The following is a 144,179-nucleotide window of genomic DNA, read 5'->3' as shown; positions in this document are numbered from 1 at the left end:
TGATCCAAAAATATCCATTCTCATCCTGAAAGCCAAAAATATGCGCTATTTGAATCCTGTAACAAGTTATGTTATTGAATATAGTAAGTACTTCAACAAATTGTAGGAGATTTCACTTCAAAGTCAACAGACTGACTTGTTAAGAGTAATAATTCAAAAAATAATGTTGAATATAATGCATAATGTTGAAATAGTAGCATTATACATTAATAAAATAATATAATAATGATGTAATTAATAATGTTGAAATATGAAAATGTATAATTAATGTTGAAAATGAAATATATCAATAATAATGTTAGTTAAATATATTTAATATAATGCTAATATAATAAATAAATAAAAACTGCTGAAATAAATAATGTTGTACCCGACCTCTTCCCGCAATATAGTGCAATATTTTTGCTGAAATTTTTAAAATGAAATTTAAGATTTAGGGGGATATTATTGGGGAATTTTTTCAGAATTAAAGTATTTCAATTTTTATAAACTCTGAGATTAATTTGAGTTGGTCCCCACCAGATGGGTGTCATCCGGGAAGTGGGAGGGACTGCCCCCGTCAAGAAAAGTTTTTGACTGCGCGAACAAAAAATCCCTCAAGTTACAGCTTTTAAAAATTTAAAGCACAGGATTTGATCAACATTTGTTAGAAAAACATTAAAAGGGAGCAAATTAATCCTATTCATTTTTTTAAAAAATGGGATTTTTAAAAAATCTCACTTTAGAAATCGCAACTATTGGATAATTGGATTTTCAAATTGAATTTTCTAACGTTGTAAACATCTAAGGTTTACAATAAAATATAACGCGAAAATTTCATAAAAAGGAATTAAAATTTCAATCTCCCCCCCCTTCCCATGAGGAGAGAGGATTTGGGGGGGAAAAATAAATAAATAATGAAAAGGCAGGGAGTCGGGAGAGTCGGAGTCGGAGTTGCACGTTTCGAAATCCAGGAGTCGGAGTCGGCTATTTTTCTTCCGACTCCGCAGTCCCTGCTTTTGGTTGATGGAAATAACTCTGTTGAGGCAGTGAGGAAACGACTGGATGTAATTGAAAAAAATTACAATTTCGGAGATAGCCAAGTACTAATGGCAGGTGAACTTTTCCTCTGTTTGAGGGCAAGAGATGATTCTAGTAGTCCTGGTAGGTGCTGCTATACAGCATGATTTAGGAAAACTTTTCAATGAAAGTCTTCCTAGGATCAGAACTTTAAACGAGTTTTACTCCAAAATTTAAAAAATCCACTTGCATTTCTTTGTTTTTCACTACCTCAATGGAGTGGTTTGCTTCAGTCAAAAGTACTACTTTTAGTCATTGAAATGGATAGAATGGGCAAAAAATACTATGGACTCAGAAAAATACTTTAATTTTTCCGACAGTTTTTTTAATTAGTTTTTTTTAAATGTCCGCTTTTTAAACAAGGCTTGGTCTTGATGACGTCACAAATGATGCACTTTGCCGCATCTTTCTACCACGTTTCCACGTCATGATAATCAAGAAACGAATTAAATATTAAACTCTACGCTTTGCTATCAAAAATATCGTTGCCAATACACGTGAGTAAAGATGCGAAATTAAATAATTTTGCACTGTGATTGGCAACACTGAATGGCATTTCATCATTTGTGATGTCATCGGCAGAAGCCGTAAACAATAAAAGAGCTCCGATTTAAGTTTTTTTTTTTTTTTTTTTTAAATACTAAACTTAAACAAATTACTTAAAAATGGTCAGATCCTATGTTTTTAAGCATGCTCTTCAGAAAAAGATACTTTTTAAAATTTTGGAAACGACCCCATTGAGGCAGTGAGAAGCAAAGAGATGCAAGTGGACATTTTGAAGTTTTGAGGTAAAACGTGTTTAAAGATAAAATCCTAGGGAGGCTTCCATTGAATTTTTTTTTGACTAAATCAAGCTGCCTAACGGAACCTATCAGGGCTACTAGTACCATATCTTACCCCAAGAATAGAGGAGGAGTTCACCTGCCATTTCTACTGGTTATCTCCATTTTTTATAATTTGACACTTGCATCCCTTTGCTTTCTCACTGCCACAATTGATCATTTAGTTTTTTATGACAAAATGACAACATTAATTAAGAAAGTGGGATACGAATAAAGGAAAATGTCAAACAAGAAATAAATTTTTTAACTAAAAATATCTTTCCAGTTTAATTGTGTAACAATTTAAGTATAAAATGGTTAATAGAGTATGAAATTGTATTGAGTAGTTGTAGATGTCTAATGCCGAGAGAAGGCTGCTCCTTTGGAGGAAGTAAATTAATAATTCAATTTGGTTTCGTCTCCACCCATTCCAAGCTGGGGTAATATTTCTGATTTCATACAGTTAGTGTATGGATTATTTAACAACATGTAATATTCTCCAAGAACAGTTTCAATTATTCAAAAATTTTCGCATATCGTAAAAATAATCTCAGAAAGAAAATATTTGTCATTTTAGCTTTATTTCAATTACTATTGTATATTATTTTCGTCGCAATAATTTAACACAAAATAAAATAATGTTACGTTAACTTTCAATAATCTAGTTTTATCATATTTCAGATGATCATGATGATTCAGATGATCAAAAATCCTTGAAATACTCAAATTCACTTAAACTTTACTGGTGCTCGAAAATTAATTTAAATGTTTGCTGCTCTCCAGCTAAACGTAATTATTTAGATCAAGGGATGCTTAGGAGTTTTTGTGCTATGCAATTAAAGTCTGACACATTACAAAGGATAGCACAGCAAAAAGGAAAAGAATAATTCGCTAAATAATTAAGAAATAAAAATCAAAAAGTTATTTATTCAATGAAACCACTTCCAGGTTGCTTCTAGCTTTAACATAAGAAGATTGCTTCAAAAACTAGCTGATGGCTTGGCTTCTAGTTTATCTTTTTTATTGGTTATTTTGCGCCAATATTTTGTAAGGTAAAAGTGCGCCAAGTAAGGCCACCCCTACGGTTCGTGGCCTAGTATCTCGCTCAATTATGATTCAATTGGCTTCAAAGTTTAAAGATTTATAACAAGACTCATAAAAGATAAGGAGAAAAAAACACTCCATGTGAAAATTTAAATTTAAATTAGATTTTTCAGCAGTTTAACAAAAATAAGGAGATTTGGCCTTATTAGGAACATGGATTTTGTATTGTATTATTTTTCACGGTCATCTTTTTCAGAATCTTTTTTTCACGGAGCCCCGGGTTTATCTTCAATTGCAACGTTCAGAAGAGACTTACCGGCAATGAAAACGAAAATGATTTCAAGTAATTCTTACTTTTATCAAAATTTAACAGAAAACTTCTCAAAATAATCGAATGCTCTTAAATAAAACTTTTGCAGTCTTCATAGTCGGAGGTCGTATGTTTACAATACATGGGTTTTTAATCCGTAATTTAGTTTTCCGTTTTGTTTGCTGTTCGTTCGGGAAATACTGATTAAAAGCATCACTCAAACCTAACTTTTATAGATTTCTTAAGTGACTCAATTAAATAAAAAGCAAGAGCGAAAATTTTACGATGCGCCGTGGAACCTTGGAACACAATTTAAAAAATGCTAATTGCACTCACAAATGATTCTGACCGTTTTGAAAAATATTTTACGCATGATTTTAATTTCCTTTAAAATTATGCCCTAAAAAACGAACCAAAAAAGTCAAATATTTTTCAAAACGAAAAAGTTTCTAAGTGTCACTATCCTCAACTTTTACACACTACAGTTTTGATATTGACAGTATTCGACTGTTATGTGTATTAGACTATCAAAATAAACGCTTTATCCTTGAAAACCTCACGAGTAGTATCACGTGCGTTCAGCGATCAATTCCTTCTAGTAATTTCTGAAGGAAAGTGTTCCGAAATTTGCTGCTGTTATTTGACAAATGCAGGATTCGCATTAATGATCCTGGGCACATTCGAACGTACCGTTGTTGTTTTAAGAGTATCTGTGACGCGCATATGTAATACGAGGAAATATTTGGGAATAATAACTACGTTTTATCACTTGGGTTCAGTTAGTTTTTTTGTAATCGTTAGAAAAAAATTGCACTTTGAAATTGCTTTTTGAAGAAGGAAAAATGCTGTGGTAGGTTTCGAATGATTTTTTTCTGTTTCCTTAATGCTTTGCTTAAAATATTTTAGATTGAGTTTCGATTGAAACCTTTAACGATAATGACGAAATATTGGTGCATTATTAAATTAATTTAAACTATCCCTAACCGATAGAGAAAGTGAAAAAAAATGTCCAATCATGTTGTTGCCTTCAATTTAGAAGATTATAGTTGGCATTTCCGTGGTTTTATTTGTAGTTTACGGCGAGAAAGATCAATTCCTGAAATCATTCATCCTTCTTTTGTTAAATTCAAATATATATATTTTTAATCAGAATCTTTTCAATGAATTTTTGCTTTCCCTACATTTAACCATAGTAAGCACCCCTAAAAAAAGGATTTTTTTTACTGCTTAATACATTCGCAAAGCTGCGTATCCTTTGAAATGAATGAAACTAAAAATATATTGAAGAAAAAAATATAATATTTATATTTTTTATCACAGCTGTTTATTTAGCAGTTAGTTTGACTTATTAAACTAAATATTTAAAATTATTGAGTATGTTGAGTTTTTTCAGCGTGAAAAATTCAAATCGAAGTTCTTAAACGAAATAATGTTTTTCGTTAACATTCCCAATCACTTATACCGTCTTAAACTATTTTCAAAAATTTTCGGTTCTTCATCAAAAGTTTTAGATCATTGTAGCTTGAATATTAAGATTTCTGCTGTATTTTGAAATGTTTTCAAAAATATTTAATGTTTTACTTTTAGAAACCGTTTTGTGCTTTCTCCTATTTTATCTTCAATGAAAACCAATTTAATTTTAATCCAACGTACTAAGAAAAATTCGTACGCGTGATATAAAGATAACAAAATCTATCTTCACCTTAACCCTGACTGGAGACAGTATCACTGGTGAAAAGACTGCTTTGAAGATTAAAGATTCAAAAAAATATAAAATAATAATAATAATAATAATAATAATAATAATAATAATAATAATAATAATAATAATAAAATAAGTAAATAAAATAAGAATAAATCAATTAATTTAAAAAAGGGGGGTTCGCTATTACAACCAATTGTTTTTAAATTAACTGAAATGAGTTCATTATCGTTAGCAACACTGCTTATTGGGAAGAAACCAACCTCAACAGCCTTAAAAGAAGCTAAAATAATTCCAGCCGTCTCTACGAGTCCTCCGTCATGAACTGAGCATGACGCTAAGTGAGTTTATAACTTTCTCATAACAAATATAATAAACTTTTGTAGTAATTACTTATTTAATTCATATCTGAATGTTATATTTCAGGGAGATAGATACATTTTCATCTGATGTTTTTAAACTTAATTTATATGAAGGTATTGTAAGCCATACTTCAAATACGCGTTCAATCACAATTAAAAAAAAAAGTTTCTTAATTGCTTTCAAAGAAATTAAAATGCAAGAAATTCGAAAAAATACTTTGTTGCACAGTTACAGCTTAAACGAAAAAAGCTTAACTTGATTTAATTTTCAAGTTGCTCTTGAAGTTCTGAGAAAAAATGGTGTTGGTGTGGAGACTGGAGACAATGAAAATGGGTCCTGGAATGCGTCTCGGAAGTGAAGCCCAGCGGAAGTGTCCGAACTGGGTCAGGGTTCGGAAAAGATGGTTCTCCGAAAGTGATGTACGGCTGGACTCGCCCACCTCATGATTTATGGAAACGAAATTCCCTTCCGGATTTCGAAAGCTCAAAATTCATGAAAAAGAAAAAAAAAGAAAGAGTTAGTAACGAATTATTTTAACTTTCTCCATTCTTCCAACAGCTGCAATTGGTAGAAACATTCACTTAATAAACTACTTACTGAACAGTATTATTATTATTATTATTATTATTATTATTATTATTATTATTATTATTATTATTATTATTATTATTATTATTATTATTATTATTATTATTATTTTATTATTATTATTATTATTATTATTATTATTTGTTCTATTTCCTTCAAATAAATAAATAAAGTATTGGGAACAACGCCATATGTGGAAAAGTGAGTGGAAACCGTACTTTTAGAACTTAAATGACTCAACTCTGGCTGTTAGCGACTAAAAATTGATATTCAAATAAAGACCATAGTTCCTAGAGAAAGTCAATACTGAAGATTTTTTTTTTTTTTTTTTTTGTAGAATTTCCAACTGGGCTAAATTTAGAACAATGTAAGAATTCCTTTGCATATAAAGAGCAATTTTATGCTCTTTTTTGGACCTAAATTTAATTACGCCTTTGCTTTCAATAACACCTATTCAATAACACCTTTCGCGGGTGCTAAAGAACCGATGTTCCAAATTTGGCAAAGACATATATCCATCTATAAATACTTTTTGTTTTTGTAAAACATATTACCCTTTTTCAGTACCACATTTTGTGGTAAAAAACTAATTTTATAAACATCTTGAACGGATTGGCGAGGAATTCACTCATCTAGCAACGGCAATTTTTTTACGAAATAGTTTACTTAAGTGGTTTTGCCTGATCAGACATAGTATAAATTGGATTTTAAAATAATATCATAAAAGAAAATGCAGCTTTAAAAAAGAAAAAAATTAGGCAACGCTGATAACAATTTACTATTTTTACCTTACGCTTTCTATTTTAATTGAAGGCGTTGAAAACATATGAAGGAATTCATTTTTTCCGTGCGACAAAATTCATTACAAATCGTCTTCATTTGGCGCCGCTGCTTGGCGATCTTTAGAGAAGGGTTGCTGTAACCCTTATACCTGGCATGTTCTCTGTCTGATATGAATTCGAGCGAAATACTAACTTGAGGTCACTGATTCCGAAGCGCCTGAAGCTCCACTGACAACTAGGTCAACTGAACACGGATCTGAAGCACTTTACTTCCTCGTTGGCTTTTTTTTCAAACAGCTTGCTTTATGTTCGTCTCGAGAAAGCATTATGATCTTATTACCATCATTACGTTGACACTTTTTCGCAGCGAAGAAAACATTTTCATACCTCATTCCACCAATTCGATTGAGCTGGATTCGCTTCCAGGGTCCTTCAAATTCATTAATTCAACTTCAGTTTCATGAATTTTTCTCCTGCTCAAAAAATTGTCGTATGCAAAACATAGAAAAATATTAGACGTAAAAAGTAAGTGAATAGTGTAAAAAGTGTCCCATCAGGGAAGTATCATTAACAAGAGTGTCCCCCACCCCCCAAAAAAAAACAAGGATGCACCTCCAAAAGTGAAAAATACCCCTCCAAACACTCCTCCCCCTAAAAATTTCAATGGCGCAGTCTGCGCCAAAACCTCACCCCCCCCCTCCCGTAGGTGGGCACCCCTGTCATTAAGGTGACCATACGTCCTGTTTCGAATGAGACCGTCAAAGTTTCAGGTGGCCTTTCCTGTTGTCCCTAAGTCCTGATTACTGAATAGGCCAACTAAGCCGAAACCCAAGGATCCTGACACTTAGGGTCCACAAATGGCCACACCTGTCCGCAAATGGCCAAAATTGTTTGAACAAATTAATACAATTGAAAGGTTTAACTGTAGGGGAGGGGGGCACGGAAAAAGTATTTCGCCAGGGTCTCCCGATACCTGTCCTCCCGATCATAGTTGCGAGGGGCTCAAACGTCTCATCTTCTGAAGTGATAGAACGAAAACAATGGAAAAGTTTCAACCAACCAATAGTCGCCGGCAGGGGCGGCATTTCAGTTTTTAATTTGGGGGGTCGAGTTTCTTAAATATGTATTACCACAGTGCGGTAACAAACACACATTAGCTAACAGGGAGTGGTCATAAAATCGGTTTAATATGAATAAAAATTAGTGCTTCGAAGCAATTAAAATTTTGATTCATTTTCTAATAAGTTATAATACAAAACATCTCGATACTGAAGTTTTTATACCTTTTGGAAAAGTTTTAATGCATGTTTTTTGGAATTCAGAAGAGCAGGGAATCGTCTTACTATCAGTGCCCAGTGTCGTGCTGTTTTGCCAGTACAGCTAAATAGAGAAGGTTTTTTTTCTTTCTTTTTTTTTCTTTTGCCCATTGTGCTTCGAAAATATTTCTCTAACCTAACAAACGTTTTTCTATACCAGCTGAGCTGATTGGAATAGTTAAAAAATAACTGAAGTAACAAAGTTATGTATGAAAACACTTTTTACGTCTTGCTCTTCAAAATCACACAGGCAACTTCAAAAATTGCAACGAGCTTAATTTTTCATCATTGAATAATCTAGTCTCGTCGGTGCTCTCAGCTTAAATGAGATGTCATCTACCACCAGCTCTGTTATTCACTATTCCAGGCTGAAGAGTCCACAACAAGGACGGAACTGCAGTCTCTGGATGTGATAACCGATCTGTTGGTATATTGCCTGTAATTTTTCTTGCCTAGTGCTAAAAATTTTGCTCATAATTGAAACATTTTATTTTTCGTTTTCAAAAAATCCAATCCAGATAATATAGAGCCAACCATGCAGAAAAATAATTATCATCAAATCTTGTGTTAATTTTATTCGAAAAACAATCTATTACTTCATACAAAACATTGAAAAATCAGTGTTTGACTTCACATCATCATGTGGATTTTTCTTTTTTTTAGCACCTTTTTTAAATTGGCTCGGAGAAAGAATTTTTTTGAAAACGTTTCACCATTGATTGAAATATGCATCTATGTAAAATCTATTTTCAATTTCAATTGCAGATTGAACTATGGTAGTATGAACACACAGATCAATTGTAGATTTAACTGTGGCTTGAATAGTCCGAAAATTAAGTGTGGCGGATTGAAGATGTTTTGATAGAATAAAGCATTTTTAAAACACTTTCCGCAATAGAAACAAATTCAATAAAAATTCAAACGAAGTCATACATGCTGAAGGGCATGAGCTTTTTCACCATTGAAAGAATCGTTTTGCAATAATTCTCACAGTCGTCAAATCACTGCTTTGAAGTTATAGAGAAAGGTTTTTATGAATTTAACTCTTGAAGACCATCTTGTGTCACTTCGAGATTGCATAAATATAGAGCCCCATAAAGGGTATTTTGTCCTTTTTTATTCAATAAGCACATGCATTTTTAAGAAGTTTCTATGAAAGCAGATAATGCATTGAGCAGCTGAAACGTGTTTCTAGCAAAAGAAAGCGATGAACACTCATTAAATAAATATACACTTAAAAAATGAGCGTAAAAGTGAATGTAAAATATCAAGGAATTTTCTTGAGAAAACCATGCAGCCACACCACTTTGCACGAGCCTCTCATATTGGACATACCATCGTTACACTGGGCACACAAGTATGAAATATTTAGCCGTGAAAAGGCCGAAAAATATTTCGTGAATTTCTAAGTCATCATCCAAATAACGAAAAACACTTTTTCTAGTCTGTGTGTCGAGTTTCAACAAATATTTACTGAGAACCAGCGAGATTTTTTTAATGAACATTGGTTTCCGACTTACATAAACTGAATACACCCATTTTCTCTATAATTCTGCTTAAAAAATTTGGGGGTGCGACCGCCCCCTCTTGACCCCCCTATTTGCCGCCCCTGGTCGCCGGGTAGAATGATGTAAGCATTTTCATAGCAATAAATTGAATCGTGCGAATATTCGCATTGATTTTTTTTTACCTTTTCGCGACCCTAATGCAGCAGTTGAAAAACAGTATTTTCACTTACTATTAATTTTAGATCAGCAAAAAAGCAGTTTCAAATCGCGATTCCTAAAAAAAATGTTGATTGTATAAAATCCGGCCTAGAATTCCATTTTCATTTAAACTCAGGACCAAAGGTACTCAAACAAATTTCTGCACTAAAAATATAATACTATATCAGTTCTTCTTTTAAACAAGAAATTCCGTCTAGAACTAAACGAGCCTACTTTCCCGTATACCCATACACTACTTTCTAGCACCTGATCAATATTCTCAAAAATAGCTAAAATCGCAAATTGTAATAGATCACAAAATTTCGCTAAAATAAAAATAAAAAAGTGAAAAATAAATTAAATAATTTAATAAACTTTGAAAAAAAATTGGGGGGGGGGGGGGGGAGTAGGATTTTGCTATGTGGAAAATGTGTGCCTATCTGTCCCCATCCATCGAATAACTTTTACAGGAATAACCCTATTCGAACAATTTTTTTTTTCTTTTTTGGAAAGATTTTCATTTTTTGGTTTGAACAATTTTTCGTTGAATTTTGAATAAACATTACAATTATTAATTTGCCAGCGGATTATCAGAAACCGATTAATCGGTAATCGGCCAATTTGCTTATCGGTGCATCCCTAGCTGGTACCTTAACTGTATGGGTGATTTAATTTTTAATGAAACGTGTCAATTGTAGCGCGTCATTTAGATGACAAAAATTACAGAACAATTGAGGCTGTGAGAAGCAAAAGGGATATAAGGCCAAAATTAACAAATAGTACACATGGTAGGTGAACCTCTCCTCTGTCTTGGGACAAGAGATGGTACTAGTAGCTCTGGTAGGAGCTGCTATGCAGCATGATACAGAAAAACTTTTCAATGAAAGCCTACCTAGGACCGTAGCTTCAAACGCGTTTTACCGGTTTTACTCAAAACTTGAAAATGTTCACTTAATCCTTTTACTTCTCACTGCCTCCTTTGTTCTCTTATTCCTCGAGAATTTCTTTAAAATGTGCATTTTTGCAAACTACGCAGTTTTTTTTTTTTTTTTTTTTTTTTTTTTTTTTTTTGTCCATCACTGTACATTAAGGTGGATTGAAAAAATCGAAATTGAGAAATATGTAAAGCCTATATGCGGAAAAGTTGCCTCTTACTAAGTCCATTTATCATACACAATTTCAGCTAAATCAAATAATATCTTTAGCTGCCCATTTGAGTTTGAATTTAAAGTAATTAGCTTGATTTTTCACCAAACTGGCAAAAATGGAAAGATAATTTATAATTATATCTCTCATGGGAAACTTTGTGTTTGAAATGAAACTCTTGATAAATAAATACTTAATATAGAGGGTGTTCCCTTTTAACTTGCAAGAGTTAAGATGTTGAATGTTTGAAGTAAAAATAAAAATGAGTCAAAAAATACAAAATTTTAAATTTTTATACGGACCCTAGGTTTCCTTATTTATATTCAGGGAAATTTTCTCCATTGAAAATTCATTCCAGTAGAAAAAGTTGGACATCAGTACGACCAGTATTCACGGAGCTATAAAACGTCGCGTTTTGTGACTTACACCACTTTACACTCGCCATCAATAACACCTTTTGGGGGGAAATATAGCGGTTAACAAGGATTTAAAATTATATGTATGCAAATAGTGTGATTTTTCAAATTGTTCGAGTTTTTGTAGTGTGTTTTTACGTATCATGACATAACGTTTGCATATATTTTGGAATAGCAATGAAAAAATATGAATACTTTGTACTTTTAATTCGACAACCTGACATTCGTCTGAAAGGGCAATAAGTTCGAATCTCATCTTTTGTATGGTCCCTTAAAACTTTAAACTTGAATATCTCCTTGAGTTTTGGTCGCAGAAGTTTCAAGTTTTTTGTGTAAGTAATATTTTTCAATGGAGATTATTTCCCTAAATATAAGTCAAAAGACCTAGGGTCAGTATAAAAAGTTAAATTTTTTAATTTTTGACTAATTTTTTTTTTGCCTCAAACTTTCAATATCTTAGCTGTGCATCTGATTTTGAACATTTTGCAATTGGAAGTATGCATGTAGGACTAACGGTTTCGAGATTAGAGGTCTTGCAGGTTAAAACGGAGCGCCCTGTATAGTTAGTTGAATTATCTAGGCGATTGCAAAATTGTTCTCAAACGTGTATTAAGCGCGCTAATCGCACATGATCTGCAAGCACACTTTCTAATTGCGTTCACTCTTATCAACTGCGTTCTTTATTCAAATAGGTTCTCTCTCTCTCTCTCTTAAAGTTTTTCATTTAGTTTGAATTATTTCAAACCATCAAAGTTATTACTTCAAATATAAATGAAGACTCTGTTTTTACATATAAACAACTTGAAAGGAAAGAAGAAAAACCGCAATTATAAGTTAAGGTTTTTCTTTAGTATCATAAATGAGATCAGCGTGAATTTTAATAAGTGCAATTGAATTCCAGTCAATGTAAGTCAAATAGTTTTCTGCATTGAAATTTACTGCAGGAATCTTGAATTCAAAAACATAGTTATCCAGTTTAGTCATTTTTTCCCTTTTCCCTGCTGTTGAAGGGCCCATCTCTTTCGCACGTTTTATATTGTTGGTCAGCATTGAAAATAGAAAGTTTTCTTGGCATGACTACGTTATTTATGTTATTTATTATTCTATAAATGCTAAAAGTATTCACTTGCAATCGGACGTGATAATTTAGATTAAATATTGTATACTCTGACAACATATTCTGTTAAAACTTTCTCTTTCTTTGATGGGCATTTTATCGAAACCGAAAAGCTCTATTTGCTGTCGTTAAACTTCTACTATTACCGCATTCTTTCGTAACAAGCAGAATGAAATATTTTCGTTTGAAATTCTATTCCCCATTTTGTAGATATACCATTGATCTGTACTAAGTACAGCAGGGGCAACCTCTACCAAAGATACATTTACATTTTAAAAGTTAACTACAGCCATATCTTCACAGGACTCCCCAATTTTAAACCATTTCCTTATGGCTCAGCGGTTATTTCCATTCAAATGTTGGATTAAATGACGTAAGTGTAATTCATTTGTATGAAATTCATAAATAAACCATTGCAAAGAACGTCAAATAGAAATCTCAATTTTTCCTTATGACTCCACTTTTAAAACCTGTATTGACAATTGTTTGCACTTTACCTACAGCTTGTTACTTAGAAACATCAATGATTTTCTTTCAAAAAGTTAATATGCGTATTTTAACGATATGAGAGCTACCAGACATAGGAGTTGCAAGGGTATCATACTTTGATTTAAGTTATGAGAGTAAAACAACTTGGTTTCTGTTGTTCTATCTTCTTTGGCAATCATTCAAATACAACTGTGAAGATCAGCAACAGACTCTGGGCCCAGCTTGGCTGGTTCTAAGTCAGTTAATCCCTATACAGCCGCTTCTGGTAAACTGTTCCAAGTACCCAAAATCCTACTAAAGTAATAATTTTTCCTAATTTCCGGATTAGCCTGATATTTGAATAGCTTAAACCAATGACCCCTTGCATGCAAAAATTTAAAACCCATTAACATCATTCATATTGATAAATTTAAGCAACTAAATTATGTCCCGACTCTCCTTTGCTCCAGGCTATGCATATTAAGGCTTATAAGTCCGGCATCATTATCTAAATATAAAAGTCCTCTTACTAGCCTAAAGGCCCTTCTTTGAGTCTTTTACGCTGAATTTTTTTTTCTTCCGATAAGGAGACTAAAACTGGATAAGATACTACTTACTAAAGAGGAGATCTAACCAAACTCATATATCTTTTAAAGCAACATTGTTAAGAGTTCACGCTGATCATCATCCTATGCTGCATTTAGAAGTTTAATTCTCATTTATGATGTTGAAAAAAAAATCTTGACTCATAACTGTGTTTTTCTACTTTCAAGTTGTTTATATTTAAAAACAGCGTCGTCATTTATGTTTGAAGTAATAATTTTAATGGTTTGTATTAATTCAAACTAAATGAAATGCTTTAAAAGAGAGCGGCAACCAACTAGAACAAGGAATGCAGTTGATACCAGTGAACGCAATAAGAAAATGCGCTGATTGAGCATGGGCGATTAGCATGCTTAATACACGTTTGAAAGCAATTTCGCAATCACCTAAATAATTCAACTAATTATATATTAAGCATTTATTTATCAAGAGTTTTATTTCCAACACACAGTTTCAAATGAAAGTTAATTACGTTTTATCATTCCATTTTCGACAATTTGGTGAAAAATCAGACTAATTACTTAAACTTCAAAGTCAAATGGGCAGTTAAAGATAGTATTTGATTTAGCTGAAATTTTGTACTATAAATAGGCTTGGTAATAGGCAACTTTTCCGCATATAGGCTTTGCATATTTCTCAATTTCGATTTTTTCACTCCACCCTACTGTACATGCTTCTAATCGTTTAAATTTTATGTTCTGCCCGTGTTACTTTGGCATGCCAGATATATTCCCATTAAGAAACGTTTCTCTTTTAAATATTTCTTTCCTTGTTACAAAATGATGAGTTATAATTGAAAGCCTTAGAAGCAACTTGTTCTGATAAATAAGCAGTGGAGGAGATCTGAGTATGAGATAGCAAATCCTTCTCTAGAGATTTCGACAGAATACCACCAAGATGTCACGCATGTTCTACTACACTGTAATCATCAAAAAAAAACTTTTCATTTTAGAAAACGTTATAAAAATAAGTTTATAAGCTTCTCGTTTAATTCATTCCACCATCAAAATTATAAACTTGTTAAGAGGAGTAGGTAACCTATGGTAAATTGCTAACAGTTATGTACCTTTTTTTCAAAACAGTTTCATAGTAGAAACTTATAATTTTCAGTGTTATCAAGAGACATCTAAAAGTATACTGAAGTGAAGATTTTAATCAATTATCTTTATTTCATAATTTATTTAATTTTAAAGGTTTTTTTAAGTTAGTGTTTTTTTTTGACACCACTTTTTGATGAACTTTATCATGCTTCAAATTGATTTGATAGGGCTTTAGTTCAATCAATTACTGTAAAAAATTGATTTTCCATCAAAAGATGTTCAATCTCTAAAGGTTTTTCTCCCTCCTCTAAAATTTTAAAAAGTGTACTAAGCTGCTTTTGATGCTTTAAAAGTTACTCTTTTTTTTCTCAAAACTTCGCACGTTTTCTCATGCTCCAAAGAGATTTGGAATGCCTTCCGTTCAATCAGGTCGAAAACTACTGTGAAAAACCGGTTTACTGTGAATAACAATGTAATTTTTGAATGTTTTCTGTGAAATTTTAAGAGCTACTTTTGATACTAAACTCCTCGAAAGATAACTAATAGCTTTTTCAATTAGTTATCTGTTCGTGCAGTTGTTGTTGACGTGCCCATGGTGCAAAAAGGTTAGATGGAGCCAAAAGTACGAAGCACTATTTTGGCCACTCCGTTATTGTCGGAGAAAACGATGTCTTTGGTCCAGTTGATGTCAATGCTGAAGAAGGAAGATGTCATAGTTGGACAATAGAAGAGATGATGATTGGCTAGTTGTGTAAATGGACAGTGTGGACAGATTGACACATTTAAGTTCTGGACCCATCTGGCAAGATTTGTCTCTTAGGCATCAAGTTCTAAGTCTTGCAATGGTGGTGGTGACATCTCGGGAGCAGTTGAACTGTGCAGCTGGGAACTTTCCTCGTGGGCGAATTAACAGTATGTTCGTCAACTGCGTTGGCGTCGGCAAGTGTGGTTAAAGATGAGGTGGCATCGAGAGTTCTGACTCTTTAGCCAGAGATTTAGCATGTTCATTTCCGGCTATGCCTTCATACACTGTTAAAACTACAGGTTGCGTTTGGCACCTGTCAGGGGTGAAACGCTTGTTCACCAGCGACACCCGAAAGAGAGCCGAAATTGCACCCTTAGCAAGGGTGAAAAACTGGCTCCCTTCACCTAACGTGCACCGTAGGTGAAAAGATGGTACCCTAGGTGAGAAAAAAGGCACCTTTATTGCTTCCTATAGGGATTCCACCCCTCCCCCGTGTTGTGTGCGTTTTTGAATACAATTGTGTTTTATTTATTTTGATTTATATATACGAAGGCATTTGATCACATTTCAACTTTCGAACATAGTTTAGAAGTGTTCATGACTTTAATTTGTCTGTTCGTGCACTAACTTTCTTATATTCACACTTGAATTGCTCAGTAATTAATATGTTGTTGACAATTTTTACTATAATCCGTACCGAAAATGAACAGGGAAGGTATTTATCAATCATTTGCTGGAACAACCAGAAATATTAGGTAACATTAGATTAGAATTATAGGAAAATAAAAGCGTTTCATAAACGTTTAAAATTTTAATTGAGCGTAACTTATCAATACTTATTATAAAATTCGATATTTGAGTATCCTTATGCGTACAAGATAAATACTAATTTAAAAGCCCTTCTTTCCAATGTCAAGTTTTCTGTCAGATTAAAAATAAAAACGAGTAGATAACTACATTAGCTTCATGCAATAACGCCTGAGAAAGATACGTTAACCAAAACACGATGTGAAACATGAGTCAAACGCTGAGTGAGAGATTTCTTTTCACGCAGTTTTTTTTTCTCTGCCTTTTTGCTACTCTATTCGTTTCCAACGTAGTTATTTCATTGAGAAGAAATAGACATTGGTATATAGGCTGTTTACGTCGATGCATTTTTATTCCGGAATTAGCAATTCAATTATCAGCTGATTTAAACGTTTTTATTTTTAATGTTGTTGTTGTTCAAGATAGTACTGATAGATAGTTTTAGGTAACAGTTTTGCAGGATATAAATAACAAGACATTAAATGTTTAATAAGGTAAACGGAACAATAAGAGTTGTCAACATACTTTAAACACTTTAAATATGTTCGAAAGTTCTAAGAACTACAATATGATCAAATGCCTTTACTTACGCGAGATTTCGAAGATTAATCCACGAAATTTTCAGTTTTGTACTTCATTCAATGTGAAAGTAAATTTCGTTGCAACTTCCTTCGTTCGCCATTCAAACTGAAGTTTCGTTGGACGATAAGTCAGAGCGCATGCGCAAGGAGTCGCTCTCCTATTGAATGGTCTTTTAGCACGTTTGTTGACGTCGTTCACCCACTGAGGAACCAAAAGCACCTTAACGACACTTCCTAGCCTCTGTTTCACCCAGAGGCACTGTTTTTTCACCCTTGGGTGAAATTCTTTACCCCTGTGGAACTCTTGGTTTTAACAGTGTAGGCTGAAATCCACTGTAAAATACACTTGCCCATTTCCACGATGGTCTTAATGGTGTGTTTAATCTCTTGACTTAAAGAAGTGTTGCCTCCCTGTATGGCATGTAGTGCAGACTTGCAACCTGAGAAAATGATGATGTTATCAGATGGGTAACCTTGTGATGAGTTGTAGATGGAAAGAACTTCTCTGATGGCAACGAGCTCACTTATAAACTTGAGGCAATCTTTACCACAGGGAAATGTGCTTTGAGCTGCTGCTGTCGGGGTTTATGTAGAAGATGTCAGCAACTCCTCTGTCAATTTGAGTCTGAGGAACTGTCCGAGTACACTGCCGCCATTTTAGAAGCAGGACTCCAAGAGTTCAAGATTAATATTCACTGATGATGGTGGTCTGGTCAGGAAATTATCCATTCTTAAAATACATTTTACCACTTTATACCTTTACACGAGAGGAGTTGAATTCATTTCGTTACGCCGCGCCGTTACCGTGAGCATTTATTATTCTTCCTACTGCAAAAACAATTTTTTTCTAGTTACGTTGTCTGTACCACTTACCCGAATCTATGATAAACGCCTTCAAATTATCATCATGTGTTTGTGTACTGTGACTGCGGGTCTTGTGTTTGTTTTTCAGTACAAAACGTAATTGTCTCTCTGCTGCTTGCAGAATAATCACTTATCAGTTTCAATATCTAAAAACCTTTTTCTCAATATACAAAGCTTTCTGTCTGTAAATAAAGCATTTGGAGCTTCTCTAGCTACAATTCGATTTCTTCTAGATAAATCTTCCAATTCTAGTAGTATCGGTGCGACACAATTAATACCATGGAACCTTGCCATTCGTTTGTCTCTCTGTTAGTACTACTCATTAATTGTCCAATTTTTTCAAGTAGAACTGTAACTCGTTATTCGCACGTTTCTTCATGATTCGAGCTGCGTCTCTTAAGAGATGGTCAACAACTACGGATGAAATGGAGAAGCAATTAAAGAACTCAAGGAACTGCACTGGGAGTAAAATTCAGTAGAAAGGGTGGAAAAACTTTCTGCAGGTGAAAGAAAAGAATAGAAAATAAATTTACTGTCCCCATTTATTTTCCCCATCTCAATAAACTACTTTCCAAATTTTAACTTTTCGATATTTATTTAATTTTTGACTTTTTTTTTTTTTTTGCTTTTTGCGATATTTTTAAGATTAATTAAGCCTTCTTTCATGCTTTTTTCTTCTTTTTCTAATTTTTACTGAGAAAGTAGGCTAATAAATGATATTTTTTTTTAAAATGAAGTTTTGTAACTTGCGATTAGTCGAAGACACACTTATTGTTTTTATTGTAAATAATATTACGTTATTCTGATACCATCTACCTACAAACTACGATAGTTATTTCGTTTGTTTCTTTTTTAAATTTAAGGTTATAATTATTGAAATAAAAAACGTGCCTTTGGGCAAAGCGAGTGTAGGATTCAATCTTATATTTATTTATAATTTCTCGACTCGTGTGTTGACTTAAGTTTCCTATTTCAATAGGATAAGTATAACTTTAAAAAGTTATTTTTTTTGGATGACAATTAATTTAATCAGTTAGTTCTTTATGTTTTATTAATAAATGTGCTGACATTACATTTGATAACTAAAACTGGTTTATATATTTTTTTAATAATGGCAGGTTGCTAATCAACCATTTTAATCATTTGTAACTTCATATTTAATTGAAAAATGTACCAAATTACAATTAGTTAAGCTTACCCGCTTTGGGATCCCAGGTAGGGCGAAGCGGGTTTTTCAGATGTTTGTTAAGTTTGATAATAAAATTGGGTTTGAAATAATACAAAAATCACTTTTTATTTTGAAGTTCAAGAACCCTGCTAGGAAATAAAACCTAAATTTTTGCGAAAGAAGTTCAAAAACTACAATTTTCGAGCGTTCTTCGAAAATCTACCCGCTTTTGGACACCCTTCATTATGTTTCATATTTATTTACATTACCCAACACACCGCAATATAAAAATTTGACAAAATTTTATTAATGATAGAAATTTGTCTACGAAATAGTAAACTTTTAGGTGCAACGTGAACTAATGTGATGTAACGCTCTAGTATTGAGTTATAGTACACTGTTAAAAGCAGGGGTTCCAGACGAGTGAAAATATTCCCTCTAAGGTGAAAGCATAGTGCCTGAAGGTGCATCACAGGCTAGAAAATAGAGCAGAGGAGCCAGAACATCATGCAATCGCAGAAAGACTCATTGCGCATGCGCTTTTTGCCTTAGACATACATTCAACCACCTCAATATGGCGGACAAATGATGATTGCGTTTGTGTGTCTTTCACATTGAATGAAGTACACTATTGGATTAAAACCCAACTTTTCTAGGATTAATTATCCGAAATTACAAGTAAGTACAGCTTTTGATCACTTTGTAGCTTTTAGGGCTTTCAAACATAGTTAAGTGTTTAAAAGTGCATTTATTGCTTTTCACAGTAACCGTTAGTCTTCTAGTTCTCGTTTACTGTTACTATCGTGAAATTTCCATCATTCAAAACGCTACTAAAAATATCTATCATTATTTTCTTGAATACTCGATAAGCAGCTTTTATTAGTCATCAAAAGAACCTTAATAAAAATGTTTCTTGTGCTTCGTAGATTATAACATAAAGATAGCGAAAAAACAAATCTCTCTCAGTCTAGCTCTTTTTTTCTTTTTTTTGCTTTTTCATTCAAGTGTTAGAATCATTTCCTGTTAGCAGTCCTCGAGAGCCTTAGAACTTTCTTTTGGTTTTTTATTTAACTGTTGAAAAACTTTATGTGCAGTTTCTTTTGTTACTCTTGATTAACGTTTATGAAACGATTTTGTTTTTCCGTAATTGTAATATCCCTGAATATTTTTGGCTCATCATTAAAATAATCCATAAGTACAGCTATGCTTCATTTTCGGAATACGTCAAGTTTTAGTAAATGTATAATTTCTCACATGTTTTAAATAATTACTCGTTTTTAAATTATAACGTATTTGTGACAGATCTTTGATACAAGTGAAGGGGTAGATATTTATTGTTTTATTAATTTTTAACATTACTTTTTGTAAAAAAAAAAAAAAACCATCAGAACCCTGAATTTTTTCACATGTTTTTTAACGACCCCAGAGTTATTATTCATATTATTTATTTTATGATTCTTTAAGAAAACGATAAAGATTTCACCGGTCCGCAAAGTTTTTCATTTGCTTTTACCGCACCCGTGGGTCAAAAGAGGTTGAGAAACACTGAGTTAGAGCACGATCAGATGAATTAACGCTATGAGCACTTCTTAACTATGTTGAAAACTCTTAAATATGATCAAATGCTGTAATTACATGTTTTAATCATTTCCAATACCGAGTTCAATGTGAAAAATGTCCAAAACGTAGAATATCATAAATCAAAACAAAACTAAAAAAAAAAAGGTACACAACTGTACTTAAAAACGCACACAATACGGGGGAGGAGGATCTATAGTAAGGGTGCCATTTCTCTCTCCGAAGGATCCTTTTTTTCACTCCGGCTGTCTAGTTTTTAAAAGGTGCCTGTTTTTCACCCTATTTAGAGGTGCGATTTCGGCTCCATATTGGGTGCCGCTGGTGAACAAGCGTTTCTCCCCTGAAAGGTGCCGAATGCATCCTGTAGTTTTAACAGTGTAATCAATTGCCCAAAACATATTAACTTTGTTTTTTCAACAATCAAAACTTTTATTTAGAGCTAAAACAACCAATCAAATTTGATTAACATTATTGAAAATCATGTATACTTTTCTATTGTAGTATGAGACAGTAATATCTTGAAGTGTTCAAAATAATCATTCACTTTGATTTCACTTGTTTTAAAGGACAGGATAAGGATTATAGTCTTTTTTACGAGCCATAATAAATCGTTTGATGTAGTAAATATTCTTCATCTAGGCAGGTTGTAAAGCACGAAAGGTTTTTTATTTATTTATTTTTTTTTAAATACAGTTCAAGTTTTGTAATCTGCTAAATTCTAGAATGAAATGCTAATAAAAATACGAGTTTCAATGTGTGACTTTTCGTACCATACAAAAGATCATTTCCCAAGAGTTCACTTGTTAGGAGAGGTCCTGTTAGAAAAGAAGATTTTTTACGAGTCGTAATCAAGTTCTTGATCTGATAAAGGTTCTTCACCCGGGCAAATTGAGAAACCCGTGATTTTTTTTTTTTTCACGCAAGTTTTTCGAATTCTAGATGTTTGCATTATCTTTAAAACAAGTTTCCTCAAGGGACAAATCGCAAGATGAACTTTTACGTACGCACATTCTAGTTGAAAATAATTAAAAAAAAAATTAAGAGTACAGAAAAAAAAAGTCTTAAAAGTAATTGAAAGCCATTGCAATTTTTTGACAGTTTTCTCCGATGTGACAGAGGTTTCTTGCCGTCGTGTTGCAAGCCAAAACTTGCCAGATTTCCCAATATCCTCACTGTCCCCTAGTCGCGTGAGAGGAATCCACCAATCGTCAAATGTTTTGGCCACCGTCGAATCCTGTTCAGAAAAGTAAAAATAAAAAGTAGTAAAAATAAATTGGTTGAAAACGAAACTGGTGAAAACTGGTCACGGTCGTCATTCCAGATGGGATAGCGGCAGGGGACAATTAAAGGCCCCAGAGGAATGAGGTTTACAATCAGGAAATTGCGCCAATGCGAAAATGGATTATCTTGTCAGACGAATTCCTTTCGTTGAAAAGTTGGTCCACTGCTAGAGGAAATTCCACCAAAGAAATCCGCTCAACTCAAATGGATTGTTTGTTGCAAAGGATTGATTTCCCAATTTCAGAGGACTCGTTTATTTCAATGAACGTCACTAATGCTTTTCAAGTTCAGAAATCAAAGCCTAAAAATTGGGCTTTTTTTAAACTTTAATTCGTAATGTATTTCCATTTGAAGAATCTAATTGCAATGAAAAAACATTGATTTCACCATTTAAATACACGAGTTCAATTTTTAACTTACATAATGGGAAGCAAAATATTTAGTATTTTAAATTCTAGTACAGTGCTTCGCAACTAGAGGACAATCTTCCTCAGAGGGGCTCTTTGACTCCTCAAGGTGTTGATAAATTCCTGAGGGGCAATAGGGGGCGATGACTATAAAAAAATAATAACTTATAATACAAAGACAGCGAACATCGAAAACTGATACAAAACTAATTGTTCCGAGTTCAGACCAGTACTCACAAGAAAAAAAAAGATACAATATAAATCTCAGGTGCTTCCTCCTCACATTTTGGATTAACCTTTAGGAAGTATTTTATCAAAAAGAGAAAATTCCATAGAAAATGTACTTCTTGTATTTGAAAAGTACGTCAATGATCTTTGTTCAGTCTTTCCTTTAAAATACCTATCAGTTTGTTCTTGAAATGAAAGAAAAGGGAAAAACGGGGAAAAGGAACTTTGAATTATAGTTATTATTTCTGTTTATGGTGAAGAGTGACTGAATAAATTTGCTTTGACATTTAACTACAAATTAAAATTAAGCATTTATATTTTCAACCAAATCAATATTCGCCAGCGCCAACTTAGTTTTTTTTTTTTTCCTTCAAAGATGAAAATTGAGGAGGGGGCGATAGCTGTCAGTAATCCTCTAGAGCTCATAAAGGTTGGGAATTACTGTTCTTGGTTATAGCTGAAAGTAGGTGAATTCCTTTCAACGAATAGGGGAGAAAGTGGCACAGTGAGACAAGTGGAATTTTTCCTAAAATTCAAGCAGCAAAAATTTAAAAGTACTTAAGTGCAAAAAATTAAGCTGTAAGGCTGCGCCGTAGAGTCTAGCCATTGCAGCATTTCATCTTTCAGGGTAGCTATAGCCCTTTTTATTTTTGCTGTAGCTTTGCTGCATTTTTGCTACGTTTTACTTTTTTGAATTTGAAGTACAAATTATTATTCAATAATAAACATCGATGTATTAATTTAAAGCTGAAACTTTCACAATTGCATGTATGTAATGTTCGTTTCTTCATGAAAAATTTCGTGCAATTTTTGACTTTTGATTTAAAATTCTAATCTGGGGGTGCAGTGCGACAGCTTCCTATTTACCTCCAACATTCCTCACTATAAATTAAACATTTTAAAATAATGCAGAAAAAGAAAAATAAGACAAATTTAATAAGATAAATAAAAAGAATAAAGCATTTTTTTTTTATTTTCAGACTTGATCCCTTTTCGAATTTTGCAATTAAATTCACTTTGAAAAATTAAATTGGGTCATTCCATAGAAATGTCAACCACAGCCTCAGAATTTTTTTTTCACAAAGCCTTAATTGTGACCTATCATTTCATTCAGCATACTTTCTAGTACATAAATCCAGTAATAGTTTGACAAAATTTTATTCGGTGTTTTTCTTCTGGCTCTAAACGTGCGAGGTTGTAGAAAATTCTTAGAATGTGCAAAAAACATGCGTCTACGTTTTCTTGCGTAATGCAAAAATTTTTTAAACTTTTTAAAAGAACAATGTTTATTCTAAATGATTAGGTGTTGGCCCAATAAAATTGACTGCTCTTTTTGCATATATTATAAGATAAGTATTTTAATTAGTTTGGTTATTTCACTGAAAATATTTACGTTACGTTAGTCACAAAAATGTGCTATTTTCTGCTTAAAAACTAAACCAGTTGATTGAACCAAACAGCAATTTCTATTTTCTTACATCTGTGTTATATCTACTTACAAAATGCAAAATATTTATTTCAGTATTAATAGATATAAAATAATTAGTGTAGTAATTAGTATAAAGGTTGAAAAATACCATTAAAATTACATTGTATAGACCTTTTGTTTACTTAGAAAAATACTTTTTAAAAGGTCTTTATAAAGATACTTCCAATTTAAGGAATTATTAAAAAAGAAAAAAAGTGAGTAAAACAAAATGAGTACTCTGCTGAATGTGCATTCAACACAAGGATGTAAGCTTAAGAATTAAGATAATAGGAATACAGTCTTAACAAAGAAGAACGTCTCTATTTTTTAGAAAATACATCTCCACCTATTATTAAAATGAAGTAATGGCTGATCGTTGGAAAACATTTGAAGATGTTACATGATACAGTGGCAATAAGCGCTGCTACCATATGTTTCAGAAAATGCAAGATTGATCATTTAGAAATTCAAACATTTGCGGTGATATTTGGAATTAAAATGCATTCTGAAAAAATGTTCGAATATTTATTTTGAATATTACATTTTAATTCAAAGGCATGCACAACAATGTGTGTCGTTCGATAAATCAGTAAACCTTGAAAAATAATATGCCATTAAGTACTACGGAGTTTCTTATGACGATAACTAGTATATCGGCAGAATACTAGAATTTGATGGAACTATCAATTTGCATAAAGTTAAATTTTTAAAAGACAGATACATAGGATTTAATTAGCCCAAGAATGATGTTATTCAGTTGTAAAAGCAGTTTTTTTTTAATTTGTTAATTTTTTTTTCGCACATTCAAATTGAGTTAGTTGAACTGAATCCTTCCATTCAATTTCTTACACTAATATAGAAAAAAAGTGAAGAAATAACCATAATGCAACACAAAGAAGGTTCCTAAAAAAATAAAGGTAATATAAGAGCAAGAAGTTAATTATAAAAAGTTTTTTATGTGCATTCATTGCTTGTTATTCGATGGTTACGTTAGTCACACACAACAAAAGTAAAAGTACCATTAAGGGCCAAAAAAGATTCCTCTGTAACAAATCTGTAGTACATTTTTAAAAATAGATTGTTTACTTCTTACAAATATATCGGCCGATTTCAAATGCCTGCGTACGTTTCAGAAAAATTTGCCTCGTAACATAAGCATTGTTTCTCAGGGTTGCAAAAATGTTACGTTAGTCACGATGCCTATTTGGTGAAAAAACACCTGCCAGCGCTTAATTTGCTTCAAATTCTTGGTAGAAATGAAAAATAGTCACCTTGTACATTTTAAATCTGCATATTAAACCAAAACACATTTTTTTTTAACTCTTGGTGTAAGTAAAAAGAGTTTGAAAATCAACTGCGAATGTTACGTTAGTCACTATGGAATGACTCAATACATACATGTACAATGCTTTTTTCCCCCAAATCAGTACTTTCTGGACGTCCTTATAAATACTGCAAGTATGTTATTTTTATTATCATTTCATTTTATGCATTAAAGCATTTCTAAAACTCTTGGGAATCATGAAATTTGACCGATTACGTTTAATGAAATATCAATTTTAAGTTTCATTTCCTAATTCTTTTATTGAAATGCCGGTTTTATTATACAGCTCTTGTTAATTCAAGATCCTTTCTATCAATAATGTATGCTTTATTATTTAACACAGAAACTAATTTTAAACATTGAACACTCTATTTCCTCTTCTCATCGAAAAAGGGAAAATTGGCCATGACTGTTGCGAATGCGATGAACCATCTCTCTTCACCCATTCTGCTCTTAAATAGTTTTCACTCTTAAAAGTACCCGGATCTTGACATTTGCCTTCAGGAGAAACGTAAGGCATGGCCTTTGTGCATTCAGGAATAGCATGAGGATAGTAGGGCAGAGCAAGCTAAAGGCCTCAAAACCTAATGCAACTTCGACACCTGTTACTTCTTGTAGTTATTTTTGGAAATAGGGATAGCTTTTATATATAATACAATGTAAAATGCACGGAGGAAGATACTTGCAGATACACCTTATACAGTGGCGGAGCTCAATTGATTCACGACGGCACCAAAGAAATAGTTTTCTAATCCATTAGGCTCATTTGTTCAAGTGACAGCTAACATCAATAGAATTACATTTGTTTAAAGCTAGCTTTTAGTTTAGAAAAAGAACCAAGCGATTTTCATATCAGTTTTTTATTTTTTGTGGTCTTCGGAAAAGAGGTAAAATTTATTGCTGTTTTTTCTTTTGTTTGAACTAGAACATGCGACAAATTTCCTCCCTGGTTTCTTTGGAAAAGTAAACTCGGCATTTTTAGTTTCCTGAAATAGAGTACATAAGTCTGAAATTAATTCAACAGTTTATCGCACTCAAATTCAATGACATCGTCAAAGCATATGCAGATTTTACTTACATTTAATTAAAACTTAATTTAGACACTGCAGCATATAAATTCAGTTCCATGTTATCTAATTTAACTGTAGATCGTCTGGTCAAAAATGATCAGATCATTCGAATGTTGAAAAAGGAAAAATAAATGACCAAGTGTCATTTAACATAGATCTGACTTTTGTTTCAATCTGGGTTGAACCAATTTTTCCCAACGAGGCGAAACCAGGGTTGGTTTCTTTTCCCAAAAGCCTAAATGAAAAAATACAATGTTTTTTTTTTTTCAAAAATCTCAGTTTAAATTTAGTTTTTATCAAAGTAAACTAATTAAAATTATGTTTCAAACGAAAAGGAATATATATGTTTCCACAACTCATGCATTGTGTATCATAGGCATAAAATATTCAGGATTGGCTAAATAATAAACATCCTCTTCAAAAAAAAAAAAAAAAAAAAAACACGCATCTACACACAGGTCGGTTTTTTTGAAACCCTTACCTTAAATTATGTTTTTTTTCCAGAATTTAATAAAAATAGTGATTTAAACCAAAAATAAAATCTATAAATATGTCAGTTTTTGAAAAGTAGTGGAAATACATTTTTTAAGTTTTTCCTTCAACTGCTTATGTATTTCGGCGATTGTAACTTTAAAATAGATAGTGTTAAGATACTAGTTCAGAGCTAGATATGTAGAAGCACGTGCGCACGCCGTGCGCGGATACATCCACTGACCTGCGGATACATCGCCGCGGAGTTGCACGTCGTCCGATAATTGTTAAAGTTCATACTCTTTACTTCTAATTCGTTTTAAATTGATACTGATATTCTTTATTTAGATTGCAAAAATTATTACCAGATTGTATACACACCCGCGCTTTCAGTGGATGTATTCGCTGCAGGCACGCGCATCTCGCGATAATCGTTCAAATTCTTACTTCTAATTTGTTTTAAAGTGATATTATTTAATTAATTTGTAAAAGTTATAAATGGATAGTACATACGTAAGCGCGTAAGGTGGATACGTTCGCTGCTGTGCTGATACATTCACTGCAAGTACTTGCTTTTTTCCCTCAACAGAGAATTTACAAGAAGCAGCGAATTACTGGTTTTTCCTTTGTTCTCAGATTACTATTGATTTCTTGAGAGCTTAAGAACAGGAAGGTCCCATTAATGTATGGTCTGCAGTGGAGGTATAATTCCCAAAAATATGTGGGCTTAATAATGCAAAGATATCTGCTAAAAGAAGCTTAGTTTTAAAATTTTGAAATTTAACTTAGGTTTTTGCATCACATTATTGGCATGAAAATTAGTTTCTTGTAACTTCAAAGCATATACCTGCAATTATTTGCAATTCTGTGTTTTATAACGTTGTTTTAGCCAACGAACTTTCACAAAATGTTTTTATTTCTTCTGATTAAAAATGTTTTTTTTGGGGGGGGGGGGGAGGGGAGAACCAAACCCCCTCCATTTTTTTAAATTTTTTTTCTTTATTTATTTACTTTTTTTAACGTGATAGACAATGATTAGCTAGCAGATACTTTTGAGTTGCGTGCGCGGATACTTTATATTTTTATCTGACTCTGATTCTACGGTGTTCTTAAAATAGGAAATAAGAATTTGACAAGTAAATATTGCTCACATTTAAAACCGTTTTTGAATTCTTCAATTCAAAAACTAACACGAAAACGTATTGAAATTAGGTGATTTATTACAATTGATACATCGCGCTTTGTTCAGATTGATACAGTGTAACAACTCAATACACCAGATTTCATTGTTGGAGCCAACCTAACTTGATGTGTAACAATTATAAGTATTTTTTACTTTTTTTTCTAAAATGTCTAGAAAGTATTAGAAAAGAAAGGAACAACATAGTATCTCGTTCATTTATTAATCAAATGGCTCCACCCTTAGCACCTTTTAGCGCTGATGCATGAGAAATAGGAAAAAAATTAATTCCAACTAAAAATGAGGGTTCCAATTACTTTTCCAATCAGTTTTAACAAAGAAAGGGATTTTCCCTTATTTAGAACGTGGGTTTCAAACAAAGCCAACTCTGGGCAAGGATTACCTCACGCAGAGGTGAAGACCAAACACGCAAAAAAAGGCCCACCGAATTAAAAATAATTTAGAATTTTTCTAATATCAGTATAAAAACATTAAACCACATTTGGTAAACTTAAAAACATTATCGAAAATTATTTACTTCAAAGGATAGAAGAAAGATCAATCGTCTTATGAGGGGCACTGCTAAGTGGTTATTTTCTGTTTTTGGTCATTTGTGCACAGTGCATGCACATAGTGCTCCCTACCAAAAAATGTGACACAACTCAAAAAAAAAAAAAAAAAAAAAAACAGCTCTAGAGAAAATCAACGTTTTGCGAAATAACAGTTTTAAGCAATTTAGTCTGAAATATTACACATTGCGCATAAAAAGGTCATATTGGGGTGTTTACTGCGGATAACTTTTTTTTTTATCTAAATTAATAATGCATAAGGTTGGTTGGGTAAGTGGGACCCCTTTCTATAACTTAGATTTTCGAAGCCTTATACAAAAGTTCTGAATTTAAAAAAATATAAACTCATTGATTTATTTTATCTTGGACATTATTAATTGTCTTTATTTTTTAATATAATGCTTTAAGTATTTTTAACGATTATATTTTTTAAAAAATCAGATAGGTGTCCTGCTTTTCCCACAAGAATGGGTAAGTAGGTCACCCCTTTTGATCTAAATTTAAATCAAGCAGATGTAAAAAAAATGGGTTAGGAGTAAAAGACCCCCTGGACCAATTAGGAAAATTCTTTTTCTGTTTGATACAGTATATGTCTCCCGGTCGTCTAATGGTCTTCAAGTCCGGGTATGAGAAATCCTGGAGAAAGCGAGGGAACTCTTCAAATTTCATGCACGTGCTTTGTTGTTTGTAAATTCATAGCGGCTCACTTAGTGAAACGATTTTTTTTTTTTTGTATTTATTTAATGGATAGGAGACTACAATTTACTTCAAGATGTATTGTTGGAAAAGAAAAAGATCGTTTAGCAACCAAAAAATACCACAGAAAGTATGAAATAAATTATTTTCAAAGAAAAAAAGAACCGATTTAAAAAAACAAAGAGAAACTAAAAAGTAAAAAAATAATTGGTCACACTTACACACGATTTCCTGCCCAAACGTGTAAATCATATATATTTACAATTCCAGTACAAAAATCAACTAAACTAAACACACAATTGTAAAATAAACACTGATTTTAAATACTGTACAATGAATTATTTTAATACCTACCTAATTATATACGATCTCTTAATTTTTAATAAGCATTTGAAATTGGGGCCTCCTAAAAACTACTACCTAACGTAACTGACAACTTACCAAATCCTCAGTTAAACACTTATTAAACAAAACGCGAAATAAGTCTTTAAAACTAAACCTACTCCTTTACGTTATGAAGTAATTTATAGAAGGACCCGACTTCGAATGGTTATTAAAAATTAAGAGATCGTATATAATTAGTTACGTATTAAAATATTTCAACGTATAGTAATTAAAATCAGATTTTACAATTGTGTGTTTAGTTTAGTTGATTTTTGTACTGGAATTGTAAATATATATGATTTACACGTTTGGGCAGGAAATCGTGTGCAAGTGTGACCAATTATTTTTTTACTTTTTAGTTCCTCTTTGTTTTTTTAAGTCGGTTCTTTTTTTATTTGAAAATAATTTATTTCATACTTTCTGTGGTATTTTTTGGTTGCTAAACAATCTTTTTCCTTTCCAACAATACATCTTGAAGTAAATTGCAGTCTATGTAGTGCAAGTGCTATGTAGAAAGAAACAGCAGCGGGATCGCGCTTCTACGCATTTTCAGCGCACCACAGGAGAAATGTGATAGCTCTTCATTGCACTGAAAGGTATTTGAAACTCTCGCATAATGCTCATGTAATGTTTTCATTGGATTAAATCGAATTTCCCAATCAAAAGTTACTGAAAAAAATCAATCAACGCATTTATATTTTTTCCTTTGAAGACATTGTATTCAAAAGTGGATCTTTGGCTGCACGGGTTCAATTCTATCATTCTCAATGAAAGCGATAAAGCTTACACCTTGAAATAACAGGCTTGTTTCTTCAAATGTAAAACATGTCATCAAGTTTTCTAACATTTTCATGCCAATCGAATGTGCGAGGGGACAAAATAATAAATAATGAACAAAACTTGCTTCGAACTACTTGAACTTAAGATTTCATCTCAAACAAGCATGTTAAAATTCCGCTATTAGAATAATAATTTCGCGAACCCTCTTGATACCTCTCACGAACTCAGAGGGGTTCACGAACACCGGTTGGGAACCAATGGTTTAGATCATTGCCATTTGTACTTGATACAATAATTTGTTATGTAACTATTATTTTTGTATTCAATACTATTGTTTTAATGTGCATTTCTTTAAAACATTGAGTTTGTGAAATTTCATGCTCAAATTTCCATAATTGCAACTCATATCGTTACTGTGTCTCAGAGCATTAGGTTAAACGTTTAAGAAAAATAATTTAAGAACTGCTATAAAAATCATTTTAAAAAAAGATTTACTTCAAGAAAAGCCAACTAGAAATCTTTTTTTTTTTATCTCGAACAAGTGTCACACAAAATCAAATATTTTCTGCGGATAATTCTACTTGAAATTAAATTATCAGTATTTTGTGTTTGCTTTTTAGGAAATACAATAAATTCTGAATAAGGGTTGGATCTTTTTATTTTTGTGTTACATTGAAATGAAGTAACTTGTTTTCAGCAACATTTAGTTCGTCAACATGGTGATCACGTTGTTGTGTAGCTGCTTTATAGGGCGGAAAGCACCGCCATGTTTTTTAGTGTCAAGCCCTTCTATTCCTCGGAGGTCTCGAGGAAGGATAGTGGGAGTGGGAAAGGTGCGTTCTCTAACTTGAAGCGCGTGATTAGCGATTTGAGACAACGTTGAAATTAAGTTGCGAATTCAGTATTAACCAAAGATATACGTAGTAGTTTCGGCATTATAAGGGGTGTTTTTGAGGTACTGTTTTATTGATTAAAAAAAACATGTGTTTTTTGTCTCTAATTTAGACGCATCAGCTAAACTTCACTTAGCAGGAAGGAGAAAACTTTGTATGTTCGTTTAACACCCATACTGATGGATTAAAAGTTTACAGCTTTCCATCAATTACTTCCGAATTATTATTATTATTTTTTTTTTCATTCTTTGACCACTGACCTTTGTACACTTTGCTTTAATCTTGAAATTTGATCAGTTGGAAAAATTTGACCATTTTATCGAAATCTAGCGTACATGGCTTTTGTACAGTTTTTCTTTCCACTTTTGGGGAAAAGCACAAAATGCACAAAAATCAATTTCTTTAAACTTTTGGACTTCAGGCTTTGTTATTCGATTATGATGTTTTTTCAAAACTCGTCGTTTTTAAGCTGCATGGCCAAGTAACACATATTATCTTTTCATTTATGCTCTATGTATTTCAAATTACCTACGAGTCTATTTTGAAATTGCTCTAATTGTACTTATGATACATCTTTTTTGTTCCTCTTCTTCATTCCTACTTTTTAATTACAGTTTCTGACAACACTGTGTCCCGTAACAGGTAAGTACCAAAAGAGCCTCTCAAACCCTGTGTCAAAGTAATTTGGAAAGAATACCGCCGTGCTAGACATCCTGCTATTAGATCGTGAAACGAAAAAAAAAAAAAACTATTGCGATTTCACTTGAACGCCTGGCCGATTTTTACTTTTCAGAAGAGAAAAAAATGTACAACTTTTCCCCACTATTCGGGCGGATGCTCTCAGATTCAGGCTATGCATAGACAGCAGGGAATCTGTAACAAGGAACTTCGAGGCAGACCTACTTCAAGGCCAAGGTCATTCTGAGGTCAATGAACCCGCGGGCACTCCATACGTCACCGGCGCTGTCGAATGTAGGACACTTGGTTCCAGGTTTGTTATTATTTTTAGACACTGCTTTATGCGTTGTATTTATGCGTTGTAATATACGGAAAAGAGTGATAGCATGCTTGGACAGAGCTCAAGGCGTTACTACATTTCGCTTCACTTTACATTTTAGCTTGTCAATTTCAAATGCTAAGTGAAGATTAGATGTCAGGAAAAGAATTAACTGGTTCAGTGCAGAAATCAGTACGCTCTTGTCCTTTGTGTGAATTTCAGCAAATTTTCATTTTCACCATTTGGGCCACAGTGAAAAAGAAAAAGATAAATCTTATATGAAAGGTAACACCTAAAAACGGCTCAAGTTTTTGACATCCACCAGGATCACTGAAATAGGTTGAGTATGGTTGTCTTGGTAATGAGACGGTGGGGTCTGCGTGGTACTGAGCCTAATCTCCTACGCCGATTGAGGACCGAAATTCCTTCTCTTCCTTTTCTCCGAAGGTGTTTCGGAATCACCAGAGTAATTATTTGAAACATTTCAATTTTAAAGTACAAAATTTCAATTACTTTCTGAGGCATGATGCATCAATATGCATTTCGTCTGCAAAGGATTATATTTCCTTTCCTCGAAGCTTTCGATTTTTTCCGGCAATTATAAAATTGTCAGAATCAAAACATTTAAAATATGTACGATTTTTCTAAAGTAGTTTCCCAGACACAGATGATATCCCCCAGGAAAAGTTAAATTTTGTTACCACATTGCGGAAGCGGAGATTTAGCTCCCCAACTTTTAGACTTCAAGGTCTGGAGACAAAGTGGACCAGGACCACACCCTTTTGTGGTTTTGTACAAGCTCTAACATTTTTCCGCTCTTAAATCCTTTCCTGGAATCTCGGATGGCGATAATTCAAGGTGGTTCTTCACTTCTGCAGGCATAGTGTGGATGCTCTATTTTCTTCTCCACTTCCGCCACTAAGCAGTGAAATTTTTTTGGTCACGTTTATCGCCTGTACTTTCTCTACAAGAAATGTTTTACACATCTGACAGCAAAAATCAGAATAAATGAGTTAGTGAATTTCAGGAATAAAAGAACACTTAGCATTGTTTTAATAAATGCACAGTGGTAATGCAGGGGCTATGTCGTTTCAGCACCCTCTCCCCCCACCCCCCAATATCAAAGCCACAAAGCCCCTAATCCCACCAACGTCCTCAAAGATTATTTAAAATTTCCGTTTGAGGCCATAAATGTCTGAAAACTATAGCGAGAGAGTCCCCGAATTTACTTCTCCCTAACATCCTCCAAAATGGTCCATAGAATTTCGTTTTAGAAATTTCAATTTCCAAAAATTGCTAGGAGAGGGTCTCCGCACCTCAATCATTGCACTTCGTCATCAAAAATAACCTATAATTGCGTTTTTAGGACTTAGTTTAGAAAATATTCTAGGGAGGAGTCCCAAACCCCATCCATTCACTTCACTTAATGGGAAGTAGAATACAATTGAGTTTTTATTACTTTAATTTCAAAAACATTTCAGGGGAAGAATCCCCGAATATTCCCATTCGTTATAAAAGGAGTTTTTTCGAGTAATTTCGAAAAAATTCTGCGAAGTTCCCCTAATCCGTCTTCCCCACATCATTACGGCTTGTCTGAAATTTCCTTTGCATAATATCAATCCAAAAAAATTCCAGCAAAGAATCTCCTTTTCTCAACCCTTCCCCTAATTTTATCGAAAATGGCATAAAATGTATGTTTTTTTTTTGTTTTTTAGGACTTAATTTTGAAATTATTCTGGGGAAGCATTCCTTCAGTTGGCCCACAAATTTGTTTTGAGGATTTCCTTTTCAATCCTTCTCTCCTCCCCTCCCCCCACCCCCTGCCCATCTTTAAAGATCGCCTAAGATTTTTCTTCTGGGGTCTTTCCGAGGATGAATCTTCGAGCTCGAGCCCTAACCCCTGAACTTCTCCTCCAAACATCACCAAAGATCGCCTAAATTGCATTTTTAGCGTTACAAATTTAGCAAATTTTCCACGCGAGGGGACCTTTTTCTTCAAAAATATTATTTATTACTATAGTTTCAAATGATTACTTCTTTTTCTCTTTTTATATAACTCAATTCTCCTGATTTGAGTGCTCATATATCGTCGCTTCAGAGCGACGGTAAGATATCTTAGTATTATTTCTCGGATTAGATACCTGATTGTTGCTCTGAGGCGACGATCTGAAGAGTGCACGGAAAAAGTAGAAATGTTTTTTGTTCAAGTTGATTCAACACAACAACACTGAGTTTTTGTAGAGTAGAATTTATAGTGCTGTTTAATTCAAATCTTAATAATCATTCTTATTAAAAAAGAAACTTGTAACTGGATTCTTTAATTTTCACGATTCATTAAAATCAGACCATTATATCCATTCAGTGAATCCAGTTTGTTGATTAATTATTTGGTTTTAAAGTGCATCACATAGCAGTTCCTCAATTGCTTTGTAATCTGAAAACTTGTCGCACGGCGAAAACAAATAATCAAATTCAAAATTGTTCGCAGTTCTTTCGCACAACAAAGAAAGCATTTCAAATGTTAAAAAATTTTGAGTTGAGTGCCACATTTTTTCAGATTTGCCGTTCTAGTGTTCTATTTTCTTTCTTCTTTTTTTCTTTTCACGGGAGAGGACAACCTTTGCTGTAATTCCAGATGTGTGGTCTCTCGTTTTCCAGTTTCCCCGATTAAATAATTAAAAAAAAGGGGGGGGGGTGTGCATCGCTTGCAGTGTCCTTGTTCCTTTTCCAAACCTTGGTGAATGCAAATATAATTTCCAACTCATATGAAGAGAAACGATATCTTTCTTCGTACTTCATCAGCGATGATTTTTTTTTTCTTCTTCCCGAATGGTGTCCCCGATTCATCAAATTCCAAACTTTTTCTCCGTCTCCAAGTCCTAGAGCGCTTTCCTGAGTGCCTTGTTTTGTTTTATTATTAATCTTATTTATTTTCCTTTCCTTATAAGAGCGCGCATTTAACCTTGTTTCCTATCTTTCGGAGAGCGAAGGCGAAAACGAGGAATAAGTAATATTGTGACAGATTTTACATCTTGAGGAATGCAGCTGATAACCGTATAAAATGATTGCTATATTACTTTATCATAACCAGAGAACCATAAGTTAGTGTAGTAATAAAAAAATAAAATAAAATAAGCGCTCGTAAGTAATTTGAAATAGCGTTGTGAAACAGGTATTTTGATATTGTAACAATTTGACCTCGTCCTCCCACTCTCGAAACAGTCTTAGAGTGGAGCGAAAATGAAAAAAAAAGGAGAAAAAATTGCCAAATTTCGCCAGAAATGGACACTTTAACAATCGCTGCAGCTTTGTTAACATTCAAAAATATCGACATTGTTATCATTGTTTCCAAAACTTTCCATTTCTCGCTCAATTTGGCAACTTTTCTTAATACCTCCCGATTTAAAGACCATATGTTTCGATAACCAGGACTGAGGGCATATGATTTGTGCGTCCAAAAACATGTTGCACTATGCTTTTTCAAATGCTACTTACTTAGCTACTTTTTTTTTTTTTTTTTCATTTTTACACCATTTGTAGGTTTTCCTGGTAAGATGGGTGTTTTCTTGCTTTCGAAAGGTGAGAACTAAAGCAGTAAAGGATCTCTAAATATTTCGTACGTTTTTACATAAGAACGGGTTTTATTGCTCCAGTAGCGCCTTATGACCCTTTAAATTATCTTTGCTCACATTGTTCGACATTCTACATCACGCACAACTTGCTTTCGAGGATGGATTTTTCATTCTTTTCCTCGTCATTGAAGCTTTTTGCAAACCATTTTGTCTGATGATTTTCTAAAATGCCAGTCTTCAATTTATGAACGCATGTCTATGATAATATTTCTTTTGAATGAAAACAGTGAAAATCTTACAATTTGGTAACAAAAATAAATAAATGAATAAATAAATCAATTAATAAACAAAATAGTTTAAAAACCTTTAATATTTTTAACGTGAAGGAAGACTTCTACATTCTTCAAAGACTTCTGCAAAGGTGCCCTCTTTTTGGGTTTCACTGCCTGAACAAGGATACCCTTGAGGGTGGAACTTTGGGGTAGCCTCTCCCCAAGAACCCTTTCATTTTCTGCGAAATCCCCTCCCAAAAATTAGATTAGAAACCTTATAAAATCACCCCTCCTAAAAATTTACCTGACACCTCCACCTTCCTTAAGGGCTGCCCAGACTACTCCTTTCTTAGATGCAATTGTAAATACTCTATATCCACCCTGTCAAAAATGATTTGCATTAATCATATAATTGCATGCATAATGGATCTATTGTCCATTAAAATGGGATTTAAGAGGTTTTATTTACGATTCGATTTCGCTGCATCAGAATCATCAATGGTTAGAACCAGGGCTGCGGAGTCGGTAGGAAAGTGACCGACACCGACTCCGACTAATGGATTTTGAAACGTCCGACTCCGACTCCAACTCCGGCTCCTGGATTTTGAAACGTATGACTCCAACTAAAACTCCGACGCCGGTTTTTTAAAGTTATTATTTTTTCAATTCCCCCCCCTCTCATTTGAAGGGGGAAAACCACTAAACAGAGATTGGCATAATAATTCCCTTTTTATGAAATTTTCGAATTGTATTTTATTGCAAGCCTAAGAGGCATACAACGGATGAAATTCAATTTGAAAATCAAATTTTCCAATATTTGGATTTTAAAAGTGAGATTAGGGGAGAGTGTTGAACCTTGGGACGCTTGTACCTTAGGACACTGCTAATTTCTAAGAATCTGTTTTGAGCAGCCATGTTTTTTGTAATCGCTAATAGTAAGCTTCACCACTAAATGGTGCCACAGTAATAATCTGCATTAAAAGAGTTAAATTGATAATTTTGTGAGAGAAAGAAAATTTCATGACTCCAAAGTAAATATTTTACTCATTTTTATTTCATTTCTGTCTTTGTATTTATAAAACTATTCAACTGAATTTAATTTTGTTATAAAAGAGAAGTAGTATAAATATTTTGGTTATGAGAAAATAATGATAATGCAGTTAGATTGACCACCATTTTGTTTTTTCTTAAACTGTGCGGTGATTGTACCTTGGGACAACCAAAAATATTGTGTCTTAGGACACGTCCCAAGGTACAACATATACATAATTCTTAATAATTAAAATATGTTTAGGAACATGAAGAAAAATTTCGAATTTGATGTAGTATTTGATGTGAAACACATTTAATGTTATATAATAATTCATTAATTCATAATTCATTATTTATTTTTCCTGAATTAATTCATTATCATGAAAAAATATTTTTTATGGCTTTTTTTTTTTTGTACAAAATTGTTTTAAGTATAGATGTTTCCTGAATCGTGAAGAGTGTCCAATGGTACAACAGGATGTATCCCAATGTACGATAGAGTGTTGTACCTCGGGACAGTTTGAAATTCTTACTTTAAATGGCTGGAAATATTTTATTTTCAAACTGTCTGAATGTGTGTGTCTGAAACTGTGCGGTGATTGTATCTTGGGACAACCAAACATATTGTGCCTTAGGACACGTCCAACATATGCGTGGTTCTTAATAACTAAAATATGTTTAGGAACATGAAGAAAAATTTCGAATTTGATGTAGTCTTTTAAACACATTTCATGTTATATAATAATTCATTAATTCATTATTCATAATTCATTATTTATTATTCCTGAATTAATTCATTATCATGAAAAAATATTTTTTCTGGCCTTTTTTTTCGTACAAAATTGGTTTAAGTATAGATGTTTCCTGAATCATGAAGAGTTTCCAGTGGTACAACAGGATGTATCCTAAAGCACAGTAGGATGTTGTACCTTGGGACAGTTTGGAGTTCTTATTTTAAATGGCTGGAAATATTTTATTTTCAAACTGTCTGAATTTAAAAAAATATATTGCATAGAAATATGTTGAGGTATTTTAATGTGACTTTTAGATTTTGAATTTGGTTTCTGACGTTAAAACTTAAAATATGAAAAGTGTCCCAAGGTATAACACTCTCCCCTGCTCAAAAATCATATTTTTAAATTATTGAAAAGGATTAATTTGCTTCCCCTTAACGTTTAATAAATAGATGTTGATCAAATCAATGTGCTTTCAATTTTTTAAAGCTGTAGGCTTTGAGGAGTAAAAAGTTTTTTCGCCAAATCAAAAAACTTTTCATGAGAGGGGGCGGTTCCCCCCGGGTGATACCCTACTGGTGGGTCATATCCCAACTTAATATAAATACTTTAGTTCTGAAACACTTCCCCTATAAGTCTTAAATAGTGCTATATCTGTAAAATTTCAACGAAAATAGGTCACTATGTTGCACGGAGATGCCGGGTACATGTACGTCTGGAGCAAATTCAACACAAAATGCGGTGGTGTACAGTTTTGTATAAACAATTTTTACCATACCCATATTTCTTCTTCGCCCAATTTTAATTTTTATTTTATTGATTGCTTTAGAATTAACCTTAATGTAAAGTTTTTAAGATAAACTGCAATTATTGAGTGCTCTAACGAAGAACTCATATACTTATTTCACACGTTTTAGTGAGAACTAAGCTTATAGACATAGTCTTTAGTTTAAAAAAAAACATATTGTTACGAGTTCGATGCCACTTCAAACTTTCTTTGAATGACGACACTATTCTTGAGAAAAGCACAGGAGATTTATTTACAGCTATGTACAGGAAATGTAGTTACAACAGCTAAATCAATCATCAGCAGTTGAGCAAATATCAATTAACACCGTAAACTCAAGATGGCACACGTATTTACATCCAAATGCGCAAAAACACTGCGCAAATGCCTCACAATAAACAGAGCAACGGCTCAGATGAATCTCAGACAGTTAAAAAGCATAACTGACTATATTCTCATTCACAAGACGCCCGGCGTTTCATACCAGCAAAGAAATTTCCAAAAAACCCTACAACGTTCTACCACTTTCTCATATTTTCTTTTTATTCTATTCACAAATCTTATGATTCAGAAATGGGGGGAACCGTATACTTCAGTCAAATGTTAGGGGGTTTTATGTAAGTTACAAAAAACTATTTACAGGTTACGTTACTACGGTAACTTTAGATGAAAAATAATGGAATAAACGCCTAATTTAGCCAGATTACAACATATTAATCACAAAAATAATTACTATTTACAGAATTTGTAAAAATCTTTATTTATTTGAATTTGCTGAGCACCCTCAGAAGTTTCCTCTCGAGCTGCGAGTCCTAACTAGCTCAAGGGATACATTCCTTTTGCTATTTTACAACTGAGATCGAAGTAAAAAAACACATTATTATTTTTATTTGAAAGTCCTTACTTAAACGAGCAAATGTGTGCATCACATGACTTCCTTTTGCTCCAATTTTAATGTCATTTTCCCATTATTGGCAATTTTAATGTGATTCAATAGTTTACTCTCTAAATATCACCACCAGTGGCCAAATTGAGATTTTTAAAAAAAATCGCCAAATTTGTCGCTAAGTTGGCGACCAAATAATGGCGCCCACCTAAAATGGCACTTTTTGAACCACGATTTGACGCCAGAAATCTTCTACTTAAACTCAAATTAGATTGTTTCTTTTCATGTACAAAAAAAAAGTTAGTTAAATGACACAACGTGTATAAAGTAAAAATAAAAACAATTTTAAAGGGAGTTAAAACTCACCAAACAGCTGTTTCGGGGCTATCAAATGCAAGCCCCTTTATCAGTGCAAAAAAAAAGAATGAAGGGCTCACCAATGCAAACCAAACGGCACGCTCTTAAATTGTTTTTATTTGTACTTTATACCCGTTGTGTCATTTTACTTATTTCCCAGCACGAAGTTTTCGACCAACTTTTTTACAAATAAAAGTTCATTCTTTTAGCTTTACGCCGGCTTTGATCTCCTTTGTAATTTAAATAACTTTATTAGAGCGTTTTGGAAAATAATCTAAAACGTCAAATTTTACTCATTCGCGGAGAACAAAAATAGCTCTTCATTTCAGAAATAAAAACTTAAAATTGAACAATGTTGGAGTACAGAATATTAGTACATAATACTTACCAAACCTCATCAAAATAAAAAAATGGTACGTCATGGCCTGTTTGTTGGTTCAATACAGAACTACCCATAAATGAAATAGGAATATTAAAAAAAATTGAAAAATTGGACATTCAAGAAAAAGATGAAATGCATATATTATTGTTTTCTTACCATCGGCTGTATGAAATACCAGGTGAGAACTTGGGATCATTTTAAATAACAACCTTACATCACAAACCCAGTGCGACGAAGTGGAAATGATTCGTTAGAAACAAAAGAGAAAAGATAAGAAAGAAAGAGGAAAACGAAAAAAAAAAATAAGAAAACAAAATCCAGCCCTTAGCATTCAGCTCATTGCGGTTTCTTTTTTCTTTTCTTTCTTTTTTTTTTTTTTTTTTTTTTGACATTTTTAATTTTTAATTCAAATTAGGTTTTTCGCTAACATGAATTACGGTAGGATCCTATTCGTTGGGTTTCTTGTTTCTACAAATGGCTTTTGTAGCAATTATATTTGCTAAAAATAAAATTTGAATTCAACGCGTCAAAATTCAAACAAATGCCAGAGGCTGAATGACAAATGTCTGCCGGATGCTGGAGATTGCGAGCTAGATGCTGTTTTTCTCAAAAGATGATTGTGTAAAGTCCAGAATATTAGGTTTAAACAAAGTCGATTCCAGGGGACATGGACTTCACTGACGAGGAGGAGCTCCCACGCGCGGAGGACGGGGGACCTCGAAAACGGCAACTTCATCCAAGTGCGAACGACTAACAATTCCTGATTTTCAGGAAAAAATAAAAAGGTATTATAATAATCTATGCTTTGTAGGGATTTTAGAAAATGGCCAGTTGGACATTTCACTTAGTCTCCAAGTGGTCGCCGGGATGGGAGTTACATGTGATTAATTTCAGGTCTACCCTAAAGTTATTTCGAAAAAAGATTGAGGAATTCTATATTTATTTGAAACTTCGCACGCGAAATTTCATCACCTAATCTCTGTTCTCAAATGAAAACGAATTCGTATAATTACGCTGTTAACCTCATCATCTGATGTTGATTTAACGAAAAAAAAAAAAAAAAACCTGATCAAAAGGCGAACAAAGCAAAATTACCACGTGTTAACCAAACAAGTGTAGAAAGATCAACACGCTTTTTCTTTGTCGATGTTGGCCGCCTTTTTGCCGATGACATTATCAGAGTTGGGAGTTTTTGTTGAGCCTTGGGCATTTTTTCGCGTGAATGGGCGATTTTCATTTTCACAAGTCCAGTGGTCGTCCCACATATATAGTATTTCGAATGGCAAGAACTCTTCCTGTTGGCATAGTTTTGAGGGATTGGTTTATGTACACGTGGTCTCTGGAATTAAATCTTTGTCTTTGTATTGAACATTTTTATATGCAACATAAAGCAGTGGCTTTGCTGAGGGCGGGGGGGGGGGGGGGGGAACGGTCAGCCACGGATGGCATCCATCTGGGGGGGGGGGTTACAAACAACATGTAATTGCAAGTTTTCAAAAAATATAAAAACCTCAATTTAGAAAATTTCACCCAATATTTTAAACAAAATTTACTTTATAAAATGCATTTGCATCATCACAAAGAAAGGGGGGGGGGGGGGCGAGACTCTTGCTACAGGAAACACCCTCGGGGGGGGGAGGGTTTATATAAAATTGGATTTAAGAGTTTATGAAAAATATAAATACTTCGGTTCTGAAATTTTCTCCCAACATTTTATATTATATTTAATCTACCAGAGTAGCATCACTACAGAGGCGGGGGAATTTGCACCGGCTGAAATCCTTCCTTTCATGTTTACATAGCACATTAGAACCTTTTCTTTCCTTTTACTTCCTTTTAAAAAAAAGGAAGTATTGTATTCGTAAAAAAAGTTTCACTCAAAAATCGACCTTAATTTACATTTTACTTACTCCTGAATGAATGTTGAGTTTTCTTTTTTGACTCGACCACCCGTGAATAAGTGCCTAAGAAGGTATAGACACGCGAAATATCCATTTTGACGATTCCCGAGTTAATTACAATGAGTTTTCTCGTGACGTCTGTATGTACGTATGTGCGGATGTGCGTATGTGCGTATGTAAGTCGTATAACTCAAGAACAGAATGTCCTAGAAAGTTGAAATTTGGTACTTAGACTCCTAGTGGGGTCTAGTTGTGCATCTCCCTTTTTGGTTGCATTCGGATGCTCCAAAGGGGGTCTTTTGCCCCTTTTTAGGGGGAAATCATTATTAATTTCTATGGAAACTCAAGTGGTGTTACAGTTTGGCGGACAGTTGGCGATATATCGCCAGTCTTTTGGTCACCAAGTTTCGGCGAAACCAAAATTTGGCGATTTTTTTTAAAATCTGGTTTTAATTTGGCCACTGTTGGTGATATTTAGAAAGTAAACTATTGAATCACATTAAAATTACCAATAATGGGAAAATGACATTAAATTGGAGTAAATGGAAGTCATGTGAAACACATCAGCTTGTTTCTTACCACTATTAGCGGAAACCCAAGTTAAAACTAACTATTTTCACTTTTATTTTGTAAGTTCCTTGAAATGAAAATTTATCAAATAATGACTAGGTTAAGAAATAGATCAATGCGAGCACATTATTACGCAAACTCATTTTCTCTCTCTCTTTCATCATATGTGACACCTATAATTCTAACTCACATTAATACTCCAACTCATCTAAATTTGGTGCTTTCTGGTTTTCTTGTAACAGTTTCGAGTTCCAAGTTTTCTTTCTTTCCCTTTACTTTTCTTTTTTTTTTTTTAAATCAAGATAGCTTATTTATCTCTTTTCACCCTCAAAAATCAGTTATATGTGGGAATGGTAGATCTCGTCCACGTGATCCATTGCGTCTTGGTGAATAACATTATTTCTTTTGATTTTTTTTATTATTGCCTGGGTCTTTTCCATTTATAAATGCAGTATTTATTTTTCTGTATTTATTATTATTTTTATTTGTCCCATATAATTGTTTTTTTTATTCATTTCTTTTTTGCAATTTCTTTCAGATGTTTGTACGTAAAAAAATTTTTTTCAGCTTTAAACGCTTAAGTACAGTAATTACAAAGCATATTTCTTCAACAGATTTTATTTACTTATTTTCTTTTTTTGTGACAACTGTTTTTTGTGGAAAATTCCACTCAAGCAGACGTATAAATTGCTGCACAAAACACCTATCAAAGTCGATCCAAATATGTCAGGTTTTTGTTCAGACAAAAATGTGTCAGGTTTTTGTTCATGTTGCATAAGCTTCATGAAGAACATAGACTTTACTTCTATGTATTGAAATCAAATAGTTAGTATTTCTATAAACAGTATTTAGTTATTTTTTCTTCGTAACGGATGAATCTCATAAGATATTTCCGTTGCTTAGCCAAAAAATAGGTATAGTTTCTGAAGATTTTCGAAATTTAACTGCACTATAAAAGAAGTAGATTAAATTCGTCCATTGAATTTCCAAGAATCTATCATATTTGTGGTCTTTATGGGGTGTTTTGTGCAACAATTGAATCGTCTATTAAAGTGAAATTGCCCTCGTATGTTAATCTTTTAATTTTAACTTTGAATGATGATGAGCGTAATGTTAATGGAAATTATGCATGATATTATTACACTTTGGCTTTAGAATTTCTCGAATTAAAGATATTGAAATAACTTAATTAAGAACATGCTTTTTATATTTTAATTTCCTCTCCATTAAAATAAATAACTTTGTTATTACTTTTTTGAAAACATTATTTAACAGTATGTTTGATACAATTGCGCATATTTCTTACTGTACAGATTTTTTTTTATTGTTGCCTTATGTATGATAGTATAACAGTTAGAATGATAAAATCCATTCGTGTTTTTATTATTATTATCATTTATTTATTCATTTATTGATTGATTTTTTTGCATAATACTTAGTTTGAATAAAAAATGAAAAGAAACTGAAATTTATGCAAAATTACAACTTTGTAACACCAGTTAATTTTTCAAAACAACTTCAAATTAATTTTTATTTCTATTTTTGTTATTATTCTTATCATCATTACTGATTTTTTTTTATTTAGTTATTTATTTTTTTCAAATTTAAAATTTCCCTATTACGAGGAAAGATTATAAAACCAATTGCTGATCGATAATTTCTTCAATTTTCATGCTCTCATATCCAATCTCTGTGGAAATCAGGAAAAACGTAATGTTGACAAAACACATACGAAACGTTTCCGATCCTTCCTAAGAGTATGTAACTTCAGACCAAAGTCGGTTTCGGACTGCTTGACCCGAAACTTATGACAAACGTGTTGGAACTGACATTCATCATTTTACTTCTTTCGGCTGTTACTTGAAATATTGGGTTCCGTTACTCATTTTTTCAATTTCGCTGTTCTATGAAGTGCATTTGCAGTTTTTAACAAGTAGTTCCGCCAAAAACTAAACATGCTTACTTTCCCATGCTCCAACATCGGCTCTTGTTGGACATTTGATCAAGATTCTCTTAAGTAGCTAAGGTTGCATATTATTTCAAACACACGTTTTAAACATTTACAGCTAAAGGCAAAACATGCCTCTCTCATCTGACGAAATAGACACGTATGAAGTAAATAAACAACCAAACTTGCAGTGTTTATTTATTTATTTATTTATTTATTTTATTTTATTTATTTATTTATTTATTTTTTTTTTTTTTGAGCAACGCAAAAGCAACTAATATATTAGTTTTCCACACAAAATCTTTAACTGTTTTCAAAAAAAAAAAAAAAGAACAATTATAATAATCTTATAAAATAAATATATATAACAAAGTAAAAAATCGAAAGGAAACTAAAAAGCACATTAAAATGGGGGAACGAAAAATCGTTTGCATCTCTTCCCGTTGGGTGAAAATAAATCGCCTCGGATTTTATTTTATCCCTGTTGCCATCAGTTTAAAAAATAAATGAATAAACTTTAGAAAATAAGTAGGAAAGAAGTCCTGCTATATAAATAATATTCATTCGAAATAAAATTCGCAACTCCAGCGCTCGAATATACGCTACCTTGCGGTAATTTACAAAACTGTCAAAAAAACTAAAACATTGCCACATTGCGTTCCATGTGTGTCTGTTGACGTAAACACAGGCAGTTTGTTAAGAGTATTTATTAACGCATTCGATGTGTCTTGGATTGCTTTCAGCAACAGAAAAAGTTTCGTCTCTTAATGGTATTCTCGATTTTCTCGAAATAATGTTAGTTTTCATTATTTCCCTCTAAAAAGTGTGATGATTGTCGTCAATGGCGAAAGCGTAAAACAAGAAAATTCTGGGTTAACAAACTTAGCATTTGCTCTGTTCGATGCATTTTTCTTCTCTTTTTTTTTTTTTTTTTTTTTTTTTTTTTTTTTTTTTTTTTTTTTTTTTTTTTTTTTTTTTTTTTTTTGAAAGATGATAACGGTATACCAGGTAAGTTTTTTTTTTAAATTGTTTTGTGTGAATTTGTAAGAATATGGGTTTTTTTTAATCTTAAGTTCGAAAGAAGGATTTGATAACATTAGTAGAAGAATTAGGGCTTTCATCTTCGCCTAGTTTAAAAATAATTAATTAAACCAACCTAATTTACTGCAGCATTTAGGGGCAGTATGGAGGGGGTTTTTGAGCATCAGTTAGGGGTTTTATGGGCAGTATGCAAAATAGTTTCTTGAATATATTATCGTAGAACGAAATGAAAAATGTTTAACGCTGAGAATTTTCCTCGCCAAAATAGTGGGATTATAGTTTAGGGTTATAGTTTTAGTATTGTGCGAGCAAAGAACATTTGGCGAGAGATTTTGCATGTCAGTTAAACCATATTTATTTTTTAACATGAGTGGAATAAAATGATAGAAAGATTACAAAATTAATTAAGTTTAAAGAAATAATGTTAGATCAGTTGAAAAATAAACTACCACCATTTATCCATGAGAATGTTATTGATGATTTGCATGGCATGACATAATTAAATCATAACGCAGAAATTAGAAGAATACGAAACAGAAAAATTTTAAATTAACCGATTCGGCAATTTGAGAAAAATAACTCAGCTACAAATGCAAAACAATTAGCGCTAGCCAAGCAAGGCAAATAAGTATCATCTTCTTTTGATAATAATTCGTAATGTCATATAATTAAATTATCTAGCATTAATTGTTATTCTTGTCAGGCCACAATTATTATTTAGCTTTATCAAGAATTGATAAATATCGAATTCAACATCGTGAAAATGGCTGCTTAGAACTACGAACTACGTAATTTGCACTAATTTTCGACGTTAAGTAATTTTTCTTGAATTCTCATTTCTTTCTACGTGGGCCAGAATATCAATAAGACTTTGAAAATTAATTTAAAAAGAATAAAGCGAAAAAATCATGCATACGAACAAAATTTACTAGACTTATTAGCATTTTCTTCGTTACCACGTGCGTTTTTTTTACCCTTTTCGTCCGCCATTAGAAAGTGACTACAGTGCCCCCTATAGTTCGTTGGAGTTGCGAATTGTCTACAGCTCTTTTTTTCCGTTAAAAAAAAAAGGCGGCGCATCTAGTTTTCTTTCATTTTCCGTCGAGAAAAGTTTAAAAACAAATGAATGAAGAAATAAAACATTAAAATGAAAATAAAAACAAATCATCTCAACTTGGTTCTTGAACTCATTTAATTTTGATTCTGTAATATTTATCTCTGACTCGCATCAATGAAAGATGACTTTTCGATTTTTTTTTTTTTTTTTTCAACTTTTCCCCCAATTTCTCTAAATCGAAAAATTATGAATGCATTCAGAATTAGGTCAATTTTGTCAACTTTTTGGTACTAAATTCTTTTTAGTGTTGCTGGTTTCTTAGATTAAATGATTTCATATTGTTCGTAAGCGTTGCTGTAAAAAAAAAAAAAAAAAAAGAAATTGCCAAAAAAATGCCCTTTCAATAGCTAAATCAAATAAAGTTGGTTTGCAGAAATCCATCTTTAAGTTCGGATCAATATTTGCTTTAAATTTCTTCTTAGGTACTTTTGTTGAGTTCTTTTGAACTGTTCAAAAAAGGGCGAAAAAATGTCCGAACCAGAAAGTGAATTATGGGAATGAAGTACCCTCGCCGAGATGTTTTGGGGGGAAAAAAAGGTTACTTAGAATCAGAGAATTCACTTAAAAGTTATTGGTCGGGACCAACAGACCGACAGAAACACATTTTCCCCTTCTCAAAACCCTACTTCCTAATTTAAATGTTTCAATATGTGTTTAGGTGAATTCCAGCGGTAACGGAAGGACAGTTTTCATTAAAAAAATTGATAAAAATGTCCTTCCGTTACCGTTTTATAAATTTGGTTTTAAGAAAAAGCTACTAACAAAAAATTCTTGGCTTCGTCTTTTTTAGCAACCATGATGTGGATAAAAGTCTATGCATCAGTTTGAAAAATATGTATTTTGATAAGATCATAGACAGATTTTCATCGAGTTTTTTGTGAAAACTGTCTTTCCGTTACCGCTGGAATTCACCTTGAAATACTTTATTTTTGATCTTTTTTTCTTTTTTGTTTTTACAAAAACATTTTTAAAATGGATTAAACCTCCCTTCATGCTTTTTTTTTCTCTACATCTTTTTACTTTTACGGGAAAGTGAGTGGATGCTGCTTTGTGTAAATTTGTCGTAAGCTGTGTTTTACATGTGTAATTTTACTATTTTTTTCTCATTTGCAATGTATATAATTCTTTGCATTATTTTATTTATTTAACTTCTGCTCTTTCTGCGTTTCTTTCCTTTTTTTTTCGTAATAGCAACAAAAAAAGAAATGAGATCGAACAGTTGAGTTATTATGATGGATTGTGAATGCTGTTTTCCTTGCCCTTTGTTGGTGGGAGAATATAATTTATAACTTTTACGTAATTATGACAAGTCTTGTTTGACAAAAATTTTAAGAATTTTATTCATTTATTGAAGTGCAGAAATGCATCATTTTCTAAATTTGCAAAGAAGAGAAAAGGAACAAGCAGGGAGCTAAAAATAATTGCAGATTCTGGATATTAATTCGTGGTATTTTCATGGATTCCAGCTATTACGGCTCATGTTTGTCCCGAACTTCTAAGTCAACAGTACTTCTACAGACCTCTGACACAGGGGCAAATGATTTCAATCAGACATCACCTTCTCCGCTACAAACCACTCCGAGCGAGACGATCATTTCTTTCACCTTTTCAATTAAGTACGCAGTTAGCTAGTTTTAGTTCTTCACCATTTTCCTAGATTTAAAAAGATTCCACATTAAACAATTTTGTTTCTATTTTGCTAAAGAATCCAAACATACCGTTTTCAGTAGAAAATGTGCAACCCCTTTCCATTCTTTGAGCAGTAGTAGGGTAGACCGGGAAGTCAAAATTTGTATATTCAGTTGTTGCTCAGTTTGTGCTTTTAACCGTAAAAAAATGTTGAAGACCCCAAATCGGTTGCATAAACTTGCCCCGAGCAAGGGGCAAGTTTAGGCATCTAGTGGGGCACGTTTACACATACGCATACTAAAAATGATACCAAGAAGTAATTGAAATGGATATTTAACTAAATTTAAATGTTTTATTTCTCTTAAAACACTTTAAAAAGAAAAAAATCACAAATAATTAATTAAATAACATTTTATAGGCTAAACTAAAATCATAAGACTTACTGCTAATTAAAAACAGAAACTATTTAATCATCTTTTTCACCACTGTTAGATTTTACTAACAAAAATAAAATATTTCTTTTCGCATACTTGTCATGGAACTGCGTTTTGGCATCTAAGACATTGAACCCTGTCTTGTCCTTTTTTCGATTGGTTGTGTGCTTTCAAATAATAAATAGATGCAAACACAATTTTCTACTTCGTAAACAGAATTCACTTTCCTTTTTACAGAGTGTACTAACTTTTTCCCTGTAGCAGATTTTGGTTTCATACTTTTTTCTTTGATATCTTCTATTTCTGTTTCAATAGAAACTTGTCAATTTTTAAGTAATTTCTCCCTTTTGTCTTGTTCTCCCCATTATGTTTTTTTCTTTACATCTTGTAACTGCTCTTGTTTGAGGGCTTCTTTAATCGATAACCTTTTCTTTATTTTGAGACCTAATGTGGTTCTGCTAGTGTTTTGAACGTAATGTCTTACCATCTTTAAAATAAAGAAAATGTATTACAGGCTGATAGTGTAGGAAGTTAAAGCTGAACAGGCATGAAGACAACACTGTATGATTGTAAGCTATAAGATACAAATCTCTTACTTAACTAAAAATGAACGGTGATTTTCAAAACTAAATAACCTGAAAATAACAAAGGTTTGAGATAGTGCAAAGCGAAAAAAGCATCCGAGGCCCGTTTAGAAGTAAGGCAGAGTAGTAAGACACAGTAAGAACGTGCGTAAATGTGTCCCGATGAAAATACGTAAACGTGCCCCGTCGCCAAGTTTGGATTTTTTTTAACGTGCAACAAAATTTAATACATTTTCTGTTCACACAAATACAATTCTCAAAAAAGGATAAAATTCTGCTAATTTTTATGTTTTTATTTGTTTTTAACTAAGTATTTTTTTTTTCACAATAAGCTTCAAAACGTTCAACACAAATATTACTCAACGTGGTAAAAAACAGATTTACCTATCTGCATGCTGATCCGAAGCTCGACTGATGCTCAAAACCTTGTGAGAATATTTGCTAGGGAGCAGCATCAAAATCTGATATGACTGTTGACTCTCCAGTTATGACTCGTTTTGGAAAAAAGGCACTGCTTTAGCGTGCCCCATGTGTAAACGTGCCCTGGTCTACCCTATACATATTGCTTACATCCGCACATTATTGTTTTCTCCATAGGATCATTTCCTAAGCACTTTTTCGTTATTTTTCCTTTTCATCAAAATGCTACAGTTTAAAGACTGTTTGTGATAGTTCAAGTTTAAAACGCCGAAAGTTATATTTTAATTGTTAAACTAAGCCATTTTTATTACTCCATATTGTCCATCGTGCCCACCTCCAAATCTCGCGTAGTTGGGACAATCCTAAGCTTTTACGCGAAAGAAAGGAGTTGGACAACAAGTGTCTATCGCGTTTTTTTTTTTTTTTCTTTTTTTTTTGTACATATATCTTAAACTCACGAGTTGTGCAAAAATATATATTAGACAAAAACAATTTTGAAAAATATTTTAAATGAAGATCAAAACTTGCTGAAACATTGCTTTTGTTTTCTTTTGAAGAAGTAATCAATGTTACACATAGTATAACAACATAGCATAATTTCTTAAATGTTCTTGTGAATTTATAGTCCTTCTGGGTATAGAAGTCAATTTTGCAGCAAGAACTTTTAAAACCTTTCATTGTGAAATAATTCTTTCAAATAACTTGTTTATGAGTATAAGGTTTCATTTTCTATTAGTGGCAATGTTCATATAAATATCGAAAAGCAAATAGCAAATGGTTTTTTTCATGAAGTTTTGCTTCATTTACATGGGACTTTAAGAAACACATAACGAAGAGGAAATCAAGTAAACCAAAGCCGCCTGAGGCTACTTTTAACCTATATTTATTCGCTTATTAAAAATCAGAATAAAGAGGAGAAATATGCGTCCACTTTGCTTGAGGAGCGCCATACGTCTCACCCGTGCTGCAATTCAAAAACGTTTCCCAAGACTTTTCCCCAAAGCATAATAGCGTAACTGGAGAAAGTTGTATTCAGCGAACTGTCAAAACTTAGCTCAAGATAGGCCCCGGAGGGCAGATCTAAAAATGTGCTTCAGCAGAAGGGATGGAAAGAGGGTCAAACCACCGATTTGTGAAATATGTGACTTCTGAAATGTGTTTTTCTTATTGTGGTTGACCATGAGCTAGGTAACTGTGATCGGAAAAAGCTTCGCCTTGCGTAAAAGTTCAGTCGCAATCAGTTTTCCACACGTTACATGTCTGGAGTTCCGACCTTGAGATTTAAATTCGGTGGTGGATGGGGCTGAAAGCTTAAGTCTTTTGCATATCGGTTCAAGCACATTCAAATTAGCCCGATCTAATAACATTTCAAGGACCTATAATGGATTTTTGATTGCGCATTAATAAGTCTAAACCACAATCCTTCGAATCGTGGGATTGTTTTCTGATAATGATATGCATCAAGTGGTACACAACTGTGTTTCAAATTTGTAGCCTCCATAGAAACGTCTGAAAAGCGTTTAAAGGTGGCCAGAAACGGGAAAGCAACCGCAATGTCTTTATGCTATTTAAACATTGTTGCAATTTTACGAACTGCGAAGTGTTTACGCTTTAGTAGCTGTAGATACGCATGGCAATTAATGTATTGTCATGAGAATTTGTTTTCACTTTGTTGTGATCGTCAAGCGAGCGAATTGACATCCTTCAAAATTACATCCTAATAGCCATTTAAAGAAATCAATTTGAAATAACCGTGAACGTTAGAATACATTAATAGAACATTATCTCATGTGCATGTTTAAGGAACACACACGTGATATTATAATACACTATCTTTAACTTAAGCAGCTGTGTGCTAGAACTTTATTTTCTGCAAACATGTTTATTCCGCTTCAGAAGGAAGACAAAGAATTCAATATAAGATTTGCATTTTTTTTCTTAGTTTGAAGTAAATGGAACTGCAAGATATAAAACTGTTAGAGACAGAGGAAATCCTTTAAAAGTAAAGATCTCTTCAATACCTCATTTGTAGCTATGAAAAGCTACTTTGAACGGAACGGGTGTTTCCACTGGTTACTCATACAAATTAAAATGATTTCTGTTCATATAGCTGTCATCTATTTAAAAAAAAAAAACATAGTAAGAACGAAAATCAAGATGGTATAACTTGGAATGAAGTCATGCAATGCCACAACACCACGATCTGTAAAATCTACTTTACGAAGACCAAAGCAAAATATTTTCAAATGATCTTTCAAATACAAGTATGGTAGTAGAATGTTTTCTATGGGGGGGGTTTTAATCAGTGTCGTAAAAGTGAATTTTCTATTGCACTTCCGCATTTAGGGTAGTTGAAGTCATTAGAGTATACGTGATAGAAATGCATAACTATTTAAGCACCGAGTTAAATAAAACTAAAAACATAAACTTTTCCTTCTTTACTAACGTTTTTAAATATGAGTGGTTATTTGCTCCCTAATGTTCAGAATTTCAAAGCATTGTAGATAGACGTAATTCAAATTTCAGTAAAAAATGGAAAATTGACATAAAATGACATGGGTGAATTCGATGGGCGAATCGGCAAACCAACTCTGCAGTAGAAAATAAGGAATATGAAGTACAGGGTGCGGAGAAAGTTCCCACAATTTTGTTTAAAACGTTTTTTTTTTTTTTTTTTTTTTTTGGCGTTAAAATCGTACGTTCGCGATTTACTTAGCACATATTGTTTATTATCATTAAAAGTATTTGAGGTTTAATCATTTGTTCTTTGTTAGTTCATTGAGTTAGTGAGTTATGAATCGTGAAATTGTGCGTGTTACTGTCGTTGAATTAAACAAGAAGGGAATGAAAACAGCCGATATTATTCGAACGACTGGATTCAAGAGTAAAACAGTATATGACGCTGTGTGAAACGCTACAAGGAGACTGGAGGGACTGCCGACCGTCCACGGAGTGGTCGTCCAACCACTGCAAAATGCCTGGAATGAGATAATAGTGGATGCATGTGCGCGCATCGTCGGCAATTTCAAACTGCGGCTCCGTAAATGTATTCAAATCCAAGGAGCCAATTTTGAACAATTGTTATAATGTTTTTGTTTAATGTTATTATTACTGTTTCAATAAAGAGTTTTTATAGCTTTAACTTGTTGATTTGTTGAATTATGTGTTAGTTACAGCCTATTGAAATATTTACTAAAATTGTGGGAACTTTCTCCGCACCCTGTGCAGGTTTCGGTGTAAGGAAAAATAAAGCTGGTGGAGTTAACAAAATAGGAACAGCTTTCCGTGGCTCGAATTGGAGAAGGAAAGAAACCAGAAAAATCAGGAAAGTCACATTAAAATAGCTGTTAAATATTACGGCAAGTATGCAGATAGACTGCTTATATATTAGAGCATATTTAACAGCGTGTATTTTTAGACTAGCTTGTGATCGAAATTCAATCACTTGTGTTTAGTGCTTCACTACGTCTTTTCCTTTGTGACACTTTATTTAATTTTTGTTTTATTACAGTATCATGTTTTCTATAGTTTTGATTATTTTCTCATTTGTCGTTAAAAAAATCCTAATTAAAAAAAAAAAATGCTTTTAAAAAGAAGGCCGGATTTCGCAACCTCGTAGCAAGGTTGTAAAATACGTTTTCCACTCTTTTCATTTTTTCACATAGAAAAACTAGTATGTTGGGGCCATCACGAAACTTTCTTCTATATCGTTTTTATGAACTCTAATCCGTCCCCATGCTTGACGAGAGAGCAATATTCCCAGCAAAAATAAAATTACGCACGCAAAAACTTGACGACCGTCCCAATTTCCGAATTATCGCTAAAGCAGAGCAAAGAGCGAAAGTTGAAAGTTATTTTAAAAGCTTTGCTTGACTAATTACAAATATTTTATTTTTTAATAAGCATAAGATGGCAACAGTTAAAATTTTTTAATCATTGAGACAATACTTCCGATCATTTCCCAACAGTTAAAATCACGCGAAATACGAAGACGACAGTCTATTACGGTTTATCTTTCTTATAGTTGCATTAATATAGCTACTTTTATTCGCACAAAAAAAAGAAAAAAAAAATCTGCCCCTCTTGGAAATATTGGCGAAAAAAATCAAACCGAAGCCAATTTACATATAGGTTCATATTTATTCCAAATTTCTTCCAGAATGTAACATTACCGTAAAACAGCGGTTCCCAACCTTTTTCTCTTTGCGAACCCCTTGGAACAGGCAAAAAAGTTCGCGAACCCCCTGATGTTGAAATTAGTAACATGTAAGAAACAATAAAAAAAACAGCATGTTTGCTTTCCATTTTTTGCAGCATTTGATTGCAATAAACAAAAATATAATTGTAAAATATCATTAAGTGCAAACATTAATAAAAAGTTAAAACTACATCTACAAGAAAAATTATAAACAAGAAGTTTTATAAACCAACTATTTTTTTTAAGCATACTTTAAATTGGGGAAAAAAATCCTTAATGCGATATTTGTGGCTGTTTGACGGAACAAAGAAACTGAAAGTTTGGTTCAGTGTCTGACAGTTTGAGTCTTAAATCAGGCTCTGCATTCAATCTGCTTCGGTATTTATCTTTGAGATAAGTATAGGAGGAAAATCCTTTCTCGCACAGATATGTTGTACAAAATGGTAATAAAATTCGAATTGCTTTTTTGGACAAAACGGTATAGTCATTTCTTACACTGAGCCAGAAGTCAATTAACGAGAGCTCTTTAAAGGTAGTTTTCAATGAATTATCACAGGATAACTCGATGAGCATTTCCTTTTCAGGTAATATCAGGGTGTTCTCTAAGCATGGATTTCCTTCAAAAGGATTGCGTATCCAGTTGTTTGAGAGAGGGACGTTACGCCTATTAGGAAAATACTCGTCAAAAGTTAGTTCAAGATGTTGCAGATGTTCACATACATTTCTTTTAACGCTTTCATCAAGTTTCATTGAGTTTTCTGATAAAAAACTACTAAGAGAAGTGAAACAAGAAAACTCACCCATTTCCAGGCATTGGATCCAGAAATTCAATTTTATTACCATAGCTTCAATTTTATCATATACAACGAAAATATTAACAACTGCACCTTGCAAGGATAGATTTAATTCATTTAATTTTGAAAAGATGTCAGCTAAATATGCAAGCCTTTGCATCCAAAGAGGATCGAATATGCAAGTGGACAAGTGAAATGGATGATCAACAAAAAATGCTTGGACTTCTGACTTCAATTCAAATAAGCGTGTCAAATCTTTGCCACGGGAAAGCCATCTAACTTCTGTGTGAAGAAGTAAAGTAACATGAAGGCTTCTCAATTCCCCACAAAGCGCGTGAAATAGACGGCAGTTAGTGGCACGTGATTTTATGAAATTTACAATTTTTACCGCATCATTCAAAGTAGCGGATAATTCTGCGGGAATACGCTTACATGCTAATGCTTGTCTATGAATGCAACAATGAGTCCATTCAATTTTCTCGTTGATCTTCTTTACTCGCACCACAAAGCCAACAAATTTTCCTGTCATTGATTTTGCACCATCCGTGCACACACCCATACACAAAGACCAATCTATTCCATTTTCTTCAAAGTAACTGTTGACCAGTTCGAAAATTGCTTCTCCAGTTGTGTTGGTTTTCAAAGGTTTTGCAAAAAGTACATCTTTAATTGTATCGTTAAAAATATACCTAACATAGACAAGTAATATTGCAGCGTTTGCTACATCAGTCGACTCATCAAGCTGGATCGCAAAATTATTCTCTTCTATTCTATTCACAAGTTCTTTCTCCACATTACTTGCCGAATCAGTAATTCTGCGTGATACTGTGTTGTTTGATAGCGGAACCAGGTCAATTTTTTTTGCTGACTTTTCTCCCAGCATACACTTAGCAATATCTTTAGCACACGGTCCAATTAAATTTTCTGCAATTGTATGTGGCTGTCCAGATCTTGCAATTCTATAACTGACTCGATATGAAGCTTCAAGGGCCATTTTAATATCTTCGTTGGATTCTAACAGGAACGTAGAGACGCTACACTTTTTATTATATTCCAATTTTCTTTTAAAATATTCGATAGGTTTGTCCTTGTGTGTCGGATGCTTTGTTTCGAGGTGTCTTCTCAGAAGTGACGGTTTCAAACTGCTGTTCGCTAGAACTTCGTTGCAAGGAAGACAAAGCGGTCTAGGCTCAGACTCTTCTCCAGTAAAATAAAAGCCCATTTGTAAATAGTCACTGTCATATTTTCGATTTTTTCCTTTTTTCTCCCCTAGTTCACTTTTCTGTTTAGTCGGGGGAGGCGGCAGTTCATTACAGCTATCTATTTCAATATCCTGTGTTGATTCGAAAGTTACTGCTGATGTTGAGGGTTGATCGATTGACTGCTTGTCCATTTGTCGCTCAACCAAACTACCAGTTTTCAACCATCGATCCATAACAGCAGAAAGTTATTAAATCATAAAAATTACCAACACGATTATAACTTCACAAACAGAGTAGCAAGTTCACGTAGCAAAACCAATTGCAAACAAAATCACTTGTTTTCAAGCATCTCTAAAGTATCTCTAAATACGTCTGTTAACAACTATTTCCCCAGAACTATGAGCATGCTGATGTTCGTGAAATACACCGCCAGCTCAGTCATTTTCAGCCGAGGACTGCAGTTTCGTGCTTATTAGCACTCATCAGCCCGGCATAGGAAAGTGACTGAGCTGGAGATGGAAAACCTCTTAAGGAAGCCATTTGCGCTAATTCTATATTAGCTACCAGTTTGTTTGGCACTCTTGGCTTCCTTAAGAGGTTTTCCATCTCCAGCTCAGTCACTTTCCTATGCCGGGTTGATGAGTGCTAATAAGCACGAAACTGCAGTCCTCGGCTGGAAATGACTGAGCTGGCGGTGTATTTCACGTATTTCTGCCTTAGCCCTGGCTATAGGGCGGTAACTTACTGAATATGCTGATGTTATATATTTTTGAAAACGAACAGATGGGTAAAATCCAGTAATAAATTTTAAGTTTGGAGCCTTTTGCTGTCATGTCTGCTATTCCATGACTGAATTCGACGGAAATTCCCGAGTTATATTTCAACCAGATTAGAAATAATACCCCTATGATGCATTGTTTGAGAATTCTTTATTTTTTTCGACATATGTATATTATGTTTATTGTTTGATTGACTCCACGCGATGGCGCCTTTTTAAGGTCATCGTGATCCCCGCCACAGCTTAATACAACGTTTCTGCATGGCGCCTCGCAATAAAGAAGGAAGGATATCTCTTTTTGTTCTCTATCGAAAAAAAAAATGAGAAAATTTCTTTTTAACCAAGATTATAAAACCGCTGAAAGATTTTTTTTTTTTTTTTTTTGAGCTTAATACAAGAGTCTGGCGCGTTTTCAAATTTAAAAAAAAATTTAGTGACTATGTGTGCAAATTGAATATTTTATAATTTTTTACCAAACTAGGAAAAATCCGCCATTGCACCGAAATTTTCGCGAACCCCCTTCCTGCACCTCGCGAACCCCTGGGGGTTCGCGAACCACCGGTTGGGAACCTCTGCCGTAAAACGATACAACTTTGTGCCATGGGGGGCAACAATGGGCCACTGTTGCCATGGCGATGATTTTGCTCTCTAGTGGCATATTTTTCGAACTTACGAGCTCCAAAAAAAAAAAAAAAAAATCACCAGGTAGTGTAACCATTTAAGTAGTTAAAGACGCTTCATCAGAGATTGCCATTGTTTTTGTATGCCTCAGATAATTTAGTCTTTCTTAGTGCGTGATTCGACTCACTCGTATAAGAGCCAAAAGTCTCCTTTGGGCAGACCACTAAAACTGTTTTCCAAGATCTGGTAAGTTCAGATTTGCTTTACTAATTTGTCAGTTATGAATTAAGCCGCTTGTTGACTTAAAATGTTTCATAGTTTTCACAAGCTCTCAACATTTATCAAAATGGGAATGTTGGGGTACAACAATGGGCCACCTATTTTTCACGGTTTTTAGTGGCTTAGAGCTTCATTTTATTCTTTGTAGGGATGCTTTCGTCATATTTTGTGTTATTTATTGTAAATAATGGCAAGAAAAGAAAGAAGGCTTGGGGATCGCCCTATCGCCCGTACTCATGAGCCCGTGCTAGGAGTTTTTGAAGAAGGTGCTGCCTAAACGTCGGAACAAATACAAACTGAAATAATTTTAAAAATTATTTATTTGATGAGATTTGGAATAAGAAATGTGATTTCGCATTTTAGTTTTCATTTTTTTTTTTTTTTGGAGCCATCACAATTGCTTATTGTTTTCCCTTGACAGCTCTTGACGTTGTGGTTCCTTTTTCAGCTTGGACCAGAGCTGCAGCACCACCGTCCACCGGCGGCGGCGCGGCTGGTCCTGAGCACCGTCCACCGGAATCCACTTTTGCTGGGCGGTGGCGTCCATGTACTACACACGCATGCTCATACACACTCCCCTACGCGCGCACGCCTTTACACACATACACACGCCTACGTGCACACACGTAAGTCTACACACACAACTATACACACGTAACCTCCCATAGGAGGAGGGACATGCTTGGGGGGGGGGAGCCATTTCTAGAAACAATAAAAACAATAACTGTAATCAGTAGGGTCTTGTCGCAACTCGTGATTGCGAAAAACATAATTTGAATTCAAAGTTTCGGAATTCAAATTAGAGTTAATTGGGGGAAGTGGGTCACAGATTTTTTTTTTTTTTTTTTGATCTCGTTTAAAATTTGTCAGACCTACGTATTTTCTGAAACCTATGTATAGGTACCTAGCCTTTAGTTGGTGAGACTTTTCTAGTTTTTAAATGTTTCTATGTCAAAACCTAGGCAGATGATAAAGAACGTTATCTACGTTGAACTTTATTAATCACTCAAAATGATAAGTGATGATGAAGTCTTAAAAAAATGAAAAAAAATAAATAACTAAATTAATTAATTAATTAATTTGAATTCTGACATTTTGAATTCAAATTATGTATTTCGTAATCACGAGTTGCGACAGGACCCTACTCATTGGAGTTATTGTTTCTAGAAACGGCTCCTGTCCCTCAAGCTTGCCCCTCCTCCTGGGTGGTTACGTGTGTATAGCTGTGTGTGCGGAGGCGCGCGTGCATGCATGTGTAGACTTGTGTGTGTGCATAGACCTGTGTGTATGCACGTAGGCGTGTGTGTACCGGACATGGACGCCTCCGACCAGGAAAAGCGGATAGCTCACGACCGGGGGACAGCCGCCGCGCCGCCTGCAGAGGCCGGTGGGCGGTGGTGCTGCAGAGCCGCTGATCCAAGCTGAAAAAGGAACCACAACGTCAAGAACGGTCAAGTGAGAACAATAAGCAATCGTGATTGCTCAAAAAAGATAAATAATAATAATAAAAAAAATATACAGTTTCAAGCAGAGAACAACATGCAGTTTCAGACAACAATAGGCCAGATCGAGTTTTCACTGTGTTTTCTAGGTTAAAATGAGGTGGCCCATAGTTATACCCATTAGTGGTACAACTATAGGTCGTATACTATGGGCCACGGGGAAAAAATTCCTCTTCCTCTTCTTTCCAACTTAGATTTTTTTTAAACATTTCATTCGAAAGACGAGATGTATAGCTACCATTGCTAAAGTCTTCAAATTTCTAAATCAAAGATATACCCCGAATTTTAATTGAAAACTTCGAAAAGTGGTCCATAATTGGACCATTTTACGGTATATTTACCAAAAAACATTTTAAGACTTTTTTTTAGTAAAAGAACAAGAAATTTCCATGAAGAAGAAAAACGAAGACAAAAAAAATTATGAAATAACAAATTCATCCCTCTAATGAATCAAAACATTCGTCTTATTAAACCACTGAAAATGATTGCTTTGACTTCATAAAATTCAGCAATTACATTCTTAATTACATAATTAATACAGCCTCGAAGTTATCAACCTTCAAGTTTCTTCTTAACCAACAACTAAGCATTAACTAAACTTTTTCAATGAATTGCACCGATTTTTGCAATCAATTTTGAGTTTGATCCGAACAGCATTCAAGCAGTACCATGAAATAATATCGACTCAGAGTGCGTCTAGCGAGCTAACAAGGTTTTCTCTTTCTGTGTTCGTTTCTTTCCATTTCCATTTTCATCGGTTGTAGAAACATACTCTTTCTTTTCCAGTTTACTGGATGGTTCAAAAGTAATTTCCTCTACATATGAAGTCCTGGTGGCCTATCCGCTGAACCAACCGTACCGAATTTTTTTATATGGTTATTTGAAAGTATGCACTGGGGATAGCGATGATTTTAAACAATGCAGTGTTCACGGTGATCTCTGTTGCAGTGAACGAACTTCGAAACTTTCGAATGGCAGCATCCATTTTTTATTTGCATAAATTGACCAGCAAATTGAAAAATGGCATCTGAACGATAGGCGTGCGACGAAAATTACCGGCTTGAAGAATTGGAAAAGAAGAGCATGTCCGTGTGAGGAGCAAATAAAGGACTGGACTAATGACAACACAACAGAGGAGGACTTAGACTAGCTTTGCATGATTCCAAGGATTGGACAGCAGTAGATGTATCAATTACAATCAGTGGTGCACACAAGGGAGGGGTCCAGGAGGTCCGGACCCTTCCCATAGGTCTTGCTTTTTTTCCCGATTGATTATGATTCTATGCATTTTGTGCCTAAAATAATTTCAAACAAAAGGTAACAATAATTTAAGTTCTAATAAGTGAAAAAATAAAATCCTCATGTTAAAAGATTTTAAAAAAATATTGAGCATTTCTCCTATAACAAATTGTCTATAACAAGCAGAATGGTGATTATAAATGAATACACTATAATAACCATGTTTTCAGTTTTGTAATAACAGATCACATCAAGTGACATTTTATGAATTTCTTTAATCATATGGTGCTTCTGCAACTATGAATTTGCTTTGCCGAATCCATTTTTTTAATTATGAGAAAAGTTAATGCATAAATTATTTTGCATTCTGGTAATTTATTTAAGTACAGTTCATTGATTAATGCTAATTATTCATTCAATATTTTTTTTTTTTTTTACTGTTTTTCGTTCTCGAGAAACGATAAAATCAAGTCAATATGTTTGACGGCATATTGGGATACGATATGAGAATGAGGCTTTTGATCTTGGACCCTCCCCTTCCAAAATTCCTGTGTGCGCCACTGATTACAATACATCCCTCGCAAAGCACTGCCGTGCCGTGGAAAAACTTTTCAGCAGGGCGGAAAAAGTGTTTCTTCAGTCTGTTGCTCGAAGTCGCCAAACAGAAATTTTCGTGCTTCTCCAGTGGTTCTAAAACCATTGGTGGCATTTAATACGCTGGTCAACTTGCGGAAGGAAAAGTGGGTATTGTTGTTCAATAGCATCGAAATTTGTTCATCGTAACCAGCATTGCATTGAAATAAACCATCTCCTTCTCAAGTGAATACTTTCAAATAACTACGTGTAAAACTTTTGTTCATCGCATAGCATTAGCATTAGCATCCCAGAGATCCCCGTACCTTCCAATTTTCTTGAATTAACTGGTTTGGGAAAACGTCTTCATCGCATAGGCCGGGAGAGCTTTATAGAAGTTGTTTTTTACCACCTTTTATTTGTCGTGTTTGTTCTTTTACTCTTTGAATCACGAGACATTGCTTTTGATTAGCTCAGTATAGCTCAGTAGCATGGTATTTCATCATTCAAAAAATCAAGCCAATATGTGTCAGACATTTAGTAGGATGAGTAGGTAAAGTATCTTATTTTCTAACGGCTGAGATATTCTATCAAGAAAGGTAAATTATAACATAATGGAGGAAACGAATTTTAAAGCGGGGAAATGTTTTATGGGGAAATAATTGCTCTGCAATTATTATGAAAATGATTAATGTCATTCATGTAAGTTGATGGATAGGAAAGATAGATTGAAGACTATTTCCAATTTCTGGAAATGCTTTTAAAAAAACTGTTTTCAAAAGGCGATCAATCAAGAAGTAAAAGAACCGGACATACAGCAAATATTTTTCCTTTCAGCTTTTCAATGAATCAAAGAGTGTCAAAGCAAAAGTTCTGATGTCGAATGCAATGTTTTGCTTCCCTCGTAACCTGCTTCGAAAAATGATGAAACATTTCCTACAGCAAACGTAACAAAGTGAGAAGTTGTGAGATCGTAGAGACACGCCACATGTTCAAGAAAATTCGGTCATCAAAGGGTAAAAATCACTTCCGCTCAACCTCAGTGCTCAACTTATTGCCTGTCATCTTCTAACCACAGAACAACGAGGTCATAATCTCTAGCACGAGGAAGTCAACTTTCTATCGAGGCGACAACTGAGTTGATAATGCCACCACTCCAGAGGAAAAACAAAACTAAGTGAGAGCTCTGAAAGTGGGTTTTAAAAGAGAGACAATACTGTTGGTAAAAGGGTATGGTAGAAGCGGGACATTTGCCCCAAGCATTCGAGCTCAAGAAAGGTTCAATGTAATTTCTTCCAATTTTTATTTCTGCTAATGAGGGTTGATTAAGAGGAAGAAGTAAAGAATCTGGTACGGCATCATACGTGTCGGTGACATTATGGAATGACTAATATGTTTTGTTGAGAATTTTGGAAATGCATGTTTTTGAAAAGAAGTATAAAAACTATTAAAACCAGTCTTGCTGTTTTAAAAGCGTTAGGTAATACTTTACTTCAAGCTCATGGTTCGTGAATTAATTTATTCGAAATATTCAGTAACTGTACTTATGTTTTTTTCCTTCTTTCATAAGAGCCGCAACTCCTTGTTTTTGAATCAACAGATACCATTATTAGAAATATGGTTGTACCGATACAATCATAACCGGCTTACTCAATATATATATATATATATATATATATCTTTGAGTTCAAAATAGGATAATTTCTTGAATTTTGATCTTGATAAATTTCCTAAATAATTGTTCGAAGCATCATGTGTCTGAGAACAACCTTATAACATTCTAAACATGAATGATAAAATATTGACAGGCGAAATAAAGTGCAATTTGCTGCAAAGCAATGAAAAAAATGTAAGAGTTTTGAAGGGAAACTTTTTATCTGGGGCTTTGAAATTTTGATCCATCAGCTTTGTGTGTGATGAAAAGTAGCTGATGCGCGCTTCTCGCTTTCTTTTTTCCTCGGTGTACGAGCGGTTTAGACGTTCGGTTCAGACAGCTTGGCGATCACTGAGTAAAACTGTTGGTTAAAACAGAACATCTGTTTAAACACGTGTATTTTACCAACTCATTTCGAGTATTGTTTCCTGTTCTTGTTGTGTATAAACAGTTTTTTTCATTGAAATATAAAATCTTGTAGTGAATATGCCTGAAAAGTCTTTGCCGGGCTCGATCCGGTGTCCGGTGAGCTGGAAGCTTAACGCTGTGCCGATTGAGTCACTGATTTTCAGTCAGATTGCTCTGTACGAAATATCAGTATGCGTCATTGAGAAGATATAAAATAGAGGACGCGAAGAATTTCATTCGTGAAGGAAAGACGCTTAGTCAAGTGATAGTTTTTAAAGAAAAGCATTGGAAGAAATCAGGTCTCTTTCGCTAGTTTCGCACAAAACGTGCCAACCACTCGTCGCTGTTGAGTCACGTGATTTGGGGTCTCTGCTCAAGCTTTTGCTTAGCCTATGGTTGGACTTGCTCCCTCCGTCCCAGCTCCAAGATATGTGTACGAAAATTGCGTTGAAAAAAAAGTGGTGTCCAATCTTCAGACGAGAAGTTTGATTGATGTTTGACTGTTTCAGTTTACAAACGAAGATTTCATTCACTCACATTTAAAAGAAGTTAAGTATGAAAATTGGATTCTTAAAGGGAAATATTTTCCGAGGAGCACTACTTATTTCAAAAAAAAATAGTTAACTCAGTAGATTAGTTGAATTTGCGTTTTCCTAAACATTCCACCAATTATTTTTACGATGTGGCAACCAGCGACTATAGTAAAAGTCAAGTGCACATTCAGACACTTGAAACAAGTTTGGGTACAGAGGAACTCTTCGAAACAAAATGTAGGACAGGACGACCCGTCCTGTGGAGGGGTTCTAGGAAGAGTCACTGGTTCATCGAGTTCGTCAAATTGACAGCCAATACAACCCTTCCCCCTATTTAGCGCTTCCCTTTGATACAAAAGCTTCAGTTCCATCGTGTGGTTTACAACAAACAAATGTATGTTTTTCTATTTTCTGGTATCGGTTGCTTGGTTTAGATGTAAATGGAAGAAAGTGCTCCCGAAGGAGGGTTTTGACGGATCCGTACCTTGGCCCTCGCCATCTCCCGACACATCCCTAAAATGCCTCTTTCGTGCGATTATGGTAAAGACTATCAAACAACTGTTTCTGTTACAACCGTTAGAAGAAAAATTAGCAATAATTACCGTTACAGCGCAAATGTAACAAAACACTGGGAAAAAAATCAAGCACTTACTCGATATTCTTTGCAATGGTTCTGACAGTGCTCACGGACAGCAACAGCAGTCAAAAAAAAAAAAAAATCCTTCATTTTTTTTACTTTACAGCAAACTACATTTCATTTTACCTATAAATATTATTGTTATTAATTATTTGATTGATAAAGATCTCTCTCGCACACACTGCACATAGGTCTCGGTGGTACTCAAAAAAGCATTGGTACGTTGTCACTCAAATTGAATATTTTTTAAGAAAGCTTATTTTAAGTTACCTTTATGCCAAATGTATAATTAGAATCTGCGGCAACTCGTAATGAGAAACTGCAAGGGAGATTCAGCTGAAATATGAAGTCCACAAAATGCTTTTAAACGTCATTTTTGGTCGCGTTAAAGGGGGGAGGGGTAACAGATCCGAATCACCCAAACACTGGATCCATGCATGAAAACTGTTCAATCCTGAACAAAATGTAAATAGTCAGCACAGCTCTTTCTAATTTGCCTGGTAAAAATTGCCAAAAAGCCATTCAAAAAGAAAATTTATATAAAAAAAAATCTTTGGCATTTTATGCGTTTGCTTGAAATGTACTTGTTTATAACCTGCTTGAAACCGTCTTAAATGTCCTTGTATGCTCATATATTATTGTTTACACGTTTTTTCACGAGACTGGAATGAAAAAAACACCCGCCGGTTACTAGATCTAAACAGAAAGTTATCAGTTTTCCGCCGTAACTCTGATGACCTTAATCCCTTGCAAAGGATCAGACCTGAGACAAAGAAACTCGTTACTGGATCGGCGATGCTTCGAAAACGTCAGTGTTTACTTCTGATGAATGACCAAAATAAAGTTAAAAAAAAAGATTAAATCAAGGAGATTGGAACTTAAGGTAGTTCATCACTGTTGCCTCTTTAGAAATGTTGCCTTGGTGAAGGAAAGCACGTTAAGGAAAAAACTCTCATGAGTCGTAGCTCTGAAATTATCCTTCCGAATGTTTTGATTATTTTGGTTACATTTTCTGTAATCAAAACAGTTTCAAAGTTGTTTACAAGTCGTAAAGCGTAACTTTGCATTACCTTCGGATTAAATTCTTTGTTCTTCTCCAACATTTGTTTTTATTAACTTTTCTCGCCATAGTATATTTAACCTTGAGTGGAAATAACCGAAATTTGCACCACATTTAATCAATTTATATTTTTGAAGCTCGTCACCATTGCCTCTGCAGAAATGTTTAATTGGTAAAGGAAAGCACGATAAGAAAATCTTTCATAAATCACAATGGGGTTGTTCCCTTCAGTCAAAAGTAGTACTTTTAGTCACTGAAATTGATAGAATAAGCAAAAAAAAAAAAAAAACATGGACCCAGAAAATTCTTTCATTTTTCTAACAGTTATTTTTTAATTAATTTTTTAAAATGTCTGATTTTGCAAACAAGGCGCGGTCTTGATGACGTCACAAATGATGCTCTTTGGCGCATTTTGTACTGTGTTCCACGTTATGATAATCAAGAAGCGAATTAAAATTGCGCTCAACGCTTGCTATTAACCATATCATTGCCAATACACGTGAATAAAAATGCGAATTAAAAATTTTGCTCTGTTAATGGCAACACAGAATGGCATTTCATTATTGTGATGTCATCGGCAAGAAATGTAAACAATAAAAGCGCACCGATTTAAGTATTTTTTTTAAATATTAAACTTAAACAAATTATTTAAAAAATGGTTAGATCCTATATTTTTAAGCATATTCTTTCCGAAAAAAATGCTTTTAAAATTTTGGAAACAATCCCATTCTGAAATTATCCTTCCGAATGTTTTGTCTGTTAAGGTTATATTTTCTGGGAAAAAAAAAACTCCGATGTTGTTAAAAATTTTGCCCTGTAATTTTGCGTAACCTTACAGTTAAGTTCTTTTTTATAAAACTGAGTAGAAATAATCGAAATTTTACAAAACAAACACTTAGCCTTAGTGCGGAAATTTTGTGACTCTATAACATTAATTACTATGTAGAATTTCGTGGCTTCGGGATAATATCTTCTGCTGTTGCAAGACACTTGAATTTTAGAGAGTTTTAGAAAAAAACTCAAATATGGAGGCTTTATTTTTTTCATAATGTTGCAATTTCTGCAGAGAGTTTAGCCTTAATGGGAGAATTATAAGGCTCCCCAACACAAATTACTGCTCAAAACTTCATACATCTCAGTTGGTTTCATCTGTTCAGGCAAACCACCAACCAGAAAGCAGACCTCAGCAGACCAGAGTTTCAGAGAATTTTACGAAAAACTGTGAATGCAAGTAACGCGTAACAAAGTAGCTCGGTATTTAATACACTAAAAAGGAACAACAAACCACGGATGAGGAAATGAAGCCGGTTAATGTTATGCATGGTCTCTCTACAGTAAGTGATAAAACTCCCTTTTAGAAAAAAACCAGGAGTCACACTGTAAAAACGATTCAGAAACGTTCCTGGAAAATAATGGGCAGCTGATGTGCCCAATTTCAACCAGTAACATATCTTGCAAAAACCAGGAATGTTATCCGATAAAAGTGAGTAACCTTCCTGAAATACTAGGAAATCTCCCCTGTTAAAGCCAGTCGTGAACCTTCTACAAAAATTTAACAGGTTTAATGTATTTGATTAGAACCTTCCTGGTTTACCAAGTAAGCTCCAGAAGTGTTAGCGCAACCATGGCCTAAGCTACGCGAATAATTGCAAGCAATAACCAATCATATTCCTTGCCTGCAATTCCTGCCTCGCAAAGCTGCAGCTATCCAGTGACTTATTTGCTCCCATTGGGAGCATAGTCAATCCAGACGGGCCGTAATTATACTGAAGCCGTTACACTTAATAAACATGCTCAGTCAACCTTTAAACTGGTAGCAAAAAACATTTTTCACACCAGTGAAAAGTCTGCATTCGTTCATCTTTTAGCAATTCAGGAAACTTTAATGCAAAGATACTTGATTTTGCGGGGAAATAGGTGGAAACCTCTGAAATCCCGAAACGCTCCACGGAAATAACCAGTAACGTTTCGGAATTTTTTTACAGTGCAGAATGTTGGACACGTTATCTCCAAATCAGGGTTCAGTCAAGACATTACAAATAACTTTCATAGTAACTCGGGAGAGGAAGTCAGATAACTTGAAAAATTTTCGTCATGTGATCAAATGGAACAATTGTAAACTAGGGTCTGGTGGGGGAAAGTGGTCAATGGGGTAAAGTGGTCATTCGTCAAATAAATGGCTATAGCTCGGAAATAAATGTTCGAGTGAATGTGAAAATTTTATTATAGAGTAGGGCAGTTAGAAACTACATTTTGAGTACAAAATTTTACAATTGGCAAAATTTTATTTGGTAAAAAAAAATATTTTGTAAAAATATGAAAAGTTTTAAAATCTAAACACCTCTTTTAACCTCCTTAGAAAATTTTGTTTGTTAGAGTTATGAACAAATTGACTGCATGGGAAGCTTCCTACATGTCTCAAGAATTCTTACTCATTAGCAGTTAGCTGAATCTATTTTAGATAATTTTTTAGAACACTTTAAGTAAGATGGGGTAAAGTGGTCATAATATTAGGCTTAACAAGTATTGTTCTTCTAATGTCACTTAATCGTTAAGTATAATTCAGATATAAATCAAATATTAATTTTACTTAATATATATTGTTTTTACAGTAAATGGGGTGAAATATACGAGTATATGCGTATGCATACGCATATACTCGTGTAGGCACGTATATAGACGTATTCACATTAATTCACCAATAAATACGTATATGGGTATCTGCAAGTATTTTTCATCCATACAGATATACATTCGACTATACACGTAAATACTCGCTTATACGCGTATAAACACTTATATACTCAAGTAGACTCATATATACCCGTACGTACTCGAGTAGACACTTACATACAAGCATATGATATACAAGTATACACGGTGAGTTTAATTAAACTTTTGGGCAAATTTTTAAAAAGTGTTAGAGTGGAGGATAAGAAGCAAGAATCACACATAAGGTCACAAACATAATATTGACGCTCTACATGCACGCAAATCCAGTAACTGATGGATGCAAAACTGGTTAAAAATTAATTACACAAAGACAATTTTACCCAACATTTTAGGTCTCAAGAAAATTTTAAGGGGGAATGATGAAATTTGTGGGCTGCATCTGAGATACTTGTGCGTCGCAATCACAAAACACGCTCTGTTGCAATAACAAGACTTTTGAAAAACTTTCATCAGCCGCTGCGCCTTTGTTCCGATGCTTGTATTAGAGCTACTACAGGCCGTAACTTTTAACAACTGCTCTATATATTTCTTAAAAACTAAAATGTTGGGTAAAATCATCTTTGTGTAACATATTTGTGATTTGTTTTGCATCCATCAGTTTCTGGTTTTGTGTGCATGTAGCGCTTCAGCGAACGTAAGTTCCTTATTCTTTGCTTCTTATCCTTCCCTCTCACACCCCTTAGATTTTTGCCCAAGTGCTTGGATTCACTGATTCACTCTGTAGGCACACATGTATATAAGCTTTTATACTCGTGTATACCTACATGTACTGGTGTACACACGTAAGTGTACGTATATACGTCTATACAGGTTTATAATCGTGTTTGTACGTATACATACGTATACTCGTGCTTCACAATGTGAGTAGACACATACAAACACGCACTGAATGTATCCACGAGTTAAGTCGGGTATATCCGTATATGTGTGTATGTACATTTATATATGCGTGTACACGTCTACTGTACACGTATATACTCATGTATGCACGTATATACTCGAGATACAAGTGCATACACTCATATGATGTTCATTTACACGCGTATATACCCGTACATACACGTGACACGTATATACTCGTGTAGACACGTATACACTCCTAATCACGTATACATGCTTAAATACTCGTGTATACACGTATATACTTGAGTAGGCACGTGCATGCATGTATCTGATGCATACATGTATCTACTCATATATGAACGTGTTTACTAATGTTTACACGACACGTATACTATACTCGTGTATACACACATGCTTGTGCATATACTTGTAACTATAAAAATAAAGGAAAAAAAATATTAGGGTTGTTTATAATGATTTTGCATCTACTTTTAACTATGACCACTTTACCCCATGCTATGACCACTTTCCCCCACCCCATGGGGTAAAGTGGTCATAAATACAAAGGGAAAAGAAAGTGTTATAACACTACTTAAATCAATATTTATTTTCATAAAACTCAATGTACCGTCTTCTTTAATAATGCAATGTAAAATAAAAACAAAAAAAGTTTAAGTGTTTAAAGAATTTTTTGTATTTATTATTCACCTAATTTGAAAACCTACGATTTTATGACCACTTTACCCCACCAGACCCTATAGAATAAAAGCCAGAATTTTCCACTTTTTAAAACAAAATCTTTGTAGGCGCACTAGAGGGGCCCACAAAGATTTTTCAAGTGAACGAACTTCCAAATTACGACAGTTCACCTGTTCGTTAATGATATAGTGCCAGGCCTAAATGCAGTTTTAAGAATTATGTGCTGTGGTAAAAAGTGTCCCATAGTTAATTTTAAGCCAGTGAATTACAAGTTGCCCAATTTTGATCCAAATAGCAATCTGTGCTCCAAAAATCACGCTTCACATAATTAAGTGTATGCTCACTGATTCTTGCTAATTGAGAATAGGATACGCTAAATATGTCTCGCTGTATGACAACGCTAATAGAATCTTGAAAAGGTACATTTCTAAGCTAAAACCATCAGTTGCGTTGCAAATCTTGGTCTACACCGCAAAAAAACCTGAAATTTCACGGTAAAAGTTACTGGCATCCATGTTGTCAGTAACTTTTACAGTAAGATCCTATTTTACTGCATAATTTTACGGTAGAATAAATGACAGTTAAAAAATGCAAATTGCGAGCAGTAGGTTCGATTTCGAGACCTCCGTTTTGGCAGGAGGTTGTGCTGACCACGGTACCAGTTGAACCACATCGAGTGAGGGAAAATACGGTGTTATATGCTTCGCACTGTAAGTCACGTGGTGTATTAATTGACGTTGCAATCGTTTATTTTTTTCGGTACAATTTACTGTAATTTTTTTCTGTACTGCAAACCCATTTTACAGTAATATTTACTACGAAAGTTTCCTGAATTTTTAACAGTGTAATTTGTTTTTCACTTATGTTCGCATTCCTGGTTTAAAATTAAGATAAATACGGAGCAAAAATATATCAAAGACGAGCAAGGCATGCGTGGAAATTCCTTGGATGATCTAGACATTTGCAAATATATTTTTTATTGTAATTGATCACGTCATCTCTCAGAATGCATTCTTTACCTGACGAAAAAGTGTCTATTAGAGAACATGGCATCCTTAGAATACTAAGAACACAAGAGAAAGTGCGACTAATGATAAAGACTGCGTGCACGCATTTATTGTTCTAGCATCTAACTTTGAAGTTGCCGGTTATATAGATTTGATTAACTGGAAAAATTGCTGAATAACGTTTAAACCAAATTGCAGAAAACGTCCATTCGGACAATTTCTGCAATTCGTGAACCGTTGGTGTCCTATCTAGTAAATGGGTGCTTAATAAATTTCTTTGCCACACACAAGTAGTTGAATAAACACTGAAAAAAAAAATACAGAAACGTTCCTGGAAAATAGTTAATGTGTCCAATTTCTGCCAGTAAAATATCCTAAAAAAAGCAGGAATGTTTTCCGCTAAAATTCAGTAAACTTTCTGAAACTATCCCGGAAGTCTCTTGAAGAATTCTGAAATCTTCCCGTTAAAAGCCAGTCGTGACTCTGTACCAGCCAGAGTACACTTAAAAAGGGATAACATAATAGCTTGGCACCTTCCTAATTTATCAAGACCGTTCCTAAAGCAGTATTTAAAAATGGCCAAAGCTGAGACAGACTTGCAAGTACTAAACATCTCACTTACTTATTTACTTGCAATTCTTAAAAAACTGCGGAATTCAGAGACTTATTTGCTTCTATTGGGTCAGACGTGTGCGTCAGACCCTGTGCGTGACGTATGGTCACGCACAGGGTAGTAGACAGAATTTATGCGCCCCTATAAACAGTTCGTCGGGGTCCCTTACTTTACACCTTAATTCCTCCTCTTATTCTCGGTTTTCACAAAACAATGGCAAATATTATGAACAGATTTAATCAAAAAGTTTTATTTCTTACTAAACGTTTTCCTATCAATCGAAGTTCTGAGTCTGAAGTTTCTAAATAATATATTTATTTTCTTATTTCGAAAAGAAACAAACCCAAACGAAACTGCAGTGTTGGACATCAAGTTTGACTTACTTTTTGAAAGGGATTCCCATATACATTCAAAAAGGGTTCTGCACTGGCAATTTTTTTGAAATCGAACTTCCAAAACCGTAATCTAGGCGGAAAATACAGATCTTTAAAAAACGATTCTAGATTATCTTTGGTAATTTTTGGGGAAGAAGTGGGATTCAGGGACTTTCTTCCGATAATTTTTTTAAAAACGAAGTTTCTGAAGCACAATTTTAGGCTATCTTCAGTGATATTAGAGGAACGAAGTCACGGGGCTGTCGCGATAAAATTTTTCAGAGTCGAAGTCCTAAAAACACAATTGTAGGTCATCTTTGATGACGTTTTCAGAGAGATTGAACATGAAAATTTGTCTAGAAAAGTTTTGAAATTAAAGTTCCAAAGACCCAAACTTTAGACGATCTTCGGTTGTGTTCGAGAGAGGAGAAGTTAGAGGCCGGGCCTTTTCCCCTCCCATTTCCGAAATTGAAGTCTTAAAAACACAATTGTCGACCACCTTTTTGAACGGAAGGGAAGTTATTCGATGACTTTCCTTGAGCAAGTCTTCGAGACTGAAGTTCTATAAAATGGAGTTTTAGGTGATCTTCGTTTAGAGGAATTGTGATTTGCGGACTTTCTCTTGGAGATTTTTTGATATTGTACGCATTGATGGTGTTAGAGAAAGAGATGTAGTTGAGAAATCTCACTTATTATTATTTCTTTCTAAACTGAAGTTCTAGAAGCGCAATTTCAGATGATCTTTGGTAGTGTTAGAAGGATGTAGGGTTCCAGAGTTTCGATACTTCATATATTTTCGAATTCTTTGATATTGAAGTTCAAAAATGCATTTTCAGTTGACGTTTTCGATGATATTAGGAGACAGGGGTCTCTTCCCAGAACTGAAGTAGAAAAAATTTGTGTTCATCATGTGTAAACCAGCATGTGTAGCAAAATGGTAAGTGATAAAATTAAAAAAGCATCTCACTTGAAAAATTTCCGGATTCTCCCCCTGCATGTATCGTTTTGCTTCCACTGCTTCCATTAACAATTTATGTATATAAAATTTTCGTTATTATTGGTTTTGCTATTCAAATAAATACTTGAAGCAATAACAAATGATTTTTTAAGAGTCGCGATAGATGGTTTCTAATTTCGAGTTTGCAAATGAAAATAACCTCTAAGAAAAAAACTAGAAACTTTTGCTTTCCAACCAAGGATAATCAATGTTCAAGCAAAGTGAGTTTTATATGAAAAATACATCCGACAAAAGAAACTGTTGAATGTCTTTCTCTATAATACCACATCTTTTTGGATTAAAGAAAGAGTTCCTTGTAACCTCAAAACATGCGTCTGTAAGTTTTTTTTTTTTTGGTTCTTTTCACTGATTATTTACTTTTTTTTACTCTACTCTGGGTCACCTCTATCATCTTTTGCATTGAAAAAGGTGTTCCTTATAACGCCGAAACATGTGACTGCAGTAATCTGCAATTTGTGCTTTTTGACGTTGTTATTTAATATTTTACTTTTCAGCACAAAAGTATTTATTTATCTTATCTTAACACGAGATATTGGTTTCAGTTTGAATTACTGAGCTCAAATCAGTACATTTTTTGCTCTGATCTGCACCGTTTGTCTACGTTTTTATTTTTGAACGCTGAAAACATACAAAAGGGTAATTTCATTAATGTATGTGTGTGTATTTTGCTTCTGTGCACATTTTAGAAAAGTCCTACTTATCTTTCAAAAAAAGTAAATTGTTTTGGACCTTGTTACTCACACACAAAAAAAAATGTCATTTTTGATTGATGAGGTCGCTAGAGGCCCCTGAAGACAAGGACGAATAGAATAGTTTGGAACTAGGAAGATGTTATTTCTGGGATGTTAATTCTGGGAAAAAGGGCTAAGTCCCTTCAAATTAAAATTCCAAATAAAAAATTATTAAATAAAAACAAAAAATCTGACTACGTAAAAACCAAAAAACTAAAAGGAAAAATGCATAAGCTCAGTAGTTTAGAATAATTTAAGTACTACTGAATAACTACACCATTGAAATAGTTTTATAATCGTACAAAGATACGACAAAGCATATTCAAAAGCAGAGTAGAAGAATCAACAGTCGCGGCACACATTTTCTGAATCAAGGAACCCCGTACAATTTGAATGGGCCCCGAATGTTGATCCTTCTATTCTGCTTATGATTATAAAACAGTAAATTTCGCAATCTTGTGATTTCATTAAGAGAGTTTGTATCGTGAGGTTTATTAAATAACTTGAGGTGGTCTAAACTACTAATAATTAGTCCCTCTAGGAACCTAACTCCGCTTAAAGCTACATGTGCTTGACTTTCGGCAAAAAATGCGCGAACTTAAGTGAACACACACAGCACAGCTATATAAACAGCCTGATAATTTTCTTCAAAAAAATCTATATTTTCTAAAAGAAATTCAGAATAACGGAAGAAATGTTAAAAAATTTTCAAGCTGAAAATTGTACACATTAAAGTCGGAGAAAAAAGTGAGGGGAAAAAAACTATCATAAGCAATATATAGGTATCCCGCATTTATTCTAAACTTCCGTGATTTTCAAAAATAAAATCAAATAAATAAATAAATAAAAAAGCATTTTACAAGGCCATGTGGCTTGGTTAGAAACAGGGTTTCCGATTCGCAATCCCAATCCCGAATCCTGCGGGATCCTGCATGATATTTTGCGGGATTAGTTCCGCGAAATTGAGAGGAAAATGCCACAATATTTCCAATCCCGTAAAGACTTTCTATGCAAACGTTTTCCAACTTTTTCTCTCACAAAACGGATATTTTCTCAAGCATTATTGGAAAATGTAATCCCCTTCCTCGTATTTCTGCAAGAAGAGCAAGAAAACTTTGTGTTTCATATGATAAACGATGAAAATGAATTTGTATTCCCATTGGAGGTTTCAGTTTCCTGCGTTCTGCTATTGAGAAAAATGCGTAGAAATTACAAACGTTTTCGAAAACCGTCTCAAAAATTCACCGAGAAAATTGCGCTTTAGAAAAAATTGAGAAAGTGCAGTACAGATTGCAAAACCCGCTGGAGTAGCCCAGAATACAAAATGTTGAATCGCTTCAGTAAGCTTAAGGAAAACACTCAAAACCTTTAACTTACTAAAAGTGCACAATATTTTTCTCAGAAGAAGATATCAATGGAAAACCTATCATTATTTATGCACTCTAACATGTAGAAAGTGCCTGCCGATGTCTTTGTAACCGTGAAGTGATATTATAAATGTGGGTGGTACCTTGAAAATTATGTAAGATGAATTAGCTGACTAATCTGCTATATTTGGCAAAGACGCGACAGAAAGTTGGATGAAACACAGGATGACTAGCAGTACGTTAAGCGGCTCAAGTTTTTGAATGTCTCTTTTAAGTGAGAGGTAAAATTAGCAAACTTAAATAAAAAAAAAAATTCTGAGATTGTGATTGGAATTTGGTGAAACCAATCTGCTCTAATGAATCAAATGCATTGAAACTTCGTTAAGTCGAAGTTTCAGGGAATGCAAAAAAAAAATTCGAGTTGTCGAAAATTTATCCTATTGAATATGAAAACAAAACCTTAGAATAATAATGAAATGCCACCACTGACACTCGTTAAACTTATAATATGAGCAAAGTGATAGGATAATGTATCAAAGATAATATATCATCATCTCAAAGCAACCGTATAGGATATTTTACTGTTATTCTTGGGATTAGATGTCTTACTGTTTTCTGAGGTATGTTTGCCAGACGTTCCGGTTTTCAGACAAAATCCCGGTGTTCCGGACGGTTTACTCTGTGTCCCGGCAAAAGATAAATTTGATTATATATGACCAAAAAACGTTCTTAATATACTTAACTGTGAAGGAATATTTATGATAATTAATTTCTCATTTAAACATTGATGTGTAAAATTAATATCGGACTTGCTTGTAAGGATTTTTATAACAAGATTAAAAACAAAAAAAGATATAAGAATTGAAAATACTGTCGGCCCCGCTTAGTCGAATATCGCCGGTTAAAAGAAATTTTATTCGATTGAGCGGGGTATTTGAATAAGCGGGGAGATTTTCTTTACCTTTTTAAATTGACAATATTTGTCTTAAAACGCAATAATAATAAAACAATAGCTATATATAAAGGAATTTATAAATGCAACTGGCAAAAAGTTTTTGAAATAAGTTTTATAAACAACAAAATAGTTTAATAATTATTATGTATATTACGAGAAAATTAACTTACAACTTGAGTTATGAAATCGGTTTGGGTATCCTTTTTCAGTCCATTCATTTTTGGAAAAATCCATAATAGTGAATTGCTTGCTCAAGATTTTTTGGGAACATATTTCTGACTCCCTTTTTCTCCATCCTAGTATACCGTGTTTTGAATTTAGTATTTATCAATTTTGTATCGTCTAAAATGTGTAGGGTAGGCCGGGGCACATTTACGAGGATTTTTTTCAATGAATTTTCTAATTTTTATGTTTGATCCTAGGAAATTTTAGACATTGTGGTTTTATGAAGCAGTTACTGAAGTCAAAATTTGTATATTCAGTTGTTGCTCAGCTTGTGTTTTTAATCGTAAAAAAATGTTTTTTGAGCCCAAGTCGGTTGCGTAAACTTGCCCCGAAAACGGTGCAAGTTTACGCATCGAGTGGGGCACGTTTACGCATATTAAAAATGATACCAAGGAGTAAGTGAAATAGATATTTAACCTAATTTAAATATTTTATTTCTCTTAAAACACTTTAAAAATGAAAAAATCTCAATTAATCAATTAAAGAACATTTTATAGTCCTAAAATTAAAAAACTTATTGCGAATTAAAATCAGAAACTACTTAGTCATCTTCTTCATCACTGTTTGATTTTACTAACAAAAATCAAGTATTTCTTTTCGCATACTAGTCATGCGACTGCTTTTTTACATCTAAGACATGGAACCCTGTCTAGTCCCTTTTTTGATTGGTTGCGTGCTTTCAAACAATAGATGCAAGCACAATTTTCTACTTCGTAAACCGAAACGTTCATTAATTTCCTTTTTACAGAGTGTACTAACTTTTTCCCTATCGCAGGTTTTGGTTTCATACTTTTTTTCTTTGATGTCTTCTATTTCTGCTTCTATAGAAGAAACTTATAAATTTTAAAGTAATTTCTCCTTTTTGTCTTGTTTTTCCCATTTTATTTTTTCTTTCTTTGCAGCTTCTAACTGCTCTTGTCTGAGGGCTTCTTTAATCGGAGTATCAGTTAGGATTCTGAGCATCTTTATTTTTTTCCTTTCCGGGTTCTTAAGCTTTGGTCCTACTTTTTCGAATGGTCTCACTTGGGGTAGCACGCATGTGACGATGTGGAAGGCATACTAGGAAAAATACTTGGATTATCGATAAGTATTTTCCTTGTTTTGACATCTAATGTGGTTCTGTTAATGTTTTGAATTTAATGATTTTCTATCTTTAAAATGAAGAATATGTATTACAGGCTGAATAGTGTATAAAGTTAAAGCTGAACAATCATTAAGACAACACTATATGACTGTAAGCTATAAGATATGAATCTTTTACTTAATTTAAAATGAATGGTGATTTTCAAAACTAAATAACCTAAAAATATTAAACATTTGAAACAGTACAGAGCGAAAAAAGCGTCCGGGCTCTTTTAGAAGTAAGACAGAGTAGTTAGACACAGTAAGAACGTACGTAAATGTGCCCCAATGAAAATGCGTAAATGTGCCCTGTCGGCAAGTTTGGATTTATTTTTAACGTGCAAGAAAATTTAATAATTTTTCTGTCCATACAAATGTAATTCTCAAAAAAGTGTAAAATTCTGCTAATTTTTGTATATTTATTTGTTCTTAACTGTGTATTATTTACTCACAATACGAGTAAGTTTCAAAACGTTCAACAAAAAATTTACTCAACTTGGTAGAAAACAAATTTTCTTATCCGCATGCTAAACCAAAGCTCGACTGTTACTCAAAAACTTGTGAGAATATTGGCTAGAGAGCAGCATCAATCTGATATGACTGTTGGCTCTCCAGTTGTAACTAGTTTTGGAAAAAGGGCACTGCGTAAACGTGCACAATGCGCAAATGTGCCCCGATCTGCCCACATTTATTTGCGTTCCCTAATTTAATTACTGACACGTTATCTACTGTTTTTGTTTATTTCTTTTTTGTAAAGGCAAAAACAAAAGATGTTTATTACAAGATTAAAAATGTTTGGATGGAATATGAATGTTGTTTTTCTCTCCCGTTGTCGGTGAAAAATATTACTTTATATTTTTATGGCAATACTTATTTCTTATTTATTCAAAATTTTTCTCAGCAAAAATTTTTGCGAAAGCTGATCAATATTATTCGATTATCCGTGGAAATTATTCGATTAGTGGGGATCGTTAACATTGCGTCTGTGGGGAAATATTCAGTTCCGGGAAGTTTTATTCTTATAAGCGGGGTATTCGTTTATCCATTACCCGATTAAGCGGGGATGACAGTATATCTAAATATTGTTCAACTTTTTAAGTGTTTCTTCTTACTAAAATAACTTGTAAATATTAATATGTAAGAAATTTATCTGCTTTTGTCATTTCTAAGTACCCATGTTTTAGGTTCATAATTAGTAACCATTTATTCATATCATGAAGAATGAACTGCCCTATAAAACATTCTAAAAACCAGCCAGGGCATTGTACTCTTTTGAATATTCGCGATGCTGGGGAGGGGGGGGGGGGAGGTCCAGTGTGTCCCGGTTGAACATTTCAGAAATCTGGCAAGCCTATTCTGAGGCGACAATATTTACTTGACATAATTAATGTATAATACGAATTCAAGAGTTTTTTTGAATAGGTTCGAAAACAAATTTATAACTTTATGTTGGATGTAACAATTTTTGCTTATCAGGGAAAAAAACATATTAAAAAAAAATAATAAATCTGTTATCAAACATTGCTTTAAGAAGAAATTTTTTCCTCAGTTGAATTGTCGTTGGATACGTTTAAAGCATCAGAGAAGGAGGGAAAGTATCAAAGAGCCGCCAATCGAAACATTTTTTCGATTTTTTAAAATTGTTAAAAGCTTAGATTCACATCAAACTTTGATGAAATTTTCCTCTTCTTTGCTACGCTACAATCGAATAAATTCAACGTTTTCTTGGTAGCTTAAAATTTTTAATATTCTCTTAGTCTATTTTAAAGTTCAATCCTAAACGTTCAGGAATCAATGAAACGGCACAACAAACATTAACTTTCTATAACAATGAAAGTAAAAATTCACTCTTGGAAAAACCAGTAGCTTTGTAGAATACCTCAAAATCTCCAAAAGTAGATCATAACCCTCCCTCCCCCGTTTTCTCCAAAATTGGAATTATTCCACAATTCCAAATATACGCACCCCTCCCGATTATTTACTAAATCCTATTTTCGGGCTGTCCTTAATCAAAGCCTAGGTTTCCCTTATGAACAGGTTTTTCTTTTCTGTGGAAAAAAATAAAGTAAACAATAATTTAAAACGAAAAAAAAAAAAGCCAATTTTTTGTGCTTCAGAGATTTATTTGATCCACTTTGTCTAGACCGCCTTTTGATGTAATGCAATGGCGCCGATTTCTTTTTTTATTTTCACTTTTTGGGGAGAAGGAAAAAAAGAAAGAAAATATTTCGACTTATAGAGTTTCGTTAACAAGGAAATTTTGACGACAATCATAAAGTAACATTCGACTTATCAAATATTTCGACTCAACTAAATTCGTCTTATCGAAAATAAATAACTTTAGTTCTTTATATAGTTACTCGGAAATAAATATTCACTTCGGCTTATCGAAGTTTTCGGCTCATTGAAGTTCGACTTACCGAAGTTTCACTGTATACTGATACAATGACCAACGTTAATGTAGTTAAATCGGATAAAGCAGTACACAAATCAAAGATATCGTATTTGTCCGAAATTTGCAGTTTTTAAGGAAAAGCCAAGCATGACTTCCAGAAGAAAAGAAAAATATTAGAAACAATATTAGAAGGTCATGAGGTTTTGCGGAGATCTTTTACTAAACGTCCACAATTATTTAAACTCTGTAAAACTAACTGTTGGGGATGAATAGCCCGCGCTTTCATCAATCGCATTATTTTTTGGGTAAGTATAATGGCTTCCCATCCCATACGAAGCGAAGGGCACACTTTTATGTACCAAATTCCCGTTGCTTATTATTACGTGACTTTGCAGTACAGTAGACCCTTGTTTTACGTGGGTTTATTTTACGCGGTTTCGAATATACGCGGTTTAAGATTTGACAACTTTATTTTATACTACACGGATGAGTTTCGGTTTTACGCGGATGCAGCAACGCAAACAGATAAAATGTTCCCCTCTTTCAAAATCCAAATTCTTAAAGAATGCAGATTGAGCGTAATCAACTGCATTTTGGCGTGCTAATAATCGAGCTTCGGCCACTGGAGACATTTTATGCGATAGGTTCCAGAGCTCTTTCCAGAAGCAAAGTTATTAAACTCACACAATTCGGAACTCACTGGAAGAAGAGCTTTTAGGAGTGACAAAGGAGGTCAAAACCAACGAAGATACCGACGTTGTTGACGCACAACCAAGAACGTTCACATTGAAAATTTTGAGCCATTCCTAGACAATAGAAATGATCTTTCTGATTTGTTAGTGAAGGAAGTTTCTATCATGGAAATGACGCAAGTGATTAAGGAATGCCTTAATGCTCTGCAAAGATTTACAGAGAAAAATTCTTAATGACTGCCAAAAGACTATCATAGCCAGTTTCTCTTTATAAACAGAACATAAAATTAATTTATGTTTTCTTTATGCATGTTATGCATAAAAGTCGATATAAGTACACATTAAACTTAGTATACAATTAGTCATCACCAGAATGAAGAATAAGTATTTTTGTATCTACGGAACCAAACCCCTATTTTAACACTCGTATAAGGTCTCAATTTACGCGGTTTTGACTTAAGCGGCATTTCCGTGGAACGTAACATCCGCGTGAAACGAGGGCCCTGTACTCTACAAATGGTGTACTGAAAAAGCCTCCAACAAAACTCAGGCATCCTTGTAGAGCTGTTGAAAAACAGTAATATGGGAAAAGCTTGATATTATATGATAATACATATAACATTCTACACATATTTTGGTGTGTAGTTTTTTCACTTAATTTTTGTAATAACATACTTCCATGTAATAAAATAAAAACGATGCTTTCAAGATTGTTTGACACATTAATTTTTTTTTTAACTTCATAAAACTAATCTTATTATATAATCAGAAAATAAATTCAAATACTTTTTATCAAAAAACATAAATAAATGAATCAAAAATTCTTTATTAGCAAAAAAAATTTTAAACCAACGTTTGAAAAAAAAATTAAAGCTGAGGAATTTATATTGAAAATTCTAACTTAAAATTTTTAAAAAATCCTTATTTTTGCGTAGTACACGCGCGAACCTAAATGCCGCATGAGGGTAAAATATTTTTTTTGACGAAAATTTACGGCTATATCACTCACAATTTTCAACTTAAAAAAAACTTCAGCATGTTTTCTGTTGTTCAAAGAGATTTGTAGAAAAAATGGATTTTTTGAAGAAAATTATAAACTTTAAGCCTCGCGTGTGGACACCTAAATATTTTTTTATTCGGATAAAATTACTTATGTAAGATGTTGGTCTGTAGGGGCAACTTTTTATCAACTTGACAAATTGAATTTCGAAAAAAAGTTTTTTCGGTACACCCTAATTGGCATGCCCCCCCCCCCCCTCCTCCCTTCTCGACAGCTCTGGTCACACACCTTCTGTCCTGTTTAAGGAAAAATAAGAATAGAGTAAAATAGCAAGGACAAAGAATGTATTTTAATTCATCATTGTTTAATCAGTAATAAGTAAAAAACTAATAAGTAAAAAATTTTTGACCAAATTTGTCAGATTTCAGTCATTCAAAAAAAGTGAAAAAAAAAAAACCCTATTGCTTAAAAAAATCTTTGACAGGTTAATGAGTGCGTTCTTCATATATTATAGTGTCTCCATCTTTGAACCAAATGAAGAAATAAAATAAAAAAGGGGGGTTTTCGTATATTTTGGTGGCGCCATCTATATGTTATATTATGAAAACTTCCCAAAAATAATTCATTATTCATTTTTAGCTTACTTTTCCGTGTAAGTAAAAGAAAGAAGAGAAAAATCACGAAAGATAGCTAAATGAATGATTAAACTATTGTAAAAAAACAAAATACATGCAAAAATATTTAAAATAATTCTTAAAATATTGAAAAATTTAAATTTAAAAGCGAGGTTTTGGGAAAAAATTTAAAAAAGGAAAAAAAAATGTCTTTCCATTTAACTTTTTGAAAGGTTCTTTTCTTAAGAGCCTGACATTACTATCTCTTTTCAGATCGCAAACTTATTGATATGAACTCATTCCTCAGATTATTTCGCTATATTTTAGCCATTAATTAAGTTACTTAAGGTCCTTTCAAGCTGCTGTGTTCACAACTACTGAAGTTAAATTAAGTATTTTAGTTATGAGCACCTATGGCCATGATTGGCTTTTTGGAAATTCTTGCTGAAAAAATTGAGAAGGAGACGTAAGCTAAATTTGACACGCGATAAATGAAAATGTAGCAGTAAAACAGTTGTAGTCGTTTTATTTACTTTTTTTTTCCTTAGTCGAGTCTTTCAAAAGAGTTGTGTTACCGTAAAATGGTATAACTTCGTGCCAAGGTGCAACTATGGGCCACTATTGCCGTGGTGATGACTTAGAGCTGGGGGGTTGGATAGTACATGTCAGCATTATCAAAAAACTTGTCACTTTTTATAATACTCGTTTAATGTCAACCAATACAAAGCCTAACACACAATTGAAATAAGCAAGCAAATTTTTGCTAATATGATAAAAATGCAATTACTCGCTGACTTGTGCGTTACCGACCTCTATAGAAACCTGCAAATTATTATAATATGCCAACTGCTCCAGCTCTTTGAAAACGTAGCAGTTACTGCCCATTCTATTAATTATTTTAATGTTCATATTGTTCAACTTTTCCTATTTACATGGTTTTCAATTTACATTGTTAATATTCTTTTGGGTTTATTGTCGTTTAGTGCACTTACCATTGTGCTACCCACGAGTGTGACATTAAACTGTATAATATATGTAGTATGCACTTAATACTTTAGCTGCATTTGCTCTGTCTAAATGAAGAATATTTCACTTCAAGGTTTTAATTATATATATATATATATATATATATATATATATATATATATATATATATATATATATATATATATATATATATATATATATATATATATATATATATATATATAACAGCTGAGAATGAATGAAAATTTTCTCAGCTAAGAAAGAAATTTCTAAGTTATAACACCGCGAAAAGCAATTTTTTTTCTATGAACTAGAACTGTAACATTACTGTTCAACAATAATCCAAATTTTGAAAATACCCTAAACGATGCCCATAACTAGTCATTTGCTCTATGTGATAATTCTGACAAACAAAATTACTCCAGTAGTGCTTTTCTGAACTGCAAGCTAAAGCATTGAAACAGTTTCAGTACTTACTTGAAATTATGAGTGCCGTTAATAAAACTCAGCCAACACCTCAGCCCGAATTTCGTACGTCACATCGGTTCAACAATTTAATTGGCTACTGCGACACCGTCATTAGGATATGTAATTAACATACGGCATCATGCTAGATCATGGAACGCAAATACTATCTATTTATATGTGTTTATGTAAAACGCAATCATTTATGAAATCAAAGTCACCACACATCAGTAACTCCAACATTTTTATTATTTAATGCAGGTAAAAGACATTGCTTACGGTAGCCATTCATTCATTTTTTTATATTTTTCATCGATCAATTTCCTTTCTCTCGAACGTCGTCCCTGTTGCAAGTGTAACCTTTAGGGCATTCAACTGAAGAAGAAAACAAGTTTTAAGCTTTAAAAAAAAAACATTTAAATAATAATGTCTTTCATTATTTTAAGCAAAACCTATTTTTTAAATAATGAAATTATTCTACAACTTTTCCAATGTAAGCTGAAAGTTAAATTTCGAAACTTTATTCTTAATAAAACAGAACTTTTCCCATTACTCAAAATTCCTAGTAAATATACTAACGACAGAGAAGAAAGACAGGAAAAAATGTTAATGTACAGAAAGGCTCTTACTGCATATTGATCCTTCTTTGGTATTTAATAACTGGAACCCAGCTTCACAAGTAGAGTTCTTTAAATCATAGAATTCTGTCAAATCAATTGGTGTTATTAAAATTGTTTTCAATAAATAACATTATAGTAGCTTTTGCTATAGCACTTATGACAAAAATTTGGTTTAAAAGTTTTCATTTTTAACGGGGTGTTCTTTTTTTCTTGCGAATTTATCTTTTCCTGGGCTAATTCCCGTGCGATTTGATAAGGTACCAATCAAATCAAACAAACATATAGCAAAATTGAGCTATAAAATGTGGTCTGTAATTCTTTAACTCAAACTAGTTACATTCAGGCAAGAGCCGCGTGCTTCCAGCCGCCCTGAACTTGCCCTATTCAATTTTTTTACAGCCGGATTTTTAAATAAGCAGAAGTAGCTCTTCAACATGCCGGACCTCGTTGAAATATTTTTTAAAAATTAAATAACAAATTTTAATTGGTGTGAAATTGAAAAGTTAACTATTAGCAAGTATAAACCAATATTAGTGCAATGAATATAAAATATAAATTATTAACGTTAATAAAATAATTATCAAACAGATGTAAAGATGCCTTGGTACGAAACAGGACACTTTACCAATCCGTTAGAAACAGTCACCTGGTGTTCATCAGTCCATTTGTCGTCGAAAAAATGTGGTATCAGTCTTAATGGTCACAGCTCATACATTTTAATCCGAGCCGGTTAAAACTTCTATTACTCGAGCTAAGAGGGGGAACGTTGTCCTCATTAATTAAGAGTAAATTATTTGCCTTAACATTTGGTTTTTCTGGGGAATCAAAAACCCGTTGATTTAGAAAAATGTAAATTTCAAAACAAATCAAAAATTAGTTTTTTTTCTTTTCTCAAATATATTTTCGATACTGCCGTTTACCTATCCACGGCGAAACTTGTTTCCAAAATGAAAACAGAAAGGAAGAAATAATAAACCGCTTATCGTGATGACGGATTTAAGTATTTCACCATTGTTAAGACTAGCACTACAACCCCCAAAATCTTAGATAACTCCAATACTGTTATGAAAACACTTGTACATACTCAAGCATGGTTTAATAAAATCCCTAGGGTGCCAGATTCCAGATTCATTGCACATGTAGTACTGCTCTTCCGGATCTTGCCAGTAACCGTCGTTGCACGTTGGCTCGCACATTTTGCCAAACATCCAATCTATGCAGTTGGCTTTACCGTTTAGAGGATCTTCCATATCACTACAATAATTGGCTGCGAACAAGAAATGTGTGTCATGTAACAATTAAAGCAGAAGCGATTTGAAAGTAAAACAGGGAAGTCTTGACTAACGCGAGAAGTACGTTTCAAGACCCCACGCATAGATCAAAATTTCACGATGTGAAAAAGGGGATGTATTGTATGCTACTTTTTCATAAACATGTAGGGGAATGTGTGGCTAAGTGAAATCGCGAAACATTCACTCTGCTTTCAGTGCCCTCTATTTATCTGGAAATGTTTTTAACCATGTAGAAACACATGTAGTATATTTCGGTCAGGAAAAAGTTACTTCTGAAGATCAAAGCATTTGACAACACAAGCAACTTTAAAAAATCGATAGTCATCTTATACTATTATGTTGTAATTTAAAAAATATTTTTTGCAAGAAAATGATCAAGTTCTGATTATTAATATTTTAAATATTAATTCACAGCTACTAATACTGGACGCAGTATTTATTTATTTAATATTAAACCTATTCTTATTTTAATGTTTTTTGTAATTGGTCGAGTGCATGTGGGGCAAAGTGAAACAGTTCATTTCGTTTCGATATCCAATCATTTATTATAAGACTTACGTGCTCATTCATTTATTAATTAATTACTTTGCATTCCTTCATTTAAATATTCGACTATATATTCGCTCATTGACTCATTTTCTATTCATTCATTCTTTCATTTACTCATTCATTTGATCAAAAATTCTTTTAATAAACAAATAGCAAACATTTCACTATGTTCCATGGAAAAAAAAGTTAAAACGTTCAACGTACAAAAAATGAAAAATAATGCTTCAATTTAAGTTTAATTATAAAATGCATGGTTCTTTCATAATGTACTTTTACTTTTTAAAACAAATGCCCAATTGTTTATTTTGAAGAAGGTTAGTCATGTTACCTATTTCACTTTGCCCTTACATTTCCTTATTTATAAACACCTCTAAACTATTAAACTATTCCAATGTAGGAGGAACTTACTTAAAAAATGAAGAAGGAGATGGAGTATGTGGGTCCGCTTTTTTACTTTTCATGTTTTTAAGTAAGCTTTTAGATTATAATATATGAATTGCATGTGGTGTATTAGTATAAATTTTTCCTTGTTTTAAATATATTGCATTTATACCTACTCTTTTTCTTTCATTTTTTAGCCTACTTTCCCAGTAAAAGTCAGAAAAAGAAGAAAAAAGCATGAAAGAAGGCTTAATGCATCTTAAAAATATCGCAAAAAACAAAAAAAAGTCAAAAATAAATTTAAAAAAATAAAATAAATATTGAAAAATTAAAAATTGGAAAGTAGGGTATTGAGATGGGGAAAAATGTCTGTCGGTCTGTCTGCCCCCCCCCCCTAATAACTTTTGAATGAATAATCTGATTCGAACAAACTTTTTTTGTTCGAAAGATCTCGGAAAGGACACCTCATTCCCATATTTCACTTTCTGATTTGAACTATTTTTTGTTCAATTTTGAACAGTTCAAAAAAACTTAACATTTGCGCCTACGGGGAAATTCAAGGCAATTCCGAACTGTGAGGCGAATTTGCTTGATGAAAAACTTGTATATAAAATATCTTTTTCATTTGAACAATTTTCCGTTCAATTTTGAACAGTTCAAATTCCTTAACATTAGCGCCTACGGGGAAACTGAAAATCAATGTAGATTCCGTACTTGAAGGCGGATTTACTTCAAACAAATTTTGTTGGAAATAGCTCTTGACGCCAAACTCCAGACATCGACTCCGAGAATTTAGGGGCACTTGACTCCGACTCCGACTCCTATGCCCGAAAATTAATCGGACTCCGACTCCCCGACTTCGACTCTGAGTTCGTAGCTTTGGCAAAAATGTATACACGGAGGACAAATGACTGACCCCGATTCTTAGATATTCGACTCCGACTCCTTTACCCCAAAATGAGATTGACTCCGACTCCAAATCCGCAGCTATGGTTTTGACTGTGAAATAATTATTGTTGATCTGACTTGTTTTTATTTTTATGTAAAGTTTTAATTTAGGTATTCAGTTTTCGGCGAATAAACTCGAAATCATTTACGTTTCTACATAAAGATATGCGCAGACAATTTTTTTTTTTTTTTTTGACAATGAAAATTATTTCTTTAAGTTAACATTTCATTGTTTTTATTTATTTTGGTTAGTGTATTAATTCATTTAAAAAATTGTTTTTGGCTACAGGGGAAAAAGAAACTTTTTTTTTTTTTTTTTTTGATATGATGTATTTATTTTAGTGAGCTTATTAATTTTAATTATTATTTTCTCGTTTTGAAAGCTGTTAAGGATTTTTTTAATGGAAAAAAGTGTATTAGCTGTTTTGTTTAAAAGTTCATGCAATTTTTTTTTTTTCAGATGAGTGAGGAATATTTTATTCCTAGAAATCAGCTTAAAGTATTTAAAAAATATGTTTGAAAAAATTTGCGATTTTAGCTATTTTTGAGAATATTGATCAGGTACTAGAAAGTAGTATGGGTATACGGGAAAGTAGGCTCGTCTAGTTCTAGACAGAATTTCTTGTTGTTTTTTATAATTTTCACTATAACTGATAGTTCAGTCATATTATACAAAAAAATAAAAACTGCTAAAATCGCAAAGCACGATGTAGTTCTGTTTTTTTAATATGTTGTTTGGGTCAGTAAGGGTAGTGTGAACCTGAGTTTGCAGTTTTTAAAAACCTGTGCTCGTTGCGTAATTCATGAAAAACCATGAAATTTTCGGACGATTTTTAGTTCTTCCTTCCTAACTCCTAAATTATCCACATTTTGATGCTAAATGTCACTACCTGTTTTAAAGCACATTAAATTTTAAACAATATAAGCTCAAACGGTGCTCTTTGCGAGAGTTTAGGAGATATCGTACTTCAAAAATTGACCATTTTTGGCAAAAAAATTTAAAAAAAATTATGCTTCGATCACATTTCAGGCCAAATATCGACATAAATTCCTACTCAACTTGAAAGAAACTGGATATACTGTTACAGTAAATTTAATTGGCTTTCCTTTAAGCCAAAAACGAAGTCTGTACTTAAAATAGTATTTTTACAATCGCAAAACAAACAAATAATCGGAAAATTCGATTTTTGAAGAAATGAAACAAAACACTTCTCAAGACAACATGGAAAATCCTATTCTAAAAAAAAGGGGGCAAAGAACGATACAACAAGACTCTAGTGTTTGTTTATATAAGTTATGAGTGTTGAGGAAACATGCCGGTTATGGAGAAGAAAAAAATAGGCCAATTGTTGACAGCCTTATGCATGTAACGCAAACGTTCCTTCCCCTAACGTATCTAAACATTTCGCACTGATGAATTTTCGGTCGAATTCCGTTTTTCGACTGGAAAGTAACCTACCACGTTTGATTTTGAATAGATAATATTTTCGATATAAGACGAATTTGTAATGAAATTCAATTATTCGAAAACGAGCGAGCAGAGAAACAAAGAAAAAATAAATAAAATGAGGTTTCACTTATTATTTTTTTTTTCAAAAGAAAGTGAAACTGTCCAGGTTCATCACATCAAACGTAAAGCTTCAGCGGGAAACCTAGAATGAAAAGGGTACACTCTCTGTACACTTGAAGTATAATATTATCGAATAACCATACTTATTGAGAAATTATTTAAGCAGAAATAATGGAAAATTGGGATACACCAGGAAACCTTAACCAAAATGCTTCCATTTTTTTCACTAGCAGGTCTCAATTTCCTGCAAAAAATACTCGCATATATTTACAACAGATCTGAAAAGGGGAACGAATTCAAAGGATTTTTTATGCACACTGAAAACAACTTCACGTTTTGCAAATCAAAAAATTTTCGCCTAGTTTTTGAGCATACTTGTGTAATGAACAGGTTCTAATGAATTTAATGGAGAACAAAAAAAAGAAATACATTGTTATAACTCATTAAACAATTCAACTGTGCACTTTTTTGGTGAGTTTAATGAACTGTGTTAATGTTAAACTTTATTGGAGAACTGGAATGACTGTTTGTACTGTCTTTGGATACCCAGAACGACGGCGTGCTAGTGCAATATGATTACGTTTGACTTCTCAACATCAGAGTACCCCAGAAAAAACGGTTTTCCAAATTATATAATAAACGACATGCTCCCTATGTTTGGAGTTGAGGGCTTCGAAAAAAAAAAGAGAAAAAACAACAACAGAAACAGATTGAAACATTATCCGAACCGCCATCTAACAAATCGTGATCGTTGATGGCGAACATGTGAATATACTTTTTTTTTTTTTGCTGTTTCTGTCTCTAACTTTCAAAATACAAAATATTTCAAATAACAAAGTCCAGTTAATTTGTATTCAGTTTTATAATTGGTTTTCAACAGAGGAACAATTTAATAGCTCTTAGATTCGTATTCTTCCTTCACACAGTCAGTAGATGTGATATCACATCTTCCTATGTCTAGCTAAGAAAAACAAAACTGTGCTGTGTTTTTCAAACGAACCGATGTTGGGTTGACCAGGCCACCATAGCTTTTTTTTTTCTTCCTGAAGTGAATCACGAAGCTTTAGCCGAAGATATAGAGATGAAGCTAGTTGCTCTGTATGAAAATGAGGCATCTACCAATATCCTGAGACAGTATTCAGTTCCATCTCTTTCTCAAAGCAGCATGTAATGCAACTGTGAACCGCATTTCCATTCGTATCGCAGGTACCGACAAGTAAACAAGTGGTTGACAGAGGAGAAGGATGCATCAGAGTGAAGGTGGTCGAAGACCAACATAAATTTTGAGATTGGTTCGTTACCCAATCACAACATTAAACGAACCAGCCTTACCCGTCCTTTTTAGACTTTTCTCATGTTTGTGCGAAAAGGAATATACGAGAGTATGCCATTCTTGCAGAGCTGGTCTTAGCTGCTCAGCTTTGTGCAATCTGCCATTTGAAATGATTTCCCACGACATCTTTGCCAAAAAGAAAAATAGTAAAATGAAAAAATTCGACCTTTTACTGTCTTCTTTTTTTTTTTTTTTCAGTTCGGGAGTACGATCGTACCCCATTAAGGACACAATCAAAACCAAGGCATAAGAGTTCAAATATCGCTTATTTTAATTGGGAGTTTTTAGTCTTTTGTTCAAAAATAATATCTATTCAATTCAAACTCGGTAGAATACTTTCCAGTCGAAAAACGGAATTTGGCCGAAAATTCATCAGTGCGAAATGTTTAGATGCGTAGGGGAAGGAACGTTTCGTTACCTGCATAAGGCTGTCAACAATTGGCCTATTTTTTTCTCCTTCATAACGGGCATGTTTCCTCAACACACACAACTTATATAATCATTCTTTGCCCCCCTTTTTTTAGAATAGGATCTTTCATATTGTCTTGAGAAATGTTTTGTCTCATTTCTTCAAAAATTGAATTTTCCGTGTTTGTTTTGCGATTGTAAAAAAAAAAAAAAAAAAAAAAAAAACTATTGAATCTACAGACTTCGTTTTCAGCTTAAATAAAAGTCAATTAAATTTACTGTAACGGTATACTCAGTTTATTTCATATTGAGTTGGAATTTATGTCGATATTTGGCTTGAAATGCGATTGAAGCATATTTCTTTTATATTTCGCCAAAATTTTCCAATTTTTGAAGTACGATACCTCTTTAACTAGTGGTCGAACAGAACGCCACTTAAGCTTAAATTGTTCGAAATTTAAAGTGCTTTATATTTAGTTTCAAAAGTTGGATAGTTTAGGAGGTTTAAAGGTGAAACAACAAAAAGTCCGAAAATTTCGTAGTTTTTCTTTAATTACGCAGCGAGCACAGGTTTTTGAAAACTGCAAACTTAGGTTTACACTACTCTAACTGACCCAAACAAAATATTAAAAAATTGAATTCTGAAATTTTGAATTCAAATTATGTTTTTCGCAATCACGAACTGCGACAGGACTCTACTCATTGAAGTTGTTTCTAGAAACGGTTCCTGTCCCCCCAAGCCTGCCCCTCCTCCTTGGTGGTTGCATATGTGCATAGTTGTGTTTGTGTGTGTGTAGGCTTGTGTGTGTGCGTAGACCTGTGTGTATGCATGTATGCGTGTGAGTGTATGTGTGTGAAGTCCTGTGTGTGTATGTGTGTGAATGTTTAAGCGTGCGTGTGTAGACCTGTGTGTACGCTCGTAGGCGTGTGTGAAGTCGTGTGTATGTGAGCGTGCGTGTGTGTAAGACATCGACGAGGAGAAGGGGATTGCTCAGGACCGGAGGAGCCACGCCTGCAGGGGACGGTGGGCGGTGGTGCTGCAAAGGCCCGTGGTCCAAGCTGAAAAAGGAACCGGACATCAAAGACGGTCAAGTGAGGACAATAAGCAATCGTGATTGCTCAAAAATCGGAACTACACCGTGCTTTGCGATTTTAATGTCTAATATGACTGAACTATGAGATTTTCGGTTAATCTAGTTACTCATGGTCGTATTAAATCGGATAATTGGGACTCTGCTGTATATCTGTTTGCCTGTGTGTCTGACTGTATGCATTTAAATACATTTGTCTGTCTATAAGTCTGATATTATGTATATAAATACATCTGTGAGTCTGATTGTATGCATATTTAAATGGAGGATGTGTTACTATTCCCTCCGAGGGGTTTGGTATTTGATAGGCTTATTGAACAAACATATTACCATAACAGTAACATCGTTGACTTTACTGGAGAAAGAAACTCTCAAAATGTCGGTATATATTTTGTTATCTATCACAGATATGAATCCAGATGAAGGGAATTCCTTTGAAAATTACAAATCTTTAGGTACGGGTTAAAACCTTCAACTCTCAGGTATTTTTGTCAAGACCGCGTGATTTGCAAGAAGCGAATCGGCACTCGCGGATTAAATAAAACAATTATCATTCCCTGGTTGGTTGGTTCCACTGGATATTTTTGGCGTAAGAGCCTTAATCAGCTATACAGCTATACTGCGCCAAATAAATCTTTGATTGCTCATGAAGGAGAAAGTTAGGAACACTATTTAGTTTAAAATGAATCAATTGTTTCTTCTAATGCGGAAACATACTTTTAAATGCATTTTTTCCAAAAGCAACTTACTTTAATCAAAAAACGTTCTAACATTAATATTCAACAAACGATAAAATACTTACTAGTAACGTTGATTTGAAAAGAACAAGTAGCGATATTTCCAGCTTCATCTCTCGCTATATATTCAACTGTGTGGATCCCTGGCGCTAGAGTTGTATTTTGTCTCTAAAACAATGAGCATATGGAATAAATGAAAGAAATACATACTTGTTTTGCGTAATGTTCTTTTAAGCGAGGTCATACAGTAAAACCTGTAAAGTTGACCACCTTTGTAAGTTGACCACCTGTCTATGTTGACCACTTTTGTCAGGAACGGAATTAGTCCTATGTTATATAATGAAGGAAAACCTCTGTAACTTGACCACCTCTCTATCTTGACCACCTGTCTATCTTGACCACTAATGAACACCAAATTTGGTTTGGAGCATTGTAAAAAACCCTTTGTAAGTTGACCACTTGGTTTATTTTTCTAAATTTTACTTAGCAAATTGTTTTTTTTTTTTTTTTTTTTTTTTATAGCTTTCCAAGAACAATTTTGATACCAGACCAGCGTTTTACTAACTAAATGAAACAGTTGCATAACTAAACCTCCTTTTGAGTTTAACCACATGGGAAAACTATTAAGAACCCTTTTATTCCCCAAACTTGTTTTTCTTTATGAAAACATGTGTCAATAGAAAAGTACAAAGTATTTTTTTCCAGTTGTAAAATTTTGTGACAACAATGCAATTGTGCTAAAGAGTCAAGTTACTTGCATTGCAGTATTTCTGGTGCAAGGGATTAAGAGATACGACATTTTCATTCTCAACTGCTTTTTTAAACTATGAGAGTCCAGCTTGTTGCTCTTTGTGTTATAGTTTTACATAAAATGGCTTCAAAAAGAAAGTTAGTTGAACTTGAGATTGATAAAAAGTATGAAATATTGAAACTAATTGAAAAGGGAGAAAGCTAGAGAAAATTAGCTGACACATATGGAATTTCTAAAACTAGTGTCTAGTAAGTGCGCCAAATTCAATAAGGAGTTATTTTGTTGAAAAGTAGATCATCATGGAGTTATAAATGTATATGAGAAAAATTTGCAATTTGAGAAGCTATGAATTTTTAGGAACTATTAATATCAAATGAGTAACTTTTCATAAACAATAAGATTTTTTTTTTTTTGATTAATTTACTGAAATTTTAAATTTGCATGACACATTATACGTCATTCTGGGAAAATAATCTCTAAAAATATTTGAATAACATTTTAAAATATTGTTTCAAAGTAATGCTAAACAATGAAAGTGAGTTAAACAGAAAGAGTAAGTGTCAATCATTTAAAAAATGAATACATGGTGCAAGAAATGACAAAAAAAAAAAAAAAAAAAAAAACATTACTCCCTCCATAAGTTGACCATCAAAGGACTGCACCGCAAGTGGTCAACTTACACAGGTTTCACTGTACGACAAAAAGGTTTGCGTATTCCCTCTTTGAAAGTACCTGCTTCCTGCATCGTTGTGATAATTATATTTTTTATTTCTTGTACATCATTAAAGGAAAGCGGGTATGCATTTTTAAGAACCCGTCTCTTATTTTGTCAAAATTGCTTGATTGCTGTTTAGTTGGTAGGAATCAACCATTGAGAAGAGATCTTAATTTCTATTCTAAGGTATCAATAGCTGATTTTCGAAAAAAAAAAATCTTCCTTTCAAACGCAATGAAAAACAAAGCCTGTAAGTTTAAATTTTCACAGAAAGTGTAAAATCATTTTTATCTCTTAACAGCAACATCTCTACCGCTGGTTCCCAACCTGGGTGTCATGACCCCAAATATTTTTGAATGGCTACTATTCTATTTTTACTTTTTTTCTATGGTCAAAAACTATATTCATTGCTTCGTTTTGTGTGCCTTTTCTAGTTTAATACTTCTCTTTTTTTAATTTTTAAGAACATTCAGATGATTTTTCCGCGTTGATAACATTTCATAATTTGATGCGTTTCGTTGAAACCATTCCCAGCCGATGGATGTTTTAACAGTATTTCGAATGAGATTCATATTTTCATATTTAAAAAAACACTACATTTTTTAATACAAATAAAGCTAGGCTAATATCTTACTGACTGGTGAACGAGCGTAATGAGGATTGCGAAGCGATCCGATTGAACTGCGTGTAGGGGGCGGCATCCATTTAGCGAGAGCTGATAGTGGACGTAAACAAAGCAACGTGACAATTGGCGTTACCGCTGTCTGCTTGGCGCTGGGATGATTGAAAACAGCGCCAATCAGATAAGCGAAATGTCCGCGCTTTCAATGCGAACAGCATTGCCAATCGGGCGAGTAAGTCATGAAAGTAGTAACCCTCTTTGTTTACTTCCTCTATCAGCTCTCGCTGAATTGAGAGTTAAATGTATAAAATTAGGATCATATTAGAAGGTACATTTAACTGTTGGATCTGTATTTTAGCCTTGATTGAAAACCATTCCCTAATACTATTTTTGAATGACAGTTAGATCTGTTTTAGCCTTGTAAATTCATTCAGGCATTCACAAGCGCTATGAGCTGAGAATAACTACATAAGATTTTGGGGGAAAATGAAATCTGAACTTTGTTATAGTCTTACCACATTGCTTTCAATGGACTTGATTCCAACATTATCAAAGATAACCGGTTCTTCCCACGTGACAGGCACTCCATATGCACTGGCATTCTTTACTTCAAATGAATCTGGGCACTGGTAAAATACTGGCGGATCATTATCTGTTTTTAAAATTAAAATAAGAGGTATAAAAATACAGAACGAAGTTTCAATATTATTTGTTATATTTCATTAAGTCATTAAATTATTTAAATTTATTACCGCAAAACACTCAAACACCATGACAGTAGCATAGCTTATAAGGGTGCATTGATTTGTTTATCCCAATAGAATCGAATTCATGGTGTAGTTCTCATAAGTTGAAGCATGGCCTTGACGATATTTATTTCATTTTGTTGAATTCAGTGAAAAGAGGACGTGATATTGCTACGTGTTTGAGTTGAAAGACTTTCTCAAAACTGCTACGAAATTAATTTAGCTCCGCCAATTACCCTCCCTTATAACCTCAAAAGGAGGTAAATACTGTCAAGGTGATGCTTAAACTTATCAGAGCCACATCATAACATTGGAAAAATGGTTAGATCATGTGCTGACCGAAACAAAATGAAATAAGCACCAAATACTATAACTCGCGCATTATTAAGCTGCTATAGCGAACGAAGAACTACAGTCTGAGGTAAAATCTTTCTAAACGCTAGCTTTAATGCTGGGTTCCTATTCCTATTCCTATTCAGAGTCACAACTGACTACAACTGTATTTATGTCGAGGACTGTATATTTAGTGCCTTGCCTCCATTATTTTATATACCGATAGATGGCAGCACCATCACCAGATCGAACAGCTAATGAGAATTTAGAACTAGTCCAGGAGCTAATAGCTACCTAGTACTAGCACCCCCAGAGGTATCGTTTCACTTGGAGGACATTGAGACCACGAGCATATTTAACGTCGCCCAGTCCTCTTTAATGACGACGGTGGATCTTCGACCATCGAGGTTCGAACCCAGGACCCTCCGGCCCCGAATCCGACACTCTACCGATCGGGCTACCACGGCCCTAATGCTGGGTTAAAAAACTTTTAACATCGGTAAGGGTATGAGAATCCTAAAGCTGGTGCTATCACTGAGGAATTCACCTAAATGGCTATTGCAGGGCTTTGGCGCTGGTGACCAAAAGTTCTTTAAAGATTGAAAAAAAAAAGGCTAAAAATAGTTCAAAATAATTTTTTTTAAAAATGTTTTTAAATGTTTTTCACGGAATTTATCTATTTATTTTTTACTATAACAGCTTTTATTCATGCTTTTAATTTTAAAAAATGTAATCATGTATTATAACTTGCCTTTTAAAGCATAACCAGTATGAAGTAGTAGAATAGTGAAGCAATTTATAAATAAAATGAATGGTAAATACATTCCTCATAAAACTAAATAAGACAAATCTTTGGTTATAGTCTAAAAGAATCAGAACTGCAGTTTTTAAATGTTTTGAATTATCTTTAATATCGAAATATTGACCTAGAGCAAATTCTTATATTTTAAGAAAGCTCCGTTCGGCATCAATATTTCTATTCCTCAGAGTCATAGCAACGTAAGTCATGTAATCGCAACTTTAGAGGAGAGAGGAAAAAGGATTGTCTGGGGCATGCAAAAGATCGGACGCGCTCTTTTTTAACAATCGAAAAGAATTATTATTATTAATTTATTTATTTTTATTTTTAGAATGAGGTTGTTTCCTTCAGTCAAAAGTACTACTTTTAGTCACTGAAATTGATAGAATAAGTAAAAAAAAATAGCACGGACCCAGAAAATATTTTCATTTTCCCAACAATTATTTTTTAATTATTTTTTTTAAATGTCCGATTTTGAAAACAAGGCGTGGTCTTTATGACGTCACAAATGATGCAATTTGGCGCATCATTCTACCACGTTTCGACGTCATGATAATCAAGAAGCGAATTAAATATTGCGCTCTGCGCTTGCTATCAACCATATCGTTGCCAATGCACGTGAGTAAAGATGCGAATTAAATATTTTTCTCCGTGAATGGCAACACTGAATGGCATTTCATCATTTGTGATGTCACACGACAGAAACGTAAACAATGAAAGTGCACCGATTTAAGTAATTTTTTTAAAAATATTAAACTTGAACAAATTATTTAAAAAATGGTCAGATCCTATATTTTTAAGCATGCTCTTTCAGAAAAAAAATACTTCTAAAATGTTGGAAACGACCCCATTGCTTTCACGGGACTAGGATTCCACGCACAATGCACCAATAAATAGCAATTTTTGGACTTACATTAGTCTGGAGGTACAGATTTGTTGCCAAAATACATTTGAAATGACAATATTCACTTGCAAAATGTCTTCTCTTCGTCTTCTATGCTGATTTTTTTCCCACTTTTAACACTAGAATTACGAATGTCTTCTTAAAACTAGAAATACGGCGGGGGTCATTTTGACCCCCTGAGAAGAAATCTGCATATTTCCCGACATAATACTACATATTTTTAAAAAATAGTTCAAAAATAAAGATTTTTATTATAAATATTTTTTAAGAGATTATAAATATTTTTTAAGAGATTATAAATATTTTTTAAATAAAGAGATTTTAAGGATGTGTACTATAAGTATTTTAAAAAGTTTAAAATACCCATAAAGTAACCAGCGCTGCTCAAGTTGCTTTTCTAACAGTAGTGGCTAAGCTCCCTTTTATCCACAAAAACGTTATGAATGCTTCAAGTTCTTGCAATAATATGTTCAAAGAGGCATTTTTGAGTTTTTGTTCTATTACAGCAACAGCAAATGTGTTTACATTTATTTTTTGCTTAAAAGGGCCGAAAATACAGTTGCAGCTCACATTTTAGGTTGATTCAGGCCTTTGGTTTCGTTTAAAAAAAAGTACCATTTTCTTGAAAACTTTATATTATGACACATTACGACTATTTACGAAGAGCCAAAGAAGGTTTAAACTTTTTGTGAAAATACAGAGAGGCAGTTAGCAAAAAAAGTTTGCTTGGGGTCAAAAAGACACCTTCTGTAATTCTAGTGTTAAAATGATCAAAATCTGTATAAGAGACCACATTTGTTTTACAAGTAAAATGCTTCTAAAAGGAAGAATATTCTTCAAATTAAAAAAAAAAAAAAAATAATAATAATAATAATAATAATAATAATAATAAAAATAAAAAATCGGTAAAACGAAAAAAAGCCTAAAAATCCGATACGGTCTAAAATTAAAAATGACCAAAAAACATGAATAATGTTCTATGAAGGATAAAATGGCCAAAAATACAAATTACATTTTTTATCATCAACAAGCTGTAAACAATGTACAAATAAAGCTTGTTACTACCATACTAGGCGAATTGATTAACATATAAACATGGTTTCAATGGTATGAATTACTCAGTTCTGTCCCGAATTGCAACTTCGCGGAGTAATTTTGGTATTGCCAAAGCAGATAGGTTATTGCTAATAGCCTTCTTCAGAACTCTATTTAACAAGTTGTAACAATGGTTGTCACATGCATAATAATACATGCTGTAGTACAATCAAATTTCCGATGATCTAACTTGCTTAATAAAAATTTAATTGCGCAGCAATGGAATGAGAGACAGACATAATCGATGTGAACCAACCCATTTAGTTATTTAGTACTGGTAATTTAACTCTTTAACAAAAGTCGTTTATACATTTTTTGCTTCTATATCCAAGTTTGTAAAAAACGTAATGTCTAGATTTTAAGTCAGACCTGACGTAGTAAATTACGCCAAAACCTGTAAGGAATTGTTTTTAATGCACAATTCTCCAACATCTCTATCAGCAAGCTTTTTTTTCTCTAGAATTTAAGGCAAAATACCTTTACTTGTGTCATGCACAGCATATTTCTTGTGTGATTGCTGTCTCACTCCTCCCCCTTCCCCAATGACCATTAATGTCATGTTTACCCAGTCCGCTGCAACAGTCGTTTTTGTTTTTGTCCGTTTTCACAGGGAACTGCCGTACTGTACAAAGTACGGTACATAGGCTTCCTGCACCATGTACGGTGTACGTGGTTGTAAGCATTAAGTGTTTGAGTTACCTTAATATCATCCAGTTGTAAATTGCAACATATATTGTTGCAAAATATAATTGGAGTTTTATCTCGCTACCGAATCAAAATTGCAAGTGATAATCATTGTCCTTTTTGTAAGTACTACTTAAATCAAGTTCCTCAGGGACCTTCTTACTCAGCATTAACTGAGCAAAGCCGATAATACGAGCCATTGATAGGTGCGGAGGTCTGAGACGGTGTCAAATGTCAAATGTATGCAGTTGTGCTGCTGCCCCTACCATAACCCATAAATAGCGTGAAACTTCTGTGGGTTATGCTTTGTGGGAGCATTTCCAAGCATTTTTTCCGTTCTTCCAGATGAATAATGAATTAAGACCGTTTGGTATAAAATAACGAACATTACTTGAAAAACCGGCTGTTATTTCTGTCACCCACACAGATAATTTGATGCTTTCTTCGAAGACATCTTAATGTTGTCCAAACGCTAACATATGTATATATACTGTGCGCTTACCTACAACATTTACAGTAAGAATGCATTCCGAAATCTTTTTCTTATGCTCATTCTTGATAGAAAATATGACATCCGTTTTTCCAGCCGGAAAGATTGTAGGTTTACCAACAGACACCCACTGCGGTATGACATCCAAGTCTTTCCAGTCAGTATCCGGTTCAGGCACAGTTACGCTTGTGGAGTTTTCCAGAGGCTGCAGGTCGACTCTAATATCATTTGGGCATGAAATAAATGGATCGGTTTTTACTGAAAGAGAAATAGTTATATATATTTTTTGATGGATTTAAGTTTTACTTTGTAATTATTTTCATAAGTTAAAATGCACATCAGTTGCCAAGTTCAACTACCTGAACATTCATGTTAAAATAGATAATACTCATATTTGTCTTTTGGCTTGTGTGCTCCAACCTCGGGTACAGTAGTCTTATTTGGGATCCCTACCACAAAAATAAAACTAAAATTCTCAAGCAGAATCCAATCCTAATTTATTTATTACTTATGTTACAGAACTGATTATCACGATTTTTTTTTTACTCATTCTTACTTTTATTTGTGTAATACTTTCATTGTTCCCAGTCTTATTACGTCGTGAACTTTTGTATCATCTTTTTCTCTATAAGGTTCAAAATAATTTCATTTACTGCTCTGATATTGTTAATTCATTCCAATTTGCTGTCCCAAATAGGACTCTTAGTAGTCACTCATGTTTTTAAAATATTTTTTACCAAATTTAACTACCTTGATAATTTTCGTCTTTTTACGTTTTACAAAATGTTTAACATTCATTGTCGTGATTTAAATATTTTCAACGTATCATTTTATAATTTCAACTCTAGATCTTTTAATACACTCATGTTTGTGAAAATTGCAACAACATGAAAGTCTCATTGGAAAAGGAGAAAATTTGTTACACATGTTACTCATACTGCTACAAATAAACGATCAAAATTACAGATCACTGAAATGAAATAACTGGTGTAAATTAATGTCGAATGTAGCTACCTCGTGCAGCTATGACAGCCTGTACACGTTTGGTATCGAATCATAGAGGTTCTGAAAGTCACGATCGGAAATAGCATCCCATATGGCTTCAATCTGAAGCCAAAGTTCTTCCGTACCAACTGTCGGACGAGAAACATGGGCGAGTCTCCGACCAACGCAATCCGAGACATGCTTGACGGGTGTCATATCCGGAGAACGCGCAGACCAAGGAAGTAGCGTAACCTGTCGTGCATCGAAGAACACTCGTACGTTATGTGCGACATGTGGACGTGCATTGTCCTGCTGAAACGCTGCACCAGGAATGCACTGAAGAAGGGGTAGTACCTCCGGCGGTACAGCGTCCCTGAAGCAGCGCTCGCTATTGAGGTTACCCGTAATTCGAACTAGATGGAACTGCCATTGCTATTCAATAGTGTTCCAGCCCATGGCGCCTGGCGTTATGCAGGCATGACGTCGGATTACACACTCTGGGAGGTGACATTCCCATGTGTAACGTCTGACGCATACACGTCCACCGTTATAATGTAGATTAAATCCAGACTCATCCGAGAAGACGACCTGTTGCTAGTTCGCACGCATTTGGGTGTGTTGGTGAGCCCATTGAAACCGGAAGTGACAATGGTTAAAGGCAAAGGAAATCCTCATAGGGGAATCCTTGCATGCAGGCCCAGGGGCAGCAGACGTCGACGAACCAGGGATGCAGCAAGTGTGACTCCTGTAGCCATACTCCAACGTTGTGCTAGCGTACGAGAGGACGCTATACGATTCATCACAGCTAGGCGGGGGAGGTGTCGATAATCTTGTGGTGTTGTTCGGTTGCGTGGGCTGGCTTGAATCTTTCGGCTAATTTCATCGTCCTATGTCCATCTTTTACAACTACGCACCACAGTTGAGGCATCACACCACGTGCGGGCACTAATTTCTCTATAATTAAGTTCACCGTCATGCATGTAGATCACGTAGCTACATTCGAACTCCGTTACTCGTTCGTATGACGCTCTGCGTTTTGGGCAATTCATATTGAGTACTAGAGAAACATCTACGACCGGCAGATAATCATACAATGATTCCAAAATACTTTTACAGCCCTTTATATACAGAGTCCACGCCGCAGTTCAGAGGGCGTAACTCGGTCCACGCATGCGCGACGACTCTGTAATTCTAAAAATTTGCATAATTCCATCTTGGTGTTGCAATTTTCACAAACATGAGTGTCATTCAAATGTATTATTTGTTTTGAAATCTATTTCATTCTATTTCATGTTTTTTGCCACTGTAGTTGGATACTTTCTGTAGTGTGCAATACTTTTTTAAATAAATAAATAGATATTAATTGACCAAGCGTGACTATATTCGCAATAACAAAATAACATCTGCATCGATAGGTAATATCGCAAACAATGCTACTATAATCTTGTATAGAAACTATGCAAATGAAAACTTTTGTTATGCATATACCTCTTTACCCCAAAGCCAGATTAACGTAAGTAACATTATCACTACTTGGCAGGATAGCGCAAAAAATATTTGTCAAGGGCATACAAAGGTTTGGATCCACGCTTTTTAACACTGGTAAACACGCTATTAAGGACTAATAAATAAATAAAACTACATCGTTATGGCTCAATGCGGGATAAGTTGCAGTAATAACCTAATAATAAATGTAGCTTTAACCTGAAAATTGTCGTTTTTGGAGTTACGTTAGTCTGGCTTGAAGGAGCAGAGCTGCCTCTTCACGAAAAAATTAAATTTGTTCTTCTAAGAGCTTATTGCTCAAGCGTATTTTGACGAGGACGACACTCTCAGTGTTTTGCCTCCTTTACATAACATGAGTATTATTCTTAACAGTATCCAAAGCAAGCACACAATACAGGAAATAGTTTAGAGCACATGCCAAATCAAGAAGCGTGGAGTATAGACTTAAGCGAGGGATGAGTTTCAGGACCCATTGCGTGAGTCAAAATTTCTCGTTGGTAAAATGGATATGCGTTATACAACTTTTTAAAAAACATGCACAATTATTTTAAACACTTGTAACTCCCCCCCTCCTCCCAACTGCTTTAAACCATTCCTTAAGTATGTGCTACCGCCTCGTGCATAAAGAACTGAATTTATACTTTAAAAAAATTAAAAAACTGTTACTATGCGCAAAATGTATGATCAATGGGGAAAGAGAGCCACATCAAGTACTGTACTATATGTGCAATGTATGCAAAAATAATAATACTTACTTCGCACACATATAGCGGATTCATTTGAGCCCGACCAAGTAAGATTGTTGCGACATCTGACGACGGGAGTCTTGTATTTTAATCTGTAGCCGGGGTTGCAAGTATATGTACACTTCTCTTTTACGGACGAAATTCCTTTGAGACAAGATTTTGGGTGAATATTGCCGTGTTCAGGAGCTTCCAGAGGAGGACAGGACAAAGCTTTAAAAATAGTAATTATAATTATTTAATCCAGCACAAACCATTATTTCCGCATCTAATTGATTGAACTGAAATAAGTATATACTGCCCTGATAAGGTAAAAGGCAGTAAATGCAAATTTTTCATTTTCCTGTTTTGTTAATTTTCGTCATCTATTGTACGTTATCTTTATTGTAAAAAAAAAGAGAGAAAAAACATCCAATTCAACATTTTACTAGTACTAGTATTGAATTCAAAACACGTTTCATCAAATATCTCGAATTATTTCTGCAGATACTGCCATTTACCTGCCTATATGGCAATATAAAGCTGAATTGTGCTCGGTATACGTTCTATTAAAATTCATTAAATATATAATTATATTTGAATTCATCGAATAAAATCTTGTCCTTTTAATAAAATTCAAAACATATTTTAAAATACTTGGTAATATTTTCAGATACTTGCATCACTATTCTTTGCCTACACGGCATTATACATTGTTTTCCAAATATATTTATTCCTATCCGTCTGTTTATCTATTCATTAGTATATAATTCATATATTTATTTCGGTGATCCAAAATCTTATGAAAAAGAAGTTTAAAATATCTGTTATTTGCGGCGCTGCTGACCTTGTTTCATTTCGGCAAACAATTCTATCAAAGTTAAAAAACTTTGGTTGCTGCACCAATTTACTACAATCAATGCTGCAAATTGAATGTTTACTACAGAAAGCTGCCGATTATCCACGGGCGGCTTATCGGCGGCCTTTCTTACTTTCGATAAAAAAGAAATAAAAAAAAAACTTTTTTTTCATTTATGGTTTACTGAATGTAGATGAATGCACACATTTTATATTATCAAAACTTAAATTTGTTTTTAGATATTCCTATAGCTTTCCCCTCTCTTCCAATGACAATTAACCTCTAAGGTCCCCGAAACCTGGCTAGTTGAAACCTGATTTTAAAGGGGTTACATTATCTCAAAAATGATCAAGCGATCAAAAAAAAAAAAAAAAAAAAAAAAAAAAAAAATTATTGCTTATTTTAAAACTAAACACTAGACCAAACAAAGGGAAAAAGTTTCATTGCTGTAGTTCAAATATTTAAAAAGTTATGAGTGGTTTTAGGTTATGCTCGCAATGTGTTCTTAAGCAAAAGGATAATATATTTAACAAAACTATGCATTGGATAAGCATTTTATAAATTACTCAAATGTTTAGAGCATGTAATATCTTTAAAAAAAAATGTTTTTGAAAAAAAATTCTAGTTTTTTACATAATTAATCACAGAAAATTTTCTAATAAACACAAAAGCAAATGAATGCACATATTTTTAGAGATGATGATTGTGATCATTTAAAAAAAAGTTTTTTTTAAAATTAGTTTAAAAACAAAAGAGCCTTAGGGATTTAAAAAAATTGAAATTTTCCTAAATATTTGAAATTTTTAAAACAAGGAGCCAATATTTTGAAATTTTTAAAATAAATTATTCATTACAAAATAAGTGAGCATGTTATGGTTGCACAAAAAGTAGAATTTACTTAAATTAAAAAAAAAAAATGTCTGAAAGGTACTGTGACCCCTTAAATCGACACTACTTCGGTTTATATCTTCACTACTTGCTGATTTTTAGACCTACCCAACTTACTAATTTTATATCTACACTACTTACGTACGTAAACGAGTGACCGGACCAGTCTTGAAAAAAATCCGATCTCCTTCTTTTTCGGTGTGTGGTGTAACCTAGACTGATTCGTTGCAGATAATTTGTTAGCTCATTTTGCTCAAGATGTTCGTGATCCGTTTGCAGTAATAAGAGCTCTTTTTCTAGCTTTTACATACACAATTACCGTTTAACCTTTAAGCTGTAGTTAAAATGTTTGCTTATGTTATGGATCTTTTTAATACATTAGCATAGCAAATACACTAGCATATATCATACACTAGCTTCGTTTTTACCTAATTTGCGTAGTATCTGCAAATTCTATTATCAGCGGTTGCCGTGCCACCCTATTCCGCGGAAAATAGGGAGTTTACGGCATATTGGGTGATCCAAAATCACATGAAAAAGAAGTTAAAAATATCTTTTATTTGCGTTTCATTTCAGCAAAAAGTTTCAGCGAAGTTAAAAAACTTTGGTTGCTGCACCAGTTTACTGCAATCAATGTTGCAAATTGAATGTTTACTATAATGAATCGAGGAACCTTAAGTTTTCTCGATTTATCGAACTTTAAATTAATTCGAGATTTTTTTTATCATTTTACTAAGTTCCCCACTTACCAATGCATTTGGGAACTATTCCACTCCATTGTCCGTCTTCCTCGCATTGTATAACTCCTCTGAAATTTTCCTTGAAACCTTTTAAACAACTGAAGCTGCAAGTAGTGTTTACAGGATAGTATTTTCCATTGCTTAATCTATTACTTCCAGTCTTGCAACGTTTTTGGGCGAAATGCGGCGTCGGTACGTTGGGACAAGTAATTGCTAAAAATATATGAAAACTAGAAATTAAATGTTCATTACTTTTAAGACGAAAATATAAATTTTTCATGTAAAGAAAATGCTCATAATGTCAATGCAATTAAAGATATATTTAATATTTTCGAGGGAAAACGAAATAATCTATTTTGCGTCTAGGAAAACATACGTATAAGTTCTAAATGAGTTTAAGTAAAGAATTTAGTTTGAAAGTATATCAGGAATTTGAATCATATTAATAAAGAAAACAGGATGCAAGTTATGTTTAATAAACGGTAGGGTTTCCTACAGTAATATTTTTAAAAAAATGCAGAACTAATTCTTAAAGAAAAGTTTAACATATAATTTACTTTGAAAAGAATTCAAGTGTTCTAGAAAACAATGAGAACTGCCATGTTTAAGGACGCTGAATAAATTTCAGATTGCTTTCTTGATTTGCATACACACAAACATACAGTTGTTCATGTCGGTGTGTACGGTTATGTGTTTGAAAATTCGGAATTTCTTTTGCAACAATCCTTATATATTATTTCTGCAGCTTGTTTTTTGTTCCTACGCTAGATCTTACTCAATTATCGATCGATATCTTTGTTTTACATCTCATTTTAAAGCTTATCGTGCAGGCTAATGACGAAAAATAGACCCACGGTCTAAAGTTGTTTTTTTCTGTCAAAAAACCTGTTTTAAAGTAATGGAATGAGATTTTCAGTTAAATTTATAAGTTTAACTTGCGTTGTGGGACCGTCAGAGCTGAATAGCTCGATTGGCAGAGCGTTCAAATGGTAACCAGGGGAACGAGTGTTCGGGCCCGACCTGGACGATTTGCGTCAAAAAATTAGACAGAAATCACGCATTAGATGAACTCATACAAACAATAAATAATACAAGTGAGGTGATAAAATAAATGAGATGGATACGCTCCGTGCTGTTACGAAAACTTGGTGCAACAGTAGCTGCATCGGTTCTTAATTGATTTTTTTTTTTTAAAGCTTTGGCTCCGATCAGAAAGCTAAAGCATAATGTAAGCAAAAATATATGTGTCAGGTTTAAGATTTCAGACTACAATGGAATGGTTTTTTGTTCAGAAAACAAAATAAATCGTATACTGAAATGTAGATTCTTCTAATGACAATTTTTGACTCTTTGTACAAATAAATAAATTTCTACCACAAATTGAAACTAAGCTTTTCTTTTTGTTAAACTATGAATATTTAATACAATATCATTTTTTAAATATAATTAGTAAAATATCATTTTTTTTTTTTTTTCCTTCTTTCGGCAAAAAAATCGATAGTCTCATTTTTACTACATTCGAAAAGCTACGCTTTAAAAATGTGCTTAGTTCAACTGATTTTGTATTTTAACAGTACGGTTAAATGATGAACATGTGCTGTCATCTAAGCAATAACCCTGCGATAACAAATTGTATAAATTTTCAAAAATATAAATACTTCTCTTCAATATCTTATATCAGATATTATTTCTGTGGATTATTTTTCTGTCGGTATGCAAGATCTTTCTTCTTTCTTGAAAAAATCCCCCCCCCTCATATTAAAGCTTACCGGGCCGGTAAATGACGAAAAATAGACTTGCGGTCTCAAAATCAATTTTTTGGACACGCCCCTTGCTGTTGCAAAACTTTGATGCAGCCTGTAGTTCTTATACAGATTTTTTTTTAAGCTCAATTTTATTACAATTTTCCAATTTTTTTCGTCGTTTTAAGCGAAAAAAAAATACAGGGCAGCCCGGGTTGTCCGACATTACAGCTAATTTAGATTAATATTACGCATTACATGTACTCATATCATACAACAGATAACACACGTAAGGTAATAAAATAAATACGAAGGGAATGCTACTTGGCGTTTCGACTCCTTTAAGCAGGCTACAGTTATTATTCAGAGAAGTTGATTTTTTTAAGCTTTGACTCCGTTCAGGCCACTAAGCATAATGTTAACATAAAAAAGTATTATATTTAACAATTCAGTTCTCAAGGGAATCCTTTTTGTGTAAAAAAACTTTTTAATTGAATGCTGAAATGTATATTTTTCTCATAGCAGTGTTCGACCTTTTGTATAAATGAAAAAATACTACGCCAAATTGAAATTACGAGTTTCACCCAGTAAACCTTTAACTATTTATTCGATTACGATGTAAAAGATTAAAATTATTATCAACTTTATTCGTAAGAAATTATTTTCTACTCCTCTGCTTTAGGGGGGGATGCATTTTTTTTGCGTTCGAAAGTGCTCAACTAAAAAATGGACTCAGTTTAACTGGTTTTGATTTTGAATTTTAAATGTTCGATTAAAAGAAATAGTCGGTGGAGTTTGTGCAAAAACATTTCACTTCCGGATACCAGTATAAAATTTTGTACAGCACTTATGTTCATATAAGTGAGCAAAAAAACGTCGGGAGGCAATCGATTGGAGGTCAAGCCCCCCCCCCCCCTGTGGTGACGTCATTAAAATGGCCGCCATGTATCGGTTAGTACGTTGGTTTAACTGCTTAGAACTACATAATAGGTCATAATTTTGTAAAATTTAAATACATTATCTGAAAGCCGTTTAAAAAAGCTCTTCAACAGTGCTTAGTTTTATTTTCTACTAGCGGTACCCGCACGGCTTTGCTCGCAGTAAAAAAAAAAAAAGGTAATTTGATTCGCCTGTATATTTACATACAATGGATGATGAATTTTTCGCCAACTTGCTATGTTAATTTTCTCGGCCATTTTATGGTTCCTTCCTTCCTTCCTTCCTCAGTTGCAAGACAGCCCTGGGTGGGCCCTGGCCTTCTCCGCATTTTTTTTTTTTTTTTTTTTTTTTTGCTGCGATTCCATGTTATGATAATTTGATAACTTACTCGTCCACGTTATGATAATTTGCTCGGTAAAATGTTCTTAAAATTGAAATAGAAAAAGAATAAAATCGAATTTTCGAAAAATCGCTTCGAGGTGCACACCCCAGTGCTACAAACTAATTCTGTGCCAAATTTCGTGAAAATAGGTTTAGGCGTTATGCGCGTCGCAGAGAGACATCCGGACAGACATCCCGACAGATATCCAAACAAACTTTGAGTTTTATTATTGGTAAAGAAGAAAAATAGTTTAATAATTATTACAATATCAACGTGAAAATTGATAGGAAAACAATGACTTTCCTGTATTCGCCGATATCGGAGTAAAATTTTTACTGTTATACCTGCATTATAAAAGAACCTTTCCAGTTTCATTAAATTTAAATTTGTACTTCATGTTTCAACACCTTTTGTCAGTATTTTACCTGTATACTGAATGAAAGGGAGGTTAAAATGCAGATATAATCAAAGTCACCGCCCCAAATGGATCGAGGATTTAACGATTAATGCTAGCGTATAAAAAAACAATTTTGTTAAACATGCTTACATTTTAAACATTTAAGAGAAATAGATGAAAATTACACGTTTTAATACAAAGAAAAAGTACCTGTTATAACGAAAACTGTAATAAGTTTTTTTAATTAACGTTTTACGTATTGCACTGACCCTCACAACTACAAAGAAGTGTACAATTCAGACCTGATCTGGCGCATCGACAGCGTGTAGACATTACTTTGCACTTGCATGATATAAGTTCCTGTAATTGCTCAATTGTTATTTCGGGGTGTGCATACCAAAGAGGTTCAAACTTTTCACCAATTTTTTTCCATCCCCACTGACATGGATCCAAGAGCTGAAAATTTTGCTGAAGACAATTTGTCCATAGTGAACACTGCAACATTTCTCTCTTTAGGTGATGCAGAAGAACGCTGCTAGATGGTGGAATACATTCAACTGGTCTGTTTTTCTGGGTGAAGAAAATTCTCCTAGTCGCATTTACGGTTTTCACTGAGCTTGTTGAATAATACGTCAGGACGACGAAGCGCTGAATAAGTAGGAAATGCTTATTGTTTTTATTGAGTCTTTGGAGTACTTTAGTATAGTACAAAAAAACTATGTCAACATCTCTAAACGCCATCCACATTTTCCATGCAGTACCTAGTTTTACCAATGCTGGAAAAACTGGACACCGGATCGACTCATGTAAAGGCATGGAAAAAAGGTAGAAGATCTGGTACACCTTGTGGAACTTTACGGTGCCAAACGTGGATGGAAAGATACCGCAGATACTGTTTTCCACTTCCATACTCGCCCATAGCTCTTGCAGTTTCGGAACTCGGAATATAGCAATCACTATATCATCCCTGTCAACAGTTTTCACGGTGATCTTAGCATGATCCGAGTATTCTATTGCATGCTGCATATAAAGAAATAGCATCGCATCGGCTTCTTCGTCGGATACAAGAGACATGGTTTCAAAATTGTTCTTGGCTGAAGCAATTACCGTGTCTTTGTAGGTGCATACAACCTGCTGCCCATCTGGTAGATCCTTCTTCATGAGATTTTCTGCCAAAAATTCGAAAAGCTACTCTTTATTTTTATCTTTCGCAAGAAAATTAGTAAATGACTTTGGTATCAATACATTGGATTTAATACTTATTCTTGGTCCAGATCCTCTCGATTGTCTCTTGTCGCTTTTCAAACTTTCTTTTGAATACCGGTCAAGAACTAAATCTACCCTATGAACGCTTTTTAGTCTCATCAATATGTGCGGCTTCACAATCTGATCGCAGTATTGTTGGACAATTCGAGTAGACTGAGGAAAAAGCATGTGAATCAGTGCAGCCCCATCAATAAACAATTTGGTTTCGGAATAGCTATTAAAACCTGTCCACTAGATTGGACGATACAAAAAACTACGTCGGACTTTTTTCTTGGTTTCCTGAATTTGCCAAGGTTGGATATAGAAGCTGACACGAGCAGTTTTCATGGGAAAAAATTATTTTACATCCATATGAGTTGCTTGGCCGGCAACATATAGCTTAGCAAAAAGAGTGCTGCCCTCCTCAAATCAACAATGTTTCGCTTGTCTTTGGACTGAATAGAAATATTTTCTGCTCATCAAGAGGAGATTGTTCCTTTTAATAACATCACGTATGGATAATTTTCTTAATACTAAGCAATCTTCTACAAATGTATTGAATTGGCTTGCGCTGACATCACAGAAATGGCACTTTCTTCCGAGAGAATAATTTTTTTGCTGTTAACTGCAATTAAATCGTCATCTTCGAAAGGATTCCCGTGTTTTTCAATTGTTTCAACTAGGCTTGAAACATGAGTTTCATATCGAATACAAAAGCTTTTAGTATTTTCATGTATCTAGCATCTAGCTTTTCAGTAGTGACGTCAAACTTCAGGCTCTGATTTTCTTCAAACTCCCCAATTATGCGCACAACTTCCGGTCCAGCAACGATCCATTGTATTAATGAAGCCTCATATGACTTAAATGGGATAGATTAGTTGATGATTTTTAAATTGATTTGTTGTTTTGCTCATGCAAATATTCGTGTGTCATCCTGGAAAATTTCCTCTCAGTTTTATGTATTTCCCCTATGAAACTCCTGGAAAATAGCTGAATGCATTTCTGGTAACTGCTTCCAATTGAACAGAAATACTGAAGGCCATCAGGCATAATTTGTATGATCAAGAGCAAACATCTATAGACATATGTTCTCAAGATTGACAGTAAAATCTGAGAAATTTCCTTGACGAATAGTGCGCATGAGATTTAAAAGTATACATTCTATCTCCATGGTGATCTTCCAGTACTTAAACTGAGGCGATTCTTCTGATCTTCGCTTAACCCAGTCTGTAAATGTTTTATCTATATCTTTTCGATTTTGAAACGTTTTCTCTAACAGAACTTGGAGAGAGGTTACTGCAAAATCGTGAGCGTATCGACTTCTCTTCACATGCGAGACTTTTAGTGTTTTTTCTGCTCTTCCTGGTGTTGTTACATGAGCTTCTACTAGGAGTTCAGTTCATCCATTTCCTTCAAGCCATGTACCTATTGCAGATAAAACAGCCATTTCTATGTGGAGACCACCTAACATGACCAACTTTTTATTTTCGCCATATTCACTCGGCATAGCCCACTGAAGAGATTTTAGCAGGGTGCGTAGATGGGACCTAGATTACAAACACTTAATTCATTAAATATTTTACTTTTTCAAAAGCACTTTAAGAAATGATTGCAAGCTATGTTAGTATTTTGAAGTCACATGGAACAAATGAAGGAGAAAAATTTATTCCAAAAAATATTGCGAGTTTTTAAAACGTTTTGCTTATTGAAAATGACGTAAAGGAATGAATAAAAGCTATATATGATAATTTTAATTTCAAACCGTAATATAATTATATGACTCACCTTTATTTGATATTACTTGCTACAGCATTAACCAGTCAAATATTCAGTTATTGAAAATTATATCTGAATAATAAACATATCACTATGGAGTTAATTATTGCTGAGAACAGCAGAACTAAAAAAAAAAAAAGCTAGGCGGACTGCAATCTGAAATTACAGCTTGTTGACGGGAAAAAATCGAGTAGTCGTTCTGAGTCTTGCCGCTAGACGGCAGTCGTTCGCACTTGCAAGGGAAGTGAATTGTTATGGGACAATACATATGTGCATTTAATCCAGTAAGAAATTTTTAATTAAAAGTTTCACTGCGGGTTAGATGCGGCGGAACAGTTGGAACAGTTCATTAAGAATCCCTCCCTCCTCCCGCTCCATGTAGTTGCGTTATTGCAGTAAAATTTTAAAACTATTTACTGGGGGGGGGGGGACAAATGCATGTTTTTCTAGTTTATTTTAGAGCTTTTATTTAGTGCACCTATTTTTTACGGAAGAATGATTTCTAATGGCGTTTTGAGCAGTTAAACGAAACTTTTCACCTTTTCACGACAGGCATTTTGTTGACAGAAATTTTAATAACTCTAAAACTATTTGCCTTCGGAGGAAAAATCAGTCTCTGTTAAATAGCTCTTTTAAAGCTCTTTCAGATGGTACACATTAATACTACAATATAAAGATCTGTAATGTAGTTCTAAGCAGTTAAACGTACGTACTTACCTTTCCAGACAGCCATTTTTATGACGTTAATTGTAATAACTCTTAAACTATTTGTGATAAGAAAAAAATTTAATCACTATTAAATAGCTCTTTTAAAGCTCTTTTAGATTATATACTTCAATATCACAATATTAAGATCCATAATAGAGTTCTAAGCAGTTAAACAAACGTACTTTTCTTTAAAAGGCGGCCATTTTGATGACGTCATCACAGGGGGTTCTTGACCTCTGATCAAATGCCTCCCGGCGGATTTTCGTTTTTAAATATGTACATAAGCATTGTGCAAAATTTCAGACTGGTATCCGGAAGTGAAATGTTTTGGGAATTTTTGTCACAAACTCCACGGACTAAAAGACATGTGCTGGCATTCAAGCCGAAACGGTTAAAGCAGCCCGCTACGCGAAATTGTATCAATTTTTAAAAATTAGAACACTTATTTGCAATCTAATTTATTATATCTCTAGAATGTTTCTTTCAATCGCTACGGGAGATCTTCCTCATTCCTTAATCAAATTCTATGTTTTACGAATAATTTTAGAGCGTATCATGCTGGCTAATAACAAAACATAGAAGCATGGTCTTTTTTTTTTGCATAAAGCTTTTTTGCTGTTTTTTATTACACATTGCTTCAATGAATAGCATTCAAAAACGAAGGCACAACTGCTCGGTTGGTTGGAGTGTCGTACTCTTAAGGAGACGGTGGACGTAAAGTTACTTTTTTTTTATTTTTCAAACTAGATACTTAAAATTTCTTGTGCATATGTATTTAAGCATAAATACAAAAAATGCCACACAAAAAAAGAAAAACTAGCTCCAACTTATTAAAAAAAATTAAATATTACTTGAAAAATTTAAAATGCTCCACGTGACTCAAATTTTTACAATTTTGCTTATTTTTTTTTCATTTTATTACGTAATCAATCATCACGAAGAAAAATTGGTATCAGTTAGTAAATTCCTTAAAAATTAAATTTTCAAGAATTTTTTTAAAATACTTCGATAAAAATTCCCCGAAATTTCTCCTGCTAGTAATTTTTAATTGAGTTTTTTAAACCTTCCTGAAGTTAGATTCTATAAAGCATACCAAGTTTTATTATTTGGTAAAACATGAGGCTAAACTTTGAATTTCGTGTACTTTGAACGAAAATTGTGTCGCTTGGAACATTTTGTAGGTATCAAAATCGAGAAAATTTCATTTCACGCAGAGGCGTAGGAAGTATATAAACGCAGGGGGAGCTGGGGCTCAAGATAGGGATTCAAGGGACAGAGGCAGTAGCGCCACCAGATTTCTTTTTCTTTTTTTTATTGGCGGGGAAGGGGGGGGGGGAGCACTTGAAAAAAATTTTCTTATTTGAAATGATTGTCGATCCTTTCGTCTTCCTCTCCCTTTCCCAGTAATGTTTTCAATCATATCTAATATATAAATTGAGGCAGTGAGAAATAAAGGGATGTAAGTGGATATCTTCAAGTTTTGAGTAAAACGCGTTTAAAGATAACGTCTCAGGTAAGCCTTCATTAATATTTTTTCTAAATCATGCTGTACAGCAGCACCAACCAGCGCTACTAGTATTATCTCTCACCCCAAGACAGAGGAAAGGTTTCTCTACTATTTGTACTGGTTATCTCCAAATTTTTAATTTTGCTACTTTTATCCTCTTGCTTCTCACCGCCTCAATAGTATACGGAGAGAATGAGGTGATAAAACTTCTGGTTTTTTTGGAAGGGGTTCGGTCAGTTCTCGAAGATGAGCACACATCAATAGGGGGGTCCTGGGGCTTCAGTCCCAGAAAATTTCCGAAATCTTAGTTCTAAAAACGTAGTTTAGACGGTCTTTGGTAATGTTAAGGAGAGAAAATGTTCGAATGCCCTCCCTGGAAATTTTTCGGAATTTATGTCTTTAAAGCGCGAATTCAGACCATATTTATGATGTTAGGGAAAATGATATGACTCAAGGATTGTCCTCAATCGATTTACATCTCTTTCCCAATATTTCAAAATTGAAGTTCCAAAAAACGCAATTGAAGACAGTCTTCAATGATGTCAGGGAAAGGGGGAGGTTCTAGGGCTCTCTGAAATTTTTTAGAAATTGAAGTCTTAGAGAGCGTTTCTCAATGAGGTTATTGGAAAAGATTCCTTCCCCTTAAAGTTTTAGAAATTGTAGTTTTAAAAACTGAATTTTCATCCTTCTTTTTTGATATCATAGAGGAGTTTCAGGTGTCGCTCTCCGAAAATTATTCGAGATAGATCATATTTGTTAATGTAAGAGGTAGAGACGTACCGAGTACTCGGTAACTACTCGGTACTCGGCCAATTTGCCGAGCACTCGGTACTCGGCCCAATTTTGATCAGATACTCGGCCAATACCGAGTAGTTGCAAATAACTGAATATTGTCCAAGACAGATATTAAAATTTATAAAAAAGCGCAAGCATATATAGTTTTCTGCAATCATTTTCAAGTCAAATTTAAATTTTGAGAATAATGAAGTCTGTAATGCCTCAATGGAATTAGTCTTTATTTTAATGTTCCCAAAGTTAATAAAACTTATTTATTAAAAATTGTGCAAAAAAAAGTAAGTGTAGAAAATATGGAATTTTTATATTATAAATGGATTTTTGCTACAAACAAAAATTAGTTATAAGAAATATAAAAATACCTTTGCTTAAAAAATAAATGGAAATAAAACAATGATAAAAGCACAGTTCAGACACGTGTTTTGGCATTACAAGGAATTCCTTTTTCAATGCATAAAATGTGAGCTCGTGGATTTAAAGGCATCCGCCAAAAGTCGGATTCTTCTGTCGAATGTCTTTACATTCTTTAGCTCACATTTTATGCGCTGAAAAAGACGTTCCTTGTAATGCAGAAACACGTGTCTGCAGTGTTCCTGCACATTTGTTTTATTTGCTTTTAAAAATTATTTATGTTTGGCGGACTAGAACTATAATAGATTGGTATAATTTGTTTTAATTCCAGCTTGATTAATTATACCTTTTATTTATTTATTTTTAATTTTAAAAATAATTTTTTTGTAAAATTTTTGACAAAAACAAAATTTTTCAAATAATGCGTAATTAAATTTCAGCAGGAATTTAATTTTAAGAACTGTTGTATGGACAAGGAGGTCTATACAACTATTCCAATAAGTTCAAAATTCATCACATGTGTGTCCGTGGTTCTTCTTAAAACATAATTAGTACTTGGTAACTCGGCCGAGTAGTGAAAGGCCAAGTACTCGGTAACTCGGTACTCGGCCGAGTAATGAAAGTTCGAGTACTCGGTACTCGGCCAAAGTGCTACTCGGTACGTCTCTAGTTAGAGGCATAGCAATGTTTTGAAATTGAACGGAATATTATATAATCTATCATATTGTGGAGGGCAAGGTGTTCAGTCATGGGCTCTCTTCCGCGAATTTTCAGGATATTGCTCTCTAAAAACGAACATTGCAACGCTTTTTAATAATTTAGGAGGTAGGGGAGGGCTTCTGCAGCGTAGCGTTTAGAAGACTTTCTTTTATGAGAACTAGAAACAAAGGAGAAGAGAAACAGTGCGCCTGAAATGTGTTTAAATAAAACGTTCGTTGTATAGTTCAGATAAATGTTTGTAAAAGTACTTCAGAGAAACTGAAATATTGTTGGTGCTTTTTTCTAACAATAATAAGTGAAAAGGAACATTTTTAATCGTGAAAATGGATATGAAAAGTTTCCCAGAACCTCAAACATTTTGAGGGATGCTCAAGTGCTCTCTTCCACATGCATTTTTTTTTTTAGCATGAAAACATATCTGTGACAAAAAAAAAAAAAAAAAAAAAAAACCCTTAATTTTGAGAAAACAAAAAAAGAAGAAGAAATATAACTTCATAAAGTCTAGATGTTCAAAAAAAAGAAAAAAATTGTTTGTTTTTTTTTATTATTATAAATATTCTAATGGAGATTTCACAACCGATTTTGTTTAGTGAGAATTTTTGTTTCTATGTTGTAGTACCTTAGAATTCTTTAAATTATATTTATCTTTGCAAATTTTTAACTTCATGAAAAAAATCAATCCCTCACGGTTTAAATATAACAAAATAATGGATAAAAAGTTTTTTTTTTTTTAGTTTCTACCGTGGGATAGTTCTGGATTTTTTTTTTTTTTAATTATTATCACAGCAATGATATGTATCCGCAAAAGTAATTTCTGGGTATGTTACTGATTTAGGTTGTTTCTTCTGACAATATTTTCAATCAAAAATAATAAATAAAACTTTTATAGAATTTTAAAAATTTGTTCGAAAAATATGTATATCAGGCTTTTAGTCTATGTCCCCTGACAGAAGATCACTTTTGGTTTCGATAGACCATCAAATAATGATATTTTCGCAATCTGATCGTATCTTTTGATCGAAACGTGGAATTTAACACCCGAAACATACGATCATAATCCCTCGAAAATTAGTTTAGAACTATTATTTGTTCTATAACTACATTGCTAAACTTTTGAGAATTCGCTAAAGAATTTTCTTTGATCGGGGCTGAACTTTTTATGAAGAAATGAAAAAAATAAAAAAGAGAAAGAAACGATGGATAAAAATGCTAAATAAATTTGTTTGTAAATTGGACTTTTTTTCTTTTCTTCCTCTGCATTGTTTTTTTTTTCTTTCTTTCTTTCCTTTTCTTTCTTTCATTTTTTCTTTTCTTTCTTTTTTTTTTTTTTTTTTTTGATAATTGCAATAAACAAAAATATTATATGACCACTCAGTATTTTAATTTAACTTTCGTTTCATATTTTGCAAGTTTGTTTTAATCAACGAATTTAAAAGGATTCGCCGGAGATTCTTTAGATAGCGTCCAGAAGGTCAGATGTTGTTTACCTTAGAAACCTTCTTTTTGATACGTGTCTGGAGCACCTTCATATTTAAATACAAAACTGGCTCACGATTATCTCTTTTTAGCGGAAGTGTGAGATACAAATGGCATGCAAAAATAAGAACATTAAACTGAGCTACAGTGTAATGTGTAATACACTTGCGAACGACGAGCTCAAAGTGGAGAGAGCGGAAAACACCCCTATGTAGATAACTTGTCTTCAATACTTTTCTTTTTCTTCCGGGAATCGAGAGGTTTGAAAAGAGGGAAACACAAATGTACTGACCACTCCATCTCTCCCCTTTCTTTGTTGGTTATTATGTGGAAATTCCTAAAAAAGGTAGATCTCATTTTTGAAATCAGGTTTGAGATAGACAATGTACTGCAAAGAGCTATACGGTTAGAATTTTTCCGGGGGAGCTGAGCCGGTCTGAAATATTATAGAGGGAGCTCAAGCTCCCCCAGCTCCCCCGCTTCCGACGCCTATGATTTTCACGTAAAATGTAATTAAAGTATAATTTGCACTTACCTTTTAAAACCTCTTTTTCAATGTTTTTATTTGTCATTATTTATTTAACCATGTTTTCTTACAAGAACAATATTTATACTTATTCTTATTATACAAAAATTGTTTAGCCCTGCTTTGTTTACAGCTTCACAGCTGAGTTTGAGAGGAATATCTCATAAAAAATTACTTTGTGTACTATTTTTAAGTAGTCGTAACTTTGTTAAAAAATGTTCAATCGTTAAGCGGTTTTTTGATTTAGGTAGAGAAATGTTTAAAGTAAAACAAAACACAAAAATATTTTTTTTTTTTTTTTAGTCAATTTTCGCCGATTTCAAGGTCTATCGTCCCCTTAATTGGAATGGCGCTAGTTCAATTCCGTGCCAATAAATATCTCTTTAATGTTTCTTTTTTTTCCGTCAGATGCTCACATAGGCAGGACTGTATTTGCCACAACCCGTTTTTTCACATGCACAATTACTGCTTTTTCACGAGTCACTCAGTCACACTTTTAATGATATTTATGTTTGCATTGTAAATACATACAACCAAAAGGTGAGCATTATCCCAACGTTGGATTTAACGAGGTTTTGCTGCTGATTTCTTCAAATTACATGTCTTTTTTTTCTGCATTTACTTTAATTCGTTAACTTTTTTCGATTTTTCTTCATAATGTTCTTTCTTTAAAATTTTAAAGAGCGAAACGCGCCACATGAAACGATTCGAAGCACAGTGCAGAGTTCCGCACGGGTCGACTAGTTTATTAAATATCATTTTTAAAAAAAACCTTTATTTTTTTCGGTTTTTTAATTCTGAAATTAGGTTTTCCACGGTAATAAATTTTACCTTTACAGTTTTTTTCAGTGCGGTTCAATCGAAATCCAGTCTTACAAGAACAAAAATAACCTCCAGGAAAATTAACGCAAATTTCAGAACATCCTCCGTTTTCTACTGCACACTCGTCAATGTCTAAAAACAAAACATAATACATTTTCAGAAAAATAATAAATAATTTTTATTTTCAATTCCATCACAGCTAAAAGAATAATAGAATTTTAATAGAATAGAATAAACGATTCTTTAAAAACCGGATAATGTGTTGAATTTATTTCTTCGAAATATTTCAAATGTAATGTGTGCATTAGAAACTTAAAAGTTTTTCTAAGAAACTAACATCACTATAGTAGAGTTCGTTCACCATAAGTTAATTGGCAGAAAATTGCTGAATAGTTTTTTTTTTCTGTCAAACTCAAGCAAAGTACGAGAAAACAGGCAAAAAATTCTTCAGACTGCATTCAACAACATAAATTCAAAATTTTGTATTTTGCAAAAAAAAAAAAAAAAACCGATAACGTAGATTTATTCAACAAACATTAAGTTAACGCTCAAGCCAGTGCAAAAGCAAACTACATGCAAAGTATTAACAGCCAGGTTATGACCCCCCAGAGACTGCAGTTTCTTCCTTGTTATGGGCTCTTCAGCCTGGAATAGTCAATAAACGTGCTGGAGGCAAATATTTTCGCATTGAAGATTTTTTTAATATTGGGAGCAATTTTAAAACATAAATATTTAGCACAATTTCTAGACATCTAGAATTTGCAACTCCAATAAACTATAGGGGGAGCTGCAGCCACTGTCTAATGGCGGAAGAAAAAGGTAAAACAAACAAATGCCGTAACTTATAACTTGCTTTGATTCTTAGTAAATGACAGTAATTTTTCATCGTGTTTGTGGGAAGCTTTCTTTTCTATTCTTCTGAAATTACATTACACCATAAACTGTCTGAAGCCTGTAATTTACCCCAAAGAAAACACGTGGAATGGAATGTTTTACCTTTTTCTTTAGTATTGTTAATCACCGCAAGGTAGCGTATTCAAGCTCTGGAGTTGCGAATACATGTCACTGCGAAGGGAAACTAAAATTGAAACTCAAAAATACGTATATTTTAATATAAGTATATACCGGTACGCACTAACTTCCTAACAGATCAATTGTAACATTTCTTAAAAGTAAAAACTGCATTGAACTTTACAGTTACAAACAAAGATTTGATTATTTAAAATATTAAATACCATCACATAAATATTGATTCGTTTTTGAGACAATATATCCACTTCCACAGCTGCAACTGTAACTTCCTATTGAGTTGAGGCACTTGTCTTGACAACCTCCGTTGTTAATCTCACATTCATTGATATCTGTTCACAAATTCAGAAACAAAAATCAATTTCAGAACCACTCAATACGTACACCAGTTTATTAAATTCTGTTGCTTAAAAAGTACTTTGAAAAAGTAATTATTATATACAGTCAAAAGCAATTTAAATGTTACATTTAACAATAAATACATATTAAATAAAAAAAGACATTGCACCAAGCGTTTCGTTAATATGAAGAAGTGGCAGTTAGATGTGGGCAATTGATTGTTTTATTAGTTTAACAAATTTACCAAATTATCTACCACTGAGGGGTTTTACTTAAAATATAAATAAAATGTCTAAAACTGCTTTATTGTTTTGTGAATGCCTTTCAAGTCTTGTTGTGCTTTTTACAAATATTACAATCAATAATATCCCATATAAAATTAAAATAATTTAAGGACAATATAATCATTTGATATAATAATTCTTTTTTTTTTTACTCATTATGAATGATTACACTTTGCGTCAATATATTATGGATATTTTTCTATAATTCACATAAGTATACCCATTATCACCAATTGGTTTTAAAACGTGGTTACATGAATCTGAATCACTGGTATAAGGTATAGAATTCACGAATTTATAGCTCAAAATAGTTTACCTCTCATTTAAAAAGACAACTAAATAGTTTTTTGACTATCTTGGGAAAAAAAGAGCCCCAAACGAAATGTTTCCTTTATTTACATTCATTTCTCCCTCCTGTCATATAAAACTAATAAATTAGCCTTGATATCATCGGAAAAATATAATAATACTGAATGCTAGAATAAAATCTAAAAATCAGCAACGCAACAATGTAAATGGAACCTTTTCCAGTATACTCTTTCCTTAAAGCAGACAAGATACTCAAAATTGTCCTCCACGGGAAAAGATGATATTACCGCATTTTGAAATAATGGTCTAAACCAGAGGTGAGCAAATTTTCTTACTCAAGGACCACCTTGCAAATTTTTGAAGCCTAGGCGGGTCAACAATCCAACAATATCTTAGTTTAGTTAGTATAGTTAGCGCTAGCCGCCGCACATATGATTTTTTTCTTAATTAAGGGCTCAGTGGTAGCGTTTGAGGTTTTCTGAACTTAGTTTTCTTTTAAAAGGCTTAAAAGGAAGCATATTATCAATTCATTTATTTTTTTTTTTTCACTTTGTAAGCTTCTCGGGGATGTGTTCTCAGGCCGGATGTGGCCCGAGGACAGTATGTTGGAGATCACAGCTCTAAATCATCTACAGCAAAATCGAAAGACACGAATATTTTATTTGGCTACTTAGTTAGTATTAAAATTCATGTATAGCTATTGTTCTTGTATTTTTCATTTATTCATTTATGCTTTTTTATTTTTTGCAAAATTAAAACAAAGCAGAGGCATTTACCAGAACAAGTTTTATTATCTGATTGAAGTTCATATCCAAGAGCACAGGAACAGTAAGCACTTCCGGCTGTGTTGATACATTTGTCAGAACAACCAAAATTCTGTACAGCACATTCATCAATATCTGTAAAATATTTCTTTTTTTTTCTTAAGTTGTTATATTTACTCAATAAATTTTTTCAAAATATCAGTAAGAGCACAGTGATTCATCCACTGATTCCTTCAAAAGCAGTACAGCATAACTTTTAGTTATAAATTTGAAAACTTTATGAACTTTTAAACACGATGAACTTTTAAAAGTATAACCTAAATGTTTCGTTTGTGCTTAACAAATAATAATAGTAATTAAGTTTTGATTTTTTTTTTTTTAGTTTAAAATAAATAGTTAATATTATGTTGCGAAAAAAGTTTTAATCTTTAAGTTATTTTTTCTGCTAAAATAGGAATTTCAGACCGCTTGCGATGGATCCTGAATCCTCCAAATGGATCCTCCAAATCCTGAAGATTTAAAAGTATCCAGCAACTTGGAGTCCGTACGATCTTTGCAACAGACTTTAGATTAAATGGATATCTGAATTTCGCCGTTTCTTAGTGATTTTTTGCACATCTGTTTTGTTTTTAATGACATAGAACGAAAACTTTGCAATTGGAAAATACTGAAAAAAAAATGATGAAATTGAATTACATTTTCCGATTGCTCACAAGCCGGAAAATTTGGAAAAAAATTTCAGTTTCTCTGTGATTTTTTTTTTTTTTTTTTTTTTTTTTTGCACTTTTGTTTCAATGTTTTTTTCTTCAATGCCAAATGATGTATAAATTCTGAAAATCAAAAAACAAGATTTCGCATTTTTGTCACTTAAATAATAATTACGGTCCCTCTTTGGCCGAGCGGTGGAAAACGCGATGTATGACAGCTAACTGCAAGCAGTAAAGGAGGACATAGTTCATGTATTCAATTCCTAATGGCATCTTGGGTGTTGTTTCGTTCTCTTTGTGTTGCAAATTTCAGTTTTACTTATGTGTATGTCCACAGTGACTGACGTTACAACTTGACTATGTTTTCAACTTATAAATTCAGCACGGTCTTGAAATTAAATTTTGTTTCTTCTGAAATTGATCTAAAATATCATGATATGGTACATCACTGCCCCCACACTTTTCTTCAGACTTGAGAAAAAAAACTTTGTATGAAATTAAGGGGAAAAAAACGTGACTGATGTTACGCAGAAGAGACATTGAGACAAGTGACTTATATATAATTTGAAATTATCTTCAAATTAATAACGTAAAACCTAAACAGATCTCTTCCCCTTAAAATAGAGATTTTAGACTTGATGAAAACACTTTGTTTTATTGAAATAAATTAAAAGCTAAAAGTATAAAGATTATTTAACACCCTTTACTGATGATACAAAAATTTTGTGACTGATGTTACATTTACAATAAATTGCTGCAATTAAAAATCATTTCTCCTTGAACATAAAATTAGCATTTAAAATTGTAAAATTGTATTTAAAACACCAGACAAGTTCATTTATAAAATTTTAAAAGTTATATTTTTGATGTATTTCATAAAATAAAAAGTCCTCTTTCCTTTACTGCATCTAGTGCGCTAAATATTTTATTCCTTTCTCATGTGAATAATACATTTCATCCACATTGACAGGCTATTTCCAATGTTTTACTTCTTGAATCTTAACAATTACTATATACTCCTAGTTTTCAATTTCAATGCATCAAACTTCTCGTGATACAATTGTTTATCATATTCTTCAAGAACCCGTTATCCAGTTTCAGTCAACGGTTTTGGAACATGTTCTGCTGGAAGTGATTCTCTCCTTTAATGTAAAAAAAAAAGGGTTGTTGCTAAACACTTAATACAGCTTCTGAATTAAAAAAAAAGTTTTACTCAAATATAACTCTTTATAACATGACTTTTTTCAAGTCTGATAGTGATAGCTCTGAAATGTGCATGAAGCTGTGACATTTAGAAATACTTCTGTATCGATAATGTAGCACTTTTATTCAAACGTAATGCCGGAAGAACTAGAAGTACCTGTTTATTAAATTTCATGCGAGGAAAATTTTTACAACAGCAGTTTTCTTTCGTGAAGATATAAGAAAGAGCACTTTAAATGATTAATATATTTTACCAAGGTTTCATTATTTTAAAGAGGGGCAATGCAGCTGTAAATTTAAACCTGGGACTTCAATACTTTAAATTTGTTCTATACTTGCTCTTTTCTTCACATAATTTCTTTTTTAAATTTTATTCTAAATTAACTTTGGTAATTATGTTAGTTCTTTAAAATTGTTTATTTATTTTTTATCATTCACTCTTTCCAGCTTCCATTTTGTTTTACATTTTATAATTTTCATGTTTACCTTTATTTCTTAATTTATATCGCCTCCTTTTCTGCTTTTCTGCAGCAGTCAGTGCTATTTGTGTAATTTGTTTGAGGTTTATTAACGAAAAGAGAAATGTGACTGATGTTACATATTTTAAATAAGTTTTAAATAATTAAATTCGACTATTTATAAACATTTAAGGGATTAATATTAAAGATATCATCATAAATGAAGAGAAAACTTGGGTTTGTTTTTGTTCAAGCAATGCAAACTTTTATACAATTTTGTGACTGATGTTACATTAATTATGAGTTCTAGTTTAATAATTGCTACAAGACAGTTATAACAGTTTAAAGTTTCTTTGTTAGTCTTTGTTAGCAATTAATTTCCTAAGTTAAAAAAAAGATTAACTTTTAGAATTGCTAATGCAACGACACACATGGGCACTGTGTAGTGTTGTCAAAATTTGTCTATAAAACTTATGCAGTCTTTTTTACCTCATATGAAAGAAAAAGGTAGTGATACAATCAATTTTTTTTTTTACTGTGATGTCCCTAACTTCATTGAATTGTCCTTATGCTAATAGTGCCGTTTAGTACTTCACTATGGGTACTTCACTATGGTACTTCACTATCACGATAAAATGACGACTATAATTTTGCTTAACCAAAAAAAAAAAAAAAAAAACAAAGAATACCGACAACCAAGGGCGCCCAGTCCCTATAGGGGGGCAAAAGGGGCTCAAATCTCCCCCCCCCCCCCATTATAAATTAGAACTTCCTTGCTTTTAGTACTTTTTTCTTTGCAAAAATGTAAAAACTACTTCTCCGGTCATTAATGAATAATTTGTTAAAAATGTCAAACTTTAATAACTCTAATATGTACTGAAATCGCTGTCTATGGGGAAAATATCCTGCTACACCATAAGGAAAAGATCTGAGCCCCCCCCCCCCCCATTAAAACTTTGTATATGGGCGCCTATGCCATCAGCATCCAGCGTCCACACTGTTAAAAATTCAGGAAACTTTTTAGGTAAATATTACTGCAAAATAGAGTAGAGAAAAATTTAACCGCAAAAATCTTACCGTCCCTCCCCCCCATCTAGCACCAAGTCCAAGACATTAATTTGAGTTTGAACGTCTTGAATTCAAATTATAATTTTTCAGTCACGAACTGCTAAGGGTCCCTACTGGTTGGGTTTTTTTTTATTCTTCCAACAGCTCTTATTGCAATCATAATTGAATCGTTTATTTCAAAAACAAGTCAAGCGAAAAAATGGCTAACTCTAGGAAAACATCTATATCACCATATTAAATTATTCAATGACGATTACAATATTTTTTATTGAAAGAAATGTATCTAAATATGTATCCCTTTTTAAAACACTGTAATCCTTATAGAAAAAAATTATACGAAGGTAAAAATGATTTTTCGAAACTTTAGAGTTTGTCCCTTGACAGGTTTTTGAAATAAACGGTTCAATTGTGAAAAGCATAATTTGAATTCAAAACGTCGAAATTAAAATTAATGCCAGAGCCTGGATGCTAGGTATTATGTGCCGGATGCTGGTCGTTTCGTACAATATGCTGTTTTTGTTTATTGAGAGTTATGATAGCCGAAATGGGTTGGTTCCATAAAGTCGATTCTGAGGGACATGGACGCCACCGCCCAGGAGGAGCACTCGCGATCGGAGGTCGGTGAACCTACTTTAAGAGTGACCGGAAACACAAATAAGTAACACGCACCTAGGCATGGAATATTTCGTGAAGGATCTCCCTCGAATCCAGAACGGCATCTGCAATCGAAAATTGAGGTTTTGCCATTCGTTTCCGTATACGAGTTTCTGGGACATTCAAAGCAAGTATTATATTCATCCGACCAGTAAGAATTTTTCCTGCATCCTGAAAAATCAATAAAGCATTTTTCCTCGATTTGTAATTAAGAAAGGAAATTTTTTTATAGCAAGAAACACCAAATGTCAGTGTCTGTTCAAGTAAATTATAACATTCATGCGTAAGGAAAATATTACATTTGAGGCAGTGAGAAGCAAAGGGAAATAGCAAAATTTAATATTTGGAGATAATTGGTACACATGGTAGGGGTGAACTTCTCCTCTGTCTTGGAGCAAGAGATGGTACTAGTAGCCCTGGTAGTTGCTGCATGATTAAGAAAATAATTTCAATGAAAGCCTACCTAGGATGTTAACTTTAAACGCATTTTAAACTCAAAACTTGAAAAGGTCCACTTACATCCCTTTGCTTCTCGCTGCCTCATTTGTAATCCGAAATTAGAACCGAAAATAGTGCCTGTGCTATGTTGCAACAGTTCATGTAACCTATAGGCAATATACTGAAGATTTCTAAAGTATTATATAGTTATCCAAAATTTAGAAATGATAATTCTAAAACGCATTAAAAATAAATTATTAATCAAGTTCAAAGACATTTAAGGTAACTTTAAACTGCAGAAGAGATGTGACGTGAAATAAGTATTTTTTAATAAAAGTAATGCAACGTAAAACTGGAAATATTTTTTCCAAATGCTTAAATGAAATGCTTCATTTATACTGTCACAAATTTTAAAATAGATTAAATACAATACGTTAGAAGAGAGAGGGATTGAAAAAGATATATAGCCTGTCTGTATGTATTTGTCGTGAGGTATTAGTTTTGCTTGTGAAGTCATCGGACTAGTGTAAGAACACGCTAGTACAAACGTGTTTTTGTGAAAAATTGGAGAAGAATTACAAAGAGTCTAAATAAAATACTAAACATACTCTCGGGAGTAAGTGTGAAAATCGGTATTAAATAGAAACTGCAAAACCTTAAAGGTGTCGTCACACATGCGCCACACATATGCTCGAAATTGTAGAAAATGCCAATTGGAGAAAACTTGCATGGAAAAGTTTTTTTAACTATTAAAACGAGTAACTTCTTAATAGCTTTCGTCAGTTTTCGTTTGTGCGAAGATAGTAAAAAAGACAATGTTCTAAAGCGAAAGCGGCAGGAAAAAAAGGAATTTTTCATATACATGTTTTGGAATTGAAAAAAAAAAAACTCTTTTACTAATGCATTCATTCAGGAGCTTTCGCCACTGTACTAACCTGGTTGGTAAGGATGAAGTTTGTTCTAAAAATCTTTTTGGAGTTCAACATGATTGCATAGAAACTTATATGGTTCATTTCATTCATTTCTCTAATATGAAGAAGAGATTCATCTAAAGGGAACGGTGTATGAATGTGAAAAATTAGATGATGGGTACAATATGCTGGTTTCACGATGTAACCAAAAAAAAAAAACTGTAGCAAAAAAAAAAAAGCAAAATACAATCGACAAGAAGGTTGGATATGGTATTACAGTCATAGATTCATATGGAATCAGTGGCTAACGCTAAAAACGGATCATAACTGTCTAACAGAACATAAAGATCGTATCGGTAATCTAACTGTACTAGTGAATTCCAAATCTGAAAAGCAAGTACTGAATTAATCAGAACATGTGTTTTTATGCTCAGTACTCGATCCAAATTCTGAAAAAAAAAAAAAAAACCTAGCGACATTTCCAATCTACACTAGGGTCGTCAAAAAAAGGAAGAACTTTCATAACTTTAAGTTGTATCCAACTTCATCCTCTGCTGTGCTTCAATTTGTTCTTTCTTCATGTCTGTATGCGTTTCCTGTATATTATGGATTAATTTTCCAAATAAAGTCATAAGAAAAAAAAATTGACTGGTTATAAAACCATTAAGCAAAATGAGGGGCATGCACAGGCAATTGAAGAAGGGATAAAAGGTGGAAAGAGTGCAGCTTTTAAATCTTGAAGCAAGGATATCAAGTCACGTGATGTAGTGTAAAGTAAAATATATTGGAAGAAATCAGGTTTCTTTTCCTCGTTTCGCGTAAACCGTGTCTGCCATTCGTCGTAGTTGAACCATCGGGACCTTGAACTCAGCGTTCCCTAAACCAATGATTGGGCTTGCTCACTCCAGTTACTAATCCCTGTTCTAAGGCACAGGCTTATCCTTCATAGTGGCTCTAGCATGACCTGCATCTACGTATAGTATCTGACTAGCCTTTCTGACTCGTGATGGGCATAATCGCGTACTCATAATCGAATTACTCGATTGTTTAAAATCATGCGAGAACTCGATTATCAGAACTCGAGTTCTAGATTATCACAACTCTAATTCTCTATTATCGTATCACGAGTTATCGATTACCACATCTTGCTTTCTCGATTATCATAACTTGAGTTCTAGATTATCACAACTCGAGTTCTCGAATATCGTACCTTGAGTTATCGATTATCACATCTCGAGTTCTCGATTATCACATCTCGAGATCTCTATTCACAATAATCGAGAAGACAATTGCTCAAGATCTCGATTCAAAAGATCTCGATCGTCAATCACTCGAGTTCTCGATTTCAAAAGTTCGCGCTTATCAATCACTTGAGTTTTCGGTTTTGAAAGATCTCGATTGTCAATAACTCGAAAATGAAAAGTACTTAACTCCCGAGATATTGACAATCAAAAGTTCTCGATTATGCCGATCATTACCACAGACGTTTTTCTTTCTAGAACCTATTTTGATTACATTCAAGATCTTACTAGTACTGTACCTTCACACTTTGTATCATAAACCAAAATATAACCAGGTGAGCACGAACATTCGAAACTTCCCAACGTGTTATGACAGAAGTGCTGACACGGATTTTTCCCCTCAATTGCGCACTCATCAATGTCTGAAATAAAAATAGAACATTTCAAGCTTTAACAAAAATAATAGATATGATTAATTTTTGATAAATTCCTAAATTCATAACTCACACGGAGAAAAATGCTTGAAAGCTGATCAGTTCAGTTTAATTATACGTTATTATGTTAAAGTTATGGATGCTATATTTTAACTGTTTTTACGTCTGAGTGTTATGAAACAAAAAATCCCCTATTAAAGCTCAAAATAAAGAATGAATTAGTTTAAAAATTTAAAAAAAAAAGAAGTTAAAATTTGCTCAAAATTAGTCTTGAGTTTAATTAATCGTAACATGCGTTTTTATTTTCACGTAAGTAAAGACATCTATGTGCGCCGGTGTTTAGGCAACCAAAGGTGTCTGCTCACGATCCCTTTCCAGGGAAAAGTTCGTAAAAATAATTTATCTTCTCCATTTCTCTAAAATATTGCGTATGAAGAAATGTTACAGTAAATTTTGAACCACTTTACGTATCACTGTATATACTTCAGTTTTATATTTAATTCAAAAAGTAAAATTGAGCTACGCGTTGAGGCTAGAAGCTGTCCTGGACTAAAGTTGTGGGCAGGAGAGGCAATTAGGTGGTAGGTTAGAGGGGGCAGTTGCACCTCCAAATTTTTCACTAAGAATAATAATAAAAAAAAGCTAAATTTAATTTAGATAACTTAGAAAATCATTTGCCTGAATTTTCAAAACAGAAAAAACTGATGGAGAATAATTGTTTGCCTTAACTAAAGAAGTAATCTTTTCATATGGATTAAATATTTCCAAATTGTGTAGTCTACATTATGATGGTGCATATTGTATGAGATGCCCATAACAGTGTTGAGACTGCGCAATTTTTACGCGTAAACTCCATGTCATTTTACATAAATTTTTATGCTCATATCATAACTTAATATTTAGCTGGTAATTGTTCATTGATGCCTTGTACTAGAAACACATTTTAGCAAGTCTATATGCTTTCATTGAAACCTTTTGTAAAGTTATCCTATTTTTGATAAACATCCTACATCAAAAAAAAAAAAAATACTTTCATATCAACAAATCTATCTTGAGGCTCTTTACTTGACAATCTCTGAGTGACACAAGATGGTTATTCAAGAGCTGAATCCAAAATTACTAGAAAGCGACTTTTTCATTGATAGAAAATTTGAAGTAGTTTTTAATATCTTTGTTTGAATTTTTGTTTACTTTATTTATACTGCGGAGCGTTTTTTGAACAATGCTACACACTATCATAAAAATTTCAATCCACTAATCTTATTTCTTGGATTGACACTTGAAACTCTTAGCAATTTTCGCACTAATGCATACTTGAACCAAATAAGAAAAATCTCAGCCACTTTTCTGGATTCTATTGTATTAATAGACTAAGTAAAAATAATTCAATGTAAGCAAAAAGGTTGTTTTTCTTTTCTATTTAAGTTTTTTTTTTCTTTCTTTTTTCTTTTTTTAAGTTAAAACAGTTGACTTGAACTGAATCATAATAATTACTATCATTATTTTTGTTTTGATAATATTGGAAGGTAAAAGTAATGGCTCAAAATAAACGAATAAATATTTGCATTTTAATGCAACCAGTATTTTAAAGATAGTACATTTTTCTAATTGCTTCAGATACACGTTATGCATCGTGCAATTAGAAAAGTATAAATTCGTTTCTCATCAATACTTATCATAATGTAAATATTAAAAAAAAAAAAGATTTTTTTTCTCTTGAAATAAAACTACTTATCGTGGATGAAATATGTAATTATTTTACCTTCACACTTTGTACCATCAGTCAATACGAAACCTGGTAAGCAAGAACACTTGAAACTTCCTGGTGTGTTGTGACAAAACTGCTGACATGAATTACTATCCTTGTTAGCACATTCATCAATATCTAGGAACAAAACATTTTAAGCTTTAAAAGGACCGTGTCATCAACAGTGTGTTTAAATATCTTTTGTCGTTTTTTGTTTAAAAATGTTTATAAAATGGGAACTTCAGAATCCAAATTGCATTTGAACTAAGTATACAATAAGCAGATATAAAAAACTTCTAATAAATGAAAAAATTAAATAAGTAAGTAAGAATCAGAATATTGCTCATAATAGAATTTTACAGCTGTGGTATGAAAATCTTTGATTATGTTTTAAAAAATTTAAAGAAAAACATTCTTGAAACACCGATTTTCTAAGTTATTTTTCTCAGATTTCTTACGGTAAAATAGTAATAATAATAATTAGTAGAGTAAATCGGGACACCGTGCACCATTATGAAAAACGCCCCAGTAATGTATTTCACGATTTCAGCCAGAATGCGACAGATGTATTTTTTTTAAGACCATCTATACATATAATAAAATAAGATGTTTGTGTGTGTGTGTGTGGCGCGCATCCCGAGAAAACGGTAAGACCTAGAAAGATACAATTTGGTATACAGGTGTAGTTTTTGCTGAAGATGTGCACCTCGGGCTTCGATTTTTGATATTTTAATTAGAAAAAAAGTTATTTAATGTTTTATGTGTTTTTTTGCACTTTTTACCTCACAGACCCCGAACCAATCGCGCCACACAAATATTTTTTGCACTATAAAGTAGGAGATTTAATTTTAAATACGATGAATGAAAAATTTTTGAAAATAGAGCAATTTTTGTATTTTTTATGAATTTTTCAAAAAACCTTTAATTTGCATTTTTCTTGTTTTTTTTTTTTTTTTTTTTTTTTTTTTTTTTTTTTTTTTTTTTAATATCATCCTGCGAGAAGTATCAAAGCCTCATTTCTAAAATTTAAGTTGGTAATAGTAAAACCATTTCGCCCTCTTCAAAAGAAAAAAGTTCTTAAAAATACGCAATAGTTTTTTTAAAAAACAATTTTCAAATGCTGAACTCATTATGTCTTTCCACGCATCGGTCGAAAAAAGCGTTCTTCAATCTTTTATGCCTCTGACGTCACTACTTGGATTTCGATTCGGTATTTACGATGGAATCTTAATCGCAAACAATGTTTATCTTTTGTTTTTACTATAGAGCTTACTTCTACATTTTATGACGTGATGACCACGTGTTTTCCGGCAGAGCTTGCTTTTTTCTTTCCTTTTTTTTTCTGTTTTATTTAGGGATTGCATTTATTTCTTTTTCCTTCCCCCCCCCAAGCTGGAACGTTTTGCTGCATCTATATTACGTTACATTTCATAGTTATGCACATTTAAATCAATAATAACAGATTTTTTTTTTCTTTGTCAAACGCTACTTTTTGCACACTATGGGAAATTTTGAAGATAACTTTTTTTTTTTTGCTCTACTTAAATAAAAAAAGGTGGGTTTTTTTTTTTTTTGAAAGATCTTTGTTTTTATTAGGAAATGGGAGGGGAGGTTAAAATAAATAGAGATGGATAAGAAAATTTAGAGAAAGATCGTAAAGTTAGATAGTCGCCGAAGGCGGCAATCTTGCCGTAAAAATGTGAATGGCACAACAAAAGAAAGAGATATATGATTAATGCTGCTGCCAAATTTATTTAAACAGCCACCGAAGGCGGCAAACTTGAAGTAAAAATTTAAATGACGAGTTAGCCAACCAGCCGCCGTAGGCGGCTGCTTGCATAGAAAGGCGAATGGCGTAAGAAAGCGGACCGGCTGGTCGCCGCAGGCGGCTAGTTGGTAAATAAAGACGTTTTACGCGTACCCTATTGCCACTTTCAGCAAATTTTAGAGGTAGTTACAGCTTTATAACAAAATGAAAGATAAGAATTTTTAACGATTTATCTAAGTTAGTATTTTAAAGAACTTTAGTTAAAGTAACAGGCGTTCCAATATTCCCTTAAATTACCTATTTATACTCCAAGAGAATATCATAAAGAAGGATATTCTAAGTGATTCGCCGGCTTCCTGTTTGAACAAGTAGTGGTGGGGTGATTAACCTTGCCAAGAGAGCTATATACCCCACTTGATTACAGGTTATTTGCCCCACTGATGACTCGACCAAGTAATATTCCACATATTTAATATTATTTACTTGTGTTCAAATTAATTCGAGAATTACCTTTATTGACTTTCTTTTCCCAGAAAACAAATAATCTGAACTGTCTTGTTCAGGTGCGGGTCTGCATTAAGAGGTTTTTATTTTTTAATGCAATAAGTTATTTGAGCATGCGTACTCACAGCATACAAAAAAAAGTTAACAAAATGCTTGAAAAATTTAAAAATACGACAAAAATTTAATCAGATTTGAGAATGCTTTTGTGATAGAATTGCATAATAGCTGATTTGGTGCCTAAGAGTTGTTAAAGTGGTTTCAAAGTTTTCCATTGATTATGGAGGTTTAAAGAAGTATCCTATCATATTCTTTGTTTTAAAACCACTTAATAAATTTAGAATTTTCTCAGCCTTCCTTCATCCAGAAAAAAATCCAAAACATTCTAGTTGCAATAAGAGACGTCAAAAAAGTACTGGAGAAGTTAAACTGAATTTTAATCGGTGTCATCTACAGAATTATATGTCATTTTCACCAAAAGAAATTTCACAAATTCATGCCCCTTGTGTTTTTGCGAAGGTTAAATTTTTCAAAAGCTGACGATAAATGACATAATTTGATCGATTTCTCAGCTGCGTAACTCGAGATATAGCACGTAGCACTTATGCGCAACCGTCTCTTATTAAAAAGTCAGTAATCCAACGTTATTAGGCACAAAACTTGCAAATGATTGCAGACACGTGTTTCGGTGTTACAAGGAACACCTTTTTCAATGCAAAGAAGTGTGAGCTTTTGGATGAAAAGTCATTCGAGAAAAGCAACACGGTGGAACAGGAGATAGTATAAATATCAAAAAATAGAAATTAAACAAAACAAAAAAGATAAAATGACACCTGGAGACAAAATTTATTATATAATTCCATCAGGAAAAAAACCGTTAAGTAATAAATTTTAAAAGAAAACCCATAAACAATGCAAAAAGTCCAAAATTGAAACCAATCATAATAAATTAGCAATAAATTTACCAGCGGGAAAAAACTATGTATGGAAGCAATGTATCAAATGGAAAAATGCAGGGGAAAAAAAAAACAGTGTGAAGGATAAACATATTGGAATTAGCTAATCACAAAACGAAATAAGAAAGCAAAAAGTGAAAAAATAAAAGTTAGAAATGTACGACGTTTACATAAAAATAATCGAAAATCTAAACCAATTTTAACAAAGGAGTCCACACAGAGGAAAAATAGGGAATTGCAGTAAGATTGTTAACTAAATTAGAACGGTTCCTCAGGATGTGGAAAGATTCCCAAAAATCAAGATCCAACGAATTGGGGCATTTTTGGATAATTTGATAAGAGTTAAAATCAAAAGAGTGATTCGATTCCCAACAGTGTTGAGCAATACTGGATTTATTCAGCTGTTGTTTTCTCACATAGCTTTGACGTTCTTTTAACCGAAATTTCAAAGAACGGCGGGTCTGTTCGATGTATCCGAGTCCGCAATTGCAAACAATTTTATAGATCCCACAGCAATTAAGAGGGTGAATAGAATCTTTAAGAGAAGAGAAAGAAAGTTTATTAATAGGAGAAAATACCACTTGGAATTGGAATCGCTTCAGAATCTTAGCAACCTGAAAACTGATACCAGGGAAGAAAGGCAGAACAGCTAAATTCTTAGTGTTGAAAGTTCTATTAAGAACAACATTTTGAGATTTTTTGCAAAGTTTTTTATAACTGGAATCAACTAAGGTGGGCGGATAGTCTCTATCAACAGCAACAGCTCTTAAATAGTTAAGTTCCGCATTAAGAAGCTCAGGTGAAGAACAAATATTCATTGCACGATAAACATATGTGTTGAAAGCTGAATATTTTTGATTAGGAGGGTGAGATGACAATCTATGTGGGGGTAAGGAAACAGCAAAAGGTTTGTGATAAACCGTAGTTTCAAAACCGGACTCAGTTCGAGAAACGAGAACATCCAGAAATGGAAGGCAATTATTCTGTTCTTTTTCACAAGAGAATTGAATATGAGGATCAATGGAATTTAAAATAGATAAATCATCATCAATGCTTAGTTGATCGTGGTTCATAAGAACAAAACAGTCATCAACATAGCGAACATAGAATTGAAACTGTAGTTTCTGAAACAACTTGACCTCAAAGTAATGCATGTAAATATCACTAAGGATGGGGCTAAGTGGGTTTCCCATTGCCAAACCATCCGACATAGTATAAAATTTACCATTAAAAACAAAGGAACTTTGCCTTAGACAAGTATGAGTAAGGAAAACTAAATCCTCAATTTCCTTAGAGGTAAAATGAAATTCAGACAGTCTACTCTGAAGGCATAATAATGAACCCTGATGTATTCACTGTAAAAAAACTCTATCGAGTTTGTCAAAAAAATTCAGAATTGCGTTCCAATTAATTCTGTATGGCTTCTTTTGATGTTAACTCATTATTTACGAACGTTCCGGTCGAGTGGTATTTTCTCCTATTAATAAACTTTCTTTCTCGTCTCTTAAAGATTCTATTCACCCTCTTAATTGCTGTGGAATCTATAAAATTGTTTGCAATTGCGGACTCGGATACATCGGACAGACCCGCCGTTCTTTGAAATTTCGGTTAAAAGAACATCAAAGCTATGTGAGAAAACAACAGCTGAATAAATCCAGTATTGCTCAACACTGTTGGGAATCGAATCACTCTTTTGATTTTAACTCTTATCAAATTATCCAAAAATGCCCCAATTCGTTGGATTTTGATTTTTGGGAATCTTTCCATATCCTGAGCAACCGTTCTAATTTAGTTAACGATCTTACTGCAATTCCCTATTTTTCCTCTGTGTGGACTCCTTTGTTAAAATTGGTTTAGATTTTCTATTATTTTTACGTAAACGTCGTACATTTCTTACTTTTATTTTTTCATTTTTTGCTTTCTTATTTCGTTTTGTGATTAACTAATTCCAAAATGTTTATCCTTCACTCTTTTTTTCCTGCATTTCTCCATTTGATACATTGCTTCCATACATAGTTTTTTCCCGCTGGTAAATTTATTGCTAATTTATTATGATTGGTTTCATTTTTGGACTTTTTGCATTGTTTATGGAATTTCTTTTAAAATTTATTACTTAACGGTTTTTTTTCCTGATGGAATTATATAATAAATTTTGTCTCCAGGTGTCATTTTATCTTTTTTGTTTTGTTTAATTTCTATTTTTTGATATTTATACTATCTCCTGTTCCACCGTGTTGCCTTTCTCGGATGACTTTTCATCCAAAAGCTCACACTTCTTTGCATTGAAAAAGGTGTTCCTTGTAACACCGAAACACGTGTCTGCAATCATTTGCAAGTTTTGTGCTTAAAAACGTTGGATTACTGACTTTTTAATTCTCAGCACAAAGGTATTTATTCTTTATTTACGTCTCTTATTAGTCTAACTTTTTCAAAATTAATTCTGACAATCAATAACTTCATACCTTTGCATTTGTGATCATCAATTAGCTCGTAGCCAGGTTCACATGAGCATTTATAGCCGTTTTCCGTAGTCTGACATCTCTGTTCACATCGACTGTTCAAGCAGGGATGGAGTCGCCCAATCGCTCTACCGTAATCATCAACTAAAATCATACAAATCTATATAGATAAAGTTAAAACCTGAATACTTTCTATGAACGCAACGAGCAAGATTTGGTCTCTCAGCGGTATTTCAAAATTACTTGTCGTGGCAGCCAGGTTAGCACGAAGAAAACAAAGTTCAAAGAAAACAAATCTATTGAATAAGTTACAGCTAATTTATTTAGTTTAATAAATAATTTATCGTGTTTAATGGAAAATAACTTTGATTTACCCGTCCTACAGCGATTTTGAGAGCAAAAACCAATCAGCAACTTTTTCAAATTTTTCAGAATCTTTACGTTAACTTTTGAGATACAGACGGATCCCGATTTAACAAATTCATCGGGGCCCAAACTTTAATACGTTAAATCGGGGCGTGAAAAAAAAATTAAAAACTGCATTTACCTTATCTAAAACCTCTAATATGCAATTACACAAAAATATCCATAATTAGAAAGTGTACACTTTTTATTCAGCATTTCACGACTTATTACACATTAGTTAATTTGAAATTTTAAACTACTGAGTAATTGATGGTTGACAATTTCTTTGACACTTGACACGAAATAGTTCTCTTTCGACTTTAATGAGAGAAGAAAATACTGTGTCATTTGCAGCCTGCTGCATGAGATATGTTTTCAGTTTCAAGACCATGTAAGCTTTTGGAAAAGTAGCAGTTTTAATGGGAGTTTCAGAATCGCTTTCTTCAAAATCAATATTCGTTGGTTGTCCTCTCGCCCGTCAAAAAATTCTGATTCCAAGAAAAGTCTTTTTCTTGGATATAATGTGGATATAAAATTTGGAAAACAATCCAATATTTTCAAACTCAAATTAAGAAAAAAAAAATATTTTTCGACTGTTAAAATAATTTGTTAATTCGGGGTTTATTTTTCGGTAAATAGGGGTTTTTGTCTTCAATTTAGTCGGGGATAGAGAAAATTTCGTTAAATCGCGAAATTCGTTAAATAAAGGTTCGTTAAACCGGGGTCCGACTGTATAACAATTTTTCATAACGAGAAAAACGTTCAATCATGCTACCTACGGAGCGATTGACTTGTAGGCCTAATTAATTACTGTTCCCGTTGAAATCCCCTTACATACCAATTTTTGCACAATTCGTTGTACTCTTCAGATATAGGTCACGCAAAACAAGAAAAACGTCCGATATCCTCCCCCTAAAGAGACTGTGACTACAAAACACTAATGAGCAAACATTCTCACGAGGATAGTTCATATGTGTAAATTCTTTTCTCATGGCATCACGTTTTGCGATTGAGAGACGAGCAATAAAGTTCACAGATAGTCAAACATTTTGCAAAATTTCAAAATGAATTCAACGCAACCTAAAACTCCGCAAAATTTAAAAATCGGAAATTTGCTTGAGTTCAATACATTCTTTTGTGTATTAGATCCAAAAGAATTAAACGGAAAGCCTCTGTCTCATCGCTCTTAACTAAATTGAAAGAAACAAATCCCTCTTTTGAAAAGAACATTTTAAAACTCTAAATATTGAAAACATTTTTTAAAAGATAGGGAAAACATCCAGTTGTGGCCAGTGCTTCAGTTGTGGCTACTTTGAGGTTTATATTTGAAAAATCGGATTCCAGGACTCCCATGCATCAAGCGTGCACGAGGTATCACTTCTTTCACGTTAGAATCCATTGAGAAACCTGGAATCCTATTTTTTCAAATATAAACCTCAAATTAGCCACTACTGGTGTGTTTACCTTACTTTTTAAACGTTCTTAATTTTAAACAGCAATTGATTAAAATTAAGAAAGCAATTCTGAGTCCCAATCATCCATCACACAAAAAAATATTTTATTTATTATTATTTTTTTTTGTAACCAAACACAACTCGAAGTAAAGCCTTAATATTAAAATTTAAAAGTGAAAATAGTAAACGTCACATGATATTTTCTAACACTTTACAAACTTAAATTGCCTTATATATAATAGCCAATTCACTGATAGAGTAACACTCTGACGTCATCAACAATGAAACTCGCGCCATAGTATACCTTGATTTATTTATGATTTGATAATATTATTTGGCAATTTTCGACATGCAGAGAAACGCTAAACTTTGACAAAGCTAAAGTGGATCTGGTCCCTTAATTGTTTCGCTGGTATAGCTGTAATTTAAGGTGAATGAAGAAACAAAAATGTGATCAACAATGAACGCTATCTACTGGAGTTTAGGGCCAATCCACTGGAGTTAGGATTGAAATTTCAAATATCAAAACTTCACCAAACCGGCAATTGCTTCGTTCAAATGTAGAAGCAATTTTCACGTCTCATTCCTTGACGGGCGATTTTCTAGAGGTTAAAAAACTATTAAAAGAAATGTTTAAAATTACTTTCTGATAATGCCTCGTCTAAGTGTGAAGTAAGAAAAAAAGCGATAAAAAAAAAAAAAAAAAGCTCGTTACTCACCTGTTTTCGGCACGCAGTAAGTCTCTTTTCCTGACCATTCTAAATTTCCTTGGCAAATTCTTTCTCGGGATCCTTTTAGAACATAACTCTTTGAACACTCAAAAGAACAAGACGAACCGATGTGTGCCACTCCATTGGAACAAGATTTTTTCCCATAAACAGGAGGTTTCAAATTTTTGCACAAATTTTCTAAAGAGAAAATAATACCAAAGCACATTACATTCTTTCTAGAGTATTACCAAAACTTTCTGCACTAAGATAAATTTAAATTTAATGTACTTTAAAAATTCTGGTTCTTTAATGAATATTGATTCGCATGAGGGCAGCGTTGGTGACTTAAGTGTATATTCTAGAACAGGGGTTTCCAACTTCGCTATGTTTGAAGGCCGCAACTGAAGCCAAATTTTCGGGTCGCAATATAACTGTTGCAGTTTTCTAGATACTTTTTTTATGGAGAGGAATGCTACTGTAGCATTGAAATGAATATAATTTACGGAACGAATATATATATTTTTTTAATATATGAAATGTTCATAGGAAAAACTGGGGTTTTCGGAAAGCAACCGCCAAAAACGATGTTCACCTGGAGCTCTGGCGTGGAAAATCTCAACTATTTCGAGCATGAAATATTTCTGAATTTTGGAAATGCCTCTTACAGTCCTTAAAATTCGGTAATGCAAAGTACCCCAAAACGGGATATCTTATCTATTTTTCGCTTTATTTCTTATTGTGTATAAGGCACATTCCAAAGTTAGATGTCATTTAAAAATATACCTCTGTCACAATTGTTCAATAATATTTATGTGAAAAATATTAGTTTCACAAAGTCATACACGATCCCGTTTTACCCTACCAAGGGTGGGTAAAAAGGGATAGGGATTTGTATGTTATTAGGTATTTGCTGATTTTAATTTTGATTTAATTTTTAGAACAAAATTAAGCTACGTTTTTATACCAATAAACTTTTTAATTGTGAATTTGAAAAATTACACACAGAAATCGTCTTCTTCTGCTTTGGAACAGACTTCAAGAACCAACCTTGGCAGCTCGAGCATTGAATCCAGCCTTCTCCAGATTTCGATTCAAGATACAGAGCGTTGCAGAAAATACTTGCTTCATATTTTTCAACTTCATCATCTGAAGGTGACGACGTTCAACCTTTTGTTAACTGATGATTACTTTTTTTTTTTAGGTTTTCTTATGTTAGCTTCCTTTTCTTCGATTTTTGCAAATGATTATTGCGGTTTTTTTTTTTTCAGGTTCAGAGTAACATTTTTAAACTTTATCTTATTTGTTTTGCATCTTTTGGTTTTCTTTTACGCATCGTTTGTTTGGTCTTCGGAACATTCAGGAGACTTGTTTTGGTATCCCTTTTTTTCAGCTTTTCAGTTCTTTCCCGTTCTTTTACACGGCAACGCGATTGAAACCTTTTGCTCTAGCATTCGATGTAGCTTCAGGGTTTCTCAGACTAAGGGTTTTATTTCTTCCAAGAAAATTGTACAACCAGCGCTTACCCGGCATTTTTTAATGGTGTTAAAACAGTGCTGAATATTGTTAATTTCAGCTCAAAAGCTAGGATTCTCAAATCGGTTAGGATAATTCCAAAGAGCTTTTCTTCTAATATCAGTACATGTTGAGCTAGCTGTTTTTCCTGAACTACAGTAAAGACGTTTTCAAATCTGCCCAGCTTTTTTACAGCAGCCACTTCGTCAAAGCATTTAAGCGAGCTTTTTACACTTTTCTCTCCTGTGTAGATTTTGAGACATTAAATGAATGGGCAGTTTGCAGAAAATCCATCCCCCCTTCTAAAACTTCTCGAAGAGCCTCTGCCATGCTCTGCTCATCCCAGCTATTTTTAAATGAAGTTCGCTGATAATAGCGAGGCATCTTGTATTCTGAAACCAAAATAAATTATTATCTTTTTAAAAATTGCCAAAGAAAATATGGTCAAAGTTTAGTTGTGATTAGCTTATGTTTTTACAATATTATAGTGCGCACAACGTGTGGTTTTCTGGTCGATCTTTGTATAAGCCGCCCCCTAAAAAATATTATTAAAAAAACTCAACTTTTTTTTTAATTTAAAACTTAAATTTTTGGTCAAAACATTTTTCTGACTTACAGTTTTAACCTATAACTAAATTTTGTGCATAACTTAGGCCAATTATTTGTACCCCAAAAGTAAAGTAAATTATTTTATTTCGAAAATATAACTATTTAAAATTAAAATAAATTGTTGTAATTGATTATACACATTTTAATTTGTCACTTATTTCAATGAAAATAACTTAAACACATTGCCAAAACATTAATGGAAATGGTCGGGTAAAACGGGTCACATCAAAATTGTATCCCGTTTTCGGCACCCAAAAAGTGTCCCGTTTTGCCCGACCGTGATGCTTTTGACAACATAAATGGCTGACCCCTGAACCGTGACTCACTAGCAATATTTAAATACATGAAATGTTGTTAAAAGAGCTATGAACAAAACACAGTACTTACTAGAATTGTTACGGAGGGCGGAGAAGCACAAGGATAGTTGTTCTGCAGTCGAAAAAAGTTCAAAATAAGTAAAAATCTCACTTGAAAACTTTGAAAAAATATTTATTTGCGAAACACGTGGCTAGAGCGTTGAGAGATCAGCTGAGAATGCTGTCATGCCGGTCGGGAACCAGTTTAGACTGTCTCCCGCGAGATAGCAGCACCAGTCAAGCTCCGAGGCTCAATATCCCGTTTTGCCCGCCTATCCCGTTTTGGAGAACTCTCCCCTATTCACTAATAAACAGCATTTAGAACCGATATTGATTTACTCAAAAACAAGTTTTTTTTGCATGCAACATGAAATCTAATAACCTAAATAAATACTTTGTGCTAAAAAGTAAATTAAGAAATAATAACGTCAAAAAGCAAAAAGTTGCAGATTACTGCAGGCACATGTTTTGGCGTTACAAGCAACGCCTTTTTCAAAGCAAAAGAAATTAGTTTATGGAGGAAAAGACATCCGACAAAAGAGCTTTTCTCGGATGCCTTTTCCTGCATAAGGTTCAGAGTAAACAAAAATTGTAATGATAAATTAGTGTTGAAAAGAGAGAAAGTGTTTTTACATGACCAAGCACTGGGACTGGAGGTCTATTGTACTAAACCCCAAACAAAAATCTAAATGTTACAAATCTATATTTAAAAAAAATACATTCCTTTACAAAATTACCTTGATTTTTATTACAGCGAGGAAACTGGACATTCCATTTGTCATTTATACACCTTCCCATACGCAGTCCATCTAAATTATAGCTCGGTAGGCAAGTGACTAAAAAGTGTTTTCGTCCTTTGACATAAAATTCCCGTATTTTGCCGTTTTCTATGGCATTGGGGAGTTCACAACCAAAGCTGTCAGCCGCAACCTCTGAAAAAGAAGAAGGGGGCATTCTTAAATGTAAATGACCAGATATTTTCAGCCAAATCCAATAACATGCTTGTGATATTTATTGCTCAAAATTATCTTTTACATTTCCTCTGTACGTCATTTTTATTAACGAATGCTTATTTTTTATTACATTTATTATTTATTGTTTGTGCATTCCAGGTAAGCGTAATTCATAACTACAAAAATTCATTACCAGTGTCTTTTCAGCATCTCATTTCATGATTTCGTGTTCGTTTTTCCGCGGACTAACTGACACTAAAGGCAATCTGGATAATCGAAAATCTAAATAATATGGGGGCAAAGCAAATCCTTAAATGCGAACATACTGTTGATTAAGACAGAAAAAAAACATGCTTTGTAACCAAATTACATAGAATAAATTACAAGTCATTGAAGAATTATGTAGATGATTCTCACACCAGAAATGACCGCTAGACAATAAAAATTATATAAATAATTTTTGAAATCATTTCTTGACGAAGAGTTGGTCCAGTGCTTTCTAGTTCAAACACATGTGACGTTTGAGTGAATATAAAACAAACGTTATTTGATGAATCTAAAAGCAAATGTTTGACGTACTTAATTACATTCTTGCAATCATAATTGAGAAATACATACGTGAACGCAAACTTTTAATGCATTTATCAAGTTTGATCCGGATTATCCAAAAATCCAGATAAAAGAGGTTCGAATAACCAAAGTTCAAGTGCATTTGGAGAATGATTGATTTGGTGAGATATGGGTAGAAGTAAATATTGCTACAAAATAATTGTTGGCATCAAGCGATTTTCTATTTCAAAAATATTTTTATAGCTTTTTTTTAAAATTGAGTTTATAATAATAAGATCAAAAACCTTATTACGAATTTACGCACATGCTTAATTACTGCAATTAAGTGTTATTTTTGTAGGTCTGTATCTTTATTATAAAGGAACATATCATTGTACTTGCACGAAACAAACACCAATCCAACCGGATAATAAGCGAGAAACTTGCAGCACAAGTCAAAAGTAGTTTAATGCCACTCGAAGGTACAATTTTACTACTTCGACATCAATTTGATCATATCTAATTTGAGAATAACAATACGAAACACAACGTTTATGAAGCGAAAATTAACAATCGATTGTATACTAGGGCATGTCATTCCAAAAAAAAATTTTATCTATAAAAGTGCACTGTGTATCTCTTTGTTGGAAATGCAAATATATTTTGTTGTATTAAAAACTGAGAACTTACCACGAGGAGATTGCTGCAGTTCAAGCTCAACTGTGCCCTTCCCATCCATCCAACCAAGAAGGATAGTCATTACACTGATTTACATTTACACTTATTATACGATTTTAAACAAATTTCAATGTTTGTACCACTGTATGAAGTCGTACTTATGATTCAGTTTCAGTATTATGATCATAAGGATACAGTTGTTCTCATGAATCCATGAGGCGTCTTTTGCCTCTAATCTAATACCTTTCTCTAATTCAACTCCTATATATTTTGACTGTCGTATGGTAATGACACAAAAATGCATGTTTATGGTCGACTCAGAACGTACATTTTCCTGTGTATTTATCACTTTTGAGTTGATACGCACAAGAAAAAAAAATGGGGGAAAATGGTTGGCCGTCAATTGTTTTAAATATCGAAATTGTAGTGCAGCATAAGATGTCTCTCTCTGTATTTATCAAATATCAACCTATGAGTGCTAATGGGGCACTATATATGGATGCCTGTTTGCAAGCGTTTCAGAGAATCAGTAACATTGGAGGGGGAAATAAGAAAAGTAACATTCGTACCAGAAAAATGAGATAGACAGAGCTTTAAGATATCGTAGAAACGATACTGTTGACAGTAACTTATGCTTATTAAAATTACCCCTGCGTGTAATATAGAACGCTTTGAAGGCAAATTCTCATTAATAAGAAGCACTCGCTCAATGAATGAATCATGGGCCAATGCCAAAGTTCTTACAGATAATATCAAACACGTTTCTTTTTTTTTTCTTTTTTTTTAACCAATTAGTAGAATAGTTTTAATTTCAATAGCAGTTCTGCATCAATAATTTTGTTCTTACCATAGATAATGCATTTTACATACTTACTACTCTTAATTCAAGAATCTAAGCATTTAATTAATCTGTTCATTTCAATTTTTAATAATAAAAAGTTATTTTATTCAATTTTTTTTTTTTTTTTTTGGTTTCCCATTCTATTTTATTCAACACAGTTATTTTGTTAACTCAGGAATATTTCAGAAAATAAATATTCATCTTACCTCTAAGTATTGCACTGAAAAAAACAAAAAGTAGAAAGAAGGACATAATCCGTTCGTATTTTTCAGTATTCATTCACAATTTCATTTTGTTATAACTCAAACAGAATATTTTTCCTCGTCCGTCGCCTCTACTATCTGATGCGTTTGAAAGATAATCAGAGCTGTCACCTTTGACATGAAATAGATTTCACAATCCAAATGTATGTATAAACTAATGATGGCACGAAGCGGAGTTTGACCGAAGCGCCAAATGTCGCAGCTTTAACAAATTAATGACCGAACTTCAACTGCTGTGCATAGAGTTTTAGCATTTGGCACCTAATAAATGCGTATAACATCAGGTTAGGCTCCATGTGGTTTAATATTCTTAGTTTCATACTAAATTTTCACCGTGAGTTTTTTTAATTAATATATCCAATTAAGATGCTTGTTAAGTATGAGAACAAAACAAACAGAATTCTTCTTCAAAATGAGAAAACATTGCTTCATATTTTGAAATTGTGCTATAACTGAACAAATTTTATATA

The 144,179-nt window shown here is 33.3% G+C and overlaps 1 protein-coding gene across 1 annotated transcript; it reads right to left on the bottom strand.

Annotated features, from left to right (window-relative positions):
- Positions 1 to 83,192: 83,192 nt before the first annotated feature.
- On the bottom strand, positions 83,193 to 143,766 carry LOC129222337 (fibulin-1-like). Its single transcript, XM_054856836.1, has 18 exons — positions 143,653 to 143,766; positions 141,163 to 141,357; positions 137,958 to 138,146; positions 135,383 to 135,523; positions 129,711 to 129,833; positions 127,814 to 127,936; positions 124,940 to 125,095; positions 120,847 to 120,969; positions 119,345 to 119,470; positions 118,119 to 118,241; positions 104,733 to 104,936; positions 102,270 to 102,470; positions 99,037 to 99,282; positions 94,489 to 94,625; positions 91,951 to 92,053; positions 84,661 to 84,843; positions 83,586 to 83,660; positions 83,193 to 83,331 (listed from the first exon to the last, which is right to left on the bottom strand). Exons 1-18 carry the CDS (start codon positions 143,723 to 143,725, stop codon positions 83,273 to 83,275), a joined length of 2,580 nt encoding a protein of 859 aa, XP_054712811.1. The 5' UTR covers positions 143,726 to 143,766; the 3' UTR covers positions 83,193 to 83,272.
- Positions 143,767 to 144,179: the final 413 nt, after the last annotated feature.

The sequence above is a fragment of the Uloborus diversus genome, chromosome 1 (genome assembly GCF_026930045.1).
Source record: "Uloborus diversus isolate 005 chromosome 1, Udiv.v.3.1, whole genome shotgun sequence".
Classification (NCBI taxonomy): Eukaryota; Metazoa; Arthropoda; class Arachnida; order Araneae; family Uloboridae; genus Uloborus; species Uloborus diversus.
The sequence above is the reverse complement of the archived record's forward strand: the minus strand, read 5'-3'. Positions and strand labels throughout refer to the sequence as shown.

What these genes read in the sequence shown, in the direction of transcription:
- LOC129222337 (XM_054856836.1), bottom strand. Translation starts at nt 143,725, where the DNA reads ATGAATACTGAAAAATACGAACGGATTATGTCCTTCTTTCTACTTTTT. An exon ending in GAATCAATATTTATGTGATG is followed by an intron (nt 118,242 to 119,344) that starts GTATTTAATATT and finishes TTTTGTTTTTAG; the next exon opens with ACATTGACGAGTGTGCAGTA. An exon ending in TTTTCAAATCAACGTTACTA is followed by an intron (nt 84,844 to 91,950) that starts GTAAGTATTTTA and finishes TCTTGTTCGCAG; the next exon opens with CCAATTATTGTAGTGATATG.